General features: G+C 40.9%; 10 protein-coding genes across 14 annotated transcripts in view; 6 read left to right on the top strand and 4 right to left on the bottom strand.

Moving 5' to 3' along the window:
* LOC142956622 (AP-1 complex subunit mu-1) overlaps positions 1-717 on the top strand; it is an 11,711-nt gene extending 10,994 nt beyond the window's left edge. For both annotated transcript variants that reach the window (XM_076098287.1, XM_076098286.1), the window contains exon 12: positions 1-717. This exon is cut by the window's left edge and continues 123 nt beyond it. The gene's annotated coding sequence lies outside the window, so the exon portion shown is untranslated.
* A 46,960-nt stretch (positions 718-47,677) lies between these two features.
* Positions 47,678-50,151, top strand: LOC142955928 (Krueppel-like factor 2). The gene is made up of 3 exons (XM_076097193.1): positions 47,678-48,000; positions 48,283-49,192; positions 49,320-50,151. The coding sequence occupies exons 1-3, from the start codon at positions 47,929-47,931 to the stop codon at positions 49,493-49,495; spliced, it is 1,158 nt and encodes a 385-aa protein (XP_075953308.1). The 5' UTR covers positions 47,678-47,928; the 3' UTR covers positions 49,496-50,151.
* Positions 50,152-51,333: 1,182 nt separating this feature from the next.
* LOC142955927 (epidermal growth factor receptor substrate 15-like 1) lies at positions 51,334-65,975 on the bottom strand. 4 transcript variants are annotated; one of them, XM_076097189.1, is made up of 24 exons: positions 65,903-65,975; positions 65,357-65,398; positions 65,122-65,211; positions 64,988-65,035; positions 64,797-64,892; positions 64,509-64,574; positions 64,304-64,429; positions 64,129-64,188; positions 63,747-64,013; positions 62,361-62,518; positions 61,864-62,029; positions 61,667-61,729; positions 60,724-60,809; positions 60,213-60,285; positions 59,737-59,898; positions 59,314-59,511; positions 58,560-58,724; positions 58,110-58,218; positions 57,680-57,819; positions 57,326-57,377; positions 55,902-55,987; positions 55,583-55,646; positions 53,396-53,412; positions 51,334-53,041 (listed from the first exon to the last, which is right to left on the bottom strand). In XM_076097189.1, the coding sequence occupies exons 1-24, from the start codon at positions 65,927-65,929 to the stop codon at positions 52,895-52,897; spliced, it is 2,508 nt and encodes an 835-aa protein (XP_075953304.1). In that variant the 5' UTR covers positions 65,930-65,975; the 3' UTR covers positions 51,334-52,894. The 4 variants fall into 4 exon arrangements, with proteins under 4 accessions (XP_075953304.1, XP_075953307.1, XP_075953303.1 ...); XM_076097192.1 differs by lacking the exon at positions 53,396-53,412 and having other exon boundaries at positions 52,902-53,041; XM_076097188.1 differs by having other exon boundaries at positions 52,918-53,412.
* Positions 65,976-66,957: 982 nt separating this feature from the next.
* calr3b (calreticulin 3b) lies at positions 66,958-70,819 on the bottom strand. The gene is made up of 9 exons (XM_076097917.1): positions 70,633-70,819; positions 69,903-70,004; positions 69,453-69,656; positions 69,256-69,350; positions 68,955-69,164; positions 68,618-68,731; positions 68,353-68,496; positions 68,162-68,254; positions 66,958-68,039 (listed from the first exon to the last, which is right to left on the bottom strand). Exons 1-9 carry the CDS (start codon positions 70,727-70,729, stop codon positions 67,818-67,820), a joined length of 1,281 nt encoding a protein of 426 aa, XP_075954032.1. The 5' UTR covers positions 70,730-70,819; the 3' UTR covers positions 66,958-67,817.
* Positions 70,820-74,872: 4,053 nt separating this feature from the next.
* On the bottom strand, positions 74,873-79,728 carry LOC142956754 (retinal homeobox protein Rx2-like). The gene is made up of 3 exons (XM_076098489.1): positions 79,446-79,728; positions 75,705-75,961; positions 74,873-75,310 (listed from the first exon to the last, which is right to left on the bottom strand). The coding sequence occupies exons 1-3, from the start codon at positions 79,726-79,728 to the stop codon at positions 74,873-74,875; spliced, it is 978 nt and encodes a 325-aa protein (XP_075954604.1).
* Positions 79,729-92,751: 13,023 nt separating this feature from the next.
* Positions 92,752-106,646, top strand: LOC142956256 (caytaxin-like). Its single transcript, XM_076097735.1, has 12 exons — positions 92,752-92,771; positions 100,799-100,876; positions 102,642-102,700; positions 102,781-103,008; positions 103,411-103,569; positions 104,727-104,829; positions 105,008-105,139; positions 105,262-105,348; positions 105,606-105,704; positions 106,026-106,061; positions 106,170-106,217; positions 106,607-106,646. The coding sequence occupies exons 1-12, from the start codon at positions 92,752-92,754 to the stop codon at positions 106,644-106,646; spliced, it is 1,089 nt and encodes a 362-aa protein (XP_075953850.1).
* LOC142955937 (excitatory amino acid transporter 1-like) lies at positions 92,890-96,259 on the top strand. The gene is made up of 10 exons (XM_076097206.1): positions 92,890-92,935; positions 93,161-93,298; positions 93,659-93,866; positions 93,950-93,992; positions 94,077-94,106; positions 94,200-94,459; positions 94,678-94,911; positions 95,005-95,199; positions 95,423-95,557; positions 96,124-96,259. The coding sequence occupies exons 1-10, from the start codon at positions 92,890-92,892 to the stop codon at positions 96,257-96,259; spliced, it is 1,425 nt and encodes a 474-aa protein (XP_075953321.1).
* Positions 106,647-111,414: 4,768 nt separating the features above from the next.
* On the top strand, positions 111,415-113,880 carry LOC142956517 (nicotinamide riboside kinase 2-like). Its single transcript, XM_076098148.1, has 8 exons — positions 111,415-111,440; positions 111,538-111,628; positions 112,481-112,529; positions 112,763-112,937; positions 113,025-113,096; positions 113,187-113,293; positions 113,495-113,580; positions 113,670-113,880. The coding sequence occupies exons 1-7, from the start codon at positions 111,415-111,417 to the stop codon at positions 113,578-113,580; spliced, it is 606 nt and encodes a 201-aa protein (XP_075954263.1). The 3' UTR covers positions 113,670-113,880.
* A 1,594-nt stretch (positions 113,881-115,474) lies between these two features.
* Positions 115,475-123,663, top strand: LOC142956002 (protein-lysine 6-oxidase-like). Its single transcript, XM_076097286.1, has 11 exons — positions 115,475-115,571; positions 115,653-115,717; positions 118,886-118,892; positions 119,831-120,365; positions 120,453-120,679; positions 121,007-121,115; positions 121,534-121,671; positions 121,855-122,011; positions 123,202-123,297; positions 123,394-123,509; positions 123,657-123,663. Exons 1-11 carry the CDS (start codon positions 115,475-115,477, stop codon positions 123,661-123,663), a joined length of 1,554 nt encoding a protein of 517 aa, XP_075953401.1.
* Positions 123,664-134,064: 10,401 nt separating this feature from the next.
* Positions 134,065-137,298, bottom strand: LOC142956387 (uncharacterized). Its single transcript, XM_076097949.1, has 2 exons — positions 135,871-137,298; positions 134,065-134,615 (listed from the first exon to the last, which is right to left on the bottom strand). The coding sequence occupies exons 1-2, from the start codon at positions 136,879-136,881 to the stop codon at positions 134,088-134,090; spliced, it is 1,539 nt and encodes a 512-aa protein (XP_075954064.1). The 5' UTR covers positions 136,882-137,298; the 3' UTR covers positions 134,065-134,087.
* Positions 137,299-142,620: the final 5,322 nt, after the last annotated feature.

The raw sequence follows: 142,620 nt of genomic DNA, 5'->3' as shown, positions 1-142,620 counted from the left end.
CTGTCTTTTTCTTTAGTTTTTGTATCTGTTGAAGTTATACTGATTTCTGATCAATGCAAATATTAGTTGGGGCCTTCAGTTAGGTAAGGTTATCAAATAAAAAGTAATTTTGTTTTATTACTGTGTGGCTCCTAATGTGAGCGAGGCCAAGGATAGCAGGAGCAATGTTTACATCCAACACACATAGCGCAGAGATGTATACAATCGTATCACAATGGGTCAAATGGTTTAAAAGAGTATGTTACATTTCTCATTTAAAGTTACTGTAATCACATCCTCGCAGGTTAATAACAAACTCTCCGGTTAGTCTGAGTAGGATCTTTTTTTATATGAAGCTGCTTTGTTCTGCCACAATTCCTATTTGTTGATTATGTGTATATATTTGTTACATGTTGATGAACTTCAGTGTTATTTGTTTGCTAATTGTAAATTGAAAAGCAAAGTTATCGCTCTTTTTTTTTTTCTTTGTAGTTTTATCACCTGTGATGCCATTGCTACATGCCAGAGCATTGCCCTCTCGGCTCCATGGCTGTTGTGCTTTTCATCAGTTTGACTCCTCTGACATTCAGCTTTGCAGAAAACATGAAGTTTAAGTCGCACGATAAAATGAATACCAATTGAAAAGCCCTCTTTTCCAACCCGACACTCGTTTCCCTTTTCCCCGTCTGTAACCACACACCTTTTAAATCATTAAATGTCTATTTAGAGAAAACCGTTCCACCGGCTCCCTGCGTCATTTTGTTTGTGACATCAGCGCAGTCATTACGGTGAGCTGACAAAGCGTCATCTGCAGCCACCTGTCCCACAGACCAATGAGGAATGCTGAATGGAGGGGAAAACTCTGCAGAGCAGGGGGGGGGGGGGGGGGGTGGTTTCCTGTATCAGGCTTGTGGGCGTAGTTGGTTCTTTCCACCCCGTCCTGGAGGTCTTTTCAAACAGTGCGACCCTTAATACCCAGGGCCCGTGATATCATAGGCAATTGAGCGCCAGCACTCTGTAAACACACAGGAGAGCAGGGAAGGATGTGACTCAAGCTGTGGTCAACGTTCACAGACATGCTGGAGAAGAGAAACGTAGGATGGACCAGCACAGACTAGCTATTGTTCGTGCCAAGCCAGACTGCAGTGGTCCTGCATGAGGTCATTCCTTAAGTTTGTCCTGTAAGATGACTGTGATACTTTTAAGTCATGTGACTCAAAGCAGGTGCTGATGGTCCACGTCACCATAACCTATCATTTTTTAACTTGTCACATGATGGACTTAATTCTATCATCGGTGTTTTTTCTTCTTCATTTAATTCTTCTAAAAAGCACCTGTTTCTGTTGAAACACCTACAGAGCAGGTGTTCCTTGTCTGTGAATGAAATGTGACTCACTTTTTAAAAGAGAGAAAGCTATGTTATTTGGCAGTCAGTGTTCTCGATAGTCATCAAGTGTTAACCCGCATGTAACCGAAACATGAAGGCTGCTAATGTTATGTTCTTATCTTCAGCTATTTAGATGTTCTTTTCCCCACCAGCAGCACATCAACTTTTTTTTCTGAGATAAAGTCTCAAATATTACAGTAACATGTCAACCAGCATTTTCCTGTCGTACTTGAGACCGTGTGAGAAAAGAAGTCGGCAAATCTGCTGAATTTGGAGATAAGCAAAGTGAGTTCATTGAGCTTTTTGCAGACTTGCAGACCTGATCTCTTGAGTGAGCGCCCGCATCAGAGTGCAGTTTGGCATGTGAATGCTTCTCCTATCAGTGATCTGAATGAGGCTGGTAACAACACCTAGTCAGACCAGATTGAATTTTATCTCGTCTACATCAACCTCTTAACAGTCTGATGTTAGGAGAACTTTGGGTCTGGATCAAATACAGACATTTTTAAAGGATTGTGTATTCAACAACTACATGATCATTTAAGATTCTCTAACTTAAAATCCCCGCAGCACAGCTGTTGGTAGAACAAACTTACTCCTCTCCCTCGCTGGAACAGTCTCTGTGATACTTGGCAGAGCATGTGAATATACTATTTGGCGCATGATGAGAACGTTGCCTTCATGAGGCAAATCCAACCTCTGGGGAGTCAGGGGAGACGCCTCATGTTGCAAGGTTGCTTACAGAAGTTACAGGAAAACATGAGTATCCTTTTTATGTTCACAAATATTTAACATAAACTATCTTATCTAACATTAACCGCAGGGTTGTAATATGTTTCTCAGAAGCACAGGGTCGTCATTTTTGTTAAAATGGTGTGAGATTATGAAAAAAGCTAATCATCATAAGCAGAAGAATTCTTTACTCAGGTAAAAGTAGCAATGCGGCCATATAAATATACACTATTACAAGATAAAGTCCTGCATTCACAATGCTATTTAAGTTCATGTTTGATCAGCAAAATGTACTTAAAGTATCACACGTAAAATCACTCATTATTCAGCAGAATAGCTTATTTCAGTGTTATATGATCATGTATTAAATTATTAAATATAATTATTTCACCTACTTTATATACAGTGTTTATTTAATCAACTTATCATACTTTTTGTATCTAAAAAAAAATGTAATGCAAAAAAACCGATCTTTCTTTTTAGCAGAAACAGAAGTTAAGTTGAGCCTTTACTTGGAAGTGCAATATTTAAGTAAATACACTTCGTTTGATTCCGCCACTGTATATTTTAAATGTTTTTGTTGAATGTAAAGTACTGTGATTGTAAACAAATTGAAAATAATCTGAAATTAGGAGCTGGGGAATAAGGAATTAGTATAAATTAATTGAAAAAAGCTTTCTTTGGATCCTGCCATTTTCAATTTTACACAGACCTTTTAAAAAAATAGTCAGAAGCTTCTGTCAATGCACTGTATTTTATCATTTGATGGTATTTTAAATGACAACATTGGCGTTAACTTAACTTCATTAGCTCTGGGATTCATAGTTTGGTTTTGCTTTTAAAATAATCACAGTAATGTCTAGGAAATAAAGTGGTTTTGCATTAACTTTAGGGTTAAATAAGTCAAATGTACCTTTAACCTGCAAAATATATGAACCCTGTGACACCTACAGCACAACTAGGCGAACAGGTAAATGAGATCTAGCTTCACCTTTCCTCTCGTGGAGTTATTTGGTTGCCGTGCCAACATGCCATTGTTACTGATTTTATAGCAGAGGCCTCACCGTAGTTATTGTCAATGGAAAATAACTATAGTTACTCAACAGTGTGACGAAGCAACAGGTAGAGGTCTGACAGCGTGTCGACTTCAAACACAGGTGTGCCACGAGGAACCCCGTGTTTACCCACACACGGAACCCCGGCGCCTAGCAACCGAGGGAAATCCTCTCGTGTCGCATCAGGACTGTGATCCCGGGCGTGACGTCAAAACACGTCGTTCCCCTCTCAGGCACGCAAAGTGCCCCTATAATCACCGGTGCGGAGCGTCTCACCCTCCGTTGTGAAATACAAATACTTGAGTCACGGTGAGACAGTAACTGGAGAAAAGGTATTTCTCTCGGCGAGGGACTTCCTCCCACAGAAACCTGAAATAATTGTTAGACTTGAATAACATCAGGAGCTCAGTGTGTGTGGTCCGGGCTGGCTTTGCAGTAGGGTATTCCTCGAGTGTGGGGAAATTTCCATCGTCCAGACTGTAGAACAATATTGGTCTAAAGAGCGCATAGCTGAGTGTTCAACATAGCTGGCCTTGAAACACTATTGTTAACCCTCGGTGCCTCCAGGCCACACATCGCTGACAGATACAGACCGGTGCAGGACTTCATTTTAGGTCAGTTACTCATAGTGTCACAAGGTGAAAGTGCACATCCGGGTGAACATATGGCACCGTTGTTATATTTACCTACCATTAAGAGCTCTCATATAACAAGTGTTTTGTTATGTCTTTGCCTTGGAAACTGACTCATCAGCAGTGAGGTCCAAAGTCTGAAAGATCAGCAAGTACAGTAAAGCACGTACAACCTTATTATCAACCATACTATCAACCTCATTTCACAACACACAGACCGTATTATTATGGACTACCAGAGCAATGCATCACAAAGTGGGGGTCGGACCCCCAAAGTGGTCCAAAGATTAATCACATAGGTCAGCAGATGTTTAAAATAAATGTTAGACATTTTGTGAAATGCTCTTATTCACTTTCTTACAGATTAAGATTACAAGATCAAGATCACTCTCATGTCTTGTGGTTTCGAAACTAATTAGCATAACCTGTGAGTAATACATTTGAACTGCTCACAACTCATGGCCATAAACTGTGATGAGGGATCACAAGTAGACACTTCGAGGCTGCAACTAACGATTATTTTCTCGATAAATTGTTTGGGTAATAAAATGTCCATTAAAATATCCCAGAGCCCATTGTGAGGGTCTTTAAAATCGCTTGTTGTGTCACATGAAACAGAAAAATGCAGAAAATGCCTACAATTGAAAGGCTGGAACCAGCAAATGTATGGCATTTATGGCTTAATCTGACTTTTTATTCAGCCTAAATTTCAGAGTTCTGTTTTGTTATATTCCTGGAAAACTACCCTGGATACCGCCATGGCATCCAAAACAAAAAAGGCACTCACCGCTCGCTGTCAGCGGATCGCTGTTTGTTTTGTCAGTTAGTAAATGTCTCCTCCTTTTACACTTATCCAAACTGAATGTCAATACAAGAGGCATAGCTTTCTAAATATGCCCCCGGTCGTTCTTTCTCTCTATATTTACATGCTTGTCTTTCCTCTGTGCTGTGGAGTTACAGTGCCACGACATGCCCAACGCTGCTGAAGGATTATGTGAAAATTACATATCTATAATGACGGTTCTGTACAACCTGAGGCAAAATATACAGGCCAGTTTGAATCATGTTTTTCCTTTTGAAAACTGTCTGTAATGGCGAGTAAACAACCCCCCACTAAACACATATAGATGTGTCCGGCTTGTATGACAAGGAAGTTGTCTTGGAGAAAAAAAGACGTCTTCCTTTATCAAATACATAAAAAGAGAAGAAGCACCTAGTGTGTTCACATAGCACTGGGCATCATTTATGTATTATTATAAAGGAGGAAGTCTTTCACTCTTCTCTGTCGCCGAACAAAACAGTCAAAATTAATGTTGCTGGAGGCAGAATGCTGATTGAGAAGTCCTTTCTTGTAGCACAATAGATGGTGGAATCCTTGTCTGTCCTCTTTGAGAAAGCACAGGACACCTGGCTGTTAGATGTAAGTTCAAAGGCCGGTAGGAGCTTTCAGTAACCTTCTGTTCTTCTTTTATATTTGGATAAAGAAAGACAAGTGCACAGTGGACACAAAGACACCTTGCAATCTGGATAATGACAATTGCAGACCTTCAGCAGCACCACAGAGGACTAACCTCTACTCCCTGTCCTTCAAATTGCTTTTTTTAACCAGCTACAAATCTACATCTGGATATTATCTGGACAGTAACAGCTGTAATAAACATTGACACACTCATCACAAACCACCTAATTCACTTAGATTGTCCATAAGAGCGCCTTTTGGTTTCGCTCCCTGCTACTGAAAATATTTGTGTTCGCTGCTGTTGGACATTTGATAGGCCTTGGACGGCGTCTAACATACTTTCTGCTGTCTTAATGCCGGCCTGTTGCACCAAATGGTATTTTAGCACAAGTGCATGGCAACAGCAAAACAAAGAGGCACAAAATGAATTCTTTGGCCGACCACTTTTTGAATTACTGATCATGTAAAAACCCGCTGTGGCTCCCAGATTGCAAACATCAGTCCTTGGAGCCTGCATGCAAACCAGCCCTCTAAATAGGCTTGTCTATTTCTGTTGGGCTGCGGGGGGAAACATGTGTTTGACATCAGTGTCACTCGCTATGGACGTATTGCAGTGGGGCTTCATTGTCCCCTTACAGCAACTCCACTTAAAATGAACGGGTGACAATAGCTGATTTTACAGAGTAATTACAGTCCAATCAATGAGCTCATGTTTGAGAACAGCCCTGCTTACTGAGGTTAAATGGTTTTTGGATCCAATCTTGGGTTTCATTTTGAATCTGTTTGGGCTACTGTTTATACTACCTCTTAGAAAAAGGGCTCTGGATAGACAGCAGCAGAGTAAACACACGCACAAAGTACAGCGTGTCCCGCGCCACAAGAAAGTCTCCAACACTATCAAGCCATGTACAACATGCTCAACATCAAAGAGCAAAGTCATGAGCAACTTCAAATGACTGAATTACTCAGAAACCTGATGCGCAGGGACAGTTCGGGAAGGCGAGAGTGAATGAGCAGCTCCATCCTGCCATAACAACTACTGTTGAGGAGCTCATAATGAAAACACTAAACAGGCAAATTGCTCCAGCTGTGCTACCGATGACCCAGTGGAAAAAAAAAAAAATGCTTAGTGGCTCCCAGGTGTGGATATGTAACACGCTGCAATGTGTTTCAGCTAATACATAATATTAGGTCACACAAGACTTCGTCTTATGAAATGTTTTGAAATGAGAATGACATTAATATTCAGTCCATGTAAGGAGAGTCTGAGAGATACTTTTCCCAACATAGAAGGATTACATGAAGGAGACATAAAGAAAACAGTGGACTTCAGGAGGATTTGCCTTCAAATCTGTCAGATTTTGACTGCAAGTGAAGTTTTCATTTTTAGTTTGTCTTAAGTAATTCTAACCCTAAACTTTATTCTAAATATATATATATATACAGTATATATATATATATATACCCTTCACATCCATTGTTTTTTAAACTTGTTGTATTATTTCAACCTTTTTACACGACATGCACATGGACGTCTGCGGTGCTGCCTGTCACATGATCCTTTTGCGGTAAAGGAGCAGAACCTTCATGTTATTCATGTCCTTAACACAAAGTCTGCTTTTTTGGAGCTTCATACAATTTTGTGAATCTGAGCTGAATGTCAATGTGAAGTAACAGCCCGCATCGCAACTCTCTGAATGAAATGTTCAAATGAAACCTCTCCAGTTGAAAAGGCAGGTGATGCCTTTGACCAGTATCCTCATCAACCCAACCAGTAATTGTTTCCCAGTCGCAGAGTGTATTTACCCAATCAGCTCGTGGAGAAGAGGAGGAATGAGAGGCCTGTGTGACACCAGCTCTCTCCCTCTATAATTTCCGTCCCCATTTTCCACCAAGACCACTCAATCTTACAGCCATATGGCGGTTTGCTGCCATAAGCATTCACAGCTGAGTAAAAATAAACCTTTGGGATGCATCCTGGGACAGGGGTTTGAAAATGCATTCAGTACAACTTGTGCTTGACTTTGAGCTGGTTACGATAACCTACTGTGATTCATCCTATCTGCAGATGATTCCCCTCATATAATTTGCAATGGGAGTACGGTCAGGGTATACAATATCATTCAGTTAAAATTCAAGGGTGAGGCAAAAAATAGACATTCAACCACATGAAGGAGTTGAGACCAGAAATAGCTTGTTTGATGGGTATATATTTCAGTGGTGCAATGATGGGGTCTCTCCAGAGAGCTTTAAAAGCTCCCCCTCATTTATGATTTGGGGTAGGGTGGTTGCACACATGGTTAGCTTATTGTGTGCTTCTGCATAAGACACAGACAGTTTAAGAATTCAAACATCCTGAAGCATTTAGATAGGGGGAAAAAACCCGTCTTGAAATGTAAATTACACACACTCCCAAAATAAACTCACGTGTTGAGAATGCCACTTATTGTTAATCTTGGATGAAATTAGTTAGATTAGCCGATGCTCTTTCTTCAGTCTTTCAGCAAACACTGCATGTCTTCATACTTCATACTTCATAGTCTGATGTAGTAACTACTGCACATTAGGAGGTGTGGCTGCCTCCCACGTTGATTAACCTGTAGATGTGGTGTGAGGCATGCAGACATGGAGGCACGATCTTCGCCCACCTTCGAGCAATTAGAGATTACTGTCTCTATAATTATTGGGAGCGATTTATGGCCTAGTATTGTAACAGTTAGTATTTCACAATGGGGAATAACTGTCAAAACATATGTTCATTAACAGCTCAAATGCTTTTGTGCAGACAACCAGAGATTAACAGGCAGAACGTTTATTTAGTCATTAGGCTCTTTAAACTCAGATATGAAGAAATATGCGGGAATAAATCTTATTTGTCAGCGAACCAAATTCTCTTTTTGAAATGGCACACCGAGATTGATAAATCCCACTGTAGGTTTTCAACCACACTAGTGCCGTGACTCTAAGATGGCAATGTCGGTCAGACACTTTGGTCTGGACTAAAATCTCTAAACTATTGGATGTTTTGCCATGACATTTTTCACAAACATTTGTGGTGCCCAGGTTAGGAGTTCTGACTTTTCTTCTAGCACCCTCATAGGATTCACATTTGTAGTTCTGACCAAAGAAATCTAGCATGCTGGCGTTAAGTACAGCCTCACTGAGCTGCTTGTCTTGTTTCATCTGCAATCCTTCATTTCAAAAGCACTAAAGAACTGGAAGTACAGGGTTTTCCTTTGACAAAAGAATATTCTAAAAAGGTGGTAAAAAACAAAAAAAGGAAACTGGTTATACTATGTATCTGAGAGAGATGAATATTTGACTGTGAAAAGATCCTTTTGAATTGACTTCTTCACCCCCAGGTTAATTGACTTTTCGACTCTCAGCACTCACAAGTGACTGAAAAAGCTTCAGCTGCCGTCTGTCAGCATACCAAAGCTGAGGTTGTAGTGCTGTGATCACTATCTCAACATCTACACAGCGGGGCAATTTACTTGCATGCCCACAGGAGATCATAAGGCACTCAAGCGATAAATTACAAGACTGAATCAAAGACTGCGGTTTCAAGTGTGTGAACATTTCAAAATAATGTGTCCCTGACAACATTTCAGCAGCGTGGACATTTTTTATTCCTGTTTTATGTGTCACTGTCACAATAGGATGTGCTTCCTCGCAACCTCACCCTCAACTTTTTGTTGTAACAAGAATACACCAGGGATCTTTCAACCGTATCAGCATGGACATTGGTATTGTTGTCTTAAATGAATAGATGGGAAACAATTATTAAAAAGTGATGCAAATCCCCGGGCTGCTCTACCCAACAGGACACGTTGTTGAGTCACAGCTTAGGACAGCATGCCGATGTCTTCTGTCAACTACACAGGAAATCCTACTTCGGTTTCACAAGTCTACATGAGCTCTGACTTTAAATATGTGTGTCGCAGTTCATTGTGGAGTGAAAAGGAGTTAAAGTTTGAATATAATAAATGACCACTACCGTGATTTTTCACCTATTAACAATAAATCACAAACTTTACATGTTACTGGCAATCATTTTGCAAAGAATGCCATAAGTGAGATTGACTTTCAGGCATTGATTTATGCTTATCACACTATGAAAATCAACTTGGGAAATCTTTCATTGTTGCATGGGAATATTGAATATTGTTTGCGGAACACACCAACAAGAGTTTCCACAATAGTTCTTGCTCACAGCTGTGTCATGGAAAGATAATGTAAATATTTGGGGGCACTTTTCTCTTTGTTAGATAGTAGCCAATGAGAGATGCGATGGGAAATAAGGGGAGAGAGAAGGGAGATGTTAAAGGGAAAGTTGATCTATCTTTGCTGCTGCCTTCAAGAAAAGAAAATAGGGGGATTTAGTCCTTTCTTATATTAAAGGATTGTTGTTTGGTTGCCAAGTGTCCTTAAATTTTGCAGCATCCTTAAAAACCCATGGAGTTGTTTGAGTAAAGGCCACCAAATTTAGAGGATGGATCCGGATCTGACGGCAGGATGCCTTTCATTACCTTAACACTGTAAAATGTTAGAAGATTGAAGGGAATTCTTCACCTGCTTCCTTCTTCCCTTCTCTTGTCATCTGTCACACCTTAGACATCCAGACCTCTCTCTCTCTCTCTCTCTCTCTCTCTCTCTCTCTCTCTCTCTCTTTTCCTCCCCTGTCCTCCACATATACATCTGACAGGACAGGTAAAGCGAGGTGAGGTGAGGAGCAACAAGAAGCATCAGCATCCCTCAGGGCTGAGACTCCCCTCCTTTGATCCTCCACAGCAGATATGATCATTGAAGGTAACTCACCCCCCCAAAAGACCTTCCAAGTCATCTCACTGAATTCAAGCTGCACTAATCTCAGTGATCTTTATCTCCAAACTTCAAAAAAAAAAAAACGACCAAAGAACCAAAAAAGGACTGTTTGTGACTTAAAGTTCAACAGAATCTCTTGGCCTAAATCCTAATGAGGAGTTTTACGACCAAGGGATGAAACAGTTCAGCTCTGCCACCTGTTTGTGTGCTATCTGGGCTCCATTCTGCAAAGGAGGCTGAGGGTGAGCCAGAGTTCCCCTGTTTATGTCAAGCTCATATAGCTTTTAAACAGATGCTGGACCCGCTGTAGCCAAACCAGCATCACTTTTAGTGTTGACCCATGTGGTGATTCTATTTAGCTTCTTACAGACCCCGTTAAATTTACCCAAATGACTTGAGCCAAATGCAATTTCAGTTTATATGGAGTCGACTTTAGTGAGTTACTTTTAGTTTTACCAGCGTGCACAGGTTGGTTTGAAGGAATCCTCCAGGAGATATATTTTGAGGATGATTTAAAACTCAGGGGAGTTTAACTTGCTTTACTCCCACAGGAGATGTGTTAAAGTGTTTGAGTTATATTGTTAGAAGCTTGTGGGGGAAAGTCCTGAAACATGTGTTCCCTTAGAAAGAAAACTGTGTGTGCCCTTCGTTCACTCAAACTACAATGTGCAGCATCCACTCCCTCTGCATCTGACTGAAATTGAGTGACATATACATTTCAGCCATGGTAGAGAATTAGTGGAGTAGTAGGCGGGTTACAGAGGAAGAAATTAGTCAAATGTGTTGATTGCCCTTTTCTAATTTAGCAGAACATCCTCTTAAACTCATCTGCACTCCCTCATAATTATCTATTACCCTCCTACATGGACAACAACACCAAGAAAGTCCATTTCCCTCTGCGGATGGTTAGATGCAATGGTTTTATAATGGCTTTCACGTTGAAATGTCCTCTTCTATAGAGAAGGAAAAATAATAACAGCAACATTCCTGAGGGGCTGTAATTTTCTTCCGGCTGGTAAAAGTTGTCCATTATGGTCAGGGTCAAGGAACACATGCAACCCCGTCATCAGGGCCGCGTGGTCGGCCACATCAGAACCGCCCGTCACGACCAGTGGAAAGGCCCTGTCTGTTAGTACAACACACAGCCAATCACCAGCCAGAGGCCCCAGCGCCTCGGTACATTTGCCCCCTAACCACGCCGCGCTCTAATTTAAGCACACATATTCCATTGAAATTACAGTATACATACCCACCCTTCCCTGCAATTTACATGATGTGCACGCGGATGGGGTGAGCCTAGACAATGCTGATGCAGTGCATGCTCAGGAAGTTTCTTTTTCTTTGTTTTGTCCAGGTCAGTGGAGCGACCGAAAGCTCAGAGACAAGCTTGTCGAGTTCACAGGAAAACAAGTAGACAAAACATTTGATTCATGCAGTGATAAAATGGCAGCACTGTCACAAAAGGAATGGATCACTGAAGAGTAAAAGTCACTCACTGAATTAATTTGCACATATGAGATCGGCTGCCAAACTATTTTACGAGTGAACAAAAAGAAGTGAGAGAAACGCACTGTCAGTCTGTGAAGATTCATGCTAAAATATATGTTGATGGATGTGAAACATACAAAAATACTCTATGAAAGATGCAAAAACATAGGACATAATAATGAATAATAAAGATAGTATGAAACTTTCAACACGGTTAGACATTTTTACAGCCTCCAAAAATGTGTACAGCAAATAACTATCGACCTGAATAAATTTAAACAATCCTCATATGGCAAGAGATTTGCAAAATCAAAGCAATTGTGACCGACTTATTGTTCCTGAAGATATGTTTTGACTATTTACGCATCAACTGTTTGTCAAACTCAATCAATGTTTTGGAAGCTCTTGTATACAGCAGCATGAGTAAAGTGGAAACACAACACACCCTGGCAACATGTCTGAATATCTGCAGGTGGAACAAACTGTCAATAACAGGGCTCAAATCTTAAGGGTTTTGGTCACACGAGACTACACCTCTCTTATCTGAAGTATGAGCAGTGTTGGCTTGTGTGGGATGTCGCTTGGCTGCATCAACTCTACAATCCGGAGTGGAATTTTACAGGTGTTGTGGGAATGTGAGGCTCCTCTCTACAAAAAAAAAACCCAACATCTTCATACCTTCGCAGTCTTAAACCCTCATAGTTGTTGTTGGACATGAAGTTATTCGCTGTCTCCCTTTGAGACGTTGACGGAGAACACCATTAGGATCTCACAAGGGCTGTCTTTGTGTAATAGGTGCAATGAAAGACATGACAAACAATCAGACGCACACACACACCTCACCTGGGAATGCTTCAAAAACCACACACCGCTGCCCAGCGTGTTGCATCCTGGGATAGACGGGGGCAATGATGAGTCACTGTGGTATTCTTGGAACCTGAAGGGGGAAGTGTGTTGTGGTGTTTTGGTATTTTGACAACAGTATCAGATCAGACATGATCAATGGCATTTGACTTTCTTTTTAGAACGCTTGTCTGTCGTGCTTGTCATTTGTTGTTCTTTAGTGTTTCCTGAAGCAGAGTAGTGTACTGTACAGAACACAATGTTTTTGCTTTTGACACCAATAAAGATGACAAGGGTTGTACACAAGCGGTTGGCAGGTGGGTGTCCAATGCAGGGGCATATTTAACTTCTGGTCACCAAGGAGACAAAGTTCCCAACTTGCTTGTATCCCAGGGGGTACTTCTGCAGTTGGGAACTGAAATTGTAATCTAAAAGTAAATAGTTGAATCTAGTTAGATTGTTGAAATTGAAAAAAACTGCTAAACATTTGAAATAGCTAGCTAAAAGTAACAGATGAGTATTTAAAAAAGTTAGCTAAAAGAATAAACAGTTGAAAAATTTAGCTAAAAGTAACATTTACAGATACACAGTTGAATATATTTGGTAAAAGTAACGGATAAACAGTTGAAATAGTAGTAACAGATAGATAGTTTGCTGAAAGTAATGGATAAATGGTTAACTTCCAGCCATCCGCCAGTCCAAGTGGTAACTGTTAGTAGGATGAATGAAAAGTTGACCAAAGCAACTTAATCACTGACAGTTCAATAGTATTACTGTTATTATTATTCTAATTATGATTGGGTCATTTTTATTTATTTACAAATAATAGCATAATAGTACAGTAACATCTATTTACACATCTGGAATGATGGGTGTTGGGTGTGAAATATGGGTGAGCCAGACACTTCCTGACAGATTTATTTTATTTAATCCCCAGTGAAACATCTTTATTTTGGCCTGATGTCAATGTGTCCAACAGGTTTTTGAGAAATTAAACAAGGCATTTGTCTAACAGCATCATACATGTTTGTCACGTTTACAGTTCAAAAACCATAAACATGCTTTGTCCCACATATAGATGTGGTTCATTCATTTACTCAGGTGTGTTGAAGACACCACAATGCTACGCTGTTGCACAGTAAGTGGTTTTGAATAGGAATTTGTTCATTGTCACATATGATGGAGAGCTGAGGGGGCCTTGGCATTTGAAAAGGCCATATTTGAGGGCCTCCTCTGTGAGTGTTTACTTTCAAGGACAAATGAAGCCATTGAGTCCCTGTGAGCTGTGAATGAGCTCCTTCTGCACACACAGGCTTTTTGAATTCACATCAAAACAACCTCAGCAAACCCAGGGACGAATTCCTCAGGCGTTTAATGTGAGGGCAAATAGGCAACCACTTCAATAAAATACCTCTTGGATGGAATTGCATAAGTCAGAAAAGCAAGCGCTGGCCAGACCAACGGTTGAAGGTTTACCTGAAGTTCTTAAGGACTATTTAAAGAGAGGGGATTTATTGTGTTGACAGGTTTATAGTGGACATACATGTAGCTGGTATGTGCAGGTACAAAAACTTGATTGAGGGAATACTGAGGCTGTCATTTCTCTAGATATCCAGAAGTCGCTTTGAGTCACCACCTCAAAGCAAAATTCATTCGCCGAATCGTTGTAAAACATATAGGAGGATGAAGTAGAAAAACCTCGGCCACAAGTCTATTTTTCCATGCCGTCTTTGTGAGTTAGAAAAGACAATAACAAGTTGAGCCCTGCGAAGGCCATCCTATTATAATTATATTGTACCAAAGCTCCCCAGCCCCATCTCCCTCCCCTTTCCGCAACCCCTTCCCTTCACAAACACACACAACACGGCATCACATTACACGCTAACATCCCCGCACCATGCAATTATACAATCGGCAGAAAACCTTTATTTTTAGGGGCAGTAAATGTTTGACTGCATCTTGTGCGTATGAGGCTGAGAGAAAAGGCAGGGGTATTTCACTATAAAATATTTAACAACTCATGCTTCATTGTCCAGATTTTATGATCTTGTAGGCGTTTGCTTGAGTTGAAAGCGTTTCCAGTTTCAGCACCATCCAAGAAAAGACTTGAAGCACATTCACAGGATAACAGGTGTAACTAGTTAAAGCTTTTTGCTTGCTGTGCGTGAGTCATCAAGGTAACACTGCTGAAATTACAGCCATTAATTATGGATTTAATGAACATAATTACGTTAAACTAAAGTAATTTATAAAATACAGTACGTGCCAGATTATAGGGACCTGTAACATACATGAACATGAAAGTAGAAAGTGCCAAGTCATGTTTCTTCAACTTTTACTTTTGTGAGTCAGAAATAAATGTGTTGTAACATTGGTTGCTTACTTCTTATATACAGTCTATGCTTGCTACCAGTCTTCTACTGTTGGACAGAAAGAAATGCAAATGGTGAAGTGTTTGATTGTGTCAAGAAATAATAAATAATGACCCTGAACACTACCATCATTATTTTTATTATTCCATTCTATTTTTTGATATTGCAACTTCTTGAAATGCGTAATCGTCGAGAAGGATTCCTCTTTCAGAAAGGGAGGTTTGAAAGCCAGACTCTCTGACGCTGGCAAAGTAATTAATGAGTCATTGGGATTGGTTAACAACTCTATCTAAGTCTTATAATGCATTTGGCCATTTTGTGCTTCAGGGAAAGTAAAATCCCCCAAATTAAGACCTTGATGTGATTTCCGACACCCCTAAAGTGGACCATATCATTTGTTAACCTGTCCTTGATATCAGTTGAATGTATCGCCAGCCAGCCTCACTCCAATCATTGCTGTTGTGTGCGGCTTTCTATGCTCGGCTCAGCGGATACGCTAACGTAAGTAGCTAGCTGTCTAGGTAGTTTAACTCACTTTAGTTTCTTGTTTAAAAGTGGTTGTGTAGTACGTGCTCCATGAATGGATTTTATTTATCCTAACTGCAGACGTTAAACAAGCAAGATACTGAAAGGATAGTTAAAATGTGTACAAATCTGTTCAGTTACGAGAGAAATGAGACTCGTTCATCACTAGCAGCATATTTCTGGGGGGTAAAATGTTTTATTTTTTTATTTTCATGCATAAATTGGTGCATTTTCCAGTCATAAAAGTCATCGCCAGAATGCACCAAATTGTGACTACGCGGCTGGAAAAAAGGAACAAAGCACCCTTGTGAACTGGGTTCCCTTTATGCCCTCAAGAAAATGTTGACCCAATTAATAATCATTATAAAATCAGCATTCTGTTTGATGGGATTTGTTGACTTTAGAAATAGTATAGAATAATGTCAGACTTTCTATATACTTTAAAAAGCACCAGGAAACTCTTCAGAGTTACCTTACAGAAAATACCTAAACTTGACTTTTAGCAGAAGAGCTAACGAATAGTAACCATTTTATTTTGGAGATATTTCATTTCTGGGCTTCTGCAGAAAAATGTGTGTGCTTGTTAACAGGTCAAATATTTCCACTTCTGCTTGGTGAATATGGTTCCGAGAATTTGTCAGACATTAAATACACTGCTAGTAGTACTTCAAAAATGGAAAGAGAGAGAGAGAGTCATTATGCTCATCACTATCGCTGGTAGCAGAAAGAACAAGACTGCACATGCTTTGTGCTGTTATTTATTACTCATCAGAAGTTCATCACATGAAAAATGGGACAAAGAATAAGCAGAGATAATTGGTGCTGCTGCTATGCTGTGACTTGTCTGTTAAACATCTTGCTGTCCATCACATCTTCTGAGGGCAGACGTGTATTTGTGGCTCTGCTCACGTAACGACTCACTCTTCAAGTAGGTTCAGGCATGATGACCACGGTGCCAGTGTTGGGTAATTACTGCTTGTTTCATCTGTGAAGTGCATGTGACCTGCAGGACTGCAGTCAGTCTACACCTCGCTTTTGTTTTCCAAGCCGCACGATCACCCAAAGTGAACTGTTTGCAAAAGTCGAATGCCTTATCACGGGTTTATAATAAATAAAACATTTGCTACAGAAGTTATTGAATGATGTGCCAGTTTTTAATCTAATCTACAGCAAGAGGAGATAGAATCCATGCCAAGGAGTTTTATAACGCAGAGGAGAGACTATCTGCAGGTCTCCTCGTGCGGTTTATCTTATCCTATCTTAAATTAGCTGGAACAGATTCAAGTTATGTTTTCAAAGTATTATACCACCAAATCAAATTAATATAATTGATTATATTCATTTTTGATAAAGAAAAAAATCCAGGGGGTTGTTGCTTAATGTTACATAAAGAGAAGTAGAGTCAAAGTTATATTATTCTGTTAGCCAGGGACATAAGTGACCTATTAAAAAATACAAAATAGAAAGGTGAAAGAAATAAACTTCTCTAACAAATGTCTCTTTCAAATGATTTAAAATCCCGTTTTGGCCAGATTCTGTTATCTTTTTTTGTTTGATGGGGGACATCAAACGGCACACCCGAGGTTGCGGTTGTGGTGACTCATACAAAAAAAAAAAACTCAAATCAAGCTGTCGGTACTACAGCACGGCATATTCATTAAATCTTCTGACACAATTAATTACGCACATAAAAAATAAGTTTCTAAATGAGTTATTGCCTCACAATTCCAGTGTTCTGTTCATGTGTCAGAAAACCTCCAATGCATTTGCAGCATTTTTCAACATGTGCTGCGTCTACTTTATAGAGTCAGTTTAGTTTTATCATAAAAATATCAAGACAGTATTAGCTGATAAACTGGAAGTGAACTCTCTAGTATGTCCCAGTGCTTTCCAACCAAAACGTGATTGGCAAAATTCAGCAAAACGTAAACGTAAAATCGAGGTTGGCACGTGAAACCAAAACTATTACCAAAAGGGGTATTGTTGGAAAATATCTGTAAAACATCTCTTCACTGGTAAGTACCTGTTTTAAATTTGATTAGCTGGCTTTATTGAGCTAATTGCATCAGTATTGCGTCTTTGCTGCTTCATTTGATGTCTGTTTTCTTTCTGGACTGTTGGTTCCTTCCTGCAACCTGAGACCTTCAGGCAGAAATGTCCTGACTTTTCCTTATTCAAGGTTAGAGAGCAAAGGTGACCTGCCTTTGGGCTTTGGAAAGACCTGCCTGAGGATCTCCAGCAAAGTAGTTTATACGCAGGATTTTATTCAGAATTCGCAGGGTTTACCTGACAGATTCTGATCGCTAGCATTTGGTAAATCAAAATGTCTACCTGAAAAACACCTGTTTCATGTTGCCTGAATGTTTTTCTAACACTTGAAATGAGATTTACTTCTATTGTCATTCTTGATTAGTTTGGAGACAGAGGGACCTCAGGGCTACAGCTTCGTTACCTGCACTTAGTGTTTGGTGTTGATGGGAGAAGGGAGGGGGGCACTTTACCCGAGATGCTATCAGGTGACGGAGTATTTCCCTCCATCGGTGTTTTCTGTAATTAAAGAGTTTGGCTTTACTAAACGCTGTGACCACTAATCACTTCAACAACTGATGTCCTCCAGTGGCCTTTCATGGATCCACATCTCTAGTATCTTAACATACAAGACATACACAGTGACACATCTGAACACATTTGTCATTTGAATATGAAATTTAAATTTCAGATCAATTCTCTACTGCTCATTACAAAATGAATCACTCGTCTTACTCTGATGCTTTTTGAATAACATCTTTGAAATATGACACCGCCGCACAAAATCTGAAGCCTGCGGGAACACCATGCCTAAAGGAAACCACTGAGAAGCCTTGACTGTGTTAAGCTGGACAGCTTATCTACAACACATCTCCGGGGCTGCTTAAAAAGTCTACAATTATAGGTTGTCACAAAGAAAGAGATGATGAGTTAAGCTGGGCTGCTGGAACGGCACAGGCTCATTTTAAAGGTTACAATTACAATCCAACATTGTTTTAGCGCTTCATCCTTTTCAATCCATAACTTAAGAATCGTGTTTTGATTTTCATTTTTCTCTGTTGGGTTTGATAAACAATGTAATGCATGTTAGCACTGCAGAACAGCAGGACTTTAAGATTTAGCCATGTTGTAAACAGACAACAATGATCATGACAGCAAACAAATAAGTGTTTGTGTCACCTTGTTGTTTTTGGTTATAGTCAGAAAAATGCATTTTGTCTGTGACATGGCTCACACAGTACACAGAATAAAACATAGTCAACAAATAATGTTAAAAACAAAAACCAATACCCTTGCCTTTGCGTCATCATTCAAATACCAGATGTCTTTATCAGTAAAAACATAATGTTTACAGATGTAACACCACCACCAGATACAAAAACGTTCGTCCAAACGACTGTCATGGAATCTCGTTGTGAATGTTGGACAATATCAAATTGAAACATAGTTCGATATTATCATTGGACAACGTTTTTTTTCCATTGTCAGCTTGGATTAGCAACATTACACCTTCAAGAAGCTGCTTGTTGAGAAGCTCACAATATCAAGAGACATGACCTCCGTCATGCTGGGGACAATAATATCTGGGGGACAGTGATGAATTTTGTATTTTGCAATGCGATATTGTTACAGCAAGTCATGTGATGTCCGGTCCTCCGGGTGTTCAATTTGGCAGAGTTGTGGGAGATTAAAGGTTCTTCCGTTGTGCTTCCTCTCCCTCTGAAGAAGCACCCGTGCTCCTCTTCTAATTTTCTTCCTCCTGCCATTTGCTTTGTGCACAGATTGAAGCCTTTGAAGTGGCGAAGCTCTCTTGCATATAATATAAATGTGTGTGTGCGTGCATGTGTGTACGTGCGTGTCAGGACTGGTGTGGTAATACAAAATATAAGAGTTCAACAAAAGCTAGGTTTCCAGCCGTCCTCATTCCCATGTAACACAATGCAGGTGAACAATAGAAGCGGGCTCAGTCACCGTCATTATCCGAGGAGATTCACTGTAAGCTTCAGTTACGTACATGAACCCAGCACACATCCCTCCAGTGACTCCACTGAAGAGGTAACCCCACGTTTATCTGCATGACAGTCAGTATAAGGTTGCATATGAAAGATTGTGTTTCCAAATGCTGCTGTATGTTTTCTTGTACATTTACACACAATAAATAGCCAATATTAAAAAAAATCCCAGATAAATTTGAGGATTTTATATCAAGCTGATTACGCACTTCTTAAAATAGCATGCAAATTCATTGTCATTCGTATTTTCATATTCAGGGTTTGTCATTTTTTAACCACGCTTTTATTTCCGGTCTGTCCCTAGAGATAGTTGACCACTTTTGAACTAAAGTGAACTGAATGATGCTTAAATATCAACACATCCCTGGCACTGAGTAGCTCCAATAGCCTTGAATATTAGATCATGTAATGTAAACGGCATATATCTTCCTCAGACTTTTCCATGAAATGAAACAAAATCCAAAATCAGCTTCACAGTTTCTTCTCTCCCTCCTCAAAGTTGTTCTTTTAGCATCATCTTGCGCGCTCAGAGAGAGGCTGTTAGGGGGAGCTCGACTGATTCACTCTGCTGACAGATGTTAAAACGTTCCCTGATCTGATAGCAGCAGAGTCTGTGATTAAGCGAAACAATGGCTCTGCAACAAGCGCAAGAGAGAAATCATAACACAGAGCCCCAGAGAGAAAGAGAGCAGATACAGTTGTTATGGTTTAACTGCGGCATCCTGCAGGAACAACGTGAAAGTCCAAACATAAATACAGTACATTCCTTTCTCCTGAATGTCCAGCTGAGTGCATTTTTAATATGGAATTACTGTTTCAGTATAGTGTGTTTGCATGCGTGCATCTATGAGTGCAAATGTGTGTTTATTTGAATATTGGTAACGTCACGACAGTATGTATTATGTACTAACACAGTTTGTCTTTATAGAAGTTTCTACAATACTACAATATATGTAGTATATGTTTTAATAGTTGGAAACCATTTATTAAATGTATTATGAGGCACATGCTAAATAGGGGTATCTATTGTCAATAGTATCTATTGTGTATTGCTTGTGCACCAGATTTCACTCCATATTTTCAGACATTTTGAGACATTTCACGGTTAAATTACGAATCTAAAAAACTCTCCACCTAAAGATTTTAGGACACTTGGCTGATGTTGCTTCAAATGCTGCTAAAGAGCAATTCACCCTTTTTTATTCATGAAACTAGAGACAATTTACCATGCGATCACACCTGCCTCGACGCCAAAACTGGGTCAGGAGCCTAAAGTGTGTGTGTGGGGGGGGCAATGGCTCCTACCACCCTCCTATTGCTCCCCCTTGCTCGGATCATGCCCAGCTTCGATTGAACTTCATTTTGATCTCAACTACACATCTGTCAAGTTTTGAACCAGCATCTTGCACGGTTGCGACACTACCGCTTTCACAAACTCTGTCCACAGACACACAAGGGGAAAACAATACCAGCGTCAAGACTGGTAACATGCTGATTTCTACTGTTTTTAATGAATTACTCACAGTATATTATTGAATCACTCAATAATATACTGTGAGTCAACGACTACCACACAATCACTCTGACTGTTTTCCCTACAGTTTAAAAAACATTGGTTTTGATAACTACAGCAATAAAACCAGTTTCACTTTTAGCACCATTATGTTTTAATTTTGTTTTACATGCAATAGACATACATAAGGCAGTTTTCATTCATGACTTTTTTTTACATTATTTTGATTATGTGTGTTGTTGAAGTTCCACTGACATATTCCCGTTGTTTTTAGTCTCTATTTTAGCCTGTTATTAATCCAGACGGCAGCCGCTTGTCCACATTCTTCAGTCCTGGTGCCCTGACAGAATCTCAGGTGGCTCCATTCAACAAGTCAACAAGACCTCACAGGAGTCGCTGGCAGCCCAGTGCCCACACAGCCAATTCTCCAGCACTCTGCAAGACAATATTACCAGAGGCCCCTCACAATACAAGTGGCCCCTCACAATGCAGGGTCCCCATTAACAATGAGGGGAGACAAAAGACTAAAGCAGCAATCAATGCAGGACTCCCAATGAGGCAGACTAGAGCTAAGCAGACGTCTGGGCTCCAGATTTAACCGGAGGCCTTGGGCCATCCTACCTGACTGCAGGCAACCTGAGACAGAGCGTTGAGGGAGGGAGGGGGGGGTGGATGGAGAGATGAATGAATTGGAAAATATCTACCTGAAAACTGTTTAAAGTATTTGTGATTCACCTAGCATTTAGGAGCACAATTGTTTATGTTTTTGGTGGTGATCTCGTCACATCCAGATGTTTTCAGCAGCTATGATGGGCAGTGGATTGTTTTCGGCATGTTTATTGTCAGTTCTTGCAGCTACATGAATTTTAACTGGACCATGGAGCAACTTTTTTGAAAGTCAAAGTGTCAGTGTTCATTCCCACACTCAAGACAATGCTCTATCCCACAAGCATTCTTGCTAAGAGCCTGTAGCACAACTGAAGGCATGGATGGATTAATGGGCACAGACCAAGGGCCCCAAGGAGTCAGGGGGCCCCACCTAAGCCAAAGCCTCTATTTGACTGTTATTAACATTTGTCCTTGAGAAGTCAAAGCCTCCAATCAAAACTAGAGATTGAGTCCTTTAATATTGATTATAAGACAGAATATATTTTAGATAGAGTACATATAGTACAGTTGCACAGCATATACTTGTAATTGTATGTCATCTGCAGTACCAAAAAGTAAACGTTACACACTCACACCTAACTAGTGGCTAAAAAATGTTTAGATTCCGATTCTGACCATTATTGACCCAAGACCGCAAGTACAAACAACATGCAGCATACAATGATAATGATAATGATCCCAGTTATGATAATAATAATAATAATAATATGAAGTTAGTTGAGTGTTTGGCACCTTTATTTTGAAAATCAGTGATCAGCTCTAGAGCCAAAGCGCAATTATTCAAGCCAGAGGAGCACAATTTATGTCTATACACATTAATTTGTAACCACTTTGAATGCGAAAACAAAGAACTAAGTAATAAAAAGAAACAATCAGGCAGAACAACACTTAGATGACCCAAACTCTTATGAAACCAGTCAAAAACTGTTGCAGCTCAAATTGAAAAAGAAAAAGGAAATGTGAACAAATGGGAGGGTAAACTTGCATGTGTGTGTGTTTGAGACATAGCGCATAAATATTTACCATCTCAAACCAAATGTGAGTGCTGATGTGGATTTAAAAGCTAACATTACAGTGGAGGAAATAATGAGCTTGTGGTTTCAGGGAGCTGGAGGGAAACACGCTTGGACAAATAAGGATGGTGAGTAAATGGGGCTTTTGTTGAGCTCTGTGATACTTCTCGCTCTGCACAAACAGAAAGGAGGTGTCGCAGGTGATTAGGAAAACAAATGTCAAGTTCTTTCACTCTGCTATCAGCTCTTTTCAGTGCAATCCGGCACAGGTGCATGGTGTGTGTGTATTTAAGTGAGTGTGTGTGAAGCACGCCCAACTGAAGCTGCTGATAGGCAGGGTCTGACTTGATGTAACCTCCATCCATCAAACATAGCACTCCTCTTGCATCTAAAAATAAAATATCTTAGCTGCTGCTGCGTCAAAGCATTCTCACTTTGAGAGTCCTTTATTGGAAAAAAAGTAGGAGATGAAGGGGATTTTGCAAAGCCAACAAGCTAACAAACAACTGGAGAATCCAATAAGCTTCCTCCACAAACAACCAGGAGTCAGGAGTTGCATAAAACTGAACATAAAAATCATATGCACTCTGAAGAGTAGGTGGACTGTAAGGGATGCCTGTGAGAAAAATCAAACCTTTAACTGGCCTTTCCTGCATGACTTGATGTTCATTATAAATGGTAAATAATTACAAAGTAATAGACAGATGCAGCACAAAAAGCTCTTTGTGAAAGGACAGACAAAACGCAGTCAGTGCTCTTGTATTCCCCTCTCTCTCTGTCAACAGAAGCGCATATCTAGTTTATGATGTGCTCATTAAAATACTTGTAGAGTTTCAGGTAACATTTTACAAGGAGGTCGCGTTCAAGGAGCTCCTCTGTAGATCGTTTTATTACCGTTTTATGGCTGTAAGAAGTAAACAAAGCAGGAAGAAACACTCTCTCAAATGGTTTGCAGAAGTTTCCTCACTTTGTTGGACCTTTTTTCTGTGTCGTGTGAATCTCCAGGAGGCAAAGTTGTAATTCTGATGCTGGTTTTACATTACATTAAGTTACAAAATAGCAGTTTAAGTTTCAGGTTAGACCATTGTTTTTAACAGGATTTGGTTTGTAAAAACAATAAAACTGTTTTTGTAGCTATACATAGAGAAGGTGTGGTCGAAGATGAGACCTGAGCAGACAGGTAAACACACACATGGAATGCAGTAATGATGTTATAAGCCAGTTCAAGACAAAACACACCTACACAGTAACATGGCTACAAAAACATGTCCAAGGTTGATTTATATATATTACCCAAACAACACGTCTCAGTTTCCTAACAATAGTGAGGTTTCTATCTATGTACATAACATATTGTTTTCACATTAGTCACTTTGAAAAATGACAACTGGAGCGATCAAGTTCAACCCCTTGACAGTGTTGAATCAGCTCCACTTTATCAATAGAAATAAAGATAAGTCCAAAATGAAGAAAAAAAGAATCGCTGCAAAGCTAATGTCAACGCCCAATGCTTTGCAAACAGTTTTTGACATCCTTTCAACTTTGCATTTACCTTGAACGATAGCAGGGGTTTTATCAGTTTCAAGAGTAGAGCGAAGAAAAGCTTGCTGATTTCCTAGAAAAGCACAAGAGGAGAAGAAAATACGGGGTTGATAAATAGAAGGCGGATTTTTATGTCTGATTTTCTCTCCATCTCTTGCTCTTACTGTCTTTCTTTCTCTAATCATTGCTGCTTCTCTCTTTGTATCCATCTGTCTTCTTTTCTTTTTTCTCCTTTTCGCCATTTCACTTTGGACCATTTGATTTGTGTCACCAAATCAGATCCAAAGTTTGTGAGCATGTCTAAGGCAAAAATAAGTCTTCGTTTTTCATCGGAGAGTTTGGCATAATGTTCCTTGGCTGAGCTAGCGATGGCATGAAGCAGCATGAGACTCGACAAAAGGAAAGAATGCAAAACAGTCAAGTGGACTAATATTTGGACTGACACCACAGTTCTATCAAACATTGAAGGGATGAACTGTAGAAGAGCGGTGTTCGAAACTATTGAGTGAAACAAAAATCATTGATGTCTCATTCATACTGGCTGACGTACGGCGTATTAAAGATTTGGTGTATCTTTTTGGTCTTTTTGAAACAGACAAGTTAACTCTACGTATCCATTTACTTGCTGAAAAACACATAGTAACACGTTTATAACATTTTCAACGTGACTCAAGTGTGAATAAAAGCGCCCATAGTCTAATACTTTTGTGTGCAGGATGTAAACCAATCACAAGACACAATAAAATTAAGCTTAACATTTGACGCTAAAGATAGAGTTTTGTAAGCTTTTTATAAATGGTTGGAAATTAGTCTGAGGCTGAAATTAATGTCTTGATTGCTAAATGCCAAATGCCACAAGAGGATGGAGCTTTTTCCACGTTTAACAGCCAAAAAAGCCCGTACTTAACATAACAGATAAAGAAACCCAGCAATTTCAGTGATTCCATGTCTGAAAGGGGCTTATCTTTATGGCTTTTTCTGCTTCCATTTCCCCCTTCCCTCCATCTCTTTACATCTCTCTCTCTCTCTCTCTCTCTGTCTCTTTCTCTCTCCCACAGTATAGTTGTCATGTCAAGTCTTTCGTTACCTCTGGGTCAGGCCCGGGGCACTGCGTTTTCTCCAGGTGAGAGGAGAATCCTCCTCGTACTCATGTTCATCACTCCAGTGCTGAGGAGCTGCTGAGTGAGGTCAGTGTAAACCAGGATTAACCCTTCCCACTTTCTGGTTGACCAGAGGGTCAGAGGGAACTCGCCTGCCTCTCACTCACCTCCCTTGTTTTTACTTCTTTTGTCTGGAGGAGCATCTGAAATATTTCAATCATTTAAAGAGCTTTTCTTTGCTGAGAGGTTGGCCTGTGTTGTCGCGGACGAGAGCTCATTGGTTCACTCGTGCAGCAGCAGGTGAAACAGGAGATGTTGGGGGGTGTGAGCGCAAACACTGGAGGAATTCTTCAGGGATTCATTACCAAATCACCAAAATATAAACAAAATTATATCTCTCATCATTTTATTAGTGAAGAGTTTAGGTAAGATATCTACAATCATTTGGTGTTATTTCAAGTCATCAAGTCCACAAGCCGATATCACTTTCTCAAATGCTACTTTTGTCATTTTTGACAGCTGCAAAATTAGCTATTTAAGTTTCTCTCTCTGCATCGACGACCATAACCGGAAACTTACCCATTTGCTACATAATGCATTCACATTATATTCATTTGGAAGATACTTCTGTCAAAAGCATTTTACATCCCACAGGATCAATTCGTAGTTCAGTGACATTTAGATACATCAAATGAGTCAAGCATTTGATAATATTAACAAGTAATATGGTTGACAGGCTACATTAATATTGCATTAATTCCTCCCAACACAAAAGATAATGTACTGAATGCAAAGTGAACGTTAGCTCGTCAGCATCAGGCCGCAACCTCCAATTCTGAAAAGTGAAGCCAATGCGGAAGTGCCTTAAAACTTGCATTCTTTGTAATTGCCATCAGGGGGCGACTCCTCTGGTTGCAAAGAGAAGTCTGATTGTATAAAAGTATATGAGAAAAAGACCCTACCTTTTACCTGATTGATTAGCTCTGTAAACATTTTGAACATGAGCTGATGGTCTCAATCGATAGTTTCAAGTCTTCTTTAATACAGCATGATGTTTATTTTGTAAATGATAGATAAGTAAACTACAGTAAAATAGACGATAAAGCAGGGTATGCTTTAGAGCGTGGCTACCTTATTATTGACGGTCTGGGAGTGTTTTCGGCTACAACTTTAACCCTTCCGTAGTGTGTTTTCAGCTCAATTTTGCCACACAAACCACAAACTAATGGTTGACGTCAAGGTGACTATGTCCACTTCTTACAGTGTATGGTCAGTGTGCTAGTCCCCTTTTTATGTGGTTTGTCCCAGCTGTGTTGTTGCTGCTGCTTGTTTAATTTTAATTAGGATTGTATATGATACATTATCCATATATCTGTAATTTCTTCCATCCAAAAAAAGAAATGTAGAGGCTAACATTACTGGCAGAAGATGCGGCCAACTTCTATATCAGGTCAAGCAGCTGAATCAATTTGTAATTAACCATGCAATTAGAAAATACGATGTGGTCACCAATGGTCCGGCATGAGACTTTCTAAGTGCCCTGAACTTGGTCTGAGGACACTCCAGAGCTTCCTGCGGATAACGTGACCTCCCAGGCGGTGTTTGCTCTCCGGCGCAGCACGAACATGTTTTTCCTGTGGATCCTGGGCTCATAAAACACACTAATTAGAGGGCATCTTTCGGCAGAGTGCAGCTATCAGTCAGTCATTTTATGTTTATGGCCATTTTTTTTCTGTTGCTATAAAATCCTGTTGCTGAAGTGGTATATAGCTGACTTGAGGAGCCAGTGGACGAGATAAGACACCTATAATGTCTGCCATGGCTGTAACCCTTGGCCAGGCAATGATACATGACTTTGACAGTCGCCCACGCATGTTTCGAAAGCCAAGTGCGCACAGTGTGTTATGTTGAAAATATCCTACACTGGCATTCTTTAGCAGTAAAAAAAAAAAATCACAGACGATCCCATCGTAAAGAAACAAAGCAGACATGCAGGATGCAGATTTAGAGAAAAAGAAGAGAGAGAACATCTGTCGTCTTTGAGTTAGCATGCAAAAGAACGCAGATAGGAATACCTCTCAGAAGCCCAAGTCAAACAGATACTCAACTTAAGGCATGAGAAAAGATTGTCTGTCCGGGTCCTATCCAGCAAGCATGCGATGAGTCATGGCAGCTTGGGCAAACAATGTTGTCTGGCATGACTCACAACCACCGACACACGGGTATCCAGAACACGTGGATGGGCACATAATGGGCAAGTCCGGGCAAAGGGCTGCATCCAGCCTGACAGCCATGTACACCTGGATAAATCCTTTGATCCATCTCACACCAAACCAACCTCTACACCCGACTGCTGTGAGAGTGTTCATGCATACATTTTGCTTTCATTGCACCTTTATGTTTCGTTGATTTCTTGCTCTACTGTGTGTCCGGATTGGTCCATTGTACCTGCAGCAAGATCCTGCTCCTCCACCCGCTCACGTGGCCATATACTCTTGTGATTAACAGCGCAGTGCAAACAGCAACAACCGTGCTGTGAGTCATTGAGTCAATATGCAAGTTGTCTTCTTGTCTTCGGCACTAAACAGTTCCTATCACAGAAGTGTCCCTTCACCAGCTAAGAATTAATAGTTATTTCTGCATATAATGTGACAAATATGTGAAATATGTTTCAAACATGTTAACATATAAGGATATGATTTGTTTTTGATAGTTTTGTTTCAAAGAGCAAACACACACACACACACACACACACACACACACACACACACACACACACACACACCTGTCACCCTGGCAGTTGCAGATGCATTCTTTGCATATCCGGTCTTACCTTTTTCGAACAGGATTTAAAGATTATAATGCCACAGTGAACAAAGAAGCCAACATCTTCTCCAAGCTGATACAAACCAATCTGATGCAATACACAATGCTGTACATTTATTCACTTTCACTAGTGTATGTACGCTGTGACATGTGACTCCTGCCATTTGAGGTACTTGTAAGGGCACTGTAAGGCTGGATTAGTTGGTTTGGTTGAGGGTGCTTCCACAGAGTAAAACAGGGATGTAACCTGACATGAGACGGGACTCCGTGCCAAGGGAAGAATGACTCTGGAACATTCAGTGGTTGAAGCTCTTTGTTGTATCGCTGTATGTGTGCCCATACAGCTGGTAATTGGTTTTGTGGAATGTGGCAATTCCTGCTGATGCCTTCAAGGAAATAAAAAGAAAACACCTGACCGACTATCTTTAGTCTTTTAGGACTACGGCTTTTGAGTTTTCAACAAGAAGAAACATCTGTTAGTGACATGATTTCACTTGTCTTCAGTGTAAATTCTTAAAGCAAAAAGAGTAATGTGTCACAGTCACTGTTACCTTGTAGTTAGTAATTGAGAGAAATACTCATCACAGTTAACTGTTTTCAAGTAAAGAAAAATCTCTTTCTGTGCAGACTCGGAGCAACGACAACTAAAGGTTGAACATATTTGAGATTCTGTATTGGATAACTTGCAGTGAAGGCATACAGATGCAGCAAGTTGCAAAAAGCACTTGAGTCTTGATGCTCTCAGCACAGCTGCTCCGTGTCAAAGCCATGCTGGAAAAAAAAGGTATCTAGAGCCAACAAGCTGTTGTAGTTAAGTTTTGAAATGTATGAGACTGATAAAAGGAAATGCTAATCAAAAACACATGTCATACTACAAATGAACCTAAATAAACCAGCTACCAGTGACATCTGCGATATGAACTTGTAAATCAAAGGAATCTGACAGGTTGACTGGAAGTGGTTCATAGTTAGTTTCATTTTTTTTTTCTTTATAACCATCTTCGATAGTGTACATTTGTTATCGGCTGTCGTATTTCCACAGAAAATTCCCTCCACTGTGACTTGAAAGTGTGGCCACGATTCATGACCTCTCTCTGTGGTCACTCAGGGTCTGAGGACGAAGACGAGGTCCCCGGGGTTCTGATGTGGCCGTTCACTACACTGGACACCACAGCTCAGAGGTCTCTAGCAGAGAATAGGATATCGGTTTTTTTTCCTTCCTCTTTTTTCTCTCCAGGGTTAAACACCAGCTCCAGACCTGAGTGGGATCAAAGTGCTCATTAAAGAAGCCCACAACCCTGAGAAATGGCAGACAAATAGCAGCCCATGGTGGCGGGCAAAAACTAAATTTGGAACAAGGGAATGCATTCATTTCCCAGCAATGGGGTGTCTTAGGCAATTGCCATTGAGCAACGACAGTGTTTTAAACAGTAGTTTTTTTTAAAGCTACAGTAACAAACGCCGGAGTTTTGATGCAGAAAAAAAGAGGAAAAGTTAGATAAGATGTGATAAGATAAGATAGAACTTTATTGATCCCAAAGGAAATTCTTGTGGCAGAGTTTCATTAAAGATTACAACATAAGAATAGCAAAAAATAATAGAATACAAATATATATGAACAATAGAATAACAATTATTAAGTGTAAAAGAAATGATACTGACACCATTGCAAAATAGAATGCAATAACAATAAGAGTGAGGCAAATAAATAAAACAATACAATATTAAATACAAGAGTAGAAATACAACGTGTATAAGAAGTGATACTAACACCAGCGTCTAATGGAAACTAAAATAGAAAAGTAATATTGAGCATGATATTGAGAAAGATATTGTTTATGAAATTGAAAAAGTTGTGGAAAGTTTTATTGCATATAGATTAATGAAAATAATATTGCACATGAAATTGAAATTGAATACTGCACAGGTAGAAAAGACTTCCTGTGGCATTCTGTGGTGCACCTCGGTGGTCTCGCTCTACGGCTGAAGGTGCTCTGAAGTGATTTCAGTGTGGTGCAGGGGATGAGAGGCTTTGTCCATAACAAGTTGCATTACAAGCGATATCAGTAGATGCCTGACCATTCTGAACTTTGATTGAACCCGAAATGGCACATGCTTTGACATTACTGCCGATATGCGAACACATCATAAAGATCTTTTTTTCAAATTGTCACTTAAGCAGCTGTATTACAAAAAGGAAATTAAAAGTTGTATTTAAGAATGTGTCATTAAAAAGTAAAAGGGTGCAAATACCCTGCCAGCAATTCACTACACAGCTCATGCATCATCAACAAGTCTTTAAACAGGTGACCATACCTCCAGTTAAAATAACATACACTTATAATGAAAGAACATGTGCATTACAATTTTCATTCCATGGAGGTGTCATAGTTTCTGCTCATTTAACGGTTTCCGCCAGCTGGGTTGAAATTGTGGAAATGCAGTGTTTGTGTGTGCAACAGAAACACACTGAGGCATCTGTTGTAAGCGGGTGAACACAGGCGTGTGATTCACAGTCGGCCACGGATTCAAATCAATGTTTTTTTCTTTTTCTTTTAGAGGTTGTGAGCAGAATCAAACATTCTTTTCTATTGACTGGCACGATAGAGGAAAACACCTTTCATGTGGCTTGGGAGTAAAAGCAAAAACACAAAAAGCACAATTAAATATCACCGCTTACAGGTTTCTTTAGGCTCAGTTGGAGAATTGTTAACATTTGTCAAAGGACAATAGGTTTTTACAGTTCTGAACGTAAATCAAAACGGCCTTGTGTAAACAGAGGGAACGAAACAATTTGGAATCATCTGTTGATTTAGATTTCTATTTGAGTCTTTGTGATTATGGCTTTCCCACCATTGCTCTGTAATTATAGGCCTGCTCTCCTCAGCAGTAAGGTTCACATTACAAGTGTGGTTATCAACATGTGTGCGAGAGCAAGTGAGAATGTGTGAGAGTGAGTGTACGTGACGGGCAGTGCATGACTTACAGTGCAGGCTGAGCGTGCCTGTGGTTGACCTGTTACCATTAACGTCCACTGTGGAGGCTCAATTATCAGAAATAATGCCTCTGGTGAGACAATGTGCTACATGAGTGTATTGATGACAGGCGTGCACTTTTGTCAGCGTTGTAAAATAACAAAGTACATTTACTCGAGGTCTGCTTGAGGGCAATTTTGAGGTTCTTGTTGTTTACATGAATATTTTTATGCCATGCTGTTTTTTCCCAGTACATTTCCGAGGGTACTATTGTACCTTCTACTCAGGATTATGTGACGGCAGTTACTACTCACTTTGTGGGTTGAGATTTTGTATAGAGCACAGTATATAAGTATTTTTTTCAACCTGGACACACTATTTTATGTTTTTGTGTTTAAGTGACTAATGGGGAAAACATTTTTTACAAATTGGTCCAGCATTAAACGATAGCACTGCAGCCAGCAGCCGCTAAACGGGCTGCAATGTAATCGCTCTAGGTAATTCCTCACCGTCGGTATAACACTATCAAACGGGGTAATATGCATTATTAGGATTTTTCTTTTATTTACAGTTATAATCATTAACGTTTCTGTTTTGGTGGATTTGGTGACACCTGTGGTTACTGGGGGTAACCACAAGTGTATTTTAATAATACGTCTGTGTCGGAAATCACACCCAGCTGTGGCAGGTGGTGTGATACGTGAGTGTAATTTTCCGCACTATTAAATGTGAAGTATTGCATTGTGAGATTTGAAAGTAGTACATAGAAAAACATTGTCTGTATGATAATGTTGAATGTGTACAAGTTTAAATTAAGGCTCTGGATATGTCTTCCGCTATGTCTTGTTTTTTTGTGAATCAATGCAGCCTAAAAAATAGGATTAGGCAAAAATCCTGTTTCCTGTGTCAAACGGGAGGACTTTTGAGGAGAAACGCAGGCGTGCAGCTTTGAGGTAAAACCACATTTTAACTGTGGAATTTGGATTCTCCAGAGAAGTCATCAGTCAAACAGAGGACAGGACTGAGTTGTAGTTTCTTTAAGCTCAAGAGACATCGCCAACAGTCCCACTTTTTAAGTGTAGATAGAGATATTCCCTGATGAAGCTGAGACAGGCCTAACCCCGAATGATGAATTAGGCCATTCACCTCTCCCAAATCCACACAGACCTCTGTGTGTTTTGTCACATGAAAAAACAAGGTTGCCTCTTGTACCCCAGGCCCAAGTATGTAAAAACAGAGGAAATAGCTGAAAGAAAAGGTGTCATTTTTCTTCATTTCTGTGTGTGTGTGTGTGTGTGTGTGTGTGTGTGTGTGTGTGTGTGTGTGTGTGCGACTCAGAGAGGGTGAGTGAGAAAAAGTGAGAGCGGCCTGCATGCGTGACAAGCACATGGAGGGAAAGTGAGAGCGAGAAGGGAGAAAGAGAAACCAGCCTCTAATTCGCTGATCTCAGCTGATTTCATTTTCCCGTCCAGACGGTAGACATTCCTCCGACCTGTGGCCGCAACCATCGGGCCCCTCGGTTTTAACTCTGCAGCAGAGTCCCATTAGAGTTAAACAACCCTGAGTCTATGCAGGCCGCAGAAACAGGTGGGCGTGAGGGGTGAGACTGGTCACCGAAACCCTGTTAGAGGTCAACAGACAGGAAATCTCTACAGAGACACCATGAGGATTCACACATCGAGGATTGGCAACCTTTAGTACGTCTGATTTTCTCACGGACATCAAAAGGGAGAAAAAAAAGATCCCGTGCGGTTTCTGTTTGTTTAGATGGCTGTGAAAACACAACGTCTGTGCCACAAGGAGTTAAACATCAGATCTGTTTGCTGCTCTAAATACAGCCTTTGAATGTGATCTGCCCGAGTTGATCAGAGAGAAGCTGCCATTCCCACTGAGAGTACACCACTCCACATCTCAGGATCTGCCGACTTCAGTAGCTCCCCTCCCAAGGCCTGTGTGTCGCTGTACACCTGTGTTGAGAGAAGTATTCAATTAAATGTAAAAGGACCAATAGAGAAATTGAAAAAAAATCTGGTAAAAGTCCTTCAACTAAGTAAAAATGCACAAGTGTCAGCAGGAAAGGTGCTTGTTCTATTTACTTATTACACAAAAAGCTAGTGCAAGGGTTGGGTCCCTTCAAGAGGTCCCACTCTGAGAAGTTTAGAGGGGAACTGCTTAAGATTCCTTTATAACTTCTCGTTGGGCCGATTACTCCAGAAAACCCCTCCCCCCCCCCCCCCCACACACACCTTTCCGATGTTGGAAATGGGTAGACTGTGTCCAACCGCTGTCATATTTGAACAATATAGCGTATTGCCTCTATTTAGATGACTTTTTTGGCCTGTCTTTAAGTGTGGCCATTTGCAACAGCTTTAAAAAACGTTTGATATTCGACTCAAGGTTTGGACGACACACCGAACGAACGAGTTCTCAAACCCTAACAACTCATCTGAAAAGTGACAAGGGCAAGGTTGCATTAAAGGACCATGGGGACTTTTTCTAGGCTTTTTCTCTTTTCTATCGTCTCACTCAGTCAGTCAGTCAGTAAAAGAAACATATCACAGTCAAATATACAGCTGCAAGAAAAAGCTTTGTTTTCTTTCACGGCAGGTTGTGTTGGAGTAAAAAACCTCACTGCCATTGAATCTTTACGGAACATCTTGTAGCGCTTCTCCCTGTGTTTTTATTTTTTCCCCCCCAAGCCTCGTGGACCCGTTTACTTTATTCTGCCCCGGGGCTGTGCATTAAAACGATGGTGGACCAAAAACTAAACTTGTTTAATTTCTATGTATTGTATTTGATAAATTATATTATGACTTATTATGTAGAAAAAGAACTAGTAACTTTACCTGTCAGATAAATGTCATGGAGTAAGAAGTGTAATATTTCCCTCTGATATAGGTATGAAGTTGCATATAGAGGAAATACTCAAAGTACAAGTACTTCAACTTTGTTTTTGAGTAAATGTATTTACTTACTTTCCACCACTGCTGTGCACCCGCAAACACATAAACACACCTCATCCCAGCAACACCATCATTTTTTCCGCCATGGAGGCCACAGAGGTCAGGGAAACACTGACAGCGTTTCAGCAAGCTCCCCCCTCCCCACCCTTTCTCTGCCTCTCAGCAGGCCGCACGTTTACTATCAACAGGAAACATCTTTCACCGTAAAGGAAGTGTTACTCTCTAATTGGCCTGATGTGAGTCAATGACCAGACTGCTCTCGGCCAATGGGAGGGGGCTTATTTTAAGAGGAGGTATAAAAGGGAACTGAGGACCTTCCAGAAAGCTTAGACGGCAGAAAGTTCTCACACTGAATACATGGTGTGCTCTCGGCTCAACTTCTGCAAAGTTGTTAAGACTGTACATAGAGGCATTACTAAGCACATCTGGTTTCATTGTTGTTTCATGGATCCCATAACACAACATGAAACCACAGTCTAAGCAAAAGAAGATGGGGGAAACCCAGAGTGCAAAGAAACTGACCTAGTTCCTCCTCGCACATTTATTGAACAGAGAGAAATGATCCATGTATCCAGTAACCTGTAATATATCAAATCGTAAATCATACAGCAGCTAACAGGCATGTGAAGGTGAGAGGAAGTTCCCGTTGAGAGGGATTTACTGTTATTCTTTTACTTTTTGAGCTCTGCCTCATGACGGAGCAGTTACCCCCTCAGCTGCCGCTGATGCCACCATCTCATTTTTAGTCTGCACATTCCTAAAGGTTATTGTTCTTGCTAACTTTTACATTTTTTTTGTTTCAATAGACTGTGAGAGGCATGACAGCAGAGCCAAAAATATCATTACACAGAGGGTGACATTAGGGGAGCGCGGCCGGCGACGGGGAGCTATGACGGAGTTCCCTGATTAGTGAGTTACCATGCGGAGACAAAGGGCCTCTGAAATCACAGGAAACAGAACAATCAAAGAGCCGGCGCACATTCCAAGAAAAGCAGCGCACCATAGAAATACAACATGATCCAGGACGTTGCTGCGTCTGAACATCTGATGAAAGCTCTAGCTGAGCAAGTGCAGTGAATTGTTTGAAAAGATTGATGCCAAGGACGGAGCAAATAGCTGAAATCTTAAATGACTGAAACGCATACATTTGTTGCTATCTTTGATCGCTGTTCCACACATTTCCCTGCTGGGAGAGGGAAAATCAAAAGACGACATGACTGCGAGCCATATTTGGAAAAGAACTGAACCTAATTATGACTTCCACATTGTCTTACAATCTCACTGACAGGTATTTTCATACACTCACATATGCAAAACCCCCCCAAACCCTCAAAACTATGGGGTCCCCTGCCTCCCAAATAGCACCACTAGGCCCACACAGCTTTCCCATGATCCATTAGATCTCGGCCTGGAAATAACTGGCTCCTTCCCTTTCTCCAAAATGGCAGCTCTGTTTCTTCAGCATCGGTTTGCTGGATTAGAACAATTCCCCACCAGTCCATCATTTGTGGGATTCTCATAACACGCCACACCCTGCCATACATGTCCATTATAACCCCTTTTTGTCCTCTAATGAGGATATTTCAGGATGAAGGAGGACATCTTATCCAAGGACCCTCCGGGTTTTGGAAGCTACTTTGGGTTACGGCCAAGACTGATGATCTTCTAGCCGCTAAATGTCTCCGATTTCTCCTCAATTGTTCAGTAGCAGGTAACAACAGAGTTGGGTAGAAAAACCCTCAATGTGGGCGCACAAATTCTAGGTCAAGTGGAGATGAAGGGGATCTATTTTGAGCAAAATGTGCTGTTTATCTCTGAGTGTAAAACCAGTGGGGAACCTCTTCCCCCACAAGTCAGGCCCACTTCTCTAATTTGTGGCGCATGTGGCTACCTATGTGATGCGGTTGCTAGATTATATGTTTTCTCTTTCTCTTTTGTTAGTTTTTTTGTGTGTGTGTGATATAAACCACTCCCAAATTTATGAGGAATAAGAACTTGATACTGGGTTTGACCTTGATGAAGTGTTTAAGAATCTCCTGAGTATTAAGTTTAAAAATATGATACCTTGCAAATCCCTCATCGGAGCATCAAATGCTGAGAAGAGGACAAGATAAAAGTCCTTTCTCTGTATTTCCAGGCTAAGTGGCCTGATGAGTATAAATCCTAGCACGATTGACATCAGAGTCTGCAAAAACAAATTAGGGCCCAGCAGTCCCCTTGGCTCACTCAGAGACACACATTATAAACACAACTGGTGTACATATGTTCCTGTTAATCCCTGATTTAAAAGACAACATTCGACATGGGCCTCAGCGTATGCAAGAATGTGGTATCTCTGTCGTGCGCCTGTGTGAGGTCCACGCCGCTGAGCTGATTGTAGACAAAGCACAAAGGAGAGATGCAGAGATCAAGACACAAAGTGAGCGCAGCTCTCACATGTTACTGTTTATCTGAGCAGGACGGTAACAGCATGAAGCTAGAATAGTAAATGATGCATCGGTTTCCTGATAGTTTAAGACAAAGAAGCTCCAACACATGTCAATCAGACAAAAAAGGGACGCACATTTCGTTCCACTGCACCATCCCCCCATAGACACATCCACTCATACGTGAAGCTACACTCGCTGCACATGCACGAAAAAGCACACAGATACAAATGTTATTGTCGCATTCTTTGCAAGAAACTTAAGATAGTATTTGCAGCACAAAGGTGCACCACGGTTAGTAGAGAGGAACTGTGATTGTTCTTTGCAAAAATGCAAGCCACCTCAGTTTGTGTGAACCCACAACACACAAACGCTTGCGCTCACACAAACGAAACACACACTTCAGGAAATTATGGCCAAACTGTGAGAAGATTCACTATTCAAAAAAACAGGAAGTGGTTACCAGCTGCACCAGAGTACACCTCTGTAATACTATCACTCAAAATACACTGACAACCTTCCACATCAGACTGCTTTAAAACTCTGAAGCGGAACTGAGAAAACTGTTCCACAGCCTGCGCTAATTTAATTTGTATTTGTTTTATTGGCATGAGAGACGTATGTTTTAATGTGCACATTTTAAAAGTTCTCATTTGTGCTGGAATGCAGTTCCTCAAAGAAGCAGCTCTTGCTCATTAGAAAGTTGTACTAACTCACATGCATGCCGGCCTTTGTCAAAGGACATCTCTGTCCCTTTAACGAAAGAATGTCTGAATTGCATAATATGCCAAGCAGGTAGATTAGCAAAAGCTTATTATACTGCACCTTGTCTGTGCCTCAGGTTAAACAGAGCAGCTGCATTTAAGAATGTCACCCAGAGCTGCCGGGCTCCCCTTCCAAATGAGCACACATGCATTTATGGATCAAGTGTGTTTATCCCCTCGGCCTGTAGCAGGTTGAAGTACGTGACCTGTCCTGCTGCAGAGAAGTGCCCAGGCATGCTGGCGACAGCATGGGCTTTGATGGGAACAAAAACAAGAAGGGAACTAATTGAGCCAATAGTTATTATCTGAGCGGTTAGTGTCAACGGCTCAAGGGACGACGCAGGCACAGAGCCGCTGTGAGAACCGGTTCTGACAGTTGAGCTGAGCTGCAAACAAGATGGTCCTAATAAGTGCTTAAGACAGAGCTCAGGTGAGTTTTAAGTGGCCAGTCAAGGTTGAGAGGTTGGGAACCTCAAGCTCTCCAGAGGTCATGGACTCAAGAGAAGCAGCCGCTTTGACCTTTGACCCTTTGAGACGTGGTCACAGGTTCAGCTTTGGAGGAGCGAGAGTTGCTCTGTGTCAGCTTTCCCCGCTCTGTCAGAGCACAAGCAGTTGCTAAGCACAGGGTGTGTGTGTGTGTGTGTGGGTGTGTGTGTGTGTGTATGTGTGTGTGTGTGTGCCTGCACACTCACTATTCACTGCAACAGCACAAGTTGATCACATATTTTGGGGACAGTTGGTTGATGAATAAGAGAGTCATGAAACACTGCGGCGCTGTTACGTCGACAGTCCATCCTTGTAGTAATAACCTCGCCCATTCACAAACAGACCTGACCCTGCTTTGACCTATTAGAGAAATGCCATTCAGATGTCAGCTATGATTAAGAAACAGCCCCCGTTTATTTTCACGTCACAAACAGCCCATAAATTATAGCCTGATCAATGGAGGGCCCCTTTCAGGAAATGAGGGAAGAGGCATAGATGATACAAGAGATAAAGGTTATTAAAGAGCAGCGGGGACGAGGGGGAGTTTGAAGTTAACCAGTCGGGTGAGGCCCCTGAGCCATTACAGTAGGTTAATTATACCTTAGTTGAAGTGTTAAATAGACCAGTAACCTGCTCTTTGGTGCCTTTTATTGAAGCCAGGTGTAGTAAATAAATCAATTAGGTATGCGCCTTCACAAGTAATGACTCCCTTTGCTTCTTGGGGGAGTTTTCAAAGCTGTCTTTGACTTTATGTTGGGTGCTGTGTGGGGATTTTCAGTTCTGCTACAATAGTAAAACACTACCGTATTTAAAACAGATGAAAATTCTCCAACTGTAAACGACTTTGTACCGATTTAAAATCAGGTTTCATTAGTATATTGCTCATAGCCACAAAAGAAACTGCTGAAAGTTGGAGAGGAAACCGACATGCGGCTCAGCAAACCACTCTCTCTGTTGAGGTAGCACACTTCACACAAGATTAACTGAATATTTTTGCATTGGTCGTTGCATCGTGGACCCACCTGGTTATCTGACAAAACCACACTCCAAACACCAATTCCTGTCAGCAGGCTAAGAATGAAAGAGGGACACATCAAAATATGAATGCTGCACGTGTTAAATTGTCAGTACACACCGGATCTCGTTTGTTTGTCAACCACAGGTTATTATCTTCTCTGTCGTATTGCAACCAAACCCAAAAATCTAAATTACTCAGCTCTAGGCACACCCTCGGCACCTGAACCCTCCCTTTAACTGTTCAAACTGTCCAAAGTAGAAAAGACACAGATTTAGCACTTGTTCCACCCAGAAATTAATTCTTCATCTGTATTTGTCTCAATATGAAACTCACATTGTGGCCATTATTCAATAAGAATCTATATTGCACTATGTATCTATGTATGCTTCACTAGACTATCCGTTGGTATCTTTCTCACCCCTCACCCACTTGAAAAACAGGTGTTTTATGGCAGAGACCTGGGGTTAATGTCCCCGTCCTCCTTTGAGATAGCATCTGTAATGTGCAGAGGAACTTGTCTTGTCAACAGATTATATATTTAACATCAGTTTAAATTAAAAAGGCACTCCCTACTACATATGATATTCCAGGATTCACAAGAGGCAGATTTGGGGAGGAAAAATCCTGACTTTAAATCTCAACTATGAGTCAAGAACTAAAAACAATGGATGCTACATTTCCCATAATGCAGCCTTCTAAATGCCCTCTTCTTTCAAACCCCACAATTCAAGTTTGGCCCTCGAGGTCACACTAGACTCCAAAGATCAATCACTTTCTGGCCTTGTAAGCGGCTTCCAGGGAAGAGATGCGCTAAATGTGGTCCTCTACGGTAGACTGGATTTGATCTAATTTTGGTTCCAGTTTTCCAAAATTCAACTTCTCTGTGTTGTTCAAGCAGTTTGGGGATGGCCCTTACTGTTAAGTAAGCTTCCGAATCGTCTTTTTATACTTTCGAAAGCCATTGCTGTAGCCTTGCTGTAAAAACTTCATGTGTAAAATTTGTGGAAAGATCAACACACAAGTTGTATGATATCTTATGACCCATGAGAAGCCCGGACTCTGAGACTGAGAAACCTCCCTCATACACATTTAGTCATATAGTCCTGCGGTAGGTTTTTCACAATGATAGACAAATCCCAACCTTTTGACCCTTGTACTTCAGCTGTTGACCTGTCACTGCCTCCCACTTGATTTCACACACGATGACTACTCACTACGCAGTTCAATCCACGTCAACATCGCATTACAAGTCACACTCACTCATTTCCCAAACAACTCACCAATAAGCTCCTGACAGTTCAGGCTGAAATGGCGTCAAGCTTGTTTTCAATGTCATCCATTTAGAAAAACACAACGCCATTCAGGAGTACGGGAGCGATATCCACTCTCTGAAAGAGCGTGGCTCTGTGAAAACAGACCAGTGCACTCAAGGAATCGTAACCAGGTGTAGGGGAGGAAATACCTGCAGCATTCCTTGCTGCTGGAATGTTTTTATTAGCCTTTTTACAAATGTCGCCATTTCGAGGTGTGTACACTATAAAGTGCACTGCAGGCTGGATCACTCCATCAAGCGGAGCGTGGCTTCAATGGGGAACCTGTGTCGAGGCCGGGGTGATGCTATTTGAACAGCTGGCACAGTTTAGTTCGGCATGTTCAAATGTGCACAGGTCTGAGGCTGTCGTACCACATTGAGCAAAAAAACACAGGCCTCCCCGAGCTTTCATCAGGATAGACTTTACTTTATACAGTGTCATACTGAAAGTGTTGATCGAACAGTTGAGTTAACCTGCTGACATTAGATGTGTCAGAAATCAGTGCAAACAAAACAGAAAAGGCAAAATGCAGTTTAAATGGACACACAAAGCCTGTCCATGTTGTGCACAGTCAAAACACGAGGTTTAAATAGGAGACGTTTGACATTTTGGAAAGTACGCTTATTTGCTTTCTTGCCGAGAGTTAGATCGGTAGATTGACACCACTCTCTTGTTTGTACGCTAAATATATAGCTACAGTCAGCAGCAGGTTAGCTTAGCTTAGCCTAAAGACTGGAAAGGTAGGGAAACAGCTAGCTTGGCTCTGCTAAAATTATTGTTTTCATGTACACATAGTTTTTCGTACGGATAAAACAAGAAATTGAAAACACTTCATAAACACTGCATAAACAGTCGCACATTTTCATAGCTGTCCGTGCGAGTTTTAAATAGTAAGGTTTTATTGAAATCGCATGTGTTTGGCAAAGTAGTGAGCATGCAACTGGGTAAATTAGACTTTGATTATACTGCACGAGTTGCGTGAGAGTTTGTAAAAACGTTTTTTTTCACGAATGCAAGGTAAAACAGGGTGAGTAATTGTTATACAAATGGTCATTTTGTAGGTGAAGTACCCTTTAAGATAAAGAGGAAGCATGACAATAGTAAAATAACTTCTATTTCAAAGCATACATTGAGTCTGGCCAGCACTTTGAATTGTCATGTGTCCAAAGGCCGCTATGAAATGTTCCAGTCTTTTCAGAGTGGCCCACTTCAAGCCCCTGAGAGCCTGCCCGTTCTCATTTATCAAATAAAAAGCACCTTTCTTAGCACTTTGGAGAGAAAAAAACAACATTTTCCCAGCCAGTGAAGCCATGTGTGTGTGGTATGACGAGTGAGGCCGGTATGATTCCTGGTGTTAACAGCTAATAAATTGGGCCCCATCCCCCCGGTGCTCTACTGGCTCAATTATATCCACATGTAGCCATTATTCCTGCCATGTTAGCCGGAGTGAGCTGCATATTTTTAAAAGGTGGGTTTCCATAACACTTGCTGAAAGCTACATTAGTTGTCGAGACACATGTTAGGGTTCTGTAGAAGCCAGACGCTGGCTGTTTTAATGCAGAGGTGTTGTGGAGCGCAGCGGGGGCCAGTATGTACGCTTTGTTTTCAAAGTGCATGTGTGAAGAGACAATAAACAGGTTCATTAGCTGCTTTGACTAGCAAACAAAATCCAGATCATTTTTTTGGTTAAAACTTTTCTCCATAGAAACACGAGAGTGACATGCCGTCGCTAGTTTATTAGTACACCAAAGACAAACTAATGCAGTCGAATACAGCATCCTTTCCTTCATGATGGTTACAACTTTTCTGTTTTAGAGGTTGATGGTAATTTTGTAATTTGTGGTGCTGTTGAACTGTGTTGTGTTTTAATGAGAAGTGTTTCTTATATTCGGTCTATACTGATATAAATGGGATGGAAACATTTTTTAAAAACCTCTCTGTAGCAAATTCAACCATATTTAAGAACCATACACCCATTATCATGATGATAGAAGTGAATATAGGTCATTTCAATAATAATAATAGTAATTATTCTGCTAAAGATATTCTTCTCCATATAGAAAAAGTCTCCACTAACTATTTCAAGTTACAAAATACCAGAAATATTGTGGTTATGATTGTTTGAGTGGTAAAAAATTAGAAGGAGTTGAATTAGTCTCCCTGTGTTCTCAAGTATCAACTGGTTTACTTTTTCATTTCAACAATGTAAACAATCAGGCAGTGTCATGCAACACATTTTCATTCAAATAAACGCAGAGCAATTAACTTCTTGGCAGCTCTGTTTGGTGACAGTTATCTTTAACAGTTTAACTCAACTGTTCTTTAGCTGTACTAAAGAAACCTTGTTGAATTCTACCCAGCAGGTACAAATATGTGTTCACTGCCTGCCCTGTGCTGTTTTTTTAACAAATGTTTGAGGGTTTCTGAAATTGGAGCAGGACCAGAGCCCGCTCTTTGAATGTCATGCCGTTGGCGCGTGCCAACCTTTTCTGCTGAACATTTCTCCCCCCCCTCCCTCCCCCGTTTTTTTTCCAACAGGGGGGATGGAGAGCCTCAATGCTATCATTCTTTGATTATGTTTGAATCTGGCCGCGTGTGAGCAGGAAAAGGATCCAAACGTGCTTCCTGAGTGGTCCAGGGGGGAAACTCTGTAATAAGCAAGGGGTGGGCGGTTAAAAATAACTGGGCTATATAAGCCTGGAGCAGGATCCCACTCACTCTTAAACTCTCACTGACTCTCGCTCTGTCAGGACGTCCCATGCAGGTCCAGCACTAACTTTCACACTTACACACTGTTTTTCCATGGAAGTTAATGGAGTATGCCACATAAGGCAGAGCTGATGTGTCCAAATCCTCACCGCAAGAACACTTACAGGCCTTAAAACAGACGTGATGAATGTCAGTATTCATGTCACTGATTGAACAACCCAATAACAACTTGTATATGACAACATGAGGTTTTAACGTGGAGAATATGAGGCATACTTCTGCATGACGAGCCGTGTAACCCACCCTTTATGCAGTCTTTTGGAAACAAATATACATCACAGTTTGTTTTCTGTCCATGACTTAATATTTTAGGAGACTATAAGGTCTCCTGAAGGATTGGCCTAAAGTGGGGCATGTATATTTATTTTATGAATGCTTAAGTGACAGGATGAGGTGGAAGCATGCTGATTTCCACGCTTTTGTACTTTTTCTTTGTATTTTTTTCTTTCGAGGAAGCCACTTTGTATTTTTGTCGAGCCCTCCTTTTTCTGTGTTTGGGTGGGGCGGGATCGAGTTCTGTTTGTAAATAGTTTGTCGTTTTTTTCCAAATTTATAGAACTGATGCTGTATTTTCAAATAAAAATGACAAAAAAAAGAAAATCTCAAAATGATCCAGAAAGAAAACAGAAGATGAAAAATCTAAAATTCTCAACATAGTAACTGTCAAAGCTGTACATGAGAAAGTTTTTGTAAGTGCATTAAGAAAACTGAATATTCTAAAGAAATAGCCTAGCTGTTAACTCTTACAACGCTTCTTAACAACTTGACAACTTGTTGATAACTTGGTAAATTAACTAAGCACCAGCAGTACAAGCTTTCCAATTGTGAAATGACAATGCGGGTTGCCCAATGGTAAAACCATTGTGTAAATGTCAATTCAGGGAAAAAGATTTTTCGGAGGCTTCTGTGGAAATGTTGTTCATCTACATTCAGCGCTCAATGATTTCAGTGGTTCCTCTTCTGCAGGGAAAGTCAGACGTGCAGCTCACATGGGGCTGCAGGTTGGGAGACGGTGTTTTGACTAAAGGACACAGGGTCAAGAATCTGAACAGCACACTGAATCCCTGCAAGCTCCAAGGTGTTTGTCCTAAATTTGACCTCTGACCTCTCTGTGAAGAGGGTAAGCAAAAGGAGAATTTCCCTACGGGGAGCAATTAAGCCCCACTTCTTTATGAACTTCTTACAAATCTCTTTGACTGAAACCTCGACTGAGAAATGTTTTTCATGCGGGCTGCTGCAGTCCCACCCATCGTATGTGACGCCTTGTATTCTCGCCCAAGTCGCCCAAATGAAATTCTCTCGTCGGGTACGTACACTTCTCCACAGGAAATGACGGATCAGCATGAAATACAAACCTGTCTCTTAAACGTCATGCGAATTAGCGCGCGCCCCTTTCAGGGAAACACCAGACTCGTCAACTGCAGCTTTCTATTTTGCCTTGCTCGTCCCTTTGCTGCACGTCACCGAGCAGAGCACGCTGGGTGCAGTTTCACATTAACTCAGTCTACTCAAGTCCCAAGTTCAGTTGTCTGGTTAACATTTGAATTCACCAGGTGCCGAGTTGTCTAGTGAAGACTTTATACGGTTGTTACAAATCTCCTGTTAACCTGGTCTGGCAGCATCATGACATTTAATTGCGTGTTTGCAAATGATGGATAAACCGGCTTGACTTGCTTTGGTCAGAACTAGTAATGTTTGGTCTGTAATAATTTAAGTAAACGTTATTTAATATGAAAATAAAAGTAAAATATGGTGGATTTATGTGGCTAAATGTCTTTCTAAAGTTTAGCCACGATACAATAAGGAGATTGCCTCTAACATGAATTCAGCGGCTGAGGCTCAGTGGGTAGAAAAGGTTGTTGCTTCGTCCCCGACTCCTCCTGTCCACATGTCAAAGTCTCTTTGAAGAGTAGTCGGGCATTTTGGTAAAGGCACTTATTTGCTTTCATTCAAGCAACAGTTTTTGTTGTTACTGCGCCCGTCCCCTCCCATAAAACCACAAATTGTCATTGTTACTTTTGTTTGTTCGTTCATTTATACAGATTAAACAAACAAAACACAACATGCTAATTAGTGAGCTGTTAGGCGGATTACCTTTGGTTGCTTTGGACAGAGCCAGGCAAGCTGTTTGTCGCCAGCCTTTATGCTAAACTAAGCTAACTGGCTCCGGGTTGTAGCTTCATATTGAACAAAAACATATGACAATGGTATCGATCCTCTCATCTAACTCTGAGCAAGAGAGCAAATGTACTTCCCAAACATGTCGAACTATTCCTTGAAGCATGGCACTGAACCACAAACTCAAAGGTAAGTGGCTTTGGACAAAAAATTTGAATCTCAAATCAGTAAGGTCATAAAAATGTAATTGTCAAATAGCACAGACATGAAATCTTCTGTTAGACAGCCTGGTTTTAAATATTGAAGCTCAATCAGCCAGTGATATTCACCAGGCGACAACCTCCAACATGGCCTCCAGAAAGAGAAAAATGCTGCAAAAGGCTTTTGATGTAGGTCAATAATGAGATATGAACATAACTACCAAGAGGTAAGCAGCGGGTGAATGTCCTAAAATTGAAACTTTGGAGCATTACAAAGCGTTAATGGTAGCTGAGTAAGAGGGGAAGTGAGAGTGAGCACTCTCACTGGTAGCAGACCCGTGGACTGCTGCACAGAGCCGAGGACAGAGTCAGTGGTTAGGGGTTCAGACATCAGGCCGGCCACTTCCTCTCCGGCCTTTACTGGACGCCTGCCGTGTGACGCACTTTCCACTCAACACACAAGCACAGATCAGGGATCAGGATGTGGAAACCTCACAGCTGCACTGACAGAGTTTACTGGTGAAGGTGGATATGACAGCTTGATGAAAGGTGATGTGTCTGTCATGTGGATGGACTCAGTTGTTCTGTGTTTGCGCAGATCATCATCGCACTGAGCACTTTTATGTCTTTCTTTAAGTCTTTTTATTTTTGTTACTGCACCTGTTACATAAAGAGAGTGTTTCCCTCTCCGGGGTTTTGGATTAAATTGTGTCATGTGTAGTTAAATACAGCACATAGTGGTAGAAAGTCACTAAGTACACTAAGTACAATTCTAAGGTACTTAGACTTTACTTGAGTACTTCCATTTTTTACCACTTCATACTTTGACTGAACTACACTGCACAGGACGACTGTGGCTCAGTCAGAGTAGAGCAGGGCCGTCCTTCATACAGAGGATCGGCGGTTCGATCCCCGGTTCCACTAGTCCATATCGATGTGTCCTTGGGCAAGACACTTAACCCCAAATTGCTCCCGATGGGTGTGAATGATTAGTTAGTCCTGCTGGGCAAGTGGCACCTTGCATGGTAGCCTCTGCCATCAGTGTGTGAATGGATGAATGATGACATGTAGTGTTAAGGCACGAGGACCTCGGAAGACTATAAGCACTATACAAGTACATAAAAGGTCATTAAGATACAATTTATGAAGGAAAATAAACTATCCCAACAGCATTCAACCTGCTTACATGTGACTGCACCACTAACAGTGATCCAATCATAGAATATGAAAGTATAGTGCTGACATGTGCCATTCTGCCTGCAATATGCCTTTTTTTATTTTTGATACTTACCAAATTTAGTTGATAATACTTTAAATCAAGTGAAAATTGTAATCCAATACTTATACTTGTATTGGAATATTTTTACACTTGTATTGAAGTAAATCAGGTGAATACTTCCACCACTGCTGATGATTGTGAGATTTAATACAACAGAAATGAATGTGTGTCGCAATCACATGCATCTGCGGTCCATTTATTTCTTATTTATTTGGGATTTTATGCATAAATTGCTTGAGGAAGTGATCTGACAATCAAAACCCAAGAGATTTTACATTAAAAAACATTAAAAAACAATACATTTTAACATTTAGGCTATTTCAGAATTGGATGCAAATGATTTAGAGCAGAGTTACAGTTGGCCTGATGACCTCTGGAGCCAGAGGAATCCTGCTGAGAAAACAATCCCACTGTCTTCGCGTCAGAAACCAGATCTCTCAGCAGAAACAGCAACAAGCAGGCCCGAGTTGTGATGCAAATGTGACTCCAATCGACACCGCAGCCCCCTCGTCCGTCATTTACACCTGAATGGATGAAACAACAGGACGTTAACCTTTAAATCATGTTTACATCATGAGTGGTTAGAGCGTTAAAACGCCGTGAAAATCGTTTCAGACGACCCTGGCGCCTGTTTGGACAAGCCTGCTGTGAGAGAACAAAACGGTCTTCCCTTAATGATAATGAGCCGGGAGCGAGACGCGCCAAACAGGTGGAGGCGGAATATCTGGATCTTTATAGAAAGTATGTTGCATTATTCATTTTTTAACTTTCAGAGACACCAGTTTGAAAACATGAAGGTAGCACGGTATATGTTTCAGAGTGTTTGTCATAATGGATAGAAAACAAAACAAAAACTGTTTATTTTGAGACTTGATAATAGATGATGCAGTCTCATGGAAAAGTACAAATATATTGTCGGATCCAATATGCTGCATACATTTTGATGTTTTGGAATATGTTTGTGTGTTATGTTTCAAGTGCTATTAAACGCTTGTATTTTATTACAAAATATATCTTAGTCTGTGTTTTTCCTTTCAAAGTTTTAACCCCCTCTGAGTCTAATTATATTTTTTATTACTGTTCATCAAAAAAAGCCATATCTCGTTTGTTGTAATGATTAACTGAAGCACTGACAGTCTGTAATATTAAGTTGTTGGTGCGTCTTGGCTTGTTCTTTTCAGCATATTACGTAAGTATGGTTGCTATATTTCTCGTGTTTGTAATTTGACTACAACTTTTTTCCAATCTCCAGCTCAGGGGGCTGGTCTGTTGAGTGCCTGCGTCAGTGTGTGGGGGAGGTCCTACACTTTATAGGCTCCTCTGCACTGCGTCCACTGTCATATGAAGCACTGAGCCCCACTGCCTGCAGGAGCCGCTTTATAAAGAGCTAATTTTACCGAACTTTACGTTGTTTCCTGAGCTCTCACAATTGGCCAGGCGCACTCGGGCTAGAGACCTATAAAGTTTGGAGGACCTCCTTCCACTTTTACACTCGTTCATGTCTTTTGGAGCGCAGCTGTGGAGAGCGACAGTGAAATAGGCGCACAGTATCTGGTGCGGCTTTCGCTCAATCTAAACGCGACTTTGACAAGAGATATAGTTATTATTTCACCAAACGATGGCCTTATCCGGAGTGATGCTGCCGTCATTTTCGACATTCTCAAACCAAAGAGAAAAAACATGGGAAAACGTGAGTTAAAAATGATATTGTATTGTGTTTCAAAGTCTGTGGATATGTTTGATTTGGATTATATGTCACTTTCTTTCACTCGTTTTGTAGTATTATCTTAGCAAACCGTTCGAAATAACTTATATGCTTTGGGGAAAACAAGAAAATAACATGTTTCCTCATTTTAAGAAAAGAAAACGAAGTATTTGGCTGAATTACGTCTCCAGTTGGATATCAGATGCAATATACAGTATTTTATTTCACAGAAACATCATATCTAAAAACATCTATTTATTCTTTCAGAGGTGGAAAGGAGACACGGACAAATTAGTCTCCGCCAGCTGCTCCATGCTTGAAATGGTACACAACCTGGACAATCACAGCAAAAGGGACGACGAGGATCTGAGTAATTACTTGGATCTGGATTTTATTCTCGCCAACACCACTGGCTCAGACAGCGCCGCGGAGTTTGTGGGCACAGCCGACCTCAGCATGTACATGATGGGGACCTCGGTGCCATCCTACGCAGCAGACGACCACCGCTCTCCGCCGCCGCCGTACGGCGCCAGCCTCATGACGGAGCTGCTCCGCTCCGAAGGAACCAACAACTATGGCATTACGCGCAACCCCTGCGTTCAGGGGAGATTTTATGTCAACACGGCTCATTTCCCCCGCCAGGAGATCAAAGTGGAGCCCCCCATGGACGGCTACGGCCCCGTTTTGGGCATGGTGCCCCAGAGCTGCAGCAAAATCAAGCAAGAAGGGAACGTTTCGTGCATGATGTCTTTCGAGCAGCCCCGAGTGGCCATCTCCCCGCGGGCAGTCAGCAGCATGACCCCGCCTCTCAGCCCCGACACCCAGGGAGCTTCGGACTGCCAGTCACAGCTGTGCCAGCCCATGAACTACTCACAGAAGTATCACACACCAGCGGCTTTCCCACACCACCCGCAGGCTCCCCATATGCAAATGCCCTACCACGCTCCGCATGCTGCCTTTGGCATGTACGACGAAGGTCTCAGCCTGCAGCCAGGCGCGCAGAGGGTGATGCTCACACCACCCTCCTCTCCCCTCGAGCTGCTGGAGTCCAAACCCAAGAGAGGACGGCGCACATGGCCACGGAAGCGCACGGCGTCGCACACATGCAGCTACGTTGGCTGCGGGAAAACCTACACCAAGAGCTCACACCTGAAGGCACATCTCCGAACTCACACTGGTAAGTCTGAGCCCATATCCATCATGATAAATAAGACTATATGTGTGCGCAATTACGCACATACTTGCATAGCTCAAAACCATGTCTTCTTTTTACTAATAATCTCCCCTTTGTATTGTGTACGCAGGTGAGAAGCCATACCACTGCAGCTGGGAAGGCTGTGGATGGAAATTCGCCCGCTCCGATGAGCTGACCCGTCACTTCCGCAAACACACCGGACACAGGCCCTTCCAGTGTCACCTGTGTGAACGCGCCTTCTCCAGGTCTGACCACCTGGCACTTCACATGAAGAGACACATGTGAAGGAGCCCACATAAGGACTTGGGAGGGTGTTGTGTTTCTTTTCTTTTCTATTGTGATTCAACTGATGTATTTTTTATTTAAATTGTTGTCCAAATGACCAAAGTGTTTTTTATATGTAATATTGAATGAAAAAGTTTTAGTGGTTTTATATTATAATAATGTAGCTGGTACTACTTTGGTTCAATAAAAGCTTTAGAAAAGCTTTGTTTGCTTTACAACAGGCAGACCAAGAAGGGGCTGGCCCTGTATATATACTACTCTTCTTTGACAGAACTGGAACGCTGTGTTTGACACAAAAGTGCCTTTCTATGACTGCTACTGTAAAACTCTTAGTGAGGAACGACATGGCCACGAAACAGTACATGTTCTTATTGACAGGGGTGAAATGCACATTGTTGCCTGACATGTGCAGAGACAATGTTTTATTTAAACTGCCTCAATGTCTGAATGGCCGGAACTGCTTTATTTTATTGATCATTCCTATTTGGAGTTGCTGTTGTCTTCTCGCGTGAAACTCCTGGATCCAGCCCCTCTGTTCGCTATCAGGGCTTGATGTCCTGTGCATTATTTTTCACTTAAATTTATATAAATATGTACATGTTTTTTATACTGTAAAATGTATATTTATTGTAAATATTAAAAACAATGAAATTGAACATTTGACTGGGGAGCTCTTTACTTTTCATGCTGTCATTTCAGATACATCTTGTTCACACATTTAGTTCAATGAGCCACATCCACCCAGTCAACAGGTTTACTGTGTTTACAACCAGTCTAAGTAGCTGCAGCAGGCCTGCAGACCATCAGATCAGTTACACTAAATAGGTTATATCGTATACCCACTTTAATTTTAAAACAAGGGCACTTGATTTCCACTGTGATGTTTTGCAGCTGCAAGACACAGAAGGACAGCCGCTTGTGGGCTTAGCCTATAAATACAAACACCCCATTTCCATAATTACAGAGTGAGCCGGGAGCCGTCTGGACAGAGGGGCACAGCAAACCCTCATCAGGGAACCCTTAGACTCCCTTTCTGATGGATAGAAATTATAGCAGGACATCAAAGGGCCTTAATACTACAATTACACAGAGTCACTGTGCACAGTTTCAAAGTATCCGAGTCCGTGCATATCATGTCTGCATGGTGTCAGTGAGCATTTGTCTCCCCCGCATCAAAGGCTGCATTGAGTAGATGCATCAAAGCCAGATGGCATTTTGAAAAGTAGATCAATATTTAACATTATTCTTAGAATGTGTGGTCGGTATTTGACGCAATATTCCATGTGACAATTTTAAAACTTAAAAAAAAAGTGATAAAACCACACCCTTCCTCAAAAGTGGTGTCACAGCTATCTCATCTCTTCAGTTGATGTAGAACACAATGTACACACAGACAGTGACTTCCATGTGTTGAACACTTTACTAGAATTAATCATGTTTGAAAAGAGGAAGTCCACAGAAGGTTAAAAATATCTGCAGCGGGAGATGCAAATGCATTACTCTCATTTCCCCCTCGCCCCAATATCAACACACGATATAAACACTAACTTGTATTCATGTCGGTACAACTATGTACTGTACATTTTATCAAAGCATCAGATTAAGACCTAAGAATAGAGTTGACCATTGCCTTCCTTCATAACACATCATGTCTGTGCAATGCTGAGCTACTGTTCCTCGAGACCACCTACTGTACAGTAGACAGCCGCTCCAATTATAGCCGCTTTGTTTTTACAAAATATATATATATATAGGACCTCCCGTCACGTGTAACTAGCGCACATATTTCTGGTGTCGCTACAATATCTGATTTAAAAAGATGACACTTACCTTTAAACTTACCGTTAAAAATCACTTTTATTCAATTAAAAGACATTACAGTGATTTTTTTTAAATAATCACATACATACTGTTTAACATTACAATGTTGATATGTTGATAAATAAGGCGCCATCACTCTGTACATGTCCAGTAAGTTCTGGAATATGCAGTGCATACATTATGTGCCGAATAAACCTGATTAGTTTAATATAATTACAAGGATGCAATATTTTAAGTCATTTATACAAATGTCCTTCAACTGGAGTACAAGACATTAATAAAATGAGGGAAAAAAATAAATAAAAAATCCACAGAAAAAAAAAAAAAAAAAGATCCAAAGGTTGATTTGAGTGTTGAGAGAAAAGCACAAAATTGGAAGCAGATGTCCTCGAGCATCAGTGGTAGTGTGAAGCAGTAGAAAGGATCCAACTAAATGTAACAGCACCAGTATAAACAATGTAGATTTACACTACTTCCTTTTTATAGAGGCTCTTAGTTGTATGGGAGGGCAAGTTGTTTGGGCGCAACAACAAGGCAACCAATGACAAACCATCTGACACGCACAGGCTGTAGACATCAGGTGTATTTGTTCATCAGAAAGGAAGACCTCAACTGATGATACGGGGCTAAACTATATTTAACCAAAGCTATGTTTGGACTTAAATGCTTGTTAGGGATTCCTAAACATCATATGTCTACTTTGACACGTAGATCCCGGTTAAAGGTTTGAGTATATAAAAAAAAAAAAATGTCTTCAAGCCTTGTACTTTAAGGCCATAAATATTCCATAGGCAGGCATAAATGGCAAGAAACACCTAAAAAAAAAACTAAAGCATGTCATAGATGATCACATCACAAAGCTCCAGTCCTGTAGGACAGGCTTGTTTTTAAATATGGTCTTTTCTAGGGATAGTACATAAAACCACCATCCAACAATATTTACAGTAGATGAAGAAGTTTCTTAAAAAAAAAAAATCGGAAATTGGACAATGCGATCGTAGGCCACCAGAGAAGTTAACCCATCTGGTTTGACTTTCAATACAAATGTCGTTTTCTAGGTTCTATAGGATAGTTAAAAAACTGTTCATACAGTGCATTTTACAAGTACTTCATACACAACAGATTCATTGCTTTTGTATATAAATAAAACAGTAAAATATTCTTTAAAAGGTCGGTTTCTTGCAACAGAAAGGCTTTTGGATAAGGCAGGGTGATTAGCCATAACAAGATATGGAGCTAGATGTTGGGTTGTAGTGGAGAAGCCTGCTGGTGTGGGTCGCGTTAAATCGCTACGTTCTTGCAGGATGAAGCCGGCTTTAAATCAAGCGGCTCCGTATTGTCCTTGATTACAGTTGCCATGTAGTTTGGGAGCAATGAACCGTAACTGGTTGCTAAATGTGGAGTCGTATGACACGAGTCCAGCCACGGCTGGAGAAACACTGGTCTCTTACACAAATTGGTAACAGGGGCTGCGAGTCATGACGGGCCAGTGTTGGTGCAGATGTCACGAGCCTGCGGACGGAGGGCCGTAAGGCGGACGGAAGAGGTCAAAAAAAAGATGCGGTCGGGCCCGGCCGGTCAGGCGCTGGGCATGTCGGCCCTGCTGAGAGCGATCGCCAGCTCCAGGTCCTGCTGCTCCTGGAGCCGCAGCCTCCGCAGCCTCTCCTGCTCCTCACGCTCGCTCTCCCGCTTGACCCACTCCAGCTGCTGGTTTTCATTTCCAAACTGGAGCAGAGAAGCAAACATTAGATGTGGACCGAAACAATGCAGAGACGCGGGCTGGAATGTCAACATAAATAGAGAGAAGTCACGAGGGCAAAGAGCAAAAACGGTGGATGCAAATTTGAAATCAAATGCTTCTTAATAGGGCAGAACGTCAAAAGCTACGACAAACATAGCTGAAAGGATTCAGAGAAAAACAACTGCGACACTACAGACGTTTAAGATTTCACTTGGACGGCCAAGAAAGCAACACGAAAAGCTTCTTACACAAACACAGTGACAATTGCTCGGATTATGCAGTGCGGGCGGGTTTTTCACATGCAAAAGGTTGACCACCACACCTTTGGACAGTCTTACCTTGACACATTCAGATCCTGCAAAAATTACAATAAAGAGCTCGATAAAAAAAACAACTCAAATCCCTTTCACAGCTGTCATGAGGGATAAAATGAGTTATTGGCAAGACAAATGATACAAACCCGACACAAAAACCTGCCATGCATCTTCTCTGCACTTGGAGAGCATGCACAGCCGTTAGGCTATACACGATGGCAAAGAAGCGGAAGGAGGAGGACAAAGAGGCAGATTTACTCTGTTGTGCTCTCCTTTGAGGCACATCAAGCTTTGACAGCAATAAAGCCTTTAGCTTGTACTTCAAGAGTTGAAAAATGCTCCTCAAGTGCTACCTGACCGGGCAAGTTCACCGACTCGCTGACTGAAACTCTTTAATCTTGACTTCCTGCCAAAGGCTGAAGCCAGGGACGACAGCAAGCATGCAACAGCCCTTTTACCCGGCCGACGGAGGCAACAATCGACTCGGAGGACACAAGTAACGAGGACTGTCCAAGTCAGCCATGCAGACATTTCATTTCCTTACACACCAAGCCCTTAAAAACGCTCTCAGATGTTCCATCAGTTGTTAGTCAACAGCCAATAAGCACGGAGGATTGCTTGCTAATGTCCCGGTGTGAGGTGGAGAGCTGACACCTCTGAGCCTTCAGCTCTCAAATCTGACAGGTGAGATCATGAGATCAGGAGCTCATGCACACCACGATTGTTGACCCATCAGAAAATTGCTAACTACACTTACAGAACCAAAAGGACAGTCTTTTGATGCTGTACTTGAGTGTGTCGTAACAAAAGAGTCTTTACTGTCTGCTGTGGAACGGCTGTCAAACTGAGCGTACCTCCTGGAGAAGGAAGACATTCAAATAAACACAAAATCCATGTTAGACAACCCACTAAACTAGTTCCTTCACTTCAGAAGCTAACAACAGGTAGCGTCCTTGGGAAAATAAGCTCACACCTTAAAGACTAATGTGCAAATATTGTGTTGCTTCACTTTTCACAGGAAGCCAACAGCTTTAAGCTCGTGCCATGCAGAGTAGTCACCCTGGGGAGATATATTGGCTCAAAAAAAAAGGTGTTAACCGCATTTTTGAGTAAGGCTCACTGATGCATTGAAGCCTAACAAGCACAGTGTTGCTTTTATGGAACACATAATTGCAAAAGACTGACACACCCTTGTCTACTGTAAGCTTTGATCACATTTCCTAGAATAGCGTTAATATAGCGCGGCCCTGATTATTCCATCTCTCGAACTTTGTGCACCAACGCCACAAAGGCTGCATCTGCGGAAACACTTCAAGGAAATAAAAGCTCCATCTTTACACAACCAAACTGCATTGTGGGCTCTTCACTTGTCCATCTCTCATGAGGCACATCTCTGGGGCTAGCTTTGCTGGCTAACTTTGGTTACTCATCTCTACCCTTCTGTGTGCGGTTGGCAAAGGGGAACACCAACTTTCTCACGCTGTGGCTTCTGCTAAAGGAATAAGTGCAAGGTCACAGCGGAAGGGCATGTGCTGGCCACGGCCTGTGGGTAGTGTGTGACTTAACATACATGCCAACAAAAAAAGAAAGAAGATAAAACACGAGGTTAAATTCATTCAAAAGCCATTGAAAAGTAGCTCTCACTCTCATCCCACGATGAGTTTAACTTCACATCAGCTATTTCCCCTTTATAACACTAACAACGGCTCATCCATGTGTAAAAGCATAGCGCCATACCTCTACCAACAGCTTTCCTGTTTACAACTTCAAAAGAAGAAACTGCTTTCTCTGCACCCTCACAGCTCAACGGGGAAGTAGTTATTTTAGAGGAAAACAGTCAATCACAATGAGCACTGCAAAAACATTGCTGCCACGATATTTATGTGGCAATTTGCAACCTTCAAAAAGTAGTAAAGTGCTCATGAAACTTCTTGTAAAACTTCAACTGTATTTTCTTTTTTACATTACAGTTGAATTTGACATCTGCGTTTAACTCCGGGGTTCAGTGTGCAGCTCACAGACACTTCGACATGCGGAAAGGAGGAGCCGGGGATCGAACCGCCAACCTTGTGATTCACATTGGCATGATGAACTTTATTGATTTAAAGCAACATTAAATAGTAAATATGAGCACCACTGAATCATTCAAATAAGCCGTAAGCACAGTAATGTTCAAGCATACACACACACACACAGAAAGTCAGGGCTTACCATAGGGAGGCGCAGGCCGGTTAGGCACATTTTTCTTTGACGGGAGGACAGGGTTGTCCGACTTCTGTTCACACACAAGGGAATAAACAAAACAAAACAAAAAAATCAAAATGATGACTCTAACAGAAATGTCAGCCCAGATCTAATGCCTCTGGCTTTATACCAGAAAGACTTTATAAATGTGATAAATTAGCAGATAAAAAAAATAGTCATCAATCATGATGAGAGTAAAATTAACAACGCAGCTTTCTACAGCCGAATGGAAAACGATGCTTTATGGTGCAACTGATTCATAACTCCGAGAGTCTCCAGAGCTTACCTTTGACATCTGACTAAAGTCAGCAAATCCACCCCCCTTGCTCCCAAAAGAGTTGCTTCCGAAGGGGTCCACTGTCCCAAACGCCTCTGTGAGAAGAGTACATTGAAAAGCATTTGGAACATTTGATACCATTTACGGAAAAAAAGGGCAGAAACTAAAGTTCAGACTCAGAAATCATCCCGGCACCTTGTTTATTCTGAAAGGGCCTGCATGCTATTTCCAGAGAGGGGAGTGTGGGCATGACCGTTTCATTTTCCACGACAAATCGCAAAAGAAACCCTGGAAAGCAGAGGTTTTGTTTAACCTGACGTGTGCATCTGATCAGATAATTAAAGGCGTCAGTTGGCGCACCGTTAACCAGAACTGTGCCCGGGTTGTTTTGAAGCTCAGCGGTCTGCCGCTTAATGATAAAAACAGCAAACTGCAGCTGGTTACAGTGAAAAAACTAAATATGGTAATAGAATATGTTTGTTGCGAGTGTGCAACCACAAGAGACCCCCATTCATGTGAAGTCGGCAGTGTGTGTTTTTTTTTTACGCACAGTAACTCAACTCAGGTCTACAGTTGCCTCTGTGTACTTCTGAAGGTGTGTAGCATGGCAGAGCATCGACCAGAGTTAGCCACTAACTTAAAACAACTTCCGTACCGAACGAGGCAAAGCGGTTCAATAGCAGCAGATATAAAGACGGGACAGAGGCGGTAGAGAACTGGTTAAAGGAGTGGCAGTGTATTCTAGTGGAGAAGGGCCAGCAGTCACAGAGTTTCTGTTATGCTTGGCTCCTGCAAGCCTCCTGTTTTTCCAGGGTAGGGGGGAGTATTTTTAGTTGGCCAGCAGTTAAATGCGTAGGTACTCGACTAAAAATAGCCCTGAACCACAGGAAAAATTGAAGCCACAGCGAGTAAAAATTGTTTGCCCCCGATGCGCCCCAAAAATAAAATCTAAATCCAACACGTCACCCAGAATGGCGAAGAATGAGTCTTTGAGACTTGTTTTTAACAACTAAAACATTCAGATGTCAGTTAATAGAGTTCAGTGTCTCATTCTGGGAAATCTGCACTTATATAGTACAGAGACGACTATGCAGTTGTGCTTTTATTTGACAAAATGACAATAAACCAAAGTACAGTACGGTTAACTGCAGGGCCATCACCTGCCTTACTGCAATAAGACTGCCAAGAACAAATAAAAGCATAGAATCTTTATCAACCTGTCTTAAGTTAGTAAGCAAAGTATGGACTACAATATAGAGAAGTGGAAAAACAATAAAAGCTAAACTGAGAAGCTTTATGACGGCAAGAAGTCGAGAAACAATTAAATGTTTTGGCACAAACAAATGCGACCTCGGGTCAATCTTTACATTTACAGCGGAGAAGAGTAAAATCTCTCTCTGTGCTCTGATCGATGCTTGAGACCAGCAACGTACCTGGTTTTGGGCTGTGTGATGGGAAAGGGTCCCCACTGCTGAGGGCACTTGGCTGAGAATAGCAAATAAGCAAAGCACAAGTAGAGTAAGTAAGCTGTTCAAAGGATCTCCATTAAACACCGACAATGTCAGCACAGCCACCAGAAATCTCTCTTTGTGTTTGCTTCTCCAGTACAACAGTGAAGACGTGTCAGAGCTTGTTTCTATCAGCACCAACAGCTGAAGCATAACATTTAACATTGAAAAGCATATTTCATTTTTAACAAAAGAGCATTGGTTTTCTCACGTTGCACACAAAAGAACCATGATCAACAAACATCATTTGAGCGGTAAAAAGAAGGCGGTGTTTGATACCTTGAGCGGGGGAGTGGGCTTTCTGCTGAAGGGCTCTGAGGATCCAAACAGGTTTGACTTATCGGTTCTCTTAAAGAAGTCTTCAGGTGAGGTGCCTTTGAAGGGGTCGCTTTCTCTGAAAGGATCTCCTCCAAACGGATCTAGAAAAAGGAAAAGACAGTGAGAAGAGAGCAGCTGGCTGTGGACGTCAATCGTCTTCAGCCTCTACAGAAGAAATAATCATCGATGTTTTCCACAAGCAGGAAACAGGCTGGAACATTCATTTCCACAACTCGGCATCTATAATGCAAGTACATTTCAGGTATTTAGTGGAAATGCTTAATCACAGGAACACATTAAATCAAATTAAAGCTGGCAGAGGAGGGAACAACCATGAGCCTTTCATAAATACAGGAGAAAATAATAAAAGAGATACAGAAGGTATTCAGACCTTGGAAAGGGTCGGACTTGAAGGGGTCCTCTGTCTGGAAGGGGTCTGCTGCAGGCTCCTTGGCACTGCTGTTGTTGAACATGGCAATCCTTGACTTGAAAGAGCCGTCCTGATGAATGCATTCAGAAAAAAAAAAAAAAAAAGTCAAGACTTGACTGTTGACACACAATTCAGCAAAACACTGATGTTTTTAGTCGTCACTATGTTCCAGCATATATGGCATAAGGCAAGGAAATATAGCAACTCAATACTTTTGGGACTACAACACTGGGAAATAAGGTTTCATGAGTACATCTGCATTCCTCTGACACCCGAGTGGTCGTGAAACAGGCACATTGGGAGTTGGTGATGTGAAAGGTGCTCCTCATGAGGACGAAAGGAAAATGAAGTTTCTGACTTCTAGGATAAATTCTTGAGGTGAAAAGTAGGATGTATTCGTGATCTCCTCACCGCACTCCTGAAACCTCCGTTCTGCCTCTCTGCAAACCCTTCGCCTACGTCCGGCAGGTTGCTTGAGTTTCCTCCGTTGATGTCGCTCAAAGCGCTGTTGTACTGCTCAATGGTCTTGGTCACCTCCTTTTGGCTATCCTGGATCAGCGACAGCTTACTGCGAGCCTAAAAAACACACACAAGTTTAATCCATAGAACACAATAATTGGATTTCCTTTACTGTCTCCAGTTTAAAAAGGTGTCAACACTGGCCATGTCCCACCCGGCAGAAATGGATAAGCCACTATGATTTAACGCCACATTTTCAAATAAAAAGGTGTTTTCAAAAGAAAAATATAATATTTTTCACATTATTACTTGAATGGGATTTATTCTGCAGAAGTCCAATCCGGCATGGCTTTACCTTCACTAACTAAAAAACGCCTCAAATGTCAAGTCTTTGGCAGATTGAGACCTGAACCGGATTTAGCAATTTATGTAAATGGTGGTTAGTGGTTAAGTTGATCACAACTAAAATACTGTAGCACGAAGGTCATTAAAGTAAAAGTAATGTTTCCCCGAGTGAGAATGCTGCGTTATAAAAAACATCGGCAGCAACACAAAACAAGTCTAAATTCCACAGATAGTGCATCAACATACAAACCTGTCTACCCCCACACAGGAAAGCCAGTATTATGATTGGACATCCACAGCTTATTGGCCATAAGTGGCAGAACATCCTCATGTGACCTGTAGTTACTCTGCCTGCACTGACCTGGTTGATCTCTTCCTGAGTGGTTTTGAGAGACTTAGTGATGCTGTCCAGCTGGACCCGGCCAGAGAGCAGACTCTGCTCGAGAAGGGCCTCCTCATCCTGCAGCCGGCTCAGGTCCGTCTTGGTGCGGCTCATTTCTTCCTCCTGGCTCTGGAAGTCGTTCTCCTGAGAGCGGATCTGGCTCTGCAGCGATGAAATCTGGAGGGTGAAAGCAAAAGACTGTATTTAAAATCACTATCTATGACTTTGTTAAAAGTAATAAGGTGCAGCATTTCCCTTGAAACAAACCTCGACCTCATAGTTTGATTGACATCTGGTATCATACTCCCAACAATACCAAAGCATTGTCCACAACCGCATGTATATATTACCAAGAACAAAAATATAACAGCATTTCCTGCTTTAATAAGCCGAGTCTCTAACCATATGCGACTCTTCCTGGCACTTCTGCTTGACGTCGTTGAGCATTCCCTCCAGCTTGGAGCGCTGCTGGTCCATCTCCTCCAGACGCTCCTGGGCATCCTGCTTCTGCGAATCCAGGTCCTGCAGGCTGCTGCTCTCTCTGTCCAATCCACTCTGCATGTCCTGAGGGTCCATCAAACACACACACATACACACACAATCACAGGTGATTGCATGGTACAGTATCTACTACACACATCATAGTGATTACGTTTACCATCTTTTTGAGTGGGTCTCTAAGCGTACAACACTTAAAAAATAAATCAAAAGGATTCATAAGTTTGCTTTGTTTACAGATTTGTACTTACACTATACTACACTATGTATTTACAGGCAGCCAACTTTTATCTGAGCCCCTGAACTTTGTATTGTTGACCATTTCACTGATATTTGACCCTTCAACAGACAACTTGACAATGGTTTTGGCTCAGCCTCACCTGAACGTCACTATTTTGTTGTCTGATGGTTTCCTCCTTCTCTCTGATCTCTTGCTCCAGAATGAATTTCTCTCTGTAGGTGGACGACATGGGAGAGGAGGAAGTTAAGTAACAAATGGTGTCAGTACTTCCTCACTAAGCCGATGTTGGCAAAACTTAAAAAGACAAAACTGTGTCAATAATTTTGGTGTCTTTTTTAACACCCTTGACTGATGGCGTTTCCCACTTAACAAGGTGATGAATGGCAAAATAAATAAATAGTAAATCATTAGTAAATTGCATGAGCAACAGCAACAGTTTGATCAGTATTCTGAGTCCACTTGATAATGAAGGCTCTGACTGTCAAATAGTCTCTGAAAGGCCCCGACTAAGGCTCCATGGTGACAGTCGCTCCTGGAATAAAAACAATCTAATAAGAGTTGAAGAGCTTTGAACCTGAACATCACTTCACTACAACCTGCCCTCCTTTTTCTCAGAGGAAGAGGAACAAAGCTGTCCTCCTGCTACTCACCTCTGCAGCTGAGCTATTTCCTGGCTGAGGTCATCCAGCTCTTTGATGCCCGTCAGCTCGGCCGATCCCGTGGAGCTGGTGCTGTCCTGAGGCGAGACGCAGAGGAAGACCAGTGAGAGAGAGAGGAGGAAAGTTGGGTAAGAAAGTACGACGGATGAAAGTGAGGGTGACAGAAGGTGAGAACAAAGACGACAAGAGTGACGACGACGGAAGGTAGGACAAAGAAAATGGACACGAAAAAGAGGGGACAAGAGGGAGTATGTAAAAAAGATAGGGAAATGGGACAAAAAGGAGGGAGAAGGAGCGCAGAGGGGACATGAATGGTACGCAGAGTGGGGGGAGCTCCTGCCGATACGGCCAACAAAACAAAAGACACAGGAAGGAAATACAAAAACCCTCACACAGCTTGGGGGGGGGGGGGTTAGTGCTTCCAGACAATACACGAATGAGGAGAAATGCACACAGACAAGAGAATACAAAAGACTCTGGTGAAATCTGGCTTATATATCAGTGTTCAAGCCTTTCACCTTCAGTGTCCCAGAATCCTCTCCTCTTGGTTCAGACAGCTGCTACACTTCAAGCTTTTGATGGTCTGACACAAAAATGTAAGAACTTGACTCTACAAACACATCTTTGGATTGAATTTTTTGTATGATGTTTGTTTAAAGATGCAATGCATCTACAATGCCCTGGATATTCTATTTTTGTAAACAACCAGTAAAGTAGGTGACACTACCCGCTTTAATCCAAGACATGACAGATATATAAGAGTAAACTAGATCTAATAAATTCTGTGTTCCCGTTTATTGGGAAGATCATTAGGGGAAACTAATACGATAATATGAGGCACATGGTCCCGTCTGCACCTATAGTGCTTCAGACTGAGACAGAGAATATGACAGAACAAAAGCGCCACCTTGTGAAACAAAGCTCAACTACTCACTCTGCGCATATTAGCAAGTGCAGCAAGTTCAGGCCTCGCAGCTGACATAAGCCCCGAATAAATCTGTTAGACAGGACAGAAGAGAGCTCAAAAAAAGCAAAAGCAAAAAGAAAAAAAAAAAGCTTTGGAAGAATTTCAATAAACAGGGCAATTAAAAGATGAAGCAGTGGTTGCTGTGGGATAAAGTCAGGACTCACAGGGCCCGCTGCTGAAGCTGCAGTCCTTTCTGATGGGGGAATCATGTCTGGGGTTAGAGAGGAAGGAGGGTCTACGCCTTTAGTGACCTTCTGCTGGATCAGGTACATGGCCAGAGAGAACTGCTCACGGTTCAGCTTGCCCGTCTGTTTGGTGTCAGCGAGTCCCCTGCAGAAAGGAGAGACTTCACTCAAAAGATAAGATACTGTATTCTTCCTGAGAAAAGATACCAAACATCTTCTGACAACAATGTCCTCCGAGCTCACCTTCATCTAAAGGCCTGTTTCCAACGCCTTGTTATAGCGCACTTTAATATTGTTTTCTTTCTGATATTGCACCTATCTTCTGGGAGAGTTGTAATGATTCAACCTGTCCACCAGGTGGAGCTACAGAGATAAACTGTGAGACTAGCTTCACGTAGTTATTGATGATTTAGTGTGTTGTGAAAGTACGAAAGCCTCTGCAAATAAATATGATGTAATCTGAGCCGTGGTCTCACCATATCTGTGCCAGCATAGTCTGGGAGAGACTGGACTGCATGAAAATCTCTATGACCTCAGTTCCGTTAACGAGGCCGTCATTGTCGTCGTCTGTTTTCTTGAAGATGTCATCATATCGCTCCCTGTCAGCTACCGGTACCACCCAGCTCACCACTGGCTGGAATGAACAAAAGACAACAAGTATGGGATTTTAACTGAGGGAGACAACGTCTGCTAAGACTTCAGGAACAACTGTTTGTTTATGTTAAATAGCAGGTGGTATTTGTGTATCATACTGGTTAAAAGTAAAAGTGAACTACACTGTAAGTCTTGCCAAACATACTGGATGAAAATGTGCTGTTTTCTTTACCAACCATCTACCACAAACATTATGATGATTTGTGACTGAACTACCATATGTAATCAAACTAAAAGGTGAAACAACCATCATGTAAAACACAAGTTTAAATTCAAGCTACTGTAGCCAATGCATTCATATTGTACACAGTACATATATGTAAGAAAATTACATTCTAAGCAATCTGGTATGCACACTAATTCTTTGCCTTGGGTAAGAAATCTGAGGAAAAGGCAATTCAACTGACGAGGAGAAAAGAACATGAATGAGAAGTGGCATAACAGGAACAGGGCGACAACAAGCGTCACGGCAGCCAGGTGATCACGGTACAAGTGTGGACAGAGTCTCGCTTCTTTTCCCTTTCAAGGAAACCTGTTACTCCAAAACAATCTCTGCAGCTATTACAAGGCAGTGAGGAACACATTGGCCTGTGGACAATGCTCAAAACAATGTGGCAAAACCAGTCCACCCATTAGCAACAGAAAAGAATCAATAATTAAAATGCTGGTTTTCAGGCTCTGCCCTTGTGATGCTTCCTTAGAGAGGGTCAAGGAACACTAAATGTATTGTCGAGGATTGAATGTGTTTTTCATCTTATACTACTTGAAAGTAACTAGCCACATTTAGAAAGTGACATCCTAATGCATCCCAAGATTACCCTGGACTGGACTGCATGACGCTGCACTCGAGCAATAGATGAAGCATGCAACAAATTCAGGGAGGCAGCTGTGTGAAACTACCAAGATGGCATCCTGAGAGCGGAGGAAACAAGACTTGAGGTGACACAACTTTTTAACGGGAGGGAATATATTTCTTAATGGAGAAAGAAGGGCTGGGCGCTAACGCTATATTAACATTCATCAACTTTCAAACAGTTTAAATTTTGGGATGTATAGCAATATAGGAAATGTGTTCCTAATAATATTGTGATATTAATTTTAACCATATCGCACAGCTTTTGGAAAGAGCACTTTCACCCCCCTACAGACTAATCGATGCAGTGATGAGGTCGCTACACCTCAAGAGAAACGCAAGTGAGGCGACGTACCGGTGAGCTGGATTTAAAGGAGAGTTTTGGAGAGAGGTTGACGGTACTGGTGCTGAAGGGAGAAGCGTTGCCCAGAGGAGGAGTGCTTTGCAGGGTCTCTTTGAGAGCAGCCGGGCCAGCCGCAAACCCTGACAGAGCAGGCAGCACAGCCACAGCACCGGGCAGCGAGCCTGCAGACTTCTTCTTCTTAGAAGGGGGGATGAGGGAAGTGGGCAAGGCAGTTGGGACAGGCTCCTTTTCCATGGCACGATACACAAGATGCATTGCCTACAAAATGGGAAATCAGATCATTTATTAATACACAAAAAAAAATAAAAAAATATTCCCAGATTTACACTGGAGAAACAGTAAAACTTTAAGTAAACAAAAGGCACCAGCTCACCACTGTGAATTCTTCTTTGTCCAACTGTCCATCTTTGTCCACATCACTTAGCTCCCAAATCTACAGACACATTATGTAAATGCCAAAATGAGCATGCTTTCTTTGAATTGTTAACTTTGAAAGACTGCAATAGGGTTCTGCGTTACACCACTCCGACAACAAAATGTAAATTCACCTTTCCTAACGCATCCAGAGGTAGCTTGGAGTTTATTAAAACTGGCCTGACTTTATCACCCGGGAGGAGACCATTTACAGGGCACAGACTCTCAAAAATGGCCTCAAACTTCCCTTTTTCATCAGGCTGGGAAAGAAAAGAAACACAAGTTTAGGTGACAAGCTTAATTCTCTCAGGAATGTTCTTGACAAATGTATCAACTCACCCTAATTGCCCACTGTAAATCAGGTCCCGTCGTTGAAACACTTAATAATGGGCTGTTAGTATCTTTCTGTAAGAAATGAAGTGAGATTAACAAACAAGCAGAGCAGGCAAACAGCAACATATAAATACAGTTAGTGATGCAATTTACCCTTACAATATCACTTTCTGAGACATGCAATGTCCATTCATTTCTCACATGACCAATAAAAGTAGCTTTTCCCTGCTCAGTGCGTTCCCTACCAGATCATTGGATATTGTGATTGTCAGTAGAGTCTTACGAGAGACTTACAAATTTGGGGGCAGCTAAGTGTTGGTTGAGATTGTTAAGGCTGATATCATTTCCACTCTGTGCTGAGGCCACAAGTCTCACAGCAATGAAGAAACCCTACGAAAGAGGAAGAAATACAAGTCAAATCCGGTGTTTTATGCACACATCAGCATCACCGATCACAGCTAAATCCAAGAGGAATGCAGGTGTACCCGTCTATCCAAATAGCCTTTTCTTTCTGAATCTGCCAAATCCCAAATCTAAAAATAAGACACAAAAAAAAACAGTTTAGATGCTATTGTTTACATTTCTATTACGTGTACATGTAGGCGGTTTTGTGACCCACCTTCCCCAATGTACTGTCTGACAGCCCTGACTTCTTAAGGAACTGAGCCGCATCTCCAGCTGATATTCTGCCTGTGTTTCCTGGATCCAGCTACAAAGAACAAATAAAGAAATACTAAGTGGACATAACAGACATCACTGTATTCATCAATTGATTTCATATGACGGCTCCCATTCAGCTGAATGAAGACTAGAAGCTCTGAAGTAGAAATCAAAGCAGTGACCCCGGACCTTACCTGTCTGTAGTAGCTCTCATAGGCTGGGTTCCCACTTGATAACTGGAGAAGCAGACAGGAGAGAAATATAACACACGCTGAGTTGTGAATGAGACTGTCAGCAAACACATACATCACATTAAGTTGTTCAGAAGCTACAAAGCATAGTTATAACGTTAGCATACTGTAGCTAGTTAGATCATTCAGTTAAACACAGCTTTGTTCGCTAACGTTAGCTGACTAACTAAAGGTTTGTTCTAGCTACTAGTTAGCCACGTTTTATCTTGATCGGCACCATCCTCGACCAAAACCTTATTACTTCCCTAGTAACGTTAACGTTAGCTTCCCTACTCGATTAAAACGTACAGGACTGCTATCCTCACTTAACCTAGCTAACCGTGTTAACTTAGTTGACAACGAAAGGTTGCTAATACCGTTCCACGGGACAATATTCACCACAGATTATAAAGTAGTAATGTGGTTAGGCCACACACCGACTGTCTCTGTCACTTGGTATTGATCAATAAGTACATTTGACACTTTTCTTGAGCTATTGAGAGTCGTTACCTGACTGAGAGTCATGAGCGCCGCCATATTTCCTGGTGTCTCGGGAGTGCGCAACCGCCCCTTAACCGAGCGGGCACGAGCGGCGACAGACCGGAGGGCCCCTGGTTCCAGTGAACCGTTCTCGGTCACTACACCAGTGACAATGGCTGACCTATGAACCGCTATGAACGCACCACCTACTGACGCTGAGACGGATTACAGATGGGAAACATAGATTGTCCCTTTCATAAACTCACAGCGTCAACAAAGTTGATAAAGTAGATGCAAAGGTCGTACACTTCTATCGCCCATCCCATTCACTCATGTAGTAAACCTGGAGTTGGGAGTGTTTCAGCAGCAGGAGGACTGGTTGGTTTTTTGTGGCTCTTGGCAAAATATGATATACTTGCCATCTGCTGTTTGCTTTGAGGGAACACAACATATACAGGTCGAGGAATATGTGGGTCACATCTACATTTTGCTCCAGGGCCCCTTAGAGGAGAAGTCCGGCCCAGAGAAACAAAGATCCCATCAGATTTCAGAAGTGGTACCATTTCCTAATTGTTTACACGTATAAGCTTAACTATACTATTGGACAGACACAGCACTTTATCAGGGGTTTCGGTATTCCGTCTGCAAAATCAACTAAATCAAGTTACAATCAGTTACTATTCCACATTTGTCACATGGCAACGTATGTTGTTTGGGTCAATATGACATGTGAAAACCTTCTTAAATGGAGTTTAGAGTGTAACAAATCTCTATGGCGATCTCTCCACTTGTCAGTTATGAAACTCCCCATCCTAATTTTGAATTGGAAAATACTTTAGAGGAAATAGAACTTAACTTGTGAACCCATAACACACACACCTTCATGAAGTTGAAGGTTTAACATTATCCATTCATTTATTTTCCTAGTGGAACAAATTTAAATTTTAAAACTAAAATAGTCTCAAATTAGTTTTTTTCAATTCTGTCCAACACTGCAAAACATTAAGTAGGTGTAAAGTCAGATAATAGTAATATTAACAAAATACCAAAAATGTGCATATGTAGTAAGAAATATGACCAGGCAATAAGGTTATAATCTTTTAATTAAAAACTTTGGTATCAATAACATTCTGTCCAATAAAAATAAGTGTGTGACCCTTCGTGATGTCACAAGTCACACCAGGGGCTCGCCATCTGTTTCTCCAGACTTTCTGGAGATAATGGAGGATCCATCACGTTACCATGAAGACATTCATGTCATTTAAATGTAGAAAAACAATTTCACTCTGCACTTAGATAAAGATTAATTTATATCTAAAACACTTCATTCAATTATGCCTTAAGAGTGTGGAAAAGAAATAGTCAGTGCTACAGACAACCAAAATAAGTTACACTACAATCTTGATTTCTGTCTGTATTTGGTGATATTTTGCATAAATCTTACAGATTATGAATTTAGATGTTCAGTTATGTGCATTTCTTGTTTCACCAAGATGTATTGTCCCCTGGGAACAATTAATCTAATCTAATCTGGCTAATTATTATTATCTGCAAATGTCAAATTTTTCAATCACAGCTTCTGGTTGACTGTGCAACCTGTGCAGCGGAATCTGCATCTAAAGTAGACGTGTAGATCGAGAAAATCAAGAAAACACTGGATGTCAATTTCTCCCTATTCTCCGTTATCACAAAATGATGAATGGACTTTAGAGGTGGAATACCTTAGAATCAATCTAGCAGTTCAGGGGCAATAAGGTAATTTCATGACCAAAAATAAAGACAAACTAATTGTATTAAAATCCACTTGCCCCGCCCCCCCAAATTGGTTTGTGTCCAAATCGTAAATCTCTCAGGGAAAGGATGCACAGCAGCCACAATACCCCTGGGAAATACAGGACAGTTTCTAAAAAAAGGAGGGACAGACAACATTTCTGGCCACACCTCCTCAAAGCTCATCTTTAAGCTTTGCTTCCTCGTCTTCCATTTCTGAAAGTGCCTCCTCCATTTCATCCTTTGTTTCTTCCTCATCAACGTCTTCATCATCGTCGTCGTCATCGCCGCCATCATCTTCATCATTATCAACTTCGGTGTCTTGCTGTTTGTTCTTCTCCTCGTCCTCCTTTCGTTTCAAGTCATCTTGCTCCTGTTTCATTTTCCTCTCGGGTTCCTGTGGGGAAAGTTTAGATAATCAAACCATGTCGCCTAATCTATTCAGTGACTCACTGGCAATTGCTCTGTGTTGCGCAAATGACAAAATGTGGCTTAAAAAAAAAAAGAACACCAGCACACCTTTGTCACACCCCATGTCTCCATTGTAATGTCTTCCGCTTCCTTCACATCGTCTGTGATAAGGAAGTTGTCAAAGATGGTACCAGATTTCACCTGAGATAAATCAGTAAAACATGTTAAACTGTAGTTTAAGCACCACTACGGCAACAACATTACTATCAAAGATGATTTTTTTTCTTCCCCTCTCTCACCTGCCAAAGATCAAGACCTAAAACAGCAACGTTGTCAAACTTGTAGATGTTTGAATCAGGACTGTATTCAGGATTATCAATCTCAGGATGCACCCAGGCTCCTTTGTAGTTGGCGTTATCGATCTGTTTGGGTTTCCATTCTCCCTGCAATACAAAAAGGTATTCTTCATCAGGGAGCAAAGGAAAAGCTGAGGAAATATTAGCCATTTCTCAGGTAGAGGAGATCACACAGAACATAAGCCATGACTATCTAACTTTAGCCTACCTTGTACTCTGGGTTAGGGATCATGGGTGGCTCCCACTCTCCATCCATATCCTCATCCCAGTCTTCAGGCTTTTTAGCGTCAGGATCTGGAATGTTTTCAGGCGTATCCCAGTTCTAAAAGAACAAAAAAATGTAACTAATAGAATTATGAACGTAAATTTAAAGCGCAAGACTGCTGAGAAAATCCTGGAGAGAAATAAATGGAAAAGGACTCCTCCTCCAGTCGGCATTTCCTATAAACAAACCCTAACCTCCATACCAGCATCCTCAGTCAGTGCAAACCAGAACAATGGTGCATTTGACAAATTGTATTACTTATATCAGTAAGCTTATGTACCTCAGGCTTGGTGTCATCAGCATCGTCAATCTTGGCACGATCGTCCCAGTCCTCTGGCTTACTGGCTTCGGGGTCCTTAATGGTCTTGGGAGGCAGGAAGTCCCAGTCATCCTCCAGACTGCCAGATTCTACCTTCTCGTTGTCAATCTTCACCTCATAGGTCTGATCTGGATTCAGGATCAGCGTGTACATGTGGGTCAGCTCATCATCCTAGAAGAAAAAAAACAATCGTTTGGATCAAGCCACTGGTAGAGTTTTTTAACTATATTTTTTTCCCCTAAATTTAAAATGCCAGAATTACCTTGCACTTAATCTCTTTCTTGATGAGGTGATTCTTGCCCTTGTAGTTGAAGATGACGTGGACTTTCTTCGTGCTGTAGCCACAGACATCAGGGCCTGGGTGAATAAATAAAAACAAGTAATTCAATTTATGTTCCAAATCCTGTTATCGTAACCATTTCATTATAATTGTTAATTACCATGCACATTATCACTTACCAAACATGACGTAGTACGAGGATTCTCCATGCATGCCGGTCTGATCCAAGTCTGCAGGGAAGACCTTCACATAGCCGCCACCACAGTCAATCTTTTGCTCGTGCTTCACTGTGAACTGAATGACCAAAGGCTTGCCCTCGTTGCTAAAAGGCTCAAAACGGGCAGAGGTCGCATAGAAGCGAGCATCCTGGCTGGTTTGCAGACCTGAAGAGAAAGTGCAAAAGGAAGTTTTTGCAAACACAAGACAAAAACAAAATAGGTTCCCTTTGGCTTATAGTGTGACAACTGTTCTACAACACAGAGACGACAAGGTAATTAAACATACACTGGATGTCATACATACATTTTCAAACACATTTTGAATGGTGCCTTGGTATCTTTTTAGCCATAATGAACACAGCATGATCAACGCAAATGAATAGAATCATGCAGATAACACACAAGGTTTACCTTTGTCTTTCTCAGCATCTCCATAGAAGTTGCCAGCTGTTAGTTTCCACTCTCCATAGTCAGATTTGTGTTTGGAATTCAACCAGCGACTTCTCCATTCATCTGCACAGAGAAAGACCAGCAAGTTTTCAGAGGTTTAAACGATTATTTTATAAATATATATGAATAGCTAACGTTTATACAGCAACTTAGGCTAAGAGGGGCGACTGTGGCTAAGTGGATAGCAGGGCTGTCCTTCAATCAGAGGGTTGGCGGTTCAATCCCCAGCTCCGGCTCTGCTAGTCGCATGTCGATGTGTCCTTGAGCAAGACACTTAACCCCAAAATTGCTCCCGTAGCTGTGCCTACGGTGTAGAAATGTGATAGAATCTGAATTGTAAGTCGCTTTGGATAAAAGCGTCTGCTAAATGACTGTAATGTAATGTAATGTAGGCCACAGCAATGTCGGTGCCAGTAGTGTGGGTGTTACGTGTGCTAGCTTCGGGGCCTTGGTAAAGTTAACGCAAGCCAGCTGCCAACACAGTTAAAGTTAGAAAACGGAGATGTGACGCGTTTTACACCGAATCACCGATTGAACAAGAAAACGGTGAAAAACAAAAACAAACAGGCTTTCAAGAGAAACTCAAGATGATACTTGTGACAAAATGACGGCTAACAGTCAAGCTAACATGCAATGCATCAACGTTAACCTCACGCACAGCTCGTGTTATACATTTATATTCCAAACTTACCACCGTCGAGAAACTCCTCCCGGAAGTAAACTTTTGCGTGAACGGAGTACACTGCTAACATTACCGCAACTACACCCAAGGCTTGCATTTTCCCCATCTCTGCTCAACTTTACACTACTGACAACGTCCTTGCAAAGTACTGAATTCCTTGCGAAGAAGGAAGAGGAGAGAATATTTTAGAGTCGCTCCAGCGAACAGATGTATGCATGCCATTGGACAACGAGACGGTGTGTCTGGACCAATCACAGTAGACCACGAAACTTATGTCCTCTCCGGAGCCCGATCCAGGATCAGTGAGTATTTCTATCATTTCGACCTTGTCATCATTTCAACATTCCTGTAGAGGGTGCCAAATACAAAATGTAGAAAATAAAATAGTCACCATAGTTGGCTCAATCTTGATGCATTGACGTACGTCATTATCACCCACATAGCACCAATTGATGTCCATGCCTGTTCTGTGTGCACTGGACCTGATGCAGCTGGGTGGCTTCAAACTATTGTATATGGACAGATCACATCTACTGAGGACAGTGTTGTTAAGTTGACCAACATGTTTCTGTCGCCATCCCATCCTGTCTGTCCCACTGACAGACAGGATTTTTTGAGTGACATGTTTTTGAGTGACAGTGTTCACTTTTTCCCAAACTTCTTCCCAAAGTGAACGCTGGGGCAACGACGAGCAACTGGCGCCAGCCATCAAAATCCCCCCCCCCCCCCCCCCCCCCCGCCTTTAAGTGATCCACAATTATGTCAACGGGGGAAATGGGTGTCTTTTTGAAAAGTGTTCTTAATCAAACCCAATTAATTCCGCTCCTTTCCCTTATTATTTCCACCGTGGACCACGTCCCGCTAGTCAGCCTGTTAACTAGAGCCTGGGCCCCAGCGAAGGTCACGCTTGGCCAAGCAAAATAACACAATTAATCACTCGTTCTGAGGGCCTCTCGAGCAAATTCTGTTTTTTTTTTTACATTAAGTTTTTCTGACAAAGGTGTGATGAGAAAGGGTTATCACTAAATATAGCATATTTTAACACTTTTCATCTACATCCTTTTTTCACTGATGTATTATGCCAAACTGCTGAGGCATATAAATTGAATGAATACTTAGCAATGCTCTACCTGCAAAACTTAAGGTTAGTAATTAGAAGCTGGGCAATGAGAGAAATAACTTGAAAAAAAGAGGAAATTATTCCTATGAATCTGCATTCCTTTGAACACCTCTCATAAAGCCACTGTTTCAGAATCTAATAATTTCATACCCCAAACTTCAAACCAATTTTACAATAGATAGAAGCTGTGAAGCATCTGACAGAAGCATCTTATTGATAACATTTTTTTAAAAATGGTGCGTATTGACTTTAGGTTGTGTACCTACTAACACATTGTTGCAAAGTACTCAGATGCAAAATAAACATCTATACAAACCTGCATCCAAAAACAAAATTGGAGCAGCTAAACCACACAGGCTAATGGAGGGCAATTAGAACTTGAGCCCTTGTGGTCTCTGCAGCCTAGCAGGCGGGGCCTCCTGACACCCCTGGATGGGCCTGATGGAGTGGAGCTTCATCTGCCTAACGGCTTGGCAAAGCTCCACAGGCCTGGACGAACACAACAGGCCTCCATCAGGCCAACTCTCTCTGTCACAGCTTACATGGCCTATTGTACATAAGCGCTCATTAACGACACAAAGTCATGTTGGTAGCTCACTAATGCATGTGAAGGAATAAAAAAAACAAGATCCACAATCAAAGTGCTTCTACAGTGGTGCTACTGTAACTTTATTCTGTTTTCCACATGGACAAAAAAAAAAAATCACATTCTGAAAACTTTATGAAAACAAATATTTTAAAATAATAAACATCCTCACACATTTATACATGTATGTGTTTTCTAGAAAATTTCTGTTTTATTTCTTTGGCTTTTTCGTCCACTGTTGTCAACAGGGATTGTAACAATATAAACAAAAAGACTATACAGCTGACAGTGTGGATGCTGTCATTTCTAAAGGCCATGATATACAGATCATTTTCTGAAGTGATGTAAATATTCCTTACACTTCCTTATGCCACAGGGGACTTCCATTGCCAGACACATTATCCCTCAAAGCATTGCCATAGTATTCAGTAAAACATTTAGGTCAGGACTGATAGCACTAACTTAATGACACGTTATTTTGTAAGATAGTGGAAAGCATGAGTAAAATGCATCGCAAGTTACTCTTCCCTTGATTCCATTAAATGAGATGTTTCTGCTGTGTTTCAGGAGCCAGATAGAAACTGTTATTAGGAAAATATACTTTGCTAGCCTAGCACCCTTCTGCATAATTTTAATGCACACACCAAATAAACACATACAGTAGAAACACACAAGCAATATTTTCATGAACGTATGCCTCTGACAAATGTCATTTGCTTCTGGTTCCAACAGCTACACATCAAACTGCTACTTCCAAGGGTTAGAGAGGCTGCCAGCACCCATTAACTTTCTAACTCCTAATCCGCCTGTCTTTAATGCATATTTAGTCAACGATGCAATAAGGAGCATCCTTTACCAATAAGATGAAGATTAAGACAGCGCATAATAGAAAACAACATTGATATGGTGTGCCGTATATGTAAATTAGAAATAGTATAAATGTTCAAGCTTGAGGGGAGGGGCAAAGTTAAGCAGGTCTTGAAAAGGATTTTTCAGGGGTAGCTGAGGCCATTCTGTCTGTGGCTGAGAATCCGGGGTTAATCGCTTTAAAAGCAGTAATTAGGTGTTAAGAGGTATGCTTGTCTGTTTAAATTAGCCTCCGAGCCAGATTACTCTCTGTGACTTCCGATAACCTCCACCATCAGGACTCAATGCTCTCCAATAGGCCAGTTTAATGATTTAAATAAGACACGTATCACTTTTGAACCGAATCAAACTTAAATTTAAGTGGGAGATTTTTTATTTTATTTTTTTTAACTTGCTTACAAAGGACCAAAAAATATACTAGAAAATTCTGAACAATAACTACACTGTTCAGGGGGGAAAAAATGATTGAAAATAAAACCCTCTTTTCACAAATCAAATGTATACTAACATTGTCTAGTTCTGACAATCTAGATACCAGCAAATGCCCAAAGCACAGCACCATGTTCATTAAACCTCATGAAGATATTGTCACTTCAGGGGATTACACCCTGGTTCATGTAGACAGAGTTGGGGTCAGTATTACATTTTTTCGAAAATATCTTTCTTTCCAATAAAAAGGATTTAAGACCGTACTTCTGACCACATGGCTCTTCTTAGCCTCTCATATTTCAGTTTGCCAGGACTGTCTCAAATTTATCAGAAATTTACTCAGTTAACCCATAAAAAACTAAACCAATTTTTCCTTAAAGGAACATTATAGGGGATATAAAACAGACTAAATAGACCGCATGGAACACATTTCTGAAAATATTTTCTAAATACTACCCCCTAGAGCCAAAGATCTGAAATGTTACATATATGTCACAATGGCTGTTTACGTATAAATGTATTACTCATTTGAAAATCAATCAACTTGGCCTTTTTTTTTCTTAGTAACAAAGTTATGCCTTTTTATTTGTATTTCCACAAAAATGTCTTCTCCTTGGATGATCTTCAGTGCATCCTGAACACCGCATCGTTCATCCTAAACCATACTGAAAAAACAATAATGAAATTACTTTGAAAAAGGACCAAATTAGGATAGTTAAATCTAGTTTGTTTGTGTTTTATTTACTGATATGCAAACATTCTTTCATAATACATGTTACTAGTAATTGAATCAATTTGACATTATTTTATGTTTACATTTGTTTGAATGACTTTTAAATTCAACAACAGAACGTATTTTAACAAAAAATAATTGAATCAGCAAAATCATGAGCAAACTTACCTTTTAGCAACAAAAACAAGCTTTTTGAAATTAGCTAGGTCTGTCAAATCTTATGGGTTTTAACGTTGACACAAAAGTGTTTAACACATTCATCTTGAGGATTTTCTCTAAATAAGAGTCTATTCCAAAACTGAACCAAAATAAATGGCCCTCAGAGATCATTTTTTCCTGAGGGCTAAAACATTTAAAGTGATCTTTTTTTTTTAATCACATGAAGTTCATTTTCAAGCGTCAGCCAAAAAATGTCATGTGTCCTCGTCATGGGTACATGAAACAAACAGTGGAAAAGCAGTTTGTAAACATTCATGGGAGCAGCTCAAAAATCCCTCCCCGGTGGCTCATCAGATCACATGTGCTGCCAGGTTTTATCCATTGACTGAATGTGCTCTTTGGCCTTCATCCTGAGTGCTGCGATGCTCGAACTCCTGTCATCCTCCATCGGGTATTTATCGTTGAAGCTGGGCGGGCACTGGTAGGAAGGAGGGCCCATTGGCTGCATACCTTGGACCATGCCAGGCGGGGTGTTGAGATAGCCGTGGCTCGTATAGGCCTGCTGCAGGCCCTGCGGTGAACCCATGAACCCTGGAATGGTATGCATAGGTGTAGCACTGGACATGGGCGAGGTCAGCCAGGGATCAAGGGGCATAGGGGTGACCCCTGGCCCCACGCTAGGAGGCATCGGAGGACGGTTGAAGGATAACATGGGGGAATCATGGAGCTTCATGGTGCTAGTGTCCATCTTCTCTTGACGTCTCCACTTGGCCCTTCGGTTCTGGAACCACACCTGGATAAAGATACATTAATTAAGAATTGGTGCAGTAAGGCATGGGGACACAATAGCAAAAGTCATTCATCATAAAAATATATATACACGTAAGTAACATTTAGATAAACTTAGTAAAACAAATTTTGGAAAAGTGGTTTTATGAGAAGTGTTCCAGGTTAAACCCTATTTGTCCCAAAAGTGTACAGACTGTTCTTATGGCTGGGTGCAGCATAAAGTATGGAAAACAATTATGATAAAATGTTGAATAAATTGTGTTCTGTTGAATTAAAAATGATTCCGCATTTTATGCCTAATTGGCCATAACTTTAAGCTGCAGTTTCCATGTAACCAATACCACTACCATGGCTTTGTACCATCACCTCATACCATTAGAATATCACATAGCCCTTACCTGAACACGGACTTCAGGCAAGTTAACCTTCATTGCCAACTCCTCACGGCTATAGACGTCCGGATAGTGGGACTTCTCGAAGGCTCGCTCCAGCTCGTGTAGTTGATAGGTGGTGAAGGTGGTCCGGTTTCTTCTGTGTTTTTTTTTAGTGTGCTCTTCCTCTGTAACGGCCTCTGGAGACTCCTCAGCATCGTCCACTTCCTTCTGCAGGTTACTCATTTCTTCATCACACTTGTCACCGGAGAATAGGTCAGATTCTAAAATGAACATGAAAGGATACATATAGTATGATGTATAAGATGCAAGAAAAAGTATATCCTTTAACACATCCGTTAATTCCCATTTTAAACAAACAAATATACAATTTGAATAAAATAAAAAGGGAAATGGTTTATGTTTGGGAGGTTTTAGTCTATGCATCCTCTGAGTTAGATCCACTAGATCAGCTGTCCTTTCCGTAGTGTTCATCACTGTTTTGGGTCCTGGATAATGTCCTTGTCCCCCCACTTGCTTCTATGCTTCTTGCAAATCTTCTTGCAATCTCAAACAATGCGACAGTTTTTCTATTATCTAGATTTCCTCTTCTGTCTTTATCCATTGTTTCCAGGTAGGGGGATCCGCTCTACCCGATTTATTTGTGATAACTGGTATCAACCTAGTAAGCAGGTCCTAAAAGTTGGCAAGGCCACAAGGATAGAGTAGGACACAACCTCCAGCTCTGACAAATTAAGCCAATGCGGAAGTGTCTTAAACTTGCATTCTTTCTAATGGCCATCAGGGGGCGACTCCTCTGGTTGCAAAAAGACGTCTGATTGTATATAAGTCTATATATAAATGACCCTACTTCTCACTTGATTTATTTTCTCAGTAAACATTGTTAACATAAGTTGATGATCTCAATCAGTAGTTTTAAGTATTTTTCAATACAGCATGACATGCATTTAGTCAGGGATGATCCCATTTAGAGTAAAATAGACAATTAAGCAGGGTATGCTTTAGGGCGTGGCTAACTTGTGATTGAGACCCTTGTCCGGTCTGGGTGTTGTCTGCGGTTTTGTCTTTCAACTTTAACCCTTTCACATGGTGTTTTCAGGTCATGAAAGTTAACTGTAGCCGTTTTGGACGCCTAAAAATGTGATATTCAGCGTTCGGTTGTACCACCCTCTTGTGTCACTTCTGATTGCAAAAAGAAAAAAGTGGCGACAGCCAAAAACCAAGCTGTTGACAGGAGTTTACACCTGAAAGCATCTTTTGGTTTTCCAAAAACAACTCGGTCAGCAATTATTCATACTGACGCCTCAAAATAATAGGGATTCATAAAGTTGAAAGAAGTGTTTTTTATGGACAAATCCAGGCGAGGAAATACATGTGTTTTCCTTTTCAACAGTCACGCCTCACATTACTTATCACCATGTCATGTCTTGTTTCAACCAGAAATGTAGTTACCAGCATTAAAAATGTCTGACTATCTTTGTTGCATGAACATTCCACATCTTTCCCAAAAATTAGGTCTCTTATTTCATTTGTCCCGAGACTGCCCCTATATCTGTTTATTTAATATCAAATAATTAATAAATGCATTATACTTGATCTACTATATGTTGTCTTTCTCTAGTTTTAAGACAAAAAAATATGTCACCAGAAGAAAACACCTCTACTTATGTGTGATTGTTGATCATTTCAACACAGATGAAACTTTTTAACCTGCAGCCTGATCAAAAAGTGAAATCTTAACTCTTCTCCTCATGATAAAACAGCTTAATGACTGATGACCTTTATACAGTTGAGGGCTTGCAAACACCAGGGGTTTGGCAAGTCCAAATGACATCACGTCTTTCACTGAAGACCCTGCAGTAATCATAGTAACAGATGCTACCAGTTAAACCTATGATTCCCTGCCTCCTCTAATCTAACAAGGGACTTAAGTTGGCTTCTGCACAAGTTGAGTAACAGTCATAGTTCAGATTGTGTCTTCCAAAACATGGATGTAGAGCATGTGAGCCAATAGTGAGATGCACAAAAGCTCGTTAATCATTCCAAATATTTTAAGGCAATATGGTCAACAGATCAATGGCTTGAAATTATGATGCCATATGGCAAAATCTTTGCTTTCCAGCTAGTTTGTGAAATCTTTAAAGCATGCATGTTTTAAAGGGTAAACCATGAATACACACAGATCAGTATGATGGCTTTTAATACTAATTGAAAGTTACTGCCCTTGAGCTTTCTGCTTAATGGAAGAAAACTATTTTTTCCACATCATCACCGTCCATTGTATCATTATTGACCGTAATATAGGGAACTCTGGATTAAACATGAAACTCTTTAAGCAAATGAGTCACTGTGGCATTGGCACATGTCATAATTACATCTGTGCAAGTTACAGGTATAAAGCACCCTAATAGAAATGTGTAGTTTACGATATTATTCATGTTTATGGAGCAAATGATCATTTTGATCACCACAAGTGTGGTGGAAAAAAAATAAGCTTAATATCTAAATTGATCTAAATCAAACTCCCCAAGACCCATATAAAAGTCTTACAAAATCTTGCTTTGGTGTATGAAGCACTTAAATAGTAGCAATACGTTTTTTTTGTAGGTTGTAGCTACGTTAATATACCATATACCAGGCAATATTAAGACAGTAATTCTTTATTACACCCTACATATAGAGAAAATGATTGTGTCTCTGGGTTATTACAAAATCTGCAGTTATCAGGTGTACACAAGACGCACATGAATAGCAGGCCAGCTTAATGCATGGCCACTGAGAGTCGATATGAGTTGCGATTGATCATGTCCATTATTCTACAGCATTAGATTACAGCAGTGATTTATTGATTTTTAAAAATGTCCATAGATTATGTCAAAAAGTATAGCAATGTTGCTTAAGATCATGGACGCATACAGCAGGTGAAGTGTTATGTCTATCCCAGGCTTTAAAACCATCCACAGAACATTATTTGAAATTTGCCCAACATCCCAAAGTTACCAACGATTACAAATATGTCTCGTACAATGAAAATAAATGAAGCCTTGTAACCGTTATGTTCGATATACAGTAACTTTGAAAATTGCGACTTGGTTTTAATTATTTAGATTTTAGAGCAAACAGATACAGAGTGATATAGTCAGATATTGTAAATGTGTTTTTCTAACTTTAAAGCAACATAAGAGTACAGTTAATTGGAAAATGAGGATTCAGCAGAGTAGCATGGGACACTCATGAGACTGGGAAACAAACATTACGAGGGCACTAAAAGATGTTTGCTATTATTTCATCTTTTTTTGGCTGCCTTTGTATTTCTGTTGTCGTACTGCAAAGTGAGAGTCCGATCGCCATCAAACTACATTCCTGAAAAATTACTTGTTCTATCTCCGTAGATGAAGCGAACAAATCTAAATGAAAATAAATTCAGTACTATGCTTCCCCTTTTCCACTCACCAAAACTGCTACCGTTATTGCTTATTTTGAATTTACAAGCTTAAGTGCTAGTTATATTGACATACTTTGCATGACTGTCCTTTCAGACAACCAAATAACTCATCATGAGAGTGGTTGATAAAAGGTAACACTTGAACTTTTTTGTGGAAGGTCACTGGTCAAATACTTTTGGGAAAACTGTGTGGGAGTTTTAAACCAGACATATAACACGATGACAACCTTACAGCTCTACCTCCATTATGGTCCTGTTAAAGAGTTTTTGTGCCAAATAGTTTCTTTTCTGAAAGGACTCACCATGGTAGGAAGAATGTTGGGAGCTGTCACCCAGTTCTGGAAGGTGCCCATAGGGATCCAGGGGGAGCTGCTTCTCAGGGTGCTGTGCGGTTTCTCCGTTGGCTTTTTTGCTGTCATCATCCTCTTCCGAATGGAGTAAAGGGTCCTGGTCTTTAGTGAATCCCAGTATAACATCAATGCTGTGGACCCTGCCTCCACCGCTTGACCCGGCACCTTTTGCCAAGTCATAGTTGTCCAGGCAACTATCGTCCACTATTCCCAGGGTATCCATTGACAAATGCATTCGAGCCTTTTGAGACACCTTTTCTCTTCTTTGTCAGAAAAAAGCAAAATGCTACCAAGTGTGACAAAGCAGGGCAGTTGATGTACAGAGCTATTGTTCTGCTTCACGTGAAATGGAGCAGATTTATGTGAAGCGTGAGGGCCGTATCCTTCAAGGAGACTGAATATATTGTTTACACAAAAGCCGAACCAATTCACATCTTTGTCTGCAAGGGAATGAGAGAAAATAAACAAGACATAACATTAGACATTAGTCATGCCAATGTAATATCTGCATTAGTAAGCAGGTTCCCTTGTTTTGATTATTAAGATAGATCACTTTAAATAATGAGTGTGACTTTTTCCTCCAAAAGAAACTTCACTAAGTTATGCTATCTTAGTATAATTTCCATTATGATGAATAATCACATGTGTTGTTCAGAACACACATACAAAACTAATATAGGAAGAATTCAAAAGTGAACAAATGAAGAATACGTTGAGCTTATAGTGTCTAGAAAAAACAATCAAATTCTCAAGTTTGATTCCAATCATTTTTTACTTTAAAATTTGATATCTCAGCATTTTAAAAGTTTTTACATAAGTGTGCAGTTAATTTAGTTAAAAATCCACCCAGCGACATTTGAGAACATCTTGAGAGGCACCAAATGCAAGCTGCACTTATACAATATTTCTTTATTGAATTCCAATCACAAGTACATCAAGTAATCTTACCTTCTTTCAGGTTCCTACCACAGGCTACGCAACATACATGGTGTCTCTGTAGTCCATAAGTTGCCGAGTGACACTAACAATATCTACTGTAGGCACTTGTTGCTCCCAGTTAAGTCCTTGAAATCCCCTGCACACAAGTGAGCAAAGGACCTACCGTTGGAGTCCTGTGCAACAAGCACATGTAATGTCTTTCTCTCCTGACAAAACTCTCCTTAACCACACAAGACACCAAAGCTTGCGGGGGAATGGTAGTAAAACCAAAGGGTTTAAGAGGTTTATTAATTGGAATCCTTCCCCTTTAAGAATGACTGACAGTTGTTTTCTGGTCAAGTAATTGCTCCAAATGTGTCCTGCATTCAGACCACAGAGGGAGGCCATTGCTAATGAAGCCTCAACAAGACTTTCTTTCAAAAAATCTATTGTCTGAAAGATAATGGCTCGTACTGAGAGTTTTCGCTAATCCCTTCATTATAGACAATGTAAGGGAGAAAAGACACAGAGATGGACTTTTACCTTGAATGGGTACACACTGTAAAGACTTGTATTCAAAAATAGTTTTATTCAAGTAGGCACTTAACTCTTTATGAGCAGCATTTAATAATACAATTAAATAAAACAGACGTGAATCTCGTGTTCAAAGCAAATTTGATTTTTATTATATTATTTTGTTGAAAAAAATAAAAACTAATATTTCCTAATTTGTCTAACTGGAGTTACTATAAATAGTTTAATAATAATAATAATTATCATCTGATTTCTGATGCTTCATTTTTCATACCCTAACCAAAAAAGCAATGAGTTCATAGTACAGCTGTAGAGATGCAATGTAAAAAGACACAATCCTCTATTTGACCTAATTGATGAAAACACAAGCAAATAGTGGACAAGACTAATATTGAACACAGTCCTTATCACCCCTTTAACCTTTTTCAATTGTGTGACATGCAACCATATTGTGTACATGTGTCAAATAAATACCTAACAAATAACATTGCATTTTTTGAAGAATAATCTAGTTGCTGAGCCTCTGATCGTTCACAGTAGGATTGGGTTGGGGACATTGGGGACGTTTTATCTTTCAGCCTGCAAGTTTCTCTTCTGCCAGCTGGCCCAGCCAAAGCTGGGGCAGCTACAGTAGGTGTTGCAGAGATCAATCCCATCCTTAATCAGTCTAAAGACTTCGAGATTTTCTCTGACCTCACTCTTCCTATCTGATGATATATTCAGGAGTTCTTTGCACGCTAGACGAAAAAAAATCCAACCTGGAAATTTTCTGCAGATACTATTATCAAGCATCAACCACGCCACAACAAGAGCATACTGATTTATTTTATTATATTATGTTATTATTCCTTTAACACCCACATCCTTTTAATGGTAGTTTGCCTTTATTCAGACTAATTGCATTTCTTTTATCATTAGGGTTTAGGCCCTTACCCATAATTCAGACAAGTTTTTAAGAGTTTCAGGAAGAGTTGTCAAGGATTTATTATATTATTATATACGTACATATTCATACATGCAAACGGACACATACATACATACATGCATACATGTTGTTTTTCCTTGTACTAGATTTTATTAACAGGGCTGTATTGCCAATGATTTCTATGAGCAGAACGGTGTGTGTTAAGTGGCTTTGGCTCAGCAACTTTTCTTGGCTGGCAAGGTTGTTTTGCTAAAAAGCAGCGACTACAAAGCACATTACTTTTGCCTGTAAATGACAAGATTTGCCACTAGATAAATACAATAATAAACCTAAAGATGCCCCTCTAGCAATGATTTGCCTTGCATTATGTTGTTGTAATATGGTGACTAAAGAAAGTCAGCAGTGTACAATGTCTTTCAGTACATGCATGAAAACAAAAAATTTCATTCAAAAATTGTATTCGTTGATTATTAAGGTATTTCCATTTGTATGCAGTCTCCAAATAAAGAGTTTACAGACGTCAAGCAAAAGTATGCATCAATTCTTGATGCATACTTTTGCATCAATTCAAAGATGTGGGAGTTAGGTTGTGGGCAGGTGAAGCCTGATATAAAGAGGCTTTCAAGTTGCATTGTGGGAGATGTAGTATCCAAGGCTTTTGAAGCTTAACTCATACCAGGCACAAACAGGTTGGCTAACTAGGCCTCTGCTGCTTCGCTTTTGACCATTCTTTTTTTAATTTGTCTCTTGCAGCCCCACTTTGTGGAAGTACTAAATACTAAAACTAGAGTACCTCTTTATATTGCAGGGAATGTATCTGGTTAACATTTTGACATGTCATAGCACAAAAAGAACGGTTGTAATTAATATGAGTGTTTTAGTGCATCAGCATGTACAATGCATGCAAGGGCCATGAATCTACATACCTACATGCAATCAGTTAAGATGTCTGCTCTTACATTTGTATTTGGACATTTGTACATACTATGCCACTGCACACAGATAATGTTTAAAATATTCTTAGATCTAATTTAAATATTTCTGATATCCTTTACTTTCTGGCCCACTTCATTAATGGCTTATATATCTATGAGACTGCTCCTAATACCACCCAAGTCGTAGGCAAGGGAAATTGATAATCATTTTATCACATTAATATATTAAAGCTGTCCCTCTTTGCTTGTTTCTCCATTATCCTAATTGAGTACAAATTGGTTAAGAGGGCGCTGCATAGCTATCAAGCTCCTTAGTTTTATCAGATGACAATTTAAGCCCACAAGATCCTATTAGGAAGAAAGCTGCTAATGTTTCAAGGCGCTGTGTCAGCTTACAGGGGGAAAGGGGGATGGTGAGCAGCAGGGGATGACAGGAAGATGATGGAAAGGGAGGGTAAAAAGCTGAGAGACTGGTCATGTGATCAGCTTGACCTGAAATGTGAAGGTAGAGCCGACACTGTCACATATTGTGCATTCATAGACATGCTGGTTAATGATCATTTTGTGTGAGCCAGTTAGTAAAAGGAGATTTTTTTTTACTTTTTGAAGGACTATAAACCTTTATTCACCGCCAGAATTAAATATGTTAAAGTTCACTTTGTTTGCAATTCTAAGATGTCAGTTCAGTTCTCCCATGGCGATATAAGTAAAAAAAACAGGTATGTTTGATGAGTCAAAGTTTAAAACGTAGATAAAACGCTGCACTTTATTGAGCCAAATGGGCATTTTGATAGCTAGCACAGTTTTCATGAAGTCACAGATTAAGTTTCATGAAAAGTTTGGGTCCGTTTCAGATTTTATAATGGGTGTGTATTGCACGGAATGTTCAGCGCTAGAGTGAGGACATCACGGTCAGAGTGGAGCGGAGCAGGAAAAGTATTCTGTGATTTTTACAAACAAATTGCACCGAGTCCCACAATTTTTACTCTTTACACACCATTTTTGGCCAAAAAGCTTGGAAATGTTGTGCTGTCGCACACAACTGTCTATGGGATCCAACGCACTTACACATTTGGCTCAAAGAGCCGCAGAGCGACATGAACTCCAATCAACTGCTCCATTAGACTCCATGTTAAATCTGCTCCTTGATCCTCGCTTGTTGAGTTGTTCTGCTCCGCCATATTGCCGGCCGTCCCGAAGTTCTTATTTAGCTCGGAGGAGCAAGGATCAAGGAGGGATCTCTGAGGAGCCATGAGCGTAATGGGATTTTCCTCCTATGATATGTCAACTTTTCGACCATGAAACAGACACTACACCAGGGGTCCCCAACTGGCGGACCGCGGTCCGGATCCGGACCCAGACGCAGTTGCATCCGGACCCAGGACCTAAAATCGATAGTTTGGAATCATACATATTAGGCAGCGAGTTTGTACTTTAACCGGCGCATCTTATTCAGCCGTTACGGCACTTGTTCAGCGGTGCAGGACACACCGACCAATGCGGTGTAAATCACATCTACATCTACTACAAGGCAAAGCACAACTCCCTTGAACAAATGTACCCACTCACATCTGAAATGAAGAGACAGAAAATAAACCTAAGAGCCCAATATGATCAGAATCCTAACACATGAATTCACTGTTCAACAATGATGTCAACAGAGAATAGAGCTGAAACAAGAGGTTTAATAACCACAGATAAAGTCCATGCTCACTAATTTCTCTTTTTAGATGACAAAAATATAATATTGTGGCTTTTTTATTGACATCACTTCACACCTGAATGAACTGAATTTAAAGCTGCAGAGCAATTCAGTGAAATTAATTTTTCTAAAATGAAGTACTTTATTTTAAGATGCACATTTTTGAAAAGCTTTCTGTTATGTCAGTTATTCTTTAATCCAGACCTTATTTTACTTGAAAGAACATTTATTTATGTATTCTATGTATTATTTATAATCCATCCAGTTAAATTTGAAAACTGAGAATAATAATTTGTTAAAATATAATTGATGTGTACTTTCTTTATTTGATTTGACAGTTGTTGACTACACAGATACATTGTTACTACTACTAGGCTACTTGAATATATATATATATATATATATATATATACTGTATATGACACTAAATAGCACGAGTTAGATATTATTGTAATGTTTCGAACCTTTGCCCGAGGAGATTTTCTCAATCTGGGCCTTTTGGAATTTTAGTTGAAGACCCCTGCACTACACCGTATATAAGCCAGTCAATAGCAGAAACTATGAAGCCAATTGTGCAGTGTGCAACTTATATGTAGTATAAAATACCGTTCATTAGTAAACAGTCATATTTCTAAAAATATATCTCTTTCTTAAAACCCGAGAAATTAAAATGTTATATTACACAAAAGTTGTATCTTTTCAATCTTTTTATTGTACATTTGAATGTGTCTCACACAGTAACTCCGGATCCTGTGACCAATACATCTAAGCCCATACCGTGTGTGCTAGCATAAGGACAGTGTATTAAAAGGTTAAAGGGTAGAAAAAGAAGCAGGTGGCTTTGAGTAAAGCTTTCCTTGAAATTTGTTTTCTTATCAGCAGCAGCATTACCACATTACAGTAATGTTGTTAACAAGGGAAAATAATTCACACCGGGCATGCCTGATCAGAGTCCATTAGATCATTATATGAAACATTATCTTGTTAAAACAAAACATGGTCTTGCCATCCACTGACCTGGATTTGCAAAAAAAAACTCCTATTATACTCATTGGCCCAGTGGAAGTGCTAAAATTAAAGGTTAAATGTTGTAAATTAAGACCAAATGTCTTTTTTCTTTGGAAAAGCAAAACAGATCGAAAAATTGCATTTGCTATAAAAGCATAGAGAGTTAATGAAGGCACGAGGCGAGTCATAGACCAATGCAGTTTGTTGTTTTATGATTTTTGAAAGCTCCACTGGCTTCATTTGTTTTTGTAAAAAACAAAAATTTGAACATTCATAGCATATCTGTGACTTTGCGCAACTCTTTGGTTAGAATTTAGGTCAGTGTTTCATATGTTAAGGTCACGTTAGATTACTTTGGTTGAGTTTATGTTAGGATTAAGTTTGGGTTTATTATTTGTGGGTAATGGTTAAGTTTTTCTTCTGGTTACTTAATAAAAGACAAATACATACTTAGTTCAAACAGTTTATTAAACAATGGGTTTAAAGACAGTAGGGTTTAGCCAACTTAACTAAAGCAGAAAAGACGCTGTTAATTATTCAATCCAGACTTAACCGCCTGACCTGGAAAAACTGAACTAACGTCATTTGTTTTAAAAGCCCACGTCTATAAGTGTACCTGCAGTGATGTCGTCTGTACTATAAGGCAGTGTCCATATTAATAATAGGTTTGAACTGTTTCTATTACAGGGTGGTCTGTTCAGGCCCTGACACTCTTTTAATAAGATTATCTTTACCAAGAGCTGCAGCTTGGCACAGACCCACGGTTACTTGATGTCTTGGCCAGGGCTGCACTCCTTAACCCCATTCCCTGGCACTGCCATGTCATTTATAAACGAGGATGATCTTGAGATTTACTGAAACTGTGACCATGCCACTCACTTAGATAATGTCTCTTCCGTACATAAAACAAAATTAGGATTTGTAGTTTATCCTTAAAATAATTTCAAGTAATCTGTTGTTTTAACAGCTAGCCCCTTACATGTCTATTTAGTCCTCGATACAAATTTAAAAAAGGCTGTGAATCTTGTGAAATATTAAATATGCAGACTAATGTATATATATATATATATATATATATATATATATATATATATATATATATATATATATATATTACTTTATACTCTAGATGTAGAATATAGCATGATTTATAAATTATAAATTAATTATTGAACACCCTATGCCACTTGAATTCAAATAAATGACTGACATGTCACGAAGAAACCACACTTTAAATTGAATAATGAGACTTTAACTTCTTTACAATTTGCCTTTTTAATTAATTAAAGATAACTAACACATCAGCATTAGTTGAGAATGTAAGGTGATTAAATAATTATTGTTTTAAAGCACACTGGCTAAGAGACGTGTTTAATGGTGGCTTTTTGAAATCGAGCCCTGACGAGTTATTACACGCGGAGCCTAATCTGCTTCTCTGGCTAATTTCAGCCCCAAGGAAATAAACCCCTACCTAAAGCTATCTTGTAAGCCTGTCTCACATCCGTTGATGTCACACATGCGTCATGGCCGCACAAGCAAGCAAGTTCAAACCACCTAAGTCACACCCACACACATTAAAATATACAGAAAACAACTTAATCTATAGACCCTTTTCACAGCAGACTTTTTGACATGTCAAGGCAGTGTCAACACAGGTGTAGTTGATCAAATACATTTTGGTCCCCTTCTATTTAGTGTGTCACAGCCATTCGTGTGAGCCAGCATGGCCCTGACCCACTTAAATGGAAGAGGGACATAATTAATGTTATTAATTATGCCAGTGTTTAACCTGCAAACCTGTGAAAAGGGCCTATTGTGTTTGTTACAAGTTGTCCTGGTATCAGGTTAACTAATATTTCAAAACACACGAAATATTGTAAGAGGTTGTGTAAGAATTGTGTTTAATAGAACTTCTATATATGGAAATTCATATGTTATTTTATCAATCACAGAGTTGTACTATCCACTAAATTGACTATTAAAACCTCTTAAGCCCCTAGCCCTATTTTTAGCCCTCTGCTCGAAAATGATACCCATACTAAGGAGACCACAGTTCTGTAACTACAAGGTCTATTTTAATAATTGTTGATGCTATAATCAGATTACAACACTGGTGAGATTGTTCAGTGGGTAATATTGTGTATATGTTGCTGGTTAATATAGTGCATGACGATTTTACACAGCTCAAATTGGAAATATTCAGGTTCGCCTGAAAAAAAGCACTTTTATTGATATTATGTTTTTGAAATAATGCAGCTGGCTGGCTCAAACTCTCCCAAATCATAGCACAACCGACCAGTAGTTTTAGAATAAAGGTTGGCTGGGATAAAGTGAAGAATAAGAGGCTTTAGTACAGAGAGGTCACGCGAGGTCGTCATTTTCGAACCAGCTGTTGCAGCTCTTACATTGTACTTTTATATACTATATAACTATATATTTCACTTTTTTTTATCACTCATATTATTCAATACATCCAAATACAGATGTTAGGAATCATTTTGAGATTCCTAACATCATCAGAGCCTGTTTCTGGCTGTCATCTATAGGATTTTCTCAGTTCATGTGTGTGTATGGAGCTGTAGCTCAGCCTATCATCGATTTCGTCGATTTCAGTCAATAAGCCCTCCTTCGACGCGTCAGAGTCTCAGGAAGGCGGGTGCCGAAGCGGGTGTTGATTGACACAACTTTGAGCCAGTAAAGTTGCAAGAAGTGCCGCGTATCCCCGAGCGTAAAATTCCATTGGCCGAAGGTCTGACCTCTGGCCCGAGGTGGGTTGACCCCCCCTTCTACCGGAAACAGCTCGGCTGTAAACAGGATGGACTTGGCCACCATGACAGTAGCTCTGAAACGGATCATTTTCGATGTTTTTGTACTAATATTTCATAAAACCTGTCCAAAAACCAAGGATTTTTTCCGGTGAAGACCACTGACCTGGTGCATTTGTGCAGTCACAGCTTTCTACTGGTTTCACGGAGAGAAAAACCGAAGGTATTTATGCGTTCTGTGTCGGATGCTATGGCTAAACGATGTGCGGATTAGCCGCCTAGCCACTAGCTTCGTGGTGCAAAATCGATGTGCAGTTAAATATGATGGCGATTTATGGCCACAAATTCGTCCTTTTATGACACGTTTTCTAGATGCTTATATTAGTAGTTTATAGTTGTGTTTGGAGTGTGTAAAAAGTGACTTATATGATAGTGTTGCCCATACGTTGCTGTTTAATCCGGTAAAACAAATTACAATTCCACAATATTTAGCAAACAATAAATCCATTTTCCGGACAACATTTACAGGGTGCCTGAACCCCACGAGGACGCCGGCGTCCTCGCGGGGTGGAGGAGGTTTTAAACACAAAATCACACACAAATCAGCTTGAGACTGATAGAAGACCAAACCAAATATTTGTAGTTTATCATTTGAGAGTTAATCGTCACCACGGGAATCAGTCAGGACAGTTTGTTGTATTTGACTCTGTCAGGAAAAGTCAGGAAACCAACAGTCATGTAGTCTTCACTAGGGTTTCTCAGGATAACCTGTGCCCCGTTATTAAACTTACCTCTGTGAGACTGATTACCTTCAGCTTTTGTTCACCAGCTGATTCAACTCTGGAGGCTCTGTGAGGCCCACTGCATTATATTGAAAGGTGTGTCTGACCTAACCTGTCTAGACTTATCTTTCATCCATTTCAGTAAGCTACACCATCTTAGCAGGTGGCAATTTATAAAGATCAATCGCTCTCCTCCTATCTGATACATGTATAATATTGGCAATTTTGGGTCAATGCTGAAAGTAGTATGTTACTGTCCAAATAGCTAATGTGATGAGATATTGTTGCTGATATTAATGGAAATAAATAGTTTTCTCTAAATTTCGATGTTATACGACGTCAGTGGCCGGCGTAATTTACTTATAAATACATATGACAGCTTCTGTTTAACTATGAATCACAGCATGAAAATGCAAACCCACTTGTTTCTGTTTGTTTCTAAGATCACGTAAACTCAATGTCACTGTGTAGTTGGTCCACATTGGGAGTTATCTGAAGATGGGAGTTTTTTTGTTTTGTTTATCTGTGTTAATATCTGTGGTTCTTAGACAAACATGAAATGGGAGCCTACTTTTAAGTAGTACTAATCGCACTTGCTAATCCCTGCTTAATGGATATGTAGGTCATATTTTCTCTTTACACTTTCCACTCCATTCAACAATTCAGTATGAAATATCGTACATTTATTATGCTCACTTTTGTCCGTAAAATGATATAGCTCAGTGTTATCTATTGCGCAATGTGCTTCCAGTGACACACAATAAAACATGTAGGCATTATAACCAGTTATTTGATATCCTTGGTAAGTGTGCATACTCCACACAATGCAAAATGATCATTTTAGGCAGGACATCCTGTTCTGTATACCTGTTGTGCTACACTAGTCATTAATTGTTTGAAGCACCTTTGGACTCTAGCATTTTCTTCTCTTCTGCTCCTGCTTTCCTGTCCTCTTCATTACCTCCTCTGGTGAAACATTTGATTCACTAGGAATACCATAGCTCACTTTAAATAGATGTTATTCAGCCATACAAGGATAAGGGGAAAGGGTAGCCAAGGGCTATTGGAGGGGAGAAGGGTAACGCCAATCCTCTTAACAGCAAAATATTAACAACAGCTTGCTGTTCAAACTTTCCAAAAATGGAACTTTGCGTATTGTGTGTCAAGATGATTAGACTGTATCAATAACTTGTGGCTGGAGTAAAACCGCTAAAGAGCTTAGCTCATAGCTGGAAGCAGACAATGGAAAGTCTTTACCTTGTCAACAACATGTAGCAGGATAAACGACGAGGATGTAGACCACTGCTGTCTACCTCGCTAGCCAGTGCTAATTACTAAAGTAGACATGGGGTAATGTTGTAATATACACAGATAAAATCAAGTACAAATCCCATAATGCAATAAGGGCACAAAGCTTTAATTGATAGTTACTACAGAATTATCAGAAGTTACTAAACTAGGAAATACAAAAAAGTAAGTAAGTGAGAAAAAAGTAATTTAAATGCATCTAGGGATGTCCAGATACATTTCTTTTGGCCCGGACCCGATAAAACTCATTTATTATTGGGTCTCTGCTGATACCAAGTCTGGTTCGATACTTATATCTACACATATGCAGTGAAATGCTGGCGCTGTAGGCTGTCATATAAGGGAGCACCGCTGCAACATTAGCAGGCTGAGGTGGAAAACACAGTGAAATGAGAGGATCAGATTTTGATCGGGTTCATTTTTGCCGATTCATTCGAATATGCATAGATCAACACTGATATGAGGAATGTAAATTCGATATTTACACTCCATTTACATCTGTTTTGGTTTCCACTAATTCTTAAGAGAAATATTTAGACCATTAGTCGTAGATGCTCGACTACATGGTCACCAGCTAGTTTGTGTCATCTGCAAAATTGGAAGAATGGTTGAATTGAGTTGTTTAAGTTGGCCCAAGGCAGCATTGCAAGAGCTTTATACAGAAAATGAATTCTCATTTTGAAAATTTCATTTCAAAAGCACCCCAGACTTACTTTTCAGAAAATCATTTACAGTCACACACACAGCACAGTTCAAACTAGGTATCGTATGGATTATTGGCCAGTCCTTACCGGAACTCTGTCCCAAGTGGATTTCTGTATTAAGAGGACTCAAGAAGCTGTAAGATACTTTCTGAAAAGCTGTACTGTCCACTACTGGTGGCATGTATTCTCCTCCTAAAACTCTATCTTAGGAACGCTTTGGCCTTAACACCTCGGTGACCTAAAACCTTTGCACTCAACACAGAGGGGTCTTAGCTCATAAAATAACCTAACTACAAAAGATCTATTTCAATTATTTTCCTGTTCTGTGGACTGAGGCCAAATCGTCCAACTTTAAGTCCAGATCTAATATCTGGCTGGTTGAGTGACTTCAGACTCATTGTTATACACGTACACACCTGAAACTTACTTAACTTAAGCTTACTCTGAAAGACTATTTTAATGAAACAAGCCCAGGAGAATGCAGCTGTTATTCAAATTAATGTGCAAACTGAAATTTGTTTGGAAATCTTCATCGTATATTAGCTAAAACCATGAAATTTGTCAAATTAATTTGTAAAACCAGAGTTTGCAGTTTCATTGTCAAGTTGACACAAGTTTGAAAAGTCCATTTCACACTCAATGGACTAATTCTTCTGATGGCAGGTTACTAAGTTGCCAGTGGAGTTCTTTGGGGAGCTAGGGAAGGCGATGTCGACCGGTCAAGACGGAAATATCTCATCAACTATTCGATGGTTGTCATGAAACCCAGAGAGTGAATCCTAATTACTTCGGTGATCATCTGACTCTTCTTCTAGTGCCGCTATAAAATCACATTTGAGGTTTTGACTGAAATGTTTCAGCCTTGTACTTTGTGGTTATTGCCAGTTAGCAAATGTTATCATTCTAACACAATAACCTAAGAAGGTAAACATGGTGTAAACATTATACTTGCTCATCATCAGCATGTGCTGATGCATGTGCTGATTTCATGCACAGCCTCTCAATGCCGCTAACATTAGCTGGACTCTAGTCTTGTTAGTTTTGCATTTTCAAAGATGAAAATGAAAACTTGATATTTTAATTATATTTATCTTATTATGTGTACACAAATGGAGTTTCAATGTGGTTGAATGATTTCATCTTAAAACTGGCAGTCCTGAATCTTCAGAGAAAGTAAGAGTAATAGGTGATACCAGCACATTAGACTGGTATCCTGCAGGTATTATTCATTGTGTAATGTTGTCTATTCTGAATTAGATGCTCAAACAATCATTTGCATGTGACTTGAGAGAAAGGCGTGGACACAAAGTTGATGGTTAATGTAGTAAAGTCGTTGTGACATTGTTTATCGCTGCTACTGCAGTGACTGGACTTCATGCATTAGACTGTTCAAGGAATACCATTTAAAGGTGATCATTCTTTTCATTCATGCTGCGAGATTTTTTTTAAATTACTTTTTATAATCCCTGCTTGTTTCTTCCATGGACACATTGTCATGTAATTATATTTTATTCACACTATAAACCTGCTTTTATATTGTGTGTTCTAGGTTTTATTTCTTTTGACAAGCTCTGTAAAGTCTTTCAAGATAAATGTCTTAATGGTCCTTTTTCTATGAATGCTAGAGATCTGTGTTTTACTGTTTGTAGGGAATAATCTTCAGATCTCTCGGAGATGATGCCGAGCCTTAATGACCTGTCTGAGTTGGACTCAGTAGAGGTTACAGAACCCCAAGAAACCCAAACATTCCTCAAATGTAATAAGCCCTCAGGTCAGGTATCGTCCCAGAATGGATCTAAGGTTCTGGCTTTTCTCATGAGAAATGCTTTTGTTGTTTTCACAATGGTCGCTGTTGCATCAGGTAAGTGGTTTTCAAATACTGTAATTTATTCTCCTGTAAAACCTGAACATTGTCTTTTAATCTGCCATCGATTTACCAAACCGTTGACAATGACAAATAGCAACTATAGCCACTTGTTTGCTTTGTATTAGTTATTTATCCAGCAGTGTTCTGTGTATTGTCTCTACTGCATGTGGATTTTAACGGACACACCGACTTTCTGAATGGTGTTTATTTTTCTCTGAGGGATTGGCCTGGGCTTTGCTCTACGACACATTAATATGTCAGCCAAGGATGTAAGATATTTAACCTTTCCTGGAGAGCTCCTGATGAGAATCCTGCAGATGTTGGTGCTTCCTCTCATCATTTCCAGTGTGATTGCAGGTTAGAGCCACACTTCAGCTTGGTTGAACTGGATTTCAGGCATGATTTTCAATCAACTGGTAACATATGCTAATATCTTCCTGATAATATTAGAAATGTACACTAGTGGCTGGTGCAACTGTTACTAAGCCTTAAAACAAATATAAGTGGAGCTCAGGGCATGTGTTGAGCAGAGGCTCACAAACTCACAAAGTCTGAGTGCTCCTACAATTCTGTCGATAGTTTCCCCAGAAAAGATATCTATTGCACTTTACATGATCCTGTACATCAGCTGATTCTTTTGATGTAGCCAGCCCTGAAACATCTGAACTTGAGCTAATGTAATAGACAGGGTTCAAATCCATATGTTTTTTATTTCAGGAATGTCATCTGTGGACAGGACGGCTCATGGAAAAATTGGGCTAAGGGCCTTCAGCTATTACATGGTCACCACACTTATTGCTGCATTCACTGGCATCGCCTTAGCTGTTCTCATGCAACCAGGGAAATCATCCAGGACTGCCTCAGTGTCCTCTAGTGGTAATGCAGAGGCTGTGCAGATTGTGGATTCCTTTCTAGATCTAATCAGGTGTGTATTCAAATATTCCTAGGGAACATATAATGTTTCTATTGGAAGTTAAAACACCTAATCAGTGTTTTTGTTTTATATAGAAACATGAATCCCTCAAATTTGGTGGAAGCTTGTTTCAGAAAGGTAAGATCTGCAAGGGCTATTTGTTCTATTTGTTCACTGTTTCATACTTACCAATGGTTAACATGCTTATACTTTTGTATCTAGTACAAAACCGTTTATTCCAGGAGTGTGACGGCAACCAGTGAAAATAGTGAGATTCCTTTTTTTTTGTTCTATTCATATTTTTCGTGCCAAATGTTTGTCTAAACCAGTGTCCCTTATGTTTAGTATGTCAAATGTCTGATCTTCATTACTGTTGTTACATTGTCACAACACAACATAGTCCTAACGACATTCCTTGGGGCCCCTATAGATGACACAGTGCCAGGGCCGGGAACCTTAGACGGAGTCAATATTTTGGGTCTACTGGTTTTCTCTGTTGCCTTTGGCCTCATCTTGGGCAAAATGGAGAATGAGGCAAAACCTCTGAGGGATTTCTTTGACTGCCTGAATAAAGCCATTATGCATCTGGTCAACATAGTCATCTGGTAAGCACAGGAAGCTATCATAAAGCTACACCGGCTGTGTGTAGTCTTGTTAATACACATTTTACCTTGCATTAGCTATCAATTTCTGTTCTTGTGGGCCCTGTTATGCTAACTAGGAAATATTGTGAGAAGACACCCAAACATGGATATACTCACTGACTACAACATTGAGCCTCTCTCATTGCCTCCCTCTGCTGTGTCTCACCTCTGTATCACAGGTATTCCCCCGTGGGAATCCTCTTCCTACTGGCAGGACAGATTGTGAAGGTGACAGACACTGGAGAGATAGGTCGCGAAGTTGCCATGTATGCTCTCACTGTAACCGCTGGCCTCCTAATCCACAGCCTCCTCACCCTTCCCCTCATCTATTTCATGGTCACACGAAAGAATCCCTTCAGATTTATGCTCAGTCTACTCCAGGCTCTCACCACTGCCTTTGGGACCTCATCAAGGTGAGCCAGAGTCTTGATATTAAACATGGCAGACACATGAACAACAGTGGAATAGCAGCTCACTTTTTATACCATATGTTGTTGTTTTTACAGTTCTGCAACCCTACCCGTTACCCTCTACTGTATGGAGGAAAATCACAACATGGACAAACAAGTGACACGCTTCATGCTCCCTATTGGGGCCACAATGAACATGGATGGTGCAGCACTCTATGAAGCTGTAGCTGCTTTATTCATTGCCCAGATGAATAATATGGAGTTTAACCTGGGTCAAATCATTGCCCTCAGGTAAACTCAAGACACACTGAGCTCAGATTGGTCAAATGTTGTTTTGTTCAGTTAATCATTGAATTAATTCCCATGAGTGACTGAAGACTTGGCAGATAGAGATGGAAAAGTACAGTCCTTGCATCAGATTAGTTCCCATAGAGTTGAGTTGGTGTATTTTCAATGCTTGAAACAAATAACGCAAGGATTACACTTCATAACCATCACTGTTTCTCCTCTTCAGTTTTGTTGTCACAGCTGCAAGCACCGGTGCAGCGGGCATCCCGCAGGCCGGCATGGTATCCATGTTAATTGTGTTGGAGTCAGCTGGACTGCCCACTGAAGATATATCACTGCTCATGATGGTTGATTGGATTCTGTAAGTGCACATGGAACCAATATCAGTTTCAGATCTTCACATTGAGAATGTTTTTGGAAAGTGTGGACATTTTGATCATTTGATATTGATTATTTAAATGGCTTTGAGGTTTTGGTTGAGTTTTAAAGTGTAACTTCACCCCCAGATCTGAGCCTACTACTGCACCCACTGCAAATTTTGGAAAAATGCAAAAAATAGTGGGCAAGGGGGCTGAGAACGGGTTGGGTGTTGTTTTTTTAATATATATCTATATATGATTTCATGACCTAGATAAGTCCCAACCCGTTGACTCAGCATTGGCCTGCAAGGTTCAGTGCTCATTTAAAACAGTAGATAGCGTGTTGAGCCATTTTCAACCCATGAAAATTTGGCAAGCCTGTGTTGGAGAATGACTATAAATGAACCTTGAATAATGTTATTGATTTCACCTGTAACACGGTTAACTTTAACCTTAAAAGTATCCTGTAACTTTACATTTTGTTTCAACCCCAAACTTAGGTGTAGTTGTGGTGAAGTCACCCTGATAAGTTCCTGATGTAACCTCAGATCTTCTTCTTTGTTGATAGGGATCGTCTGCGGACTACCACCAATGTCCTGGGGGACTGTGTCGGTGTGAGTGTAGTGCAGCATCTGTCCACACATGAGCTGCAGCGCTCCAGCCCTGCAGATAAAAGCTTGGTGGAGGAAAGCTCCCAGTTCTGAGCCTCATGAGGCTTGACAGGATCTGTGTTGGCTAAGATTAACGTGATATGCTTTTGTTGAATGATGACAAAATACTTGTTCTTTGTCTTGGTTAAACTGACGAGGTTCATGTTACTACCCGGTATACAGTAGAAGTTGATAATCATGTAGCGCCTGCTGGTATCAGAAGGAGTGACTCGTTTTGGAGACATAAGCGGACATAACCCTCATACTGGAGTCCCTGCATTCTATAAATGTCTGTTTATTTTTAGTCTGTTTTCACCCCAATAATACTACAATTTTATGATTAAACCTTTGGCTGCCATTAGTATATAAGATATGTTTTGCTTTCTATAGGAACAGAACAGTGTACTTTGTGGATTGTGGCAAATGAGATTTGTCTCATGTGTAAGGGTAAATGCGTTTTTGTTTGTTTTTTAGTTATAGAGTGACATTTTTAATATCCTATACTCTTTAGATTGTATTCTTAAACTCCATCTTATTAGTACTATTGTAGAGGTCAGTCCAGCCCATGTATCTTAAATGTGATGATAAGACCTTTCCTTGCAGCACTGCAGATGTCTTTCATAGAGAACACTCTACCACCATCTGGTGGCAGGTCATCAAACTCAGAAAAATATCTCGATGACCCACTTACACAGGGGCGATGCGTGTAAATACATCGAACTGCTAAATACTTATTATGGTGGTCCACTTTATGAAAGTAAACACAATACAGTGTTGACCTGGAACTGAACGTGATTTTGTTTTGTTTCCTCTGTAAAAAGCTGCAGGAATGTACAGTTAAGAAAAATTAAACAACATTTCAAGATCATATCACCTTATTGACTATAGAAAACTACAGAAAAGGACTCACACATCTTTAGATTGCCACATATTTAATGGGATAAGCCACAATTGAAAGCAAGGCACGCCTTTTAGTTGAAATAAGATCGAAAAACTGACAACCTACCAATGTATTTAGTGAAATGAGTCATTAAAACAATGCTGGTATGTTATTAAACACCTGAAGCTATCTACTCTATATTTTCAGCATCTCTCAACATCCCTCAATGCATTTGTTTGCCACGGGTCCAGATCTGTGGGGAAACAAATGATTTTAGTCACAAGTCTGGGCATGTTGCAGTATTTCACTGTGCAAAGTAGCGCTATTAATAGAAAACTGTAAACACAGCCCGAAGGGTTTTTCTGCCAAGCAGCCAATGGCAAGAGAAGAATAGGAAGCTGTGGCTGCCCCCACTGGGCGATAAGTGCAATGCCAAAACGAAGCCACTCTGTGTCATGACATCGCCCAGAGCTCAGTGCATCTGTGAGGAGAGAAAGGGAGGGAGGGAGGGGTGTAGGCATCACAGCTAGGGAGCAAGAGAAAGGGAGAGGGAATTCATATGGAGGCGGGGTTTCGTCAAGAGCGAGAGAGCTTAATAGAGATTGTGAGAAAAAGCAAGAGAGAGAGCGAGAGAGAGATTGTGTGTGTGTGAGTGTGTGAGGGAGGAAGATGCTGTTGCCAGGGAACAGCGTGGAAGTAGGAACTTCCATTTTTTCCAGCGCGCAGGAGGATAGAAACACGTTACATCATGGACTCAAAATTGTCTGAATGTGAGGCGAAAGAAAACAGCTGATCCTGACTCCCGGCAGCCAAAGAGAATCAAAGAGAAGGTACGCAGGTGTGATTACATAACCATCACAACACATACGGGTGACATCATCACATCAGGATTAGAGCTGGGGGGGAGCATTAGTGTTGGTAGAGGGAGGAGGAGGGTAGAGGGGGATTCAGCAGAGATGAGCAGGAGTAGATGGAAGAGAGATCAAGAGTGATCATCATGACACGAGCTGAAGGCGCAGGACGAGGATTATCTGTATTCCAAAATATAGCTTGGGATATGATTTGCAGACGAGACTGAAACGATGACAGCAGGATGGCGTTTGATGTGTGATGACCCTGACTCTCCTAACCGTCCTCTCTGCAGGAGGAAACAGTTTCTCTCTCAGCCTCCATTAGAAGCATCAGTGAACAGCAAGACTCCTCCAGCAGCCCAGACCCTGGGCACTCTAGTGTCCCACCTGCAGATGTAAACAATGATGACCCTCACTCTGCTCAGGCAGATTTAAGGAGGAGTAGAAAATAAAGAGGGACATCTGAAGGCAACACAGGGAAGCTTTCAAAACGGCAAAGAGGAAGTCCTCCTAATTACAGTATGTGAGTACCTTCACAGAAGCTATATGCTTTTTCTGGTTTTGGCTGAATTAAGTGCTTTCCAGGGGACAGATTCTTGATCAGTGACCTTTTCAGGGCTTTGTTTCATTCTGCGACTGTTTGTGATTCAAATGACTGTTTCCATTTGTCAGATAAGGAAAGGAGGCAGTCGTGACAGAATAGCTTTTCTCCTTTCACACACGTTTTAAGGCCCTGAAAATGTCCATCCTGCATCATCTTTTCATATAAGTAATCAACCTAAACACAAATATTTTTTGCCAAATTTAGAACTAATTTTATTATTTCACATTGTTCTTTCTCTGTGCTCTTCTCACTGGCTTGAAGTGGACGGGGCTCATTTGGAAAAAAGTAGTTCACTTACTTTTGTGTAATCCAGTCAGGATTTAATCTGATCAAACCACAGCAATGACGTCCTGTTGAAGAGGATTAGTTTATTAAATTATGCCTACATTTGTTTTGAACTTTGATTGCTGCTTATTTGGTTATAAATATTCAATATTATTGATGTTTATCTCTAAGCTGCAAGCTACGTAAAAAAATTCATAATACAGAGGAGGAACGAATACTGTGGGGTTCTATTGAAGTGGAAGCTCTACTGCTCTGTTTACATATTGCTTACTGTATGTCAAAGAAAGAGACATATTTATTAAACAAAATGCACAAGCATAGGACTTTCTGTTATTACGGGTGTGGTTCAATAGGCACAACACATTGAATAGCTCACAAGATAGTATTAAATGAAGGCTGCTCTGCCATCTGGACTCAAATCCCTACAAACCGCGTGCTACTGCAACATTACTTTGTGTCCATCAATCAGCAGTTCACTGTAAGAGCAGCTGAAGGCTTGACAAGAGACATCTGCACAGAGAACAAACCACATGCACTGCTCCGTGTGAATTTTCCCCTTCATCCTCAGCTTCCCCTCTGTCATTCTCAATTCAGCAGGGAAAATGATCGACCTGTTTTCCAAAGCCTTTTTTGAAAAGATTAGATGATGACAACAGAGGAAGGTGAATCAAAGTGTGCCAAAAGGATCTTTATTAAAGTGGTGTTTAGGATTTCCCCTTCCACCATATATCAAACACTGCAACTTCCTCATGGGATAGTACAGTGTAAAACCTCAAGCATCATTTAGATCCAATCAGAACACAGCAGCTCCAGCAGCATGGAGCCTTCGGGGCCTGTGCCTTTTAGACCTCAGTTGTTTTCAGTATATAGACTCGGATGTGTCTCACTGTAGCACATCAGTGCCATCCCAGTGGACAAATGGACTGTGGTAAAGTCTGCTGCAGCCTGAACTCTGGCTGGGACAGCGATGATGGACACTCCTCCCCCATATGCGCAGTTCTGACACGAGACTCATACATGATGTTCACTCTGTGCATGACTGATCCTATGACAGCCTGCAGCAACCGACACAAGAAAATGACGTGCAGCGTTGGATGGAGACTTTGTTTCATTTCTGATTTGGTTATGTAAAATATGGAAGTTCAGATGACTATCTGCTCTATGGTGGCACATGTGATTTGCTCGCATCACCCTGAGGAGCTGTATGAGCAATGTTGGGTTTTATTTTTGTCTCCTTCCCCAGGGATGTGGGGAAAGGAAACCCACTGGGACTTAGTTTTGCCAATGCTGTATTTATACTAACATTAATATCACTATACAATCATTACCCATGTCAAACTAGCACTAGTGTTTTAAGAAACTGACTTTTTCTGTCATATGATACATTTACTATGTATCATGTTTGTTAGAAAAGGATAAATGTTGTTGGTTTGATTCTTCATTACACCCATGTTATGTTTTCTAGCTGCTCTCCAGAGCACTTAATTACAGCTCCTAAAAGCTGTATATTGTGGATAAGTCAGCTTTTACTGACTTAAGGGGCACTCCAGCAATTTAGTATACCACACCCATAAGGGTGTTTGACTTTTGAGAGAGAGATGTAAAAAGCAGTGCTCTAAATTGAAGCAAAAGGATTAGCTAAGATATCCTAATTTTTCGTTCCTAGTATGCTTCAAACTCCAAAAACAGGGAATACTACATTTCCCATAATGGGAACTGGACAGTGTCTTTCATTAACTTAAACCCTCCCTTTCTGATGAACACACACATCTTTCAAACTCCACACCTTCACGTTTGTCACGCTGGCTGTCTGTTGCAATTATGTGTCTCAGGGTTTCATAAATTGGGCGGAGTGGCCCTTTTAAAACGGCTACAATTACTGTATGTCTTAACAGATTTTAACGCCTACTGATTTTCATTGTTTCATTTGTTTGTCAACCACAGCGAGCTGAAACCTGTCCTCCCTGGCAGAGGATGGGTACAGCAGAAGCCACCTTACGCATGGACAGCATGGAGGTTAAAGATGAGTGGCAGGATGAAGACTTCCCCAGGTAGTCCTGTGTGTGTGTGTGTGTGTGTGTGTGTGTGTGTGTGTGTGTGTGTGTGTGTGTGTGTGTGTGTGTGTGTGTGTGTGTGTGTGTGTGTGTGTGTGTGTGTGTGTGTGTGTGTGTGTGTGTGTGTGTGTGTGTGTGTGTGTGTGTGTGTGAGAGCAGTTTGTCTGATTTGTGCGAAGGCTTTGACAAACAGAGCCAGCTCAGATGGTATTGTTGAATGCTGAAGGGCAGCAGGTGTGTTCTTTCCTTGATGCAGTCGTTACGTGATTATGTTGTTTCATGTCAGTGAACAAAATAGCAGCTAGCACAGAGAAAAAAACCACGACAAGTCAAACACGTCACAGTGTAAACGAGTCGGCCAGCCACTCGTTTACTGGCAAGACTTATTTCTACAGCAGAGGAAATGTGTTTGTGGAAAAGGAGCAGAGGAAACAGATTAATCGAGGACATTCAGTGTATTCACAACATTTAAATACAGCTGCAAGTCGTTGTGGTATTTACAAGGTATAATAATATCACAATGGTATTCTGGTAGCTCTGTTGGTTAAAGCTTACACAATACAAATAATGTAATTAGATAAAGGAGGAGTAATGGGTATGTACAGTACAATGAATATAGTGGCAGATAGTTTAAACGTGAGATCTACAGAGGAGAAACCTTTAAGAATTCTTTAAAAACTGTTTTTCTCTTCCCTACTGTTTAATTCACTTGTGAATATCTGGAGCTGTCTTTAACTTACATCTACAAAACTACTTACAACATAATTACAGCAATTATCCAAACGGCTCCATCAGCTCGCCCATGCTTCTGGTGTTTTAGGGCGTGTTTGTCATGTGCATGCATGTCTGTGTTAATGTCTGTCTTTCTCAGTCTGTCTGTGTGTGTGTGTGTGTGTGTGTGTGTGTGTGTGTGTGTGTGTGTGTGTGTGTGTGTGTGTGTGTGTGTGTGTGTGTGTGTGTGTGTGTGTGTGTGTGTGTGTGTCTGTGTGTGTGTGTGTGTGTGTGTCTGTGTGTGTGTGTGTCTGTGTGTGTGTGTGTGTGTGTGTGTCTGTGAGTGTTCTCTACTATAATCTGGCCATCTTGTGCCCCCAGCATTGAGGGTTCAGCTGTCTTATTATAATGTCAGAGGGGAGTTGGTAATTACCGGTGTTGCTTTCTCAAACAACACATATTTTTTCCCAGGACACCCAGCTGTTAAATAACAAAAGCGCCACTCCAACAACAAAATACTAAGCGTGAAAATGCTACAAACGACAATGCTCATACTTTATTGTATTTCATTTTTTATTGATCATAGCAATTTAATGTTAATGCTTATAACTATAAATTACATAAAGAAGAACCAAAACATCCATTAAAGGTGCAATTTACGGGATTCAGAGCATTAATATAGCAGTAAACTGTTCGCTATGTAAAGATATAGTGGAGTTACGTCGAGGTGGAAGCATAGCAATCACCCTCCGATTCCCACTCAGGTAAAGACTGTCAGCTACGTCATCACTTTTGTAGTTTGCACCGTGAGCACTGCTAGCAGCGTTAGCTGCGAGCCACCAGCTTAGCCGTTGCCATGTTGAGAGCTGTTGAGAGACAATCAAAATGCTCCCAATCTCATAGAGCACCTTTAACTTGGTAACAGAAAAACAAAAGGCCAAAGAGAAAGAATAATTCTGATATACGTAATTCTATTTTCTATTTATTCTGTTTTATTGTCTACTGTTTTATTGATACTATTTTTAATGCATATTCATGTCTTTCTCTGCAGGCCACTACCAGAGGATGGAGATGTTGATTCTTCATGTGGCCTCACTGACAACAGAACCAGTACGTGGAATAAATACACCGCATTACCAATGTACTTTTAAGATATACTGTATCTAAACGTTCCTGCCGTGCCTGTCCAGATCCTCCCACCACTCTGAATGTGGGCGAGTCCATGGCCCAGCGTAAGCGCCGCACTCTGGTCGCCCCCGACATGAACCTCTCCCTGGATCAGAGCGAGGGGTCGGTGCTCTCTGATGAGTGTCTGGAAACGCCTGACGACCTGGACATCAATGTAGACGACATGGAGACTCCCGATGAAACCGACTCTCTGGAGTTTATCAACAATGGCAACGAGCTGGAGTGGGAAGGTAAGAGAGAGGTCAAATGCTATTCCATTCAGATGATCAATATTGTGGAAGACACAAATGTTTTTAAGGTCTAGGGTTGCATGTTGGAATTTATTAAAGGGGCAAATCATACTACCTGCTGTGTCCTCGGTTTGAATCGTCATACGTTATTGCAATCTGTCTGTCAAATACAGCAAAAATGAAAACAAACACCGAAGGCTGTAATCACTGCATGGTGAGAAAGTCACTGCTGTTTTTCTTAATTGCCTACTTTCTGTTGAAGTTTAATAGCAGACTGTTAGAGCAAGTTGATCCTTATCTGCCTCTGACGTTTGTGTGATTTCAAAAGTGTTAAGGAAGACAGGTGGGAAAGGACAGTTAAACAATGAGACCGACAACCGTTTTATGTTACCTTGTGTCTAGATGACACTCCTGTGGCCAACGCCAAGCGTCTTCCAGGTGAAAGTGAAGAGGAGAGAGACTCATCTGGTCGTCTGTGGCGAACAGTGATCATCGGTGACCAGGAGCAGAGGATTGACATGCAGGTCATCAGACCATACCTGAGGGTTGTCACACATGGAGGTTAGCAAACGAGTGTGTGTGCTTTTATTCAAATAGTGTCTGTGTGTGTGGGCTCAAGTGTATGTTAGGATTCATCCAAAATGGATTTTGGAAGACCAGTACTGACAGAACGGGTTTTGATCAAAGGTGGAGAAAGTTGGAGAAAGAAACATTGCACTCAACCAAAGAACATCCAAATGTAGCTGGGTTTCATGTCACTATAGTGAAAGTCCATCAAAAAGAGTATGTGTGTGGATAGGAGTTGTACAGGAACAAACTCTCAGTTGGCCGTTTATTAGGTTCATTGTTAAACCTTACACAGCCCTGCAGTAATTCTTGCCCTCACAAAGGTTATGATGTAATTCTACTGTATGACTATTGTAGAACAGGGGCCAGCAACCTTCGGCTTCACTAATGGCACACTAGTAATCACAAATGCAAGAGAGTTTTTTGAAAATATTGAAGTGCCATCTCATCCACATGGCAAATGACCTCTTTCACACCCGTTAGCAGTTGTGTGGCCTGTTACGTACGGTTATTCTACTCTGCCTTGATTGGCTTGTACTCGTCGCACTCTTCGCATCATGTGTTAAGTACGTTGCTGATGAACAAGATTGGTGGAAGGTTGGTAGGGTTAATGATGTCCACTGAGATGTGGATGTTTTTAGGAAGGCCTACAACTGAAACCCTACTGCATTTAATTCCCCTGGAATATACATGAAAAGTAAAAAAGAATGAGTAAAGGAGCATTCGCATAGATTTTGCGAATTACGTACACATTTTTGGTTGATATTTAAAATTATTATTAGCTTTCTACCAGTTCCTACAAGTTTTCTCCAGAACTGTAACAATCTTGTCAGGGTGGAAAAGCCTGAAACAATATTCAGACCATCAACATTAGAACTCGTGAAGGAATAAAAGAAAAGAAGACATATTTTCATGCACAAGGGAAACTCATGTACTTCAAACTGAAAATGTGTTTAATGACGTTCATCAGACCGGTTCACAACAAGCATGCAAAATACACACAGGTTAGGTCAGGTTACTTTCAAAGTAAAAAAATGATACTGATAAATATGCAAATCATAAAAGGCAGATCATTTTCAGTTTTCCTAGTTTTATAGAGCTCCATAATAATGCTGCCATCATACTGAATGTGTGTCTCCTCTCTCCTCCAGGTTATTATGGCGAGGGTCTGAATGCCATCATCGTGTTTGCATCCTGCTATCTCCCTGACAGTGGCTGTGAGGACTACACCTACATCATGGAGAATCTCTTCCTGTAAGATCCATTCTGGTCTCCTAAGGGAGTCTTTTACTGTAGCATTCAATGTGCACTGTGTACTTGACCAAAGAAAATCACTAGAGAAATGATTTCCATGAAATGTGCGGATTTCTTTTCATCTTACATGTTACTGTGCAATATGAGTCAGATCTGAGCTTGCTTGCTCTGTCCTCAGGTACGTCGTGAGCAGCCTGGAGCTGCTGGTGGCAGAAGATTACATGATTGTTTACCTGAACGGAGCGACTCCTCGCAGGAAGATGCCCGGCATCAGCTGGCTGAAGAGATGCTACCAGATGATCGACAGGAAGTAAGTTTGGGCAACTCTGATGAAAATAAGAATAAGGTCAAGAATGTAAAACTAATGTTGTCGATGCTAAAGATAAATGAGGATACAATCTGGATCACAAACACTTGAATTTACTCCTGCAGACTGAGGAAGAATCTTAAGTGTCTCATCATTGCTCACCCAACGTGGTTTATCCGGACCGTCCTGGCCATCTCAAGACCTTTCATCAGGTGAGAATACGCTCAGTGTGGTTTGTAGTCCATCCGTCTCTCCGTTGAGTTACATATTGGCTCTTCTCTTATCAAATCTAAGAAACAGACTGAAGATAGATTACAGAACTGTGACATAATGATTCAGACCATCTCAGAACATAATATACGAATGAGAGCTGTGCTACAAGGCCTTGGCTTGATGACAGATAAATGATACACGTGTTCAGAATGGGTCATTCGTGACATCGATTGCATGTTGTTGATGCTTTCTGCAGCGTGAAGTTCATGGATAAGATCCGCTATGTTCACACCCTGGAGGAGCTCAGCCAGATCATCCCCATGGAGCATGTGCAGATCCCTGAGTGTGTGTCGCAGTAAGTACTCTGAGCCACCAAGGGTCACTGTTGAGACACTAATCACGCGTCGTGTGTATTGCATGCTTACAGCAACAACACTTTTAGAGAATGCTCACAGCACAGCGATCAAACTAAACCTGATCCAAGCTGTGTTTCATTCATTCATATTTAGTCGGTGTAACTGTTAGCATTTGTTTGAATCTGTTCAACTTAAACCAAGTAAACATATGATTTGCAATAGTTTACGTCAATGGACTTTTAGCTTATCTGTTCCACTGGTGAGAGGTATGTTGATGTAATGTATACATCAGACTGAGATTTATGTTCTTATTTTTAAAGGTATGATGATGAGAAGCTACAAGCACAAAGGGAAAGGTGAGCAGTAGATTTCCATGTGATTTTTATCTTATAAAGCCGTGTTGATGCTTACTCTGTTTCCTGCATCTCAGTAGTAGTATTAATATTTGCCGGTCTTATTTACAGACTTCAGCAAGAGAAGCAGCAGAGCAACTTAACACTGTCTAAAGAAAGGTGACCTCGTTTTACAGCACATACAGTCTAGCGCCATTTTGGGATTTTTTTTTGTTTCTACTTCAGCACTACAACATAGAAAATGTTCAGACATTTTGTTATTTTAAGTAAAACTGGTGGCTGCTAGAAGTCGGAAACCATTTCACTCTCAATTATACACAATGCAACTTTATTTCATTTAGTCAGTTTAGACACTAAAATATGTATCAAGAAAATGTGATGTGAAGGGCTGAATAGAAAATCCATCTGTGTGTTTCTTCTCTTTAAATCAGGTGTGAGCAACTGCAGCCACATGGATATATTTTGGCAACAGAAAGCACAAACTAATATGGGCTTGATGCTAAATATTTATATTTACTTATGGCTTGACTTTAATCTGTCATTTTCAGGCCAAAGTCAATGATAGCAGAGGTTGGCCCTGACATCTGACATTAAGGTAAGGGTTCCCTTTACAACCATCTTCACCAGGCTGGTTTGTAATGTCAGCCCACTGTAATTAATCTCTGACATACAGGGAAATGTTCTCGTCTGCACACGCACGCGCACGCAGACACCCACACACACACCTATGTGCGCAAAAGAGATATGATACAGTAAATCAGCTAAATACTGGAAGGTGGCCTGTCTGAAGCGCTGGGTCACTGACCAAAGGTCCAAAGGGTCATCTCTCAGTTCAGGGGCACCGAAGTCCAATTTACAGTATCGTATGCAGTCAAATGAGACCACAAGCCGAAAGAATGACTCAGATCTGTTACTCAAGTCTCTCGAAAGATGTAACGCTCATTTACTTTTTCAGTCACAAATGGATCTGCAAGGATTAGTCAATCAGAATTAAATTAAGTAGGTCAGTGATCGAACAGATATGCCGAACATTTCTCAAAAGTGAAAAATTGCTGCTTTTCTTTGTTTTATATTAAAGGGAATTAAATGTTTTGTGGGGTTGGACTGTTGGTCGTTTTATTGCTCCGACAATTAATCTATTATTCCAGGAAATAATTAGCAGATTATATGATAATCAGAATCAGAAGGTATGTTGCACATACAAGGAATTTGACACGGCGGGTGGTGCATAACATTAAACAATCAACACAGTGCAAAAAGTAGAAACATATTAAAATGTACAATAAAATATAAAATAATATATTTTCATTAAATGAAAATAATTATAGTCATAAAACAATCACATCTATTGTTTTACAATACAAGACTCATTTAAAGTACTTCTCATTCATGGATAGTTAGTGCCAGGAGAAAACTACTCTAATTACAATCACTTTCATGTTTTGAATTTGAAGTTAGCAAATTGCCTAAAAAAACAAACCCTTCATCATGAATAGAAGTAACAAGCATGTGTTCTTGACACTTCTCTCTCCGTCCTTCTCTGAGAGCACTGGACCAAAGGCTGAACCACCAAAAATAGTGCTTTGGGATTTCTGTCGATCATCAAGTCAAGCTCATTTATTTTGCAAAGTCATGTTTCAGGTGTTCAAATTCAGACTACGTTTGCGTCCAAGAAATGTCAGCTGATCCTCCAACATCGTATTCCCTTCGTACCCGTGTTACGTAAAGCACATCTGCTGATCTCTTTAAGCCTGCCTGCACACAACCGATCGATTCTATTTTTAATCAGCTGCTCAACCGAGGTCTGGCAAATTAATTCCACGTCCCACAGCCTGTCCTGAAATTGGGGGAAATACCTGTTGTAGCAGGTCGGGGTCGGTTATTTTAGAAACTTCCCCCCTTCTGTGCTGCCCTGCTGACTGTTCCTATCAGCCTCCATATATCAAAGGAGCTATCAGCTGTAGGAATGGACAACATCCCAGGAATGGACACGGGCACCATCACTTATCCAAATGCCAAGGGAGGAAGCAGGGGGAAAATAAATAGGCAATGTGTCAAGTTGGACTTAGTTTACATTGAGTGCGTGCTTATTGACGCACTGCCAAATTTAAGGATTATATAGGAAATGTTGTCTTTGTGGAGATGATATCATTCAGACTGTCAGGGTAAAGGTGACGGAGAAAGAAAGACCGTGAAACTGTCTGCATTTGCATTTCAGAGCTTTAAATTGAAGAACCAATGAGGGACATTCATTCATTAAAATGGAAGCCAGCCTCGACCACCATCGACCACCATCACACGCTTGTTGACCAAGATTAAATCTACCGACTGGATCCATTAGCTGCAAGACAATCCTTTCTCAAATAATATATTTTCAGTGACATGCTTGCTTCTAACTAAAGGTTAATATACACCAAAGCATTACAAGATATAGCTAAATAAAAAAATATCTGCATGTCAAGTTGAGTTTCATCTACAGCATGACTTCAGCTATATTTAAAGAAAAATGAAAGACTTGGATGAACACTCAATCTTCTTCAGACAAGGAATATCGTCCGTTCCAAAGTGTACATATACTTGTATAGATATTTTTGAGAAAGGGGTTTGCACAGATATTTGTTTTTTGATATGAGAGGCATGGGTATTGTTTTGATTTCATGGCTGTTTACTGAAAACTAATGTGCAATGATGTTGTTCTTCTTAGGCCTACAGTAGATGTTACTAATGCAAACGTGTGTTACAGTCTTCAAGTTTTCCAGAGTTTGATATGCAGGTGGCATGCTTGTTTATACCAATTCTATCTCATCTATTTTTGTCATTTCTCGTGTTTCAGAAGATACTTTTACAAGATGGAAATCACACATTGTTACAAATGAAATATATTTAAAGAGAGAGTCAAATTAATTGCTAAACGTGTTATTTATGAAAATGTGCCATTTAATGTTTGTAAAAAAATAAACAAATTAATGAACTAAAACAAGCTATTGTCATGAGTCACCTCTTGTATCCAACCTTGACTTCTGACACAGAACAGATGTACATTACAGCTTATATTTTCATCTTTTTTTATTGCCTCTTAATGTATTTCAGTTTGGTCCAGAATGTTTTTGACAAGCAGTTCCTGATGACTTATAAAGCCGGTTAATGAGTGTTACACTGTTCTTTGTGTCCCTTTACAGTCCTGTGTTGTTCTTCATAGGGGTCACATAATTCTCCTGAGGTGACCCTTCTTTATTTTTACATGTTGGACACACATGGACAGTGTGATCACAAGGTATTAACACAATACACAACCAATAATAGATTGTAAATTATCTTGCATGTTTGTTACATTTTTTACCATTATCGTCTATTATCCAAATTCAGATATTTACTCAGTTACCAAACGAATCGAAGAAAGGTTCAGACATGAAAGATAGACCTTATTCATTGAAATGATATTGCTACATATGTCTCTTGACCTATGATAATATAAAAGTAATATTTCAGCAGGAAAACGGATTAAACAATAAAGTATGAATGAAATGTTAAATTTAAAGGAATAGTTTGGCATTTTGGAAAACAGGCAAAAAGCTAAAGTTTGACTGTCTTCTGAGTCTGACGGCCTTTACTCACCGGGAGAGTGTCTTGCGATTAATTCTGACGTCAGTACATTTTGAAAAAACTGTTGTTTTTGTCATGAGTACTTTCACACAGAATGCGAATAATACACTGCGAAAAAGCAACTTAATATTTGTCACGTGGTGTCACGTGACATACTGAAGTTGTAATTGCACGGTCTGACCGCTGCAAAATTTGCTTCAAAGCCCGGCGCTCTTGCTGGGGGCTTGGTTGAGTTCTATTTATGAAACAACAACAAACAAAGACTCTGTAGTCCGAACCAAGATGGCAAATTGTATTTCAGTACTACTTTCAAGGGCAACGCAGACCAGATCCACTCCTTCCGGGATTACCTTTCACAATGAAAGCCCTAAACATATACTTGCATGCAAGTATTTAGCATTTTCATGTTGTTTATCCGTCCTCAAGAAGGAAACAGTATGTGCAACACATGCATCCTGGTTTAGTGCCCTAAATGTCTGAGCATATTTGGGACAGTTTTGTAATCCCACATTTTTACCCACATTTTCTGTCTACTTCATCATCAGACTACTAAAACACTGTTACAAAACTAACAATCACTTTGATATAAGAGGTAAAGGAACCATGACATGGTGTCAACGGCCATCTCTTTTACATTGAGATCAATGTCATGGCACTAAGACATCAAGCCCTGAACACGAGACCCTGTGCTCTGATAGCTGGGACTCAAAGTTCCCCTCTTTGACACTAACAATGTCAGAGACAAGAGTTTGTTCAAAACACTGTACAAACATAATGAATTCGAGGTTAGATCTGCACACGACCGGAGGTGTGTAAGAACCAGGGGCTGATAAACTTAAGTTGCAAAGACGTAGATCTGTTATCAGACCTACTGTACAGCCATGACTCGGGACACCGTGGTCACATGGCTGATGGCCATACATTCCAGCTGGTTGCATCAAAAATATGTGTGACGCAGCAGGCGACTAACTATAGTGCTTCTAGTTTTTACCCAGCCAGAGCCGTCTAAGCACGGAAAACTTTCCCTCTAAAAAGACAAATAATGAGGTTTCTCTCTGAGCTGTGATACAGATGTCTCAGTAAAAGGATGTGACTTTTATACTCGGTCATGTATTACAGTGAATTTTACTGATTGTACATTTTGCAGCCCTTGCATCCTCTCCACACGATGCCTTTTCTATGACAAACTCCCTGATGATAATCACATCTGCACTTAAATCACATGCCTTTTCTGTTTTTCAATCAAATCTATCTCAAATAAAGATTTTACAAGCTCTAAACTATCAGCATCATCTGTCTACAGTATCTTTATGTCTGAGACTGTGGCTTTTCCAATTAGATATTTAAATGTGAGTTTAACAGCTTAGCCCCACCCCCATGCCTTTATTATCTATCTATATGTTCACTGACCCCTGACAGCAGGTGGAACATTTGGGATCTACTTTCATGCAACTGTGAGGTTCCTAAGTGCCCCTCCTCCCGCTGGTGCTGCCCGGCTGTAAAGCAGCGACTCATAGGCTGTATGGAAAAAGGGGGCCGATTGGTTTGAGAGGCTGTGACGCTGCAGCTAAATCCTATATATGTCCGGCAAGGAGATTGTCTATCAATGAAGTAGTAAAAGGAGGGAACGTCTGTGACAGAAGAAAAGGAAAAGGTTTTTAGAAGAAGCCTTTTGTAGACTGTTTGCTTTGGGTGGGTTCCCTTCTTTTATTTACTGAATTTCAGAGGTGACCAAGACACAAACAAAGCCAAAATGAAGTTCATCATTGGCATTGGAGGGTAAGTCTCGTTTAATTGATCCACCTCCTTCTGTTTGTCTTGTGGTAAAACTTGTGTAACTCACATCTGTGTGGAATGAAATTCATCTTACTTTCAGAGTGACCAACGGTGGGAAGACCACTTTGACAAATACACTACTAAAGACATTACCCAACTGTTGTGTGGTGCACCAGGACGACTTTTTCAAGGTAAGCTGAATTAAAGTCACCATTATTTTAAGCTTTAAGTCACTATTTGGTTAGTTTAAAGCTACAGTAACTATTTCATTGTGTTAATGTTGAGTTTTAGTAACTGTTATTTTTAGTATATTTCACTTGCTACGTTAAATTGACTCTTGAGTTCAGAAATTAACCGCCAGTCTGACCTGCAGATCACAGCAGCCTAGTAATACATACTGGCTGATTGTCTCCTGGACAGCCAATAAAAGGGCTGAGCGTCCCCACTTAAAGTCAGACTTCATCCAATCATGTTGCAAATCCGGCAACCAACTTATTGCATAATTATTAACCTCATTTGGCTCAAAAGAAACAAGAAAATGTTTATCTCTATCACATCCATCTCTTCGTGTTGTACGTTAAAGGTTGATTTACCACCAACCACCGCTTGCTTTTAAAATCAGAGTCATTTAACACTTATAAGGCATATTATGCTGCTTTAGCAATACATCGAGGGTGTCGTCGAGGGCCGCACTATTACAAAATAAATCCAAATTTCGATTTCCAGTCTGAGACAGTTTGCTAAAAAAGCTAGCGTCCATCTGTAAAAACACTTGTGTTGAAGTGAGGCGACAGCGAGCGTTACGACCCTCCTGTATAGTTTAAAAAAACATTTAAATAATTTATTTAGAGAAAGAGTCTTGAGATATTGAAACCAATATTTCGCCAGCGCAACATTGAAAAAATATTTTTGAACCGCATCCAAAATTGTCAACGTGCACTACTTTTGGTGGAGACGAGTCCTTGACCTGTCCTGTCCAGGTGTGATCAGCTCCAACTGGTTACTAGGTTGCAGCAATGTTTTATTGGTGACTGTTATTTCAGAAACCCCATCAAATAGAAGTCGGGGAGGACGGCTTTAGACAGTGGGATGGTAAGAATGGATTTTGCATAGGAAAACCATGCAGTAATGTACTTTTTCTTTCCTGCACATTTCTTTACGTTTGGTAACAAAATCAGTCCTAAACTGTGTGATATTCTATCATCTATTCTGTGAATGCTGTAAACATTCACTTGCTGTAACTACTGTGTGTTGAAGCACATTAGTGAGGAGTGTCGGTTACATGTGTGGTGAAGCCTGCTCTTTTCTCTCCACCTCTGTATCAGTCATCAGCGCCATGGACATGGAGGCTATGGTCAACACTGTGGAAGGCTGGCAGGAGAACCCGGTCAAGTTTGCCCGCTCACACGGCGTCAGCCTGTCGCCTGCAGCCGAGGAATCCGACTCGGAGGAGGGGATCCATATTCTCATCGTGGAGGGGTTCCTCATCTACAACTACAAGTGAGTCGTTTTGTCACGCAAGCTCTCATGTGAAACCTACAGGCCTCTTAACTTTTCACTAATCTGAGCATCGGTTCCCCTCTGCAGGCCTCTAATTGACATCTATGACAAATGTTTCTACATTTCCATTCCTAATGAGGAGTGCAAAAGGAGGAGAAGGTAACAAGCTCTCGACCTAACACAGATTCCGCTGAAGTGTTGGACAAATTACAGGCTTATAAAGTGACTTGATTGGTTATGTTTTTGCAGTACAAGGACGTACACACTCCCTGACCCCCCTGGCCTGTTCGATGGCCACGTCTGGCCCATGTACTTGAAACACAGGAAAGAGATGGAGAACAACTGTGGCAGAATAGGTATGTAAAGCCAGATCCTCCCATCTGAAACTAAATATCCATGACCACTGATGTGCATACATTGCTTTGTGTCCCTATCCACACCCCTAATGTCAAAATACAAGCTAAATATCCCCCTCTCCTTTCAAAATAAAGCTTTAGCTGCTAACTGTTGGCATAAATTACGGTCATTCACATTCGGGTTTGTCTTTTTCTGGACAGAGTACCTTGACGGGATGACATCAAAGGAAGATATCTACAACAAAGTACATGAAAGTGTTCAGAATTCGCTGCTGAACAACTTATAGGTATATTTAAAATATTATCCTCCACATTTTCCCTGACAGTGTGACAGCGTCAGTGTGAGTAACTTCTCCCCCTCTCTCTTTCTCCACAGATAGACGGGGATAACAAGGATTGTGTATAGACTTGTAAATATAACTTTGCCTAAATGTGTAACACCGGTTCTGCACTTCAAAGCCTAATTTGTAAATAGTTAATCCTGTAAGTTCTGTGTTTTGTAAAGTCCTGTGTAATTTTTTCTAAAAGATAAGCCACCTCTGGACTGCCCAGTGTTTAACATCAGGGACAGACGTCCGCTCTGATCTTGTTGTATGTGAACAGATCAAATGCCCACTGGAGGATGGAATTGTGTCTCGCAACCAAATGAAATGACTGAATCTAATTTGTGTTTCCTGTTCTTCATTTCACACATACACACACACACACACACACACACACACACACACACACATGTAGCTCCCATATAGGTCCTGTTAAGAATCACAAACCTCACGTTTTACAACGTAAAAACGTTTGTACATTGGGGATGACTGATAACATCCTGCGGCTCTTGAATGAGACTCCTTGTCATCCAGATTAAATTTAGAGCCTCAATAAAAGTGATCTGGTTTTCGTCTTAAAGACAATAAATTAACGATTGCAGTTTACTGCAAGGAAAAAAAACATAAAACAGATCAAGGTGGTCTGATTTAATCTTCATTTTTAACTAAGGACATATAAATATCGGCTATAACTGAAGAAAAACAAAAGGAGCAGAAGCTTTTTGGTAATCGGGAAGGTTACTGCAGCAAATTGGTGTGTTTTACTTGCCCATATAAGGCGCTTTATGTTTAATCCTCCACTTAAGTACCTGGAACTGTATTTTTAATGCTGCACCCATGGATATCTCTTCAGCTTTACATCTATGCTTTGATAATAAATATTATCATGATTATTGTTTTTGTATACAAAATGGGAAAATAATTAGTCGAAACCTTGGGCTAAGACCTTGGCCGCCTGCCATATAACTGCAACGTCCCTCGTTTGATTCCAGCTGTTGGTCCTTTGCTGCATGTCATATCCCTCTCTCCCTCCTGTCTGCCGCTACACTCTCATCTCTCCAATGAAGCATTAGGTGTAATAATGTCTACGCTAAGAGAAAAATGTACTTTCAACTGATGAGGAACACTTATCAGGACACACCTCCAAAGCACTAAATGCCTGCATGATATTACTGTAAACCTCCCACACAGGAAGGTCAGTCAGCCACAGAGTGGTTGAAGACTTGTTAAGCTTCCCTGCTGTGCTAACAAGACATCCAGTAACATGAAATAATCTAAAAAGCCTTTGCAGTATAAAGGAGTCGACTTTATTGGTTTCATTTACTGTCATCAACTTAATCAAGACTCTGAGGGAAAGTGCTTTGTCCTTTTCACTGATAATTTACTACTTCTCTAAAAGATCAAAAGTCACCCACGTCGCTCTAGCCGTGGCCGACACTGTCTGAAATGGAAACATAAAGCAGTAAATTTTCCACTTTTATTGATATTTCAATATTTAAAAAAGCCAGTGAATTATACGGTCACCTTGAGGGTTGTCTGTTCTATCTGCAGCTGACTCCACAGCATGAACCATAAAACAAATGACTTGGGTCTGATTGGCAGTGATGACTGAGAATTCATAGTCCAAGCATATCTTAAATCTTTAGTGTCATATAGGCTTTTTCAGAATCTCCCCTCCTGATCATGCACACTGCACATTATTCTGGCAGGGCCACGGAGGGTGTGCTGGGGGGTTCAGGGTCTTGTGATACGTTTCTAGGAGTCTTTAGTTGCCAGTTGGCCCGTAGCTGAGGGTATCTGGTCTGTCAGTTTATATTTAGACCAAGGGTCTGGGGTGTCAGGGGAAGATATTAAATGAATGTACAGCCAATTGCCGATTGCCACACACCCACTCTATACGCTCCGCCTGCCTTCTCTGACTCGGGGGCCAGTCCCCACACGCCACCACCGTGCCGGTAAGGTGAGAGCCTTGTGATCCCACGTCACCGGCCACTATGGCAACCCCCCGAAAGTTCAGCCGTGGCATCCATATTTAGGTGGAGAGGCAGAGGCACGAGGGACACGAGGGACGAGCGGCTGTCACATGCTGTACAGATCCCCTGTGTGGGACCCCTGAGGCATGTGAACAGTTGTGGTTATGGCACTGAAGTAATGACAGGAATATTTACGGCTGTGACTAAACATATGTGAACAACTGAAGTCTCCCTAGCATTTACAAGCTGTATATACACATTTGATAAATGGTTTAATATACCCTATAATGTTGCTGTAAGCAGGTATAAGGGCAATTTAACTGCTTATTAATGTAATGTATTTGTCTTCAATAGGACGTATCTTATACAGTGTAGTTCTTACTGTATTGTCAATCATAATCTCTTTATACAGCATCCTCCAATTAATGGGTGCCCATAGGTCATATCCTTTTGTTTATAGAGCACTATTCAGACACAAGGCGATTTAAAGTGCTTTATAGAAATACTGTATATTAAACACAAAGACTTGAAGAAAACATTAAAAAAGTGTAAGTAATGAGATTTTAAAATCTAGCCTTCGACACACAGGACGCAGTGGTCAAGGACCACAGCAACGTGCTCACGGTCTTGGTGTTCGTGAGGCATTCCAGACGAGCTGCAGCTGTCTGATAGATTTTATACTAAGACCAAGATAAATAAATGAATAAACACTTATATCTGCTTACAGCTACATTAAAGTGTGTTATAAAGCATGTATTAAATTATGATATACTACTTTCAAATGCTAACTACAAATAGAACAGGTTGGCCCTGTGTTTATCATTGATTCCGCCTTTAAGGGTATTAAAGGCTTTATAGAGATCACCAGGAAACTTCCACCGATGATTACTTACATTAACGCAATGTTTTTTTTGTATTACGAGTTTAATAAAATGTTATGTTTAAATATGAAAATGAGGCATTATTTTATACTAACTTTTGGTGAATTTTTAAGAGATCTACAGATGCAGACAAACAAAGTAGTAAAATAAACACCTAAATGTTTATTTTTTTAAGTTATCTTTCCACTAGTCCGAATGAAGACATGAATGAATTGACCAGTGCATGAAACAATGCTATTGCATAGTGTCTCCGCTTAAAAGGTCAAAAAGTGGGTGATTAGGTAACTGGCACTCCATCCTGATCGGTTTGCAATGACATAAAACACATAATAGAGAAATAAATGGCATGTTGTGCTAACTCATTCAAGTGTTAAAACAGAAGGAGGAGTCACACACAGTAAAGCTTAAAGCCATTAACATCAGAAGGTATTGACATTTAAGTTTGGGTTAAGTGTCCACTGACTAGACAGTTTTTAATAGCTCACATATTATGCGCCTTCAACATTAATTTGTCACGTGTAGATGAACCAAAACGTGAAGATAGATACAGCAGCATGATGCTCAAACCTGAAATGTGAGGAGAGCTGGCCGCGCTGATTTTGGCAAAGGTTAATCAATGATAAGCAACACATGTCACAAGAAACCTGATGATCTGCAGTCGTCAAATAACATATAATTCATCATTTATTAGACACTTCTATTTCAACTCAGGTTAGAAAAAAAAAGTCAGTTTTATTTAAGAGTTCACACTTGTTGCTTTCAGGTGGAACTAAATGTCCACATAATGGGACGACAGATTTGTTTAATCATTTTCATTTTCTTCACACAATTCTTTCAGCATCTCACCTGCATGTTCTCCCCATGATCTGTGGTAAACCCTCTGGATTTATCATATAGTTGTAAACTCCTCAGACTGGCAGTGTGAGGCCTCAGGGGAAGACAACAGATGTATTCCTTCTTGTGGTAAAACCATTTTAAGACCATCATCGTCGTTAAATCTCACAAGAAGCAAAGCTGTGAGCAGCCCTGGATACCTAGATTCATGGGATAAGATATATTCAAAGCGTAAAATAATTAGTCTTTCACTCGGGGAAAGATCTGCTGCTGCTGCTGCTGCTGAAGGTGTACCATGAAAACAACCAGACACTTTATTTTATGTACAAGCACTCCTAGTTTACAGTAAAGAATATTTTTATAACATTTGTGGCAACATTTGTTGTGATTTGTTTACTTCCAGGTCAGACACACAAGAAAGACTGAATTCAGCGTTAATACTTACTGGCTAAATTGTGTGGGTTACATGTCCTGCTGAGGAAGTCTTGTGCCAAACCAGTGCCGAGGATCTGTGGCTCTTATAAATCTGGACTGCAGTAGAGGGCAGGGCGGGGCGGGGCTGGACTTTGGAGCAGGGGGAAGGTTTCTTTGTCTAAGAATAGAAAAGCATGCATGCTCACCACCCTGATGCCCTATTTGGTTGAGGAAATACACACCACAGCTCTTCATGTGAGAGGTGACATAAACTGAGCTCTGCCTCACTCAGTGTGTGTATTGTGACCCATATCACACGACCTATGTTCCCTACCTAATAACAAGATGAGGCTATAATAGTCTTTATGTAAAAGCCACATTGAGCAACGTGGTTGAATAGGCAACATCAGTGAGTTTAATAATTGTACATATGCAGCCCCCTTTTAATACATCCATTGCCACGTCTATACAAATACCTAAATCAACGAGTAAACACATACAATAAAACTAACTTTATATTTGTGTTGCTGATCTCCTTTCAGTGTGAATGACTGCTTGAAACAACTTTTATTAAATGCAATCAGCTTGTCTGAAATCCTCAGTAACCAGCCGTTGAATGTAACTGAGTACTTTTACTCAAGTACTGTACTTAGATACAATTTTGGAGTTACTTGTGCTCAATTTTATTCTCCAAACATTGTACTCTTTATTCCAAGATATTTACTTGACAGTTTTAGTAGTTACCTTACAGATTAACATTGTGAATAGAAGATATAAAAGCCATTCTGCATCATGGGTACTTCTACTTCTGTTACATTAAGTATTTTTTTAATCTAATGTACTTCTACTTTAGTACGATTTTAAATGCATGACTTTTTCTTGTAACATAGTATTTATTGTTGAATCGCTACTTTTAGGCAAGGCAAGTTTATTTGTACAGCACATTTCAACAACAAGGCAATTCAAAGTGCTTCACATAAAACCATTAAAAGCATCAAAACATAAGGCAAAAGATGTTTTACTTAAGCAAAACATCTGAATACTTCTTCCTCCAAATTAAAGAGATTAATAAATATTAAAGGATGTTAATGATACATTTTCAATTTGTAAGTTAAACTTATTTTGCATGTTAAGGAAATAATGTTGCACATGTTGTTTATTTTAAAGTCTATGAATATATAATTTAGTCAAAACAATAATTAAATTGACTATATAGTTTTGGACTGTTTGCAAAACACAAATCCCATTCAGGACCGACATGATCAATGATAAAAGCGTTTTGTTTTATGGACCTGGACTCTCAGGATGATACTGGATGATAAAAAAAAAAAGCTCCTTTAGAGCATTAGTGCCTGCAGGATGGTGACACAGATGCATCCTGCCGCCGTGTGGTGGAGGTTTAGTCCTGCACGAGGCCATGAAGCCATGTGGCTCCAACGTTGTTCTATAATGTTGGTATATTCAAATAGACCTGAGATATGTTTATTAATGTTGATAAACTAACCATGTGAGGCACTTCAATGACAAAATGATTATTGACTATATTGATTATTTAAGTTTTTTAATTGCATTTAAATGCAACAATATTCACTTAAGAGTATTGTTCATATTTTCAGCGGAAAAACTGATGTGCAGGTGAAATCAAAACCAGATAATCGTTGTTTTTTGCTCTACAGGGCGGTTGGTTCTTCCTAACAATGTCCAGATTGAACGGTAACATTGAGATGACTTCAGTTAACACCCGTGCGTAAAGTTTACTAAGCAAACGTCCTTGTGTAAGTCTTGTGTAACACGGCGAGGCATGGGTTAAATCTTCTTGCTAGGGAGTTTGACTTTGCGTAATCAAATTGAATTCGATAAACGAGCAGAAAAAAAGTCTCCAGTCCTCCTCTCCTCTCCACTTGTCAGTCCTCTTGAGAACTGATATGTTGATCTGCGCAGAAGCTGGAACTGAGAGCGCACTCCTGCTTTTCATCCATTTTCCACAAAGCAAAGTCTGTGCACGCAATTCATGTCATAATCGAATTATTCATTGATTTAAAGGCGTTGATTTTTTTTTCTCTTTTATTGCCATGGCAAAATTGTCACTTTTATTTTTGTTCTTTTTCCATGGACAACTTCCCCCCATCTTTGGGCAGCAGCAGCGCGCAGCTGGCCCCTGGCGTCACCGGATTCAGTGGGAGAACAACGGGCAGGTTTATAATTTAATCAGCACTGGGTCAGAGTACACTGCTCCGGTTCAGTCCCGAAGCCAGACGAGGCTGTATGTTGCCGGCAGGAGGGACAGCAGCAGGAGCCAAATGCCGGGAGCGCACAGAGGAGCAACGCTTGTACGACCCGTGTCGGCTGAGTCCAGACAGTTCAGGACTGATCACAGTGCAGAGCCAAGATCTATAGCGTCAGTACGCGATGTTAGACATTATGTGCCTTTTAATGGTCGTGCGTCAGGGGCCAGACAGCAGCCTGATCGCCCTCACGGAGCAGCAGCTGCAGGTTATCGAGGCGCTCGTCGCACTGAACACACCATCACCATCAACGGCTCTTCACCGGGGAGGTTGACAGATGTTGCAGGCAGGAGACGAGGTAACAGTTTGGGTGCAACTGCACTGCACACCAGAGGAGGAGAACCAGGACCTGGCGCGCAGTACCAACATTTACGCGCGGTGCCAGATGCGATGTCTGTCTCCAGGCAACCCGCGCAGACGGATCAATCCATCTCAGCATATCCCACAACTCTGGAAAGGGAATCTGAGGCTCCTGCTCTATCCCCTGCACTAAGTGAGGATGATTCAAACGAGGCAAACGGTAATGGAGAGGACATGGTTAATGACGACCCTCGAAACCCGTTAAAAAATCACAGGAATTCGGTTTTCTACAACTCGTATCCCACAAGAGGGAGATCAGGGGCCCGCACGCGCCGTCCGCCTGGCACAGGGTATGGAACAAGATATTTCCAAAATGGTAAGTTAAGCGTCCTAATCACATGGAATGAGTTTAGCCTTCTTAATTTGCATGGATTTAAATATTCTTAGAACATAAATTACGTTTTAAATCAGCTCATGTCTCACTCAGAGGGAAAAATGGAAAAAAATCTTATTTGGGATTTGATCCCAGACTGAATTTACTCAGGAATTTAAAACACTTTGATTTATGCCAACAAACACTCTCTTTTTCAGCCTGGACACGGTCTATTGTCAGTGAATTGTTCTCAGCATGAATAAACCGTCAACGTTAAGATCTCAGAATGACAAAAACAACTTGGATTGTTCCTTTAATCTTCTTTGCCAGGACTTCCAGACCTCATCCCAGACCCATATGCCATCCAAGCAGGTGCTTATATCCAACGCATGCAGATGTTTGCGCTCCGCTGTGCCGCTGAGGAGAACTGTCTAGCCAGGTAATCTGAAGTGCCAAAAGTGATTCACTTCATCTGTACGTAAACACTGAAGCAGACACACACACACACCTACCCACACTCAACACACAGGTATTTCCTTTGTTTTTACTGCTCATTGAAGGTTGATTTGACATGTTTATAGACCACTTTTGGTTGTTTGAGGATAACTTTCTATTTCATCTGTATAACCTTTCAATGTGGCGGCACAACTGCTCTCATCATAGTGCTATGTTATTATTAAGCAGTGATTCTCCAACATGATGTCCTGCCAAGATGTAAATGTTCTGGGTTGATTCTCCCAAAAGCATTAAGCACAATGGAACAAACCCTTTGCTCCCAACACAACTAGCCCCCGGGAGTTCAGCCAGTAGCACTTTCCAGCGCAGCTTATGCCCGTCTCTCCTCTGATCCATCCAAGGTCGGCTTATAGACCTGCCGTGAAAGACATCGACTTCAGAGTCCTCCTGCGGTTCCCCCAGAAAGTGAAGAACCAAGGCACCACTGACTTCCTTCCTGTCAAGCCGAGATATCAGTGGGATTGGCACAGCTGTCACCAGTGAGTTCACTCAGAATAAAAGTGAAATGACTTTACATCACTTAAATGCTATGATTCACACAGCTCCAATCAGCTCTAATAAAAAACTCCACACCCTCAAAATTCACTTAAGAACTTAACATTGTGGGTTTAATAAAAGCCACAAATAATAAGCTCTTATTCTTCTCTGTTCGACCCCCTCAGACACTTCCACAGCATGGAGGCCTTCAGTAACTACGACCTGCTGGACATCGTCACTGAACGTAAAGTTGCCGAGGGACACAAGGCCAGTTTTTGCCTGGAGGACACGGGCTGTGATCCCGGATTCAGGCGACGCTACGCCTGTACGTCTCATACACAGGTACATATACACTCATACAGTAAAGTAATTGTTGTTTAACCTTTAACTAATCAGGTGATCTCACTGAGATTAAGACGTCTTTTGCAAGAGACACCTGATGAAATCAGGAACAAGTAATCAGAAACAATCAAAGGCATCACTAAATATGAATAAAGTTAAAAGACACGTTATACGGCTATAATGTAGGCTACAAAGTACTGGAAATCATCCATGTAACAGTCCTGGATAGAAGTCTCATGAAAACTAGACATTTTAGTCACTCAGCAGCTCATAAAATACATTACGAGCAGAATGTTGAACGCACAAATTCACCAGACAGCAGGCAACCTTCTTAATGACTTATGAGCTGAGAAAACAAACCAACAGAAACAATCACGCCTCATAAACCTGCACTTCACATTTTATTTGGTTTGAATTGAATTGAATTAAAGAGTCATGTCTTGGTCAGAATAAATCACATCCAGACTGGAGTTAGTCAATCTTGAGGTCTGGTCTGGTGAACAGAAGCCCAAAATTTGAGAAGAGATGTAATATACTGAAGCAACTTTAGTGGGAGACCTTTATGACGTAGTGCGTGTTCAGTTCAAACTGCAGATAGACAACAACTTATCAACAAAGATAGCGGATTTATGAGGAACAGGTATTTTCTAAAACAGTCAAAATCTAAATCTTTGCAGCAGAGGTCTTGGACCTGGTTTTTAGTCTCTGGTTTGGGTCAAGATCACTGAATCCTACACGTTTTAGTGTAACAAGATAACCCTCCCTGTTAAGTTAACGTCCCCTTCTTTCAAAACTCCACACCTCTAGTTTTAGTTTTAGAGATGTAGATCAACATCTCCCCTTTTCGATGTGTAGTTCAAAGATGTACATTTTTTTATTTCATTTTATTTAGTCAAACAAAACATAGTGTAAATAGCAGGGCTATCCACTTCTGGAAAAAAAATTCTTTACTCCAGTACATGCCAAATAATGGAAAAAACCTTCCTGAGAAATGGGAATATGTATTATATGTGTTGTCTGGGCTCTGTGATTCTGGCTTTGCACTGCTTGGCGCTGGTTTCTTGTAACAGCTTCGCTTCCAGAGAACTGTTTGTATAACTAAAACTCAAATGTAGGAAAAAAGTAGTCAAAGTCGTCTGAAGAGTCAAAGCTTCAAACCACACTGAGGCTTGTTTGGGTTGTGTTTTCAGGGACTGAGTCCAGGATGCCATGACATCTACGCTGCAAACATCGACTGTCAGTGGATCGACATCACTGACGTACCTCCAGGAAACTACATCCTGAAGGTAACACGTGTCACATTGACTTTACAACAACTGTTACGTCTCTCAACATCTCAACTAACCTGCCTGCAGAGCTCAAACTGTTTTTATACATTTCAGGTTACTGTCAATCCCAATTTCCACGTCTTGGAGTCAGACTTCACCAACAACATAGTGAGATGTGATATCATATACACAGGAACCTATGTTCAGACACGCAACTGTCGACTATCAAGGTACCGTACGAGTGTTTCTGTTGAACGAATACATTAAAAAAAAAAGGCAAAACATTGTGATGACTATTGAGAGATTCTGTATCAAGTCTTGTGTGTTCTCAATTTGGATGCCTGTATTTTGATATCTCTCTTTCTTCCCTTTTTCAGGGGTTGAAAATGTTGTAGCAAGCCTCTCTCCCTGTGCTGCAACATCGACTCTATGACTCACAAAACGTGCAATGGGTAAAGTGCTTATTGTAACTGTGTGCTACATTCCTGCTATAGTCTAGTGTTGCATGTACTTGAAATAAATTCAAACGTTTACACATAATTTGTACATTAAACTAGTGAGAGCCTCACATTTACTTGATTATGTATTTCTACACATGTGCCTTAAGTCATAACAAAAAGATATCTTCTCTTTTGACCTTAACAAATACAAGTACTGTGTTCATATACATCTTGAATGCTGGTTATTGCTTGAAATGTGTTGTTGCCTCATGTTGTCTTTGTCTTGTTTTTCTGCTTTTTTATTTAAAGGAAAAGATATTCTTTATTTTTGTTTTTTTATCGTCAACAAATCTTATGAAAGTATCAAAGTCACCTCAGCTAGCTGACGGTCCGAGGAATGAGGTAGTCTGGGTCAAGCATAGACAGAAAGGGGGTAGGAAGTGGGTGATTCACCAGGTCTTAGTATCACAAGATTTCAGAAGATTCTGTGCGCGACTTGATAGGACACAACAACAAACAGACCGGATCAAGCAAAAGGTAAAGAAAAACGTCCGTCTCTCAATACCTTCTGACTCCTACAGTCGATGTTTTCAAGTCCATTAGTTCAAGAGAGAAATCTGCGTAAAACAGGTAAAACACATTTTCATTTTATAAAATTTCCAAAAACAGCTGGGCACTGTAGTTTTTTGCAAATGTTACTATAATGGGAGCATTTGTTAGGGATTATTTCCGGCTGCGGATTTGGATGTGAAAGTGAGTATTTACGGTTGCAGGATGGTGTATGTGTTTGTACTGTAGGACCAGTTCACTGCTGCTTTTGGTCATCTTATGTGTTGACAATTATTCTTTAACTACTTTGTGGTCACTTCAGCAAATTGCAAATATCTCATTTTATGTTAAATAGTAAGGGTAGTATGAAGAATGTGTGCTTTGTGTATAACTGAGTAATTGAAAAATGGGGGAAACTGTTTTGTAAAACTGTTAATATTGCTAAAAAACATTGTTGAAAACCGTATTATATTCTGTTGGCATGTTGGATTTAATGCAATAAAGATGGGGAAGAGAGGAGTTTGTTATTATAACAATTCTTCCCTTTTCTTTTGAATAATAACCACAGGCATCCCTTTAATCTTCAAAGATGCCACAATATCAAAGTTGTTAATCTATTGATCTCTTAAGATTTTAATTTCTGGATTTTAGCTGCATGTCCATGTTTTATCATGAAATGTCAAGATCCGTTATAGTTATAGTTTTTTAATAGTTTTGAATCCAGAATGGTGGACAAAAGCATCTTGTTCATAGAAAGTATCACAGCCTGTTGAATGGTGGGCTTTACTTCGAGTGATGCGTGCAGATCGCGGCCTCAGAGACAAACAGGCCTGCAGGCAGAAGCTGGCGGCATGTTTGCTGACAAGCCTCTGTGAAGACATAAGCCGCAGGATCTTATATAGCCATGCCATTTACTACGACACAGCCGGAGCACCATGAATGGAGGCCTTTTCTCTCTCTCGTCCTCTGTGCATGTAAAAAGAAGAAGTGTCTCTCCCAGCTCCTTCCTGGCCCCTAAATTTATCACATCATTCACATCCATTGGGGATTGTCTAAGGCGACAGCACTGGGATATTTTGTCTGAGTGGGAGGATTAACACAACCCGTCAGAGAATATCTCAAGCAATTCACTCAAAGATGTTTTTACCAAGGACAAATGTGTTTAAGCAGCAAGCACTAGACTGTTTCAAACAGCAAAATAACGACAGGAGGAACACTTTACAGATTGTATTATCTCTCGAGGTGGAGGTGCTTCATCTTATTCACAGATGTTTTCACCTCCAACAAATCACTCTCCTTATTTATCATGAAGCAGTTTCGAATGACGTACTGGAAAACATACAGGCTCCAGACAATGTATGCCTTGTTAAATGCACAGATGTTGGGTATTTACGAGGAAACAGGGCTCAGTCTCAGTTTAAAAAAGCAGCGTAGCGGGAAGATCAAGCGCAATTGAAATTGTTTATGTTGGAAGTCACCAAGGTGCTTCCCTGCCAGAGTAGATTGTCTATGTTATTGAAAGTGTCTGGAAAATCCCCCGATTCCCATTGAGTCCGCTGCCTTCTTCTCTGTCTGGGAATTTTCAGGAGAATATTTACAGACAGTGACTATTTCAGCAAAAAAATGCTGCAGCAGAGGGTTAAATCAGCCTGATCTGAACATAGGTGACATCATTCAGAGTCTGCAGCTTTTTACCATGTTCACATCTTAGTTTAGCATGTTAGAATGCTAACATGTGCTAATTACCACTCAACACCAAGAACAACTGACGGAAATATAATTTTTCTTTTATTGCAGGTATTTGGTCACAGATCAATTGATCAAGTATTGGACACATTTTGACCTGATGATAGTGCTGCACCAGATTTCATGGCAATCCATACAATCCTTGTCAAGACATTTTACTCAAAAAACTAAATGTCAACCTCGTGGTGACGCTAGAAGAAAAGTAAGTGTATCAATAAAGTGATTAGGTTTCATCCTCTGGGGACCATGAATGTCCGTACAAAATGCCATGGAAATCCATCCATTAGTTATTGAGATATTCCTTTCTCGACCAAAGTGGTGGACAGACAGACATTTCCTTGTTTGTTTCGCCATTTGGCGTTAATCTTCAGATTTTTTACATACTTTTCACTCTCTTGACTTTTGTTTTTTTAATCACTTATAAGTCAGAACAAGATTGCCATCCGCAGAGCCAATACAAATTGAAGGGATGTTGAACTTTAAGCTGTTCTAACAAGCCGATCAGGTGATGAGTGTTTGGCTGACTGTGTTCCTCAGAACTCAGCTGGTCTCCTCCTTTTTGGACCAGCGTGTCATTTTAAACATGTCATGCTGTAGAGAAGACAGAAACTGTTTGCTCAGCTGTGGGGCTTCACACCAACATCTGGACGTAGTCTCTCGTTAGCCTAACACAAGCACAGAGCAGCCTTTGCAAAGACCGAAAAGAAAAAGGCAGGCTGGCACATCTCATCTGGCCTCAACAAACACAATCCAGCGTACAGGTAGGTAAGGTGAGGAGGGGATGAGTTTTGCCATCTGCCTGCAGCCTACACTGAACATACTGTGGCAGGGAGAGACATTTTCCGGATACATCTGCACGTAGGTGGACAGTGTTTGGAGAGGTTACTAAGGCCAGGGTTTGGTATTTCCAGGTCATATTTCAACAAAGCGGAGCCACGTGAGAGCTGGCGGGGACGTAGCAGAGGAACGTGCTCAGCCTAAAAAGAGTGTCTTGACAGGTTGGTTTAGGCACAGAGCAGAGAAATTCCTTTGCAGTTCTGTCATCCCGTTGAGATTAAGAACAGTGCTGAGGTCAGCCGTAGACCAACGAGGGCATGTAGGGCAGACATACTGGGCTACTTCCTCACCCGGTGGGGGGGGGGGGGGGGGGGACTTACACAACCAGCAGACGCAGTGTTGTAAATTTAGAGAGAAATAAAAGACGACATTGTGGGCTGCAACAGAACACACAGGAGTCATCTTCGAGTGGGACTGATGATGAATTGTGTTTCTCTTTCAAGCTGGGTGGTATCGTGACTTGGGTGGTATTTGGAGGGATGGCTCAAAGGATTTGCTTTTCTTTAATTGTTGATCCACTGTACGGTCGGCCTGTAAGCTCTTCTAACACTTGCATTAATCTGTTTTGTTCACTTAAAAAACGCCTGAAGGAAGCTCCCGGACATAATAGAAATGGCAAAACTGCTGTGATTGTGAGCTTCTCATTTTCTGGCATTATGAGATAAAGAGTTTTATAAAAAGGAATCCCTTGTTTGATTTTCTTTTTTTAAATAGTTTTTGTTGTTTTGTTGACTACAGAAAGAAAACTTCAAAATGTTGTTATTTCATTATTTCTACAAAAGTTTTTCTGTCCTTTTTTGTTGTAAAGCACTTTCTAACTTTGGTTTTAAATATTACTGTATGTATTATGAGACAAAGACAATGTGTCACAGCCTCCTAATATTCATCCTGCTCCCTCCTGCCCTGCAATAACCCCCTTCCCCCCTTTTCCATCGCCTGACCTTCTCTGCCCACACACTCACCTGCTTCCCATTTGCCTAATCAGTCTTGCAGTATCAACACCGGCCTCATTCCCTGATCATCAGTGTTGCATTTGCTTTCCAGCGATCTGTATCTGAACATGAACCTGCACCTGATTCTGTTCCTTGTTACCTGCTACCTGTTCCTGGATTTTGACCTGCTGCCTGCTTCTGGCCTGCTCACAACCTGTTCCCCCTTTGGGTTTGTTTGACTGGTCGGACTGCCTTCCTGTTGCCAACCTGTAAGCCTGTTCTTGACCTTTTGCTTCAGCATATTTCCCTTAATTCTGGCCGTGACACATAAGTAGTATACAGCAAAACATAAATAAATAAATAAGTATTACACACACATGTGTGCGCACATGTGTGCAAGCATGCGTGTATATGGTGGTAGCTATGGCAAATTTGCACTTGTCTGTTCAGGAAACATTTCAAAATTTAGATAGTAATTTAACATCTCCTGAAAAACTTGTTTCTGCTGATCTCTGAACTTCTCATCTTGCTGCAGTTAAGGACCGTGACATCACTGTTTGGTGTGGTTACCTGGGCAACAGATCACATTTTTGACCAAAACATGCTTTTCCAACTTGCGTTAAGTTGCCCTTTAAAAATCCAAAAAATGTTTGCCATTGCTTTATGGTGGACAAATGTAATTTCAGATGTCGTTTCCAGCTTATCTATATGGCTTTTTTGTGTTGTATAGGTCAACATACACATCAACATATATACCGACATACACACCGATACCGATGTACCAACTTAACTAAATATGTCACCGAAATCAAATTTTGATTAGAACTAAATATCATAACCTTAAAGCTGCTACTCTTCCGGCCTGGCTCCTTGTTTTAGGAGGCTGGTTGGATCCATTAGCACCAGCTGTTTTTCAGGACCGGGCCTCTCAGACGACAGTTGTTCAGCCTGTCGTGGTTTTCCATCCAGAATCTAAACAGACCAGGAAACAATACTCCTCTGGACAGGAATCGAACCCTCGTGGTATTAACAGCATCCTACTCGTGTATTATTTTTGGGTGGATGAGACCAACGGGAGGTGGCTGTACTAAAAGTTGGTGTTGTTCTTGGTCTGAATCTCTGTCTGAAATTCCTCAGTCACTCCAGTATTTACAAAGGCGGCACGGCCAGCGGCTCAGCCAGCGTGCCTTCAGTCTGACAAGATTCATAGACGGAGTATGTGGAAAGGCTCAGCCTTGGACAGCAGGCCAAGACATGGCCTTTCTCAAAGTCTGTTAGGCTTTAGGTGCAGCAGACATCTGAGATCCAGGCCTGCAGACCTTAAAGTGATCGCTCTGAGGATTGATGGTTGTTTTGCGATTCTAACTTGGTATTCATACAGCGTTCTGAACAAGACTATTTGTTTTAAAAGTTAGGCTTCGGTCTAAAGATCTTTTTAGAGGCCATATTTGTTTCTCACTGCCAAAACAGACCTCTCCAATAGCAGGCAGATTGATGTTGTGTCTGGAATATGGAAAATATTCTGACACAGTTCATGACTAAACTATAAAATATTCAGTCTTTGCTCCCTCGAGAAAACACATAATTTAGGAGATATAATGCTGGCCTGATGATTCTTCTCGAGTCCAGTAATTCAATTAGCAAACATTACAAACATTCCCTGGTTGAAGCTTCTCAAATGACAGGATGTACTGTAAAACACTGAGGTCAAGAGTCCAAATTGTCCCACAGTGCATCAATCTCACAAAACAAATGTTGACCACCCACCACAAAAAGTCCAACATTCTCTCTTTCCACATTTTCGACATCAATTTAACTGTTAATATATATTTATACATGCAGATGGGGATACATTAGGCAGGCATTTCTCAGCAACACTTTTTCACTTTCATTTAAATTAAATTAAACATAAAAGATAAAACTGTAACATGCTCGAGTTGCAGAGGTGTGCATGGGTCTTTAGAGCCGTGCTTTCTATGTAAAGACTTGTCAGAATATTAAACTGTGCATTTATCTGCCCTAACGTTAACTCTAAAGCTAAGATAACATCTGGGGCTATTCCTTATTTTGGTTTGGAGAAGAGATCACCTGTAAAGTTGATATGGTGAATTTGTTAGCAAACACTTGTTTATTTACACATCCAGCAGTTATGGAGCAACATTCTGATTTATTTGGAGTTATATATAATCCAATAGTCCAATATTCAATCCAATAGTCCAATATTCACTCTCTTTTAACTCTGTTTTTGGTCTCTGCCAACTCCTGAGGGACAGATCTGTCTCTTTACCTGCTAAATGCTCCACTTTGTTCACCAGCTATAGTCGCTAACTGAGTCTGTCTGCTGTTTGGTGCTGAGCAGGTAGAGTACTTTGTGTTTTTTGTGGATTTTCATTGAATACAACTGCCTGCTGGGACCGAAAGCGAGATAAATCGTAATGGAACATTAGCTTAATTGTAACTATGGCTTATTTAGCTAGCTTGCTACTACTGATAAAATGGCAGTTGTCAATTCAGCCCTAAAATCGAGGGTTGCTGGTTAGAAATGACGAGACTTGTGCTTATGTCTATGAACTTTAAGTAGTAGATCTGTCACTGTTTTCATAAACTGCATACGCGCAGTGCTCAACAGTGGGGGGCAGCGTCCTCGGTGGCCTATGGCCCCAATTTGGGGGTTTTCTCTGGGAAATTGATATTCAAATTTATCACTATTTCCACACATAATACTCTCTAAACTCACAAGTAATGAAAGGATTAATTGATAACTAAAACTATCCTTCCAGCCCTAGTCTGTACTATTATGAAATTATATAATGGCTCAGGGTGCCAAGAACAAAATCATTAATCTTGCATGATGCTCTCAACAAGTAATACAGGCCTCTGGCACTTACCTCACCCATCTATCTAACCTTCAAGGGGATTATTGACTCTTTACAATCGCCCCTCTCATTTGCCATTATAACACAATAACTCTTAACTGCAATAGGCTGCAGACACAGATGGTGAGTGACAAAGTGGTCAGGACAGTTAACAGTTTGCACGTGTCGTCCTCCATCTGTCACCATAGCTCTCTCGTCAGCATTACACACAATTAAAGAGACAGAAAGTGAGCGATGTTTTGTGATGTGGATGGATTATACTGGTTGTCAGAGGGGAAGCGGCGTCCTCTGACAGCAGGCAGGAGCTTGTGTGAGCAGAGTGGGGGAAATCTCAGACAAGATTTAAACAAACAGAGACACAGACGCTGGCTGGCCCAGGCTGGGCCGGGCCAGCCCTGACAGAATAAGGCCATGAGAGATCACACACTGCCATCTCCAGATCAGCCCGAGAAGTATTTCCACAACTTCCACAACCATTTGGGATTCTTCTATCAGACTCAGTGAATGCATGAATAATTTCCCAGAGTCGGGGGCAATGTAATGCTGGCGGTAATTCTTTTTTATTTCATCTTGAAATGTGGGACATTCAGCGGTCAATGCACATCTCTTGGAGTTCGCTAATTGAGCCGTCAGATTGTGTGAAAGAGGGAAGAAGAATCTATTGTATTGCAATTTTATCTCAGCTCTGCCACTCCAACTTTGCAGTCTTCTTGGCTGATTATTCTTCTTACATACTGTACTTTGACAACCATGTAGCAGTGAGAAAAACTGTCCAAACTCTTTATTTGTAAAACGTCTGTACAATAGTTTTGATGATATAAATCTTGATATCGCTTACATTAGGGTAGGTAGCATCCAGACTGGTGTGAGCTGCCTGAAAATATATTTCTTCGCAATAAAAAATAGCCTAGTATAAAATAAATTAACACTGTCATAGAAATATACCTTTTATCTTTCTATTGGTGGTTGTTGAGTAGTAGTTCGCTTTATCCTCCTCATTATATTCCGCTACCTCACATGCAAAAGCATGAATTCTCTGAGAGGTTTGACTGCCACTCCTCCATGCTTCTGTGCTTGCATGACATACAGCCGCAGGTCGACTCTTGGGGGGGAGTTTTCCCTTTGGAAATATCCCCACCTTCAGGCCGTGCTCTGTTCCCACCGGCTGACAGCTTGTCTCAGTGGCATCACCTCCTGCTGGAAACATCATGACAAAAGAGGGAGGGGAGGGGGGGGGGGGGATATAATTTAGATTCTGAACTCAGCATCTCAGTGAGCTCAGACTGAAATATGTACAAACCGTGCTTCTTCTCAAGGCTTTTCATCATTCATTGATGGAGCCATAGAAACTGTGTTAATCTCTATTGTACTGACAGTGAAGGTCTGTGTGTGTGTGAGTCATGATGCCTCGCTTCTGGAGGAGCACTGTAAACCAGATTGCATCAAGTGTTGCTGTGGCAATAGCTGTTTGCGTGTGTGTTTGTGTACTTCTGTCTTTGTGAAGACCAATGTAGTTTTAAACCCATTATGGGAAGTTAGGGCATTTATGCCAGTACTTGTCTTTGCAAGTGAGTCTCGGGCCTACTTCTAATCACGGATTAACCCAGAAGACTGCCAAAAGGCAATTGATTGTGCAGCAACAGAAACACAAAGCATATTCCCACAGCATGTAAATACAAAGTACAAATTAGTGAAAACAGAGTATACAAGTTGAACTGTTATAACTCATTTTACAATGTCTCCTTTGGATGTATTCATGGACACCACATTAGCTAATGCTGATCCTATAATCAAACAATAAAGAGCTGTTTGGGTATTAAGACTAAGGTTAGGGAATGTATTAGTGTGTGTGTGTGTGTGTGGGGGGGGGGGGGGGGGGGGGGGGGCTTGGTTACGTACCACAAAATCTGTTGTGCTATTTTAACACTGAACCTGTTTTGGGTGATTAATTCAGATGATTCAGGCCTTTAAAATGTCAAATGCATCGGTGCTTTGAAAGACTTGTGAAAGTGAAAAGAAAGGGCTGTGTTGAACAGAAAAGCTACATTACACTTACAACTAATAAAACTCTCGTCTCATTTTATAAATGAAAGCTCAAGCGCATGCACTTTTCCGACACGTTTCTCTGGCAGCCAGCCTCGACCTGAAGCTTGTAGCGTGGCTCTCCCTGCAGCTTAATGTGAGGAGCTGCTTTACTCGTGCAGCGGCGCTTATGTTTATGTGGACGTCACAAATATACCAAGTTTGCCTCACTCCGTTCTGGCATGTGGCCAGGGGGTTTTATGATTAAAACCAGATTGTGCTTGCCCAACTCAGAAAGGCTAGAAAAACAGATTGCAGTTACGCATACTCTGCACAAGAGGGAAGTACCGAAACATCCACTGTCTCTGCAGCATTCGTAAAGGTGGACTTTTTGAAGGGACTGTATGTACCTTTTTTCCCCATCTGCTGGAAGTTTTTATTTTTCACAGATGTCATCTTGTTATTAAATCTGTTCCTGGTTCACAGTCATTAAGGAAACATCTGACTGTGACACGAGAAGAAGGCTTGAGTTTCTTCTCTGCAGCCCGTATGACAGTAAATCAGCCAATTCTGAGTCAGAGCGATGGTCATCCTGTAAATAAAATGACGCTTCCTTTGTGTCACATGATTGGAGTCAAGCGGCTGTGGGGTCTTCCGTTGCCAAAAACGAAAAGCTCCTGCCAACTCTGTTCCCTCGAAGTGATGACTAAATTACACTGCAAAAAAAAGTCCGTTTTAAGATTTTGTCTTGCTTTTTTGCTGTCAGATTCAAGTGATTAAAGTGAGAAAGATTGTCAAAAATCAGATACTTTTTAAGCTGCTTAAATAAATCTCGCCTTCATTTTGAGTTCTGTTTTAAGATGTTTAATAACCAATGTCTAATCTTGTTTTACAAGATCAGATATTCCTCAAATCTACTCAAAAAAAGTTTAATTTTACTTCCGCAAGTGACATTTTCTCAACCTGCTGGGTGATTTTCCCACACGTGTCACCAATCTGAAGTGTAAATACTCATTTCACTTGCCAAGACAGACACATTTTGCAGTGTAGTGAAGACTGGGAAATCATGTGACATCAACAAAAGCAGACACATTACGCCCCCTCCGCCGCCCACACACAGACATCAAACACGCACATAAACCCTTTTTTGTAACGGGGAGGAACACTGCAATTCATTTACTGACTTTGAAAACTACGCTGCCAGTAAACACGGCAAACGTCATCAGCTGAGAGCGCTGATGGAAACATCAACAGTGTAAAACAAGAGGGAGAAGTCTGAACTTACCATGAGTTGTTCCCCTGCCTGGTCCCACTCTGACCTCCACTCGCTGCAGCAGGGTCTCATGTTTCAGGCCCCCATGGCATGGGAGCAGACCACCCCCCCCCCCCCCCCCCCCCCCCCTCCCTCACACCATGCTGGTGCTCTGGCAGCCTCTTGCAGGGTAGGCAGGGGTCCTCACGGGCTTGGGAGGCGGGTACGGGCCCTTCCCACAGCGCCCGTTTTGAGGGTAAAGAGGAGGCTTCTGAGTTCTTGAACTGGAGGTGCTGTTACCAATAATGACCTTGGGGTCCAGGCTCTGTGGGTGGGGCTCAGGACGAGTTTGGCCAACGTGGTTGGAGTCTCTGGGGGGATAGAGGTGAGGCAGGTGGCCGTTTACGCCTGTCCTTTCGTGATTGATGTCCTTAGTGATGCTGGGTGGGGTGAAGCGGCTGGTTTTGACGACGGATGCCATGTGAACAGGGGAGGGAGAGTTAGTTCTTAATATGATGCGGTCTTCGTCGATGTGTTGCATCGCCTGGACTGGAGCAGGCTTGTGATTAGGGTCACCTGGATGAGTTGAGCCGTGACAGTTACCGGACGCCCCCTGAGTGATGCTGGGCGTCTCCTCGCTGAGGTCAATTCTGGCTGTGAGACAATCAATCTGCTGGACCACCTGAATGACAATAACCAGATTAGCATTTTACTTAAAAACATTTGATAAACTTATTAAATGCAATGCATTCTTCAAAATTATACAAGTGGTTCTAAACTTTTTTGGGCTTGTAACCCTTCACAAAATAAAAAGTGTTTAATTGAGGCGAGTTCATTTCAGATGAGTTATTTGCAGTTCAGTCAAGGAGATGTTTCCCCTGATGGTTTCATGTAGAAGATTTAAGTCTTTCCAATATTTCACAAAAAGCTAAATACAGAGAATATTCCCAAAAATGAATATAGATCTGTGTCGTCGCATTTAGTTTTATTTCTCTTTCCTCTCCCATTAATCATCTCACAACCCCTCAGAGTTATCTTGTGACCCTTAAGTCCCTCTGACCCCTTCGTTGGAAACCGCTGGACTAAATTATCTCGCTGTAAATAAATTAGTTAACACCTCGACCAGCTACAAAAGAAATATTCAGATTTATGCATTGATACATCACTATTAACATCTAATGATATCATATATGATTATGACGCGCCATTTCTTTCATTTCTTAAACTTTCAGTACATTTAGCTGATAAAACTTTCACTTTTCACAAGTGGTATTTAACTGCAGGACTTAACCTTGTAATGGAGTATTTTTAGGTTATGGTATTGGTACATTTACTGAAGTAAAGGATCTGAATACGTCTTCCAGCACTGCCAACGTGTATTTTTCCAGTTTATTTTGATGTCTTTTTGTTTCCAGCTGTTTCTATTCACAATCATGGAGGCATTTTACTTGTAATGTGGTTTCAGTACAATGCCAGGCCTTGCACAGACGCATTCAGCTGTGAATCAAAGCTATTTTACAGCTGCATGCAAAATGGATACTGTAAGAGCAAGGCACAATTTAGTAACAGTCTCAAGCCGGGCTTTTTAATGTGCTGGCCGGAACGCTGCCAATTTCTGCAGCGTTCTGAAAAAGGTCAATGCAAATCGTTCTCAATCACAGCGTCTCGGTAAGAGATGATAGCCGAGTCACAAACATGCAGTTAGCATGCACACACACACACACACACACACATGCTGACATGATCTCATGAACATGGACACACAGATACACGTGTGTCAAACTGATCTGCACTTTTGTCTGAATCTAATCTTTTTAAATGTCACAATATCCAGGGGAGCATAGATAAAAGGCTGAGACATCTGCACCTACACGCAGACCTTCATCTTTAGACGCCTGATGTAAAGAATAAACATCTATGGTAATAGACCCTCCTACCTCTTTCATCTCCACGTGAACTTGCTTCAAACCCCCCAACACATCCTCCAGATTTGTCACCACTTGTCTGATTTTATCCCTCACCGAATCCTGCCTCCTCTTCTGCTTCGCCACATCCGAACCCTGGCACTGATGGTCCCCGTTGGCTGTCGATTGTGAGGGCTCTGGACTGGTGTTTCCAGAGGGTGGGGCGCCGGGCTCCTTCTGTCTTCTTTGTTTCAAGTGTTTTTGTGGGACTTCAGTGGGGAAGAAACCTTTGTGAGAGCCACCGCGTCCATTACAGCCCTCCTCTGATCCAGCCTTCAGTCTGCCCCGGTCGTGATGGCTATCTCTTTCCTCCCCTCCCTCAATGAACACAGGCCTCGGTCCACAGTGGCAATTTGGCGTGTGTAAACGACCCAGATGGGGATTGTGTGGCTCCGAATGATAGCTCTCAGAGTTGCATCCGCAGTCTTCTTCCTCCTCTTCCACTGAGACATACCTGACAGTCCTCCGGTGCCTGTACCCCTGACCTCTGACCTGAAGATGGGGGAGAGGATGTGGTATCCCGGCGTTAAAGGGGTGTGCCCTGGTGTCGCTGCGCACCACACAGCCACACTGTTCTCTGACAGACAGGTAGTGTCTCACCCCAGGCTCTGGCGGGTGGCTCCACTGGGCAGGGTTCAACTCCCAGGGGCAAACTTGGCTCAAGTCGTCTGACTGGCTGTAAGGGCCCGGCCCTGCGAACACAGGCCTCCTCTGTGGGCTGCGATGACCGCTTCTCTCAGCTCTGTCCGCTACGAAAGCTCTCCCTCCTACGTCTTTAACCCGAGGAGCCTGGGCGTCTCTCCTGCAGTCCAGAGATGGGTGGTCGGTCTGTCTGGCTGATGCTGGTTGGTATCCCAGCCCACCGTGATGGCCGTACGCTGGCTGCTCATAGTGGACGCAGTGCTGGCAGGAGCAGGGGGCGGGGGTGTTGATGAGCTGAAGAAATCGGTGGTGTCCCGTTGTTTGTGAGCCTTCTGTGTACATGTCCAAAGAAGTCCAGAGGCTTGTGTGGAAAACGCCTTAGAAAACAATTGGTTTCCTCCCCTCTCTGCTCTCTCTAGCCCAGTCATTCAATCGCTCTGTTTTCCTCATCTGAGTCTTCCCAGAAGAAAACTTTTCTTCAACTCTTTTTTTTTTTCTTCCTCTCTACCCAAGACTTCTCCCTCCCCTTCCTTCCTGTCTGTTGTTTCCCTTCTTCTTCTCTCCTGTAGTTGTTAATCTCTGCACTCGTTCTTTTCTTTCCCTAAAACCTCCTTCTACTACTTCTCCTAACTTTTCCTCTACTTCTTCCTCACCCTGTAGCCCTCTCTCCTACACGGGGCCCCTCTCCACCTCCCTTCCTCTCTGTCTCTCTTTCTACCTCTCCCGCCTCGTTGTTCTGTCTCATTTGCTGCTGCAGGCTTCCTCTCTCTCTCGCTTTCTCTCTCCCTCTCTCTCTCTCTCTCTCTCTGTGACTGTGTATTTCCCGTTTCCTCCCCTCCCCTCTCCCGCTCTCCTCTCTTTCTCCACCTCTTACTCTGTCTCCAGCCTCTGGTATATTCTCTCACATAGTCGGTTGTACCTGAATTCATGAAATCCTTCTTTTCCCCCTCCACCTAAAATCCAGCCGCCCCGCGAGGCTCCTCCGGTAAAGGATTTCTGTCTCTCAGAGAGTGCGTGAAAGAGTCCCAGCTCCGGTGCTGAGCTCATTAGCCCAACTAAAGCCTTTGCACTCTGCAATTAAACGCTGCCTGGGATTCCTCAGCCGGAGACTGAGGGAGGAGGTGAGGGGAGGGGAGGAGAGAAGCACTGGGGGAGGTGGGGTTTCAAACATACACAGACGAGGGAGTAGATAGCACTCTGAGTGAAGAAGACAGAGCCACTGCCTTTGTACTAGTGAACATTTTTTCACTATTCTTCTGTATCTGCTTTTTTTCTACCTCTCTCCCCACCAATGCCTTCCCCTCTTTGTCCTTTGCCGCTGCTGTCATTCCCACTCTATCATTGTCTCGGTTAAAGTGGCTTCACCTCAACAGTTGAGCAAAACTTAACTCGGATGAGGCAAGCACAGATATTTTAGTTGAACTACATAGAAAATCACGCACCCTTCTTCCTCTCAAGTTCATACAATGGTGTTTACATGCCACTTTAAACGGCTCACTGTCAGAAAAATCAAACCGCGTGTTCATGCCATGTTAAACTCTTCATCCTTTTCATTATAAATCAATCTCTGCTCACTATAGATAACTATAATGTCAGGATAAACACAGGAACAAAAAAGAAAAGCAGGATGAGCAATCAAGAACTCTCTCAAAAATAGCATAACGCGCCTCTGTTGTGGCTCTAAATCAACAGCGACGGAGGACAGCTAGGCATTTATTTTCAAAGAGGACGACTGTAGCTTTTTAAAAAAACAATGGGTTGTGAAAAGAAAAAAGAAACTACTGAGAATAACAGCAGAGGAGGATGAAGGGGATTCATCCGTCCCAGCAAGAGGATGAGCACTCCGGTCCCAGCTGGGGAAAGATTGTTGTAGATGAAACACAGCTGGAGGGACTTTACGTATATATATGTGTGTGTGTGTGTGTGTGTGTGTGTGTGTGTGTGTGTGTGTGTGTGTGTGTGTGTGTGTGTGTGTGTGTATATACACGTATATAATAAAAACACATTTTTGGCCATAACCCAAGATATCATATGCTAATTATGACAATTTGACACAAATGTCTGACAGGATTAAATGATGAAGGGATGACGTTATGGACAGATATGATATGAACTGTTACATGACTGGTTGGCCGAGGCATACGACCATGAGGCGGTAATTCCAGTTTGAATAGATGTCTGTTAAGTCACTATCTATCTCAGAAGGAGATAAAACAATAGTGATGGAGCCTATGACCCACTCAAGTATTGGATATTTGCAGTATTACAAACAACAAACGACATTCCTTGGAAAAAAATGCGGTATTACAGTTTTTTCTCCATTTTATCCACACAAAAAATGTTATTATGCAGATAATTCTGAAAACCTGAAGCTCATGTATCAACGAAATGACTCCAAAGCACAATTCCATTGTTTTCACTCAAAGAGAAATTCGACATCAGCCAGGACTGAAATCCTGCCACTTGGCAATCCTTAAGATTTCAGTCGTGGTTGATTTAGAATTTCTATTTGAGTGAAAACAAAGGAATTAAGTTCAGAGTTTAGCCGTCTGGAGTCTTGGCTGCATCCGAAATTCCATACTAACAGGCTATTTTTGAGAATTGTGTGCATAGTTACATTTTTTGTTTTATAAACAATAGGGAAAAAACTGTAATACAGCATATCTTCCAGGATTGTCGCCACAGACACCCAGTTCGTAATGCAAATATATAAATATTGCAATACTTTCATCAGTGGACTGAATCACCAATGTGTTACCTCCTCTGGTAATAGTGACTTAACATGACTAAACAAGCAAAGTCGCAATATTTCTATCTGAGTAGGACATTTTATATTTTACACTGCTGAATATAAGCACTTCCCTCCAACTCTGTGTATGCATATGTATGAGATAGTCCAGAGAGAAAGACAAAAAGACGCTAAAGTCGATACGAGGAGACAGCAACACCTCAACCTGTCATCTTAATCTCAGTGTTTCACAGTAGGGGTTCCTCAGGCGGATCCTTGTATCCGAGCTACAAAAGGAATATCAAAAGTTGTAGTTGTCATACTGCCAGCACCGTTACCTATAGGTGGGTGTAGTATGTGTGCGTGTGTGTTGCCTCAGAAAGTTCCCAGCTTCGGCAGCTCTTACATCACTCTCTTTTGTGTTGGCCTGCCCTCCTCCCGCTTGGCTGCACGACTGGAGGGCAACCACGAAGTAGAGAGTGGGAGCCACACTTCGCCACTCTGCACTCTGCTGTCTTCACCAGGGTCAAGATGACCTAATTAGCACGTATGGATACCTCTAAAACAACCTATAACGAGAGCTCAATATGGTGTCCGATGGCGTGTGCCCTAATTACCCTACTGTAGATGCAAGGGCCCAGAAATTCACTGATGCAGACTTGTGTCCCACATCGCATAGTATGCAAATTGTTAGTATGCATTAGTTTGCAAGAGATACTGTACATTATATGATTAATGTTTTGTCTGTGATATCACCATACTGTATAGGCTAAAGATAGCACTAAAGATATTACAGCGCAAACATGCTCATAAAGTTTTCTGCTGAGTGCAATTTGCCCTTTTTTTCTGCATCTGTTTGCAATTATCGATGTGGCAAAGTATAAATGTGATGCAGGTCATTGCATTGTGAGGTGTGAAAGTCAGCCTGAGCCAAAAGACATACTGAGTCGATTCAAGTCGGGTTTGGGCCATATAGACCAAGCTCAGGTCGAACTCTGGCTCATTTTACTTCTTTCCTTTCATTATGCACGTCTGCACCGCAAAGCACGTGTATGGGGGTGGGTGAAATTATACATAGTTAAAGAGGTAAATATTAATTACATTCTTTTATTTTAAGAACTTTTTTATACATTTGAAACATTTTTTTGGTTTATTAAATACCTGTAATATATTATTTACTTATTTTTTGACACAACAGTCATTGCATTTCAAAATAGATGAGTTTGAGCGTGCACTCCTTATGCGCTTCAGTTACCAACTTCATAAATATGCGAATAATTGAGGCTTATTTGCATAGAAAGGGTCAGATTTTCGCTAAATTTATCCCTTTTACCTCATTTTAATTACGTGCAAATAGCACTGGAGCACGGAGATGCTATTTTCTTGGCAGTGCAGTTATGCGTGCATTTCACCCTTTGGGGTGCTTTGAGATTTGCACAATTTTGTCTCATTTGCACAGGTTTAGCGGCTGTAAAAGCCACGCAATCCTTTTGTGAATTCTCCCCTGAATGTATAAAATATAAGGGGCATCTTCCTGACACTGCAGTACTCGTCTGCTTCTCTTCATCTACATATTCTTCTTAAAAACTTCTACAATTTTAATAAAGAAAATCAATGACAGAAATCGCTTTTACATGTTATTTATCAAGTAGAAAAAAATATCCCTGATATTTTGCACATTCAATGCAAACTGGGTGTTTTAATGAGGATGAACAGTTCCTGTATCTGTAGAGGTCAATCTAATTCCACTGCCAAATGATCTCCTTTTGTGAGTATGTCCTGAAGAACCACCATCCCTGAGAAATAGCAAGTTCAATTTCCATCTAGCCTTGGAATGAGATTATATGATTTCTATCCATGGTGTATTTAAAGTATAAAAAACAGGCCAGCAATCACATAAATTAAGCCAATTTCCCCATCAGTAGCATCGTAAAAGTGTCCAAAAACCGTTGAGGCAAGATTGGATTCCCTGAGAAAACAAGAAATAGCCTGAGAAACTGAAGTCAGATGTGATTTCTCCATCACAGCATAGTGACTAGTGACAGTGTCGAGCCTATTTTACTGAAGACCACGTTAGACCTAACACCCAGTGAGGTCATATCTCATATCAGCGCTCCGTGTGTCGGTGCATGTCCTGCTTTTAGGGAACACAATGGTCACATTGTACCAAAGAGGCGTAGCAAACAATTCCCATTTCTGAGTCAGGAAACCTAATTGCATCATGGTGCCACAAAAAACGCTGCGTCATGCAATTCATAAGATAAGTTGTTCTTTGAGTTTTTGTGGGAGAACAAAATGGTTTTAATGTGACGGAAGCTGAGAGACACAGTGTGTTCTCGCTTCAAAGGACACTAAAATAGACCACGGAGCAAATCACTACTTTAATTCCTTCGTTCTTTGTGCAAGGTTGGAAAATTACTGTCTTAAGAAAAAATCTGTGTCTTTTAGACCTTGATACTATTTCACGTGGTTAGTCACAATATGCACACAAAGAGTTAAAGACCTCAGGGTGCTGTAGCTAATTTGTCTTTATGGGGAGTATCAAGGGCACCACACGGGAGTCAGCTATTTTAAAAAGACCTGAAATCCAAATGACAATGGCAAAACGCACTAATGGACGGGATAATGACAGGGAGAGTGAGTGGGGAGAAGCACATCCGCTGAGATGTCTTGCAGAGAGTTGTAGCCATGGCCGACAGTAAGAAAATGGGAAGGAAATGATTAATTTTGCCCTGGATTGAATTTGCCTCGGGGACTAAAGAAAAAGAGCTTGTGTACACCTGGTTTGGCTCTTGAATGGTGACAAGGGGGGAGCAGAGATAGATAGGTTGGAGTTTTATCAGCTCTGGACTGACAGCACAAAAGGACACGCTACAGCGAAAGCAAGGTCATGTTTGTAGTTAACACCGCCTCAGATGAATATACGTCAATTCTAAGACTAGATCCATGTGAGCTGAAGAGTATAATGAGAGTATAATGTTTACCATGTTCACCAGCTTAGTTTATTGTATCAGCATGCTAACATTAGTTAATTAGCACTAAACAGAAAAAAAACAAAATAATTGGACAAATTACAAGTTTTACCAGATGATGGCGCCAGTTGTGAAATTAAGGGATCACCACAGTTATTATAATTCATTGTGAGGGGAACATATATATATGTGTGCCAAATGTCATGCCAATCCATCAAATAGTTGTTGAGATATTTCAGTCTGGACCAAAAGACCAACACATCCATTGAGCCACGCTGCTCGCGAGTCAAAATGCAGTTTGACAGATACTAGTCCCACTAAAGTGTTTTCAAGTCCAGACAAAAACACTACAAAAACATCCTGGCTCTTACCTTTTGTTTT

The sequence above is a fragment of the Anarhichas minor genome, unplaced genomic scaffold (genome assembly GCF_050575085.1).
Source record: "Anarhichas minor isolate MPS153535 unplaced genomic scaffold, ASM5057508v1 ptg000024l, whole genome shotgun sequence".
Classification (NCBI taxonomy): Eukaryota; Metazoa; Chordata; class Actinopteri; order Perciformes; family Anarhichadidae; genus Anarhichas; species Anarhichas minor.
The sequence above is the reverse complement of the archived record's forward strand: the minus strand, read 5'-3'. Positions and strand labels throughout refer to the sequence as shown.

What these genes read in the sequence shown, in the direction of transcription:
- LOC142956002 (XM_076097286.1), top strand. Translation starts at nt 115,475, where the DNA reads ATGTACAGCCAATTGCCGATTGCCACACACCCACTCTATACGCTCCGC. An exon ending in AACAAGATATTTCCAAAATG is followed by an intron (nt 120,680 to 121,006) that starts GTAAGTTAAGCG and finishes CTTCTTTGCCAG; the next exon opens with GACTTCCAGACCTCATCCCA. An exon ending in GATTGGCACAGCTGTCACCA is followed by an intron (nt 121,672 to 121,854) that starts GTGAGTTCACTC and finishes CGACCCCCTCAG; the next exon opens with ACACTTCCACAGCATGGAGG.
- calr3b (XM_076097917.1), bottom strand. Translation starts at nt 70,729, where the DNA reads ATGGGGAAAATGCAAGCCTTGGGTGTAGTTGCGGTAATGTTAGCAGTG. An exon ending in AGATGCTGAGAAAGACAAAG is followed by an intron (nt 69,657 to 69,902) that starts GTAAACCTTGTG and finishes CTTTCTCTTCAG; the next exon opens with GTCTGCAAACCAGCCAGGAT. An exon ending in AGAAAGAGATTAAGTGCAAG is followed by an intron (nt 69,165 to 69,255) that starts GTAATTCTGGCA and finishes TTTTTCTTCTAG; the next exon opens with GATGATGAGCTGACCCACAT.
- LOC142956517 (XM_076098148.1), top strand. Translation starts at nt 111,415, where the DNA reads ATGAAGTTCATCATTGGCATTGGAGG. An exon ending in CGGCTTTAGACAGTGGGATG is followed by an intron (nt 112,530 to 112,762) that starts GTAAGAATGGAT and finishes CCTCTGTATCAG; the next exon opens with TCATCAGCGCCATGGACATG. An exon ending in GAACAACTGTGGCAGAATAG is followed by an intron (nt 113,294 to 113,494) that starts GTATGTAAAGCC and finishes TTTTCTGGACAG; the next exon opens with AGTACCTTGACGGGATGACA.
- LOC142955937 (XM_076097206.1), top strand. Translation starts at nt 92,890, where the DNA reads ATGAGAAATGCTTTTGTTGTTTTCACAATGGTCGCTGTTGCATCAG. An exon ending in TCCTTTCTAGATCTAATCAG is followed by an intron (nt 93,867 to 93,949) that starts GTGTGTATTCAA and finishes TGTTTTATATAG; the next exon opens with AAACATGAATCCCTCAAATT. An exon ending in GGTCAAATCATTGCCCTCAG is followed by an intron (nt 95,200 to 95,422) that starts GTAAACTCAAGA and finishes TCTCCTCTTCAG; the next exon opens with TTTTGTTGTCACAGCTGCAA.
- LOC142955928 (XM_076097193.1), top strand. Translation starts at nt 47,929, where the DNA reads ATGGCCTTATCCGGAGTGATGCTGCCGTCATTTTCGACATTCTCAAAC. An exon ending in GAGAAAAAACATGGGAAAAC is followed by an intron (nt 48,001 to 48,282) that starts GTGAGTTAAAAA and finishes TTATTCTTTCAG; the next exon opens with AGGTGGAAAGGAGACACGGA. An exon ending in ACATCTCCGAACTCACACTG is followed by an intron (nt 49,193 to 49,319) that starts GTAAGTCTGAGC and finishes TTGTGTACGCAG; the next exon opens with GTGAGAAGCCATACCACTGC.
- LOC142956387 (XM_076097949.1), bottom strand. Translation starts at nt 136,881, where the DNA reads ATGTACACAGAAGGCTCACAAACAACGGGACACCACCGATTTCTTCAG. An exon ending in TTCACGTGGAGATGAAAGAG is followed by an intron (nt 134,616 to 135,870) that starts GTAGGAGGGTCT and finishes ATTGTCATTCAG; the next exon opens with GTGGTCCAGCAGATTGATTG.
- LOC142956256 (XM_076097735.1), top strand. Translation starts at nt 92,752, where the DNA reads ATGCCGAGCCTTAATGACCT. An exon ending in ATCATGGAGAATCTCTTCCT is followed by an intron (nt 104,830 to 105,007) that starts GTAAGATCCATT and finishes CTCTGTCCTCAG; the next exon opens with GTACGTCGTGAGCAGCCTGG. An exon ending in CTACAAGCACAAAGGGAAAG is followed by an intron (nt 106,062 to 106,169) that starts GTGAGCAGTAGA and finishes TCTTATTTACAG; the next exon opens with ACTTCAGCAAGAGAAGCAGC.
- LOC142955927 (XM_076097188.1), bottom strand. Translation starts at nt 65,929, where the DNA reads ATGGCGGCGCTCATGACTCTCAGTCAG. An exon ending in CCTTTAAATCCAGCTCACCG is followed by an intron (nt 62,519 to 63,746) that starts GTACGTCGCCTC and finishes TGTTCATTCCAG; the next exon opens with CCAGTGGTGAGCTGGGTGGT. An exon ending in ACGGAGGTTTCAGGAGTGCG is followed by an intron (nt 58,219 to 58,559) that starts GTGAGGAGATCA and finishes TGCATTCATCAG; the next exon opens with GACGGCTCTTTCAAGTCAAG.
- LOC142956754 (XM_076098489.1), bottom strand. Translation starts at nt 79,728, where the DNA reads ATGCATTTGTCAATGGATACCCTGGGAATAGTGGACGATAGTTGCCTG. An exon ending in CCAACATTCTTCCTACCATG is followed by an intron (nt 75,962 to 79,445) that starts GTGAGTCCTTTC and finishes TGTTCATTTTAG; the next exon opens with AATCTGACCTATTCTCCGGT. An exon ending in TGCCTGAAGTCCGTGTTCAG is followed by an intron (nt 75,311 to 75,704) that starts GTAAGGGCTATG and finishes ATCTTTATCCAG; the next exon opens with GTGTGGTTCCAGAACCGAAG.